General features: G+C 43.8%; 1 protein-coding gene across 1 annotated transcript; it reads right to left on the reverse strand.

Annotated features, from left to right (window-relative positions):
• Positions 1-40620: 40620 nt before the first annotated feature.
• Positions 40621-119846, reverse strand: Wif1 (WNT inhibitory factor 1). The gene is made up of 10 exons (XM_052165740.1): positions 119364-119846; positions 118776-118915; positions 70103-70211; positions 61276-61416; positions 59507-59602; positions 58521-58616; positions 51509-51604; positions 45312-45407; positions 44700-44795; positions 40621-41492 (listed from the first exon to the last, which is right to left on the reverse strand). Exons 1-10 carry the CDS (start codon positions 119509-119511, stop codon positions 41371-41373), a joined length of 1140 nt encoding a protein of 379 aa, XP_052021700.1. The 5' UTR covers positions 119512-119846; the 3' UTR covers positions 40621-41370.
• Positions 119847-143371: the final 23525 nt, after the last annotated feature.

A 143371-nucleotide genomic window follows, 5' to 3' on the forward strand; every position in this document is an offset into this window, starting at 1 on the left:
AGGTGTATCACTGTGGGTGTGGGCTTTAAGACCCTTATCCTAGCTGCCTGGAAGCCAGTCTTCTGCTAGCAGCCTTCAGATGAAGATGTAGAACTCTCAGCTCCTCCTGCACCATGCCTGCCTGGATGCTGGCGTGCTTCTGCCTTGATGACAATGGACTGAACCTCTGAACCTGTAAGTCAGCACCAATTAAATGTTGTCCTTTGTCAGAGTTGCCTTGGTCATGATGTCTGTTCATAGCAGTAAAACCCTAACTAAGACATATATCTTGAAGACACAAAGATGGAAGGCAGATGATGGACCTTGAAGGAGTAGGTAGCAAGTATAATCAATATACATTCTATACATGCATGAAATTCTCAAAGAATTAGTGAAATATTACTTTTAAAAGGTACTCAAGACATATTTATTAGTCCATGACATTTACAGAGAAGCTTCCTCTCCTAATTCTATGTTGGTGAGACTTCACGGTCAGTTACAGTAGGCAGTGTTTGTTGTTACTGCATCAGACACTGCTCTATGTTCATCACAAGAATTATCTCATTTACTCTACATGTAAACCATGCAAGGTTAGGAAACTGAGGCAGAGAATGAGTTGGTAGCTTTCCTGATTCCACACAGCTAGGAAGAGGGAGAGCCCAGCTGTTGAGTACCAGGGGACATAGCTCATTCAGTAATATTTGACACAACCATGAGGACCTGAGCTCAATCCCCAGTAACCATTTAAGAACGCTGGGCTAATAACCAGAGTCCCAGGGAGGCAGAGGCAGGAGGATCGCCTCACTGACCAGGCAGGTTGGATTCATTGGTGAGCTCCAGGCCTAGACTCTGTGTCAAAGGAGGAAGGTGACAGTTTTGAGGCTGATCTCCTCCTGGCCTCCACACACTTACAAACACACAAGCACTCCGACAGACAGATGGACAGACAGACGGACAGACAGACGGACGGACAGGCAGGCAGGCAGGTAGACAGACACACATACAGACACACAGAGGCAGAGAGACAGACACAGAGACAGAGAGACAGAGAAAGGCAGAGAGGGAAGACAGAGAGAGAGATGTTCACTAAGAACAGGTTCGACTTATAAAGGCCAACTTTTAAGTTCAGATGGAAATTATCTCATGAGGCCAAATGGCAAAACATTATATGACTTAGAAAATATTTCTTCTCTTTCCCCTATGTTTGCTCTCATTTCTTCCCTTCTTTATCCCCCTGGTCCTCTCTTCCCAGGGCCCTGTTCTTGACTTCAGGTCAATACCGCATACCCCACAGTGATAAAGCCACTTCTGGAACTATCTATGGTTGGGAAGGCCATGTAAACTTGGTTGCTCCTTTCCCTGTCTCTCTGGCTGTATTGTACAGAAGGGGGCTGTGGCCTAAGGGCCTGAGGGCTTAGTATGCACACCTTATCCTAAGCAGAATGAAGTCACTGAGCTCCTGTTAACTCAGGGGTTGGTTTTTGTCTGTTTTAAATCATCTCCTGAGAATGTTAGAGGGACTTCTACCACCAAAGAGTCACCATCTTTGCCTTGCTGGTTCTCATTGGGGGGGAAGAGAAGGGGGAAGGAGAGAGAGAGAGAGAGAGAGAGAGAGAGAGAGAGAGAGAGAGAGAGAGAGAGAAGATGGAAGTTTATTGGCAGGGTAGAAAAGTTCAAACAGGCCACAAAATTTTGGTCCGGGAAATTTACAAATCTTAAACAAGTTATGTAAAGCAAAAGAAAGGAGATGCTGTCTGAGCCACACAGGCTGGACTGGTTGAGAGGGCAAGCCAAGCCTCTGTCAAAGCGTTTAATAAAACTTCCCTTTGCTGCGGTAACTTCAGCAGGAGAGTTTGGAGTTCTGCTTTCTTTAGGTAGCGAAATTATGCCAAGGAGCAGTCACTGCTGGAAACCTTGGCCCAGTCAGCTTCCTGATGGTTAACAACCACTGGATTTCACATTTTCTGGGATCGAATCTAGAAAGGAGAGGCCACACAGTCGTGTGTTCTTCAGTGTGATGGTAGGGCTCAGAGTCCTTAGCAGTGAAGTCCTTGCCTTGGGTTATCTGTTAATTCCTTTGGCTCAACATGAAGTCGGGAAAGCCATCAAGTACAAAAGAGAAGGGGCTGGAAGAAGGCATAAAAGGGAATAGCAAGGGGGAAGTTGGACCGACATGAGGCAGAGCTCTCTAGAGCCCAGGATGCTGTTTCTGTGAGCCAGCTAGCTCAGCCTGTAAAATCTGGTCATCAATTGTAAGTGACTTGCAGGAAATGCCGGACTAGGGATTCATCAATGCCACGTGCACATCTCCACGCAACAGTCATCAGCCTGAGAACCATGCGAAGCTGCTTTCTGGTCTGTGGCTAAGAGTCCTCTTAACTTCAAGGTGGATTAAAAGGATGGAAGACTCCCCTTCATGTTTTCCTTTTGTGATGACAGCTCAGAGAGGCTGTGAAGTAAACTAATTTGGGAGATGGGATTTTTATGGCCGTTGACTTCCCAATAGTTGCCCTGAAGATAAAGCAAGCCACACTGAGAGCCTCAGGATCACAGAGACACAAATACTTTCTGGCAGGAGCAGCTTCTGGGCTTCTTCAAAGTTTCCAGAGATCGTGAGCAGGGTACCGAGGGGGGGGGGGCATCTGAGGACAAGTTCAGCACAAAAGGAAATCAATATCAGGGATGAGGATCAGAGGGATGGAAGTCCACGCTTGCCAGCTCCTCGTTCAAGAGAAACCAGCTCCAGAACCGAGAGATTGCAGCGAGGGTGCCCTGGGAGGCCAGATTGTGCTGACCGTCTAGCTCCATGGTTAGTAGAAACCATTACAGCCATTACACCCAGTTGGAGGTCACATTTCCTTCTGTATGACAGCTTTCTATCTAGCTGGCTGCTGGGCCACGCTAGGGAGAATAATGTCACCACCTATGCCTTCTTCCGCCATGGGCATGTAAATTGTTCTACCATTCTGTGATGACAATAAACACTTTTTATTTGGGGGCGTTTTCCCATTGTTTATTATGAAAATATTCCCCAATTTGCCCCGGGGTCAGAAGTTATTTGATATGGTGCTCTCAGCCTTAGCCAATCGGGAGAATAGAATCACCTGACTTGCCCTTCCTGGGAACGGCACAGCATTGCAGATAGCGTAGGTTGGAAACTGGCCATCTGCGACCTTGTCTGCTTTGCTCGCATTCATCCGAATGGATGCATAGATATCACCGCGCAGAATGCAGTTGCTGGAGGTGCATTTCCACTGCATGTAACACATCCAGGCACTTGCTGGATGGTGATGTTGGTCATGGCTTCCCTCCAGCTCCAGAGAGAGCTCAGGACAGCTAAGTGACTTTCTTGAATTGACACATTTTTATCACCCTTATTTCTTTCTCTTGCCTTCTTGCTCTAAGACCTCAAGACCTATGCTGGTTAGGAGTGGAGAGAGAAGACACTGTCTCATTCCTGACTTTAAAGGAAACATTTTTACTTTCTCCCCCATCAGTATAATGTTGGTGACAGGTGTCTTATACATAACTTTTCTTAAATTGTTACATGTTTCCTCTATTCTATTTTGGTTTTGTTCAGAGGGCAGTAGTGACATCATAGAGTTGGTTGGGTACCATCCCTTCCTATTTTTAAAACTGAAAAGATTATACTTTGAGTATTTCATATAGGTTTGCAATCAAATATGGTCATATCTATCACATTTCTCCCCCGTAATGCCCCCCATTTTCACCCCAACCTACCTCCCCCAACTACATACCTCTCTCTTATTTCTTTGTTGATAACTCAGTAGGTCCAGTTGGTGCCACCCTATGTGCATGGGTGTGTGGCACCCACTGGCTCAGGACTCCCTGTCTGTCTTATAGAATAATTGGAGAAGCATTAGTTGTTAGTTCTTCTTTATAGGTCTGGTAGAATTTGGGTCTTAAATCTGTCAGGTCTTGGTCTTCTCTTACTTAGGATACTTATTTTTTAATCGCATATTATTTAGTCTCTCTCTCTCTCTCTCTCTCTCTCTCTCTCTCTCTCTCTGTGTGTGTGTGTGTGTGTGTGTGTGTGTACATACATGCCAGAGCATACTGTGTTTGGAGATCAAGATTATCTATCTATCTATCTATCTATCTATCTATCTATCTATCTATCTATCTATCTATCTATCGCTCTATCTATTTATCCATCCATCCATCCATCCATCCATCCATCCATCCATCCATCCATCCGTCTATCTATCTACCCATCTATATGCTGACCATCAGGCATGACAACAGGTCCCTTTATCTGCTGAGTTATTCTGCCATTTCATGGGAGACTTATTTTTAAAAATGACCTTTCGCCCTGGGCCTAGATAGGATAGGAGGCTCTGCAGTTAAGAGCACTCATTGTCTTATAGAGGATCTGGGCTCGGTTCTTAGCAACCACAGGGCGGCTTAGCAGTAGCTCTCACTCTAGTTCCAGAGCATCTGGCCTCTGTCAGCACTGCATACATGTGGTGCACAGACAAAACCTGCAAGCAACATACACACAAAATAAAAACAAAGGCATTTTCGAATCTCCCCAAATGTCTGTCTGTCTGTCTATCTATTTATCTATCTATGTATCTATCTGTATCTATGTATCTATCATCTATCATCTATTTATCCATCTATCATCTATATCTATCTACCTATCATCTCTCTATCATCTATCTATAATCTATCATCTCTATCTATCTATCTATCTTATCTATATTTATCTATCATCTATCTATAATCTATTGTCTATCTATCATTTATCTTCTATTTGCTCTATTTTCCATCTGTCTGTCTATCTATCTATCTATCTATCTATCTATCTATCTATCTTAGGGGACAGGGCACGCGCATGCTCTGACATACATATGGAAGTCAGAAGACAATTTGAACAGGTTCACTTTCTCTCTCCTTCGTGTGGATTCTGGGGATTGAACTTGGGTCATTAGGCTTGGCAGCAAGCACCTTCACTGTTGATCCGTCTTGCCGGTCTCCACAGGATACTTCTTAATACTATGTCCATCTCATTGATCATTATAGATTTGCCCAAAAAAGAAAGATTGTTTCTTTTCTCATGACTTAATTTTGTTAGGTCTAGAATTTTATCCATTTCTTCTGGTTTCCAAAGTGTTTCCTCACGACCCCCTGGAACTTTTTGGCATCTTTTATAATGTCTCATTTTTAATCTTTTATTTCATTACTTTGAGCCTCCCCTTTCTGCCTGGCAGATCTGCTTGCTGCTCTCACACTGTCTTGTCCCATGAAAATGGAGAAACCCAACCAAATAAATGTATTATTTAATATATAAACATTTTGAAGAGTAAATATAAGAAGGTAAATATTCCAATCATGATTCTTTCTAAATATTTGTGAGCACATATATCTTTGCATGTGTGTAGAGTGTGTGGGAGGGGTGGGTCTGTGTGTTTGTGTATAGTATGCATGTGTGCGTATGAGTATGTGCATTAGTATGTGTTGTGTGTGTACATGGTGTACATAGGTATTATGGGTGTGTCAGGTATATGTGTGCCTGCATGGTATTCATAGGTACATATGTGCATGTAAGATGTATGTGTGTGTACATGGGTGTACATGTATGTATGTATGTATTGTGTACATGGGTGTACATGGGTATATGTGTGTGCATGGGTGTACATGTATGTATGTGTGTACATGGGTGTACATGTATGTATGTGCGTGTGTAGGGTGTGTGTTCTCCATGTAGATGCATGGCCATAGGATGGTGCTGTGGGTGACCTCCTTGCTTTCTTTACTCTTTTATTTTATTCTACTGTTTATATTTGCTCATTTTTGTATGTTCTTTGATATTCTAATATAAACACTCAAATCTATGGTCTCCTCTGTAGAATTGTCTTTGATATTTCCCCAAAGATTTAAGTTGTCCTTCTGCCTCCATTTGACTCTGGGGATTTAAGTTTTCCTCAAGTTCTTCAATGCCAGGCCTAGCATTTAAGAGCATATCTTTAATCCGCATGGACTTAATCAATGAATGTTCTTCCTCTTCTACTGGTGTCTGATTTTATTCCACTATATAGAATCAAGTAAAGATACAGGAAATTATTTTTGAATTTTTAAACTTGCTTTATGTATTTTACTTATCATCTGCTTTAGCAGAAGGTCAGGCCTGTTGAGGAGAATATGTCTCTGTAGCTCTGTGATGACGTAGTCTACTGACACCTATGAGGTTCAGATGATCAATGGTGCAGTTTAATTCTAAAGTCTCTTCCTTGGTTATTTTTCTCTGTCTGTGTTTAAATGGCCTAGCTAGTGATGAAAGAATATTGGCCTCACCCATTACTATCCAATCTTGACTGATCTGTCCAGCAGGGTTTATTTCAGGAAATAGGGTACATCAACATTTGGTGTGTATAAGTTTTGCAGCTGTTACCTATTCTTAATGAATTTTTCCTTTAAAAAACAATTACCTTCTTTATTTCACCTTCCCAATTTAAAAAATGATTTTAGTTTTACTTTTAAATTATGTGCATGTGTGTGTCTGTGTGTGGGTAGGTGCGTTTGAGTGCAGTGCCCCTGGGGGAGGTCAGAAGAGAGTGTCAGACCCCCTGGAGCTGGAGTCACAGGCCATTATGAGCCACTCAATACGGATCCTAGGCACTGAACTCAGGTCATCTGGAGGGACAGCAAGTGCTACTTAGTAGTCATTTTTCCCACCCTGATTTTAGCTCTGTCTGATTTCAATTTGACAGCTACTTCAGTAGCTGAATTTTGCTTAACCTTGCTAGCTATATCATTTGCATCTTGGTGTTTTCAGCCTGAGAGTGTCAGCACCAATGAGTATATTTATTATGAGCAAGAAATCATCTCATTTTTCAATCTGATCAATCAGCTTGTATCACTTCGTTAGAAAATTTAGTCCATCAACATTTATTGTTATTTTTAAGAGTTGTTAACTAATTCCTGTCATTCCGTTGTCTTGTTTTCCTGACTGGTTATGGTTCTTATTTTATTTGCATTTCTTTGGGACTCTTCCTTGCATTAGGGACTTGCTGGTTTGTTGAGTTTGGTCATCATTGGTTCTTGTGTGGTTCACCTTTGCCCCTTGGTCTGTCTTCCTCCTCTGTGGGTATCTTCTGTGGTGTTATCTTGATGGTTAGGGGTTGAATTTGTACTTGTCATGGCATGCTTTTGTTTATCCATAAACTTTAAAAGATAACATTACTGGATAAAGTTTCCTGGTTAGCATTTATTTACTCTCATGGCTCTTTAGAAACACATCTTTAGAGCCTCTCCTGACTTTTAAGGTTTCTGCTGAGAGTTGGAAGTTATTCTTCCGGAGTGGCCTTCCTATGTGAGTTTGTTATTTGCTTTTGTTTCCTCCTCTTGCATCTTTTAATATTGTTTCTTTGTTTCATGACCTCAACATTTTGGTTACGTATTTTGTTAATGTTCTGTGGAGAGATTCTTGTCTTGTCATGAGATTTTGGGGTCCTAAGTGCTTTCTATGCTTGGATAGAAATTTCTTAAAGAACATTTCTTTAATGTCACTGACTAGATTTCTCTATGCCCCTAGATTCTGTTCTTTTTATTATAAGCAATTTCTACCTGCCCCCCCTCACACACACACACAGTTTCTTGGCTTTTCCCCCCCTCTCAGTCACGTCTTAGAGTTCTGAGATGCTGTGGTTACTGAGTTTCTTTGTTCTTTAGTAATGTCTGAATGCAGTAGTTCCTCAGATTCCCATGCCTATAGTCTCTCTTATATTTGGTCTGGTCTGTTGGTAAGGATTTCATTATTTTTGCTTGCTTATCCGGTTGAGTATAATTTTTCATTTCCAACACTTTGGTCCCTCTTTACCCCCAAATCTGACGTCGTCTTTTCTGAATTTGTCTTCTGTGTCGCGGTCTGCCTCTTTTCCATTGCTCACTGTCCCAGTGATATCTCAACTTATTTCCTTACTTCGTTCCTTTACCAGCTTTCTTTTTGAAATCGTCAATTGTTTTTTTATTAATCAAGTTTGCTCTTTGATAACCTTGATCGTGTGTAATGCATTGGGACACTCTCACCCTGACTCCCCACCCCACCCTGACTCCCCACCCCATTTAACTCCCTCCTTACCAGGTTCTTTCCCACATTGATTTCCTGTCTCATTCGTGTCCCTCTGGGTTTTCTAGGGCTCCCTGTGTGGCCCCAGGATTGAAACTATCCCCTGGAGGGCTCACCAGTAGATATTCTTTGTGTGTGTGTGTGTGTCTGTGTGTGTTTTTGTTTTTTCGAGACAGGGTTTCTCTGTGTAGCCCTGGCTGTCCTGGAACTCACTCTGTAGACCAGGCTGTCCTCGAACTCAGAAATCTACCTGCCTCTGCCTCCCAAGGGCTGGGATTAAAGGCGTGCGCCACCACCGGCCGGCTCACCAGTAGATACTCAACTGAAGATAAAGAGCCTTCTCTCCCAGAGTTTACCAGCAGCCATAGTTAAGCAGTAAGGAGAGGATTCCATGAGTACCTCCTTTTCTCGGTGAAGTTGTTAATCATTTTTATGGTAGACTTTCCCATTCAGCATTTCAGACTTAACTGTGTCATAGGATTTAGTAATTGAGGAATTAAAATCTTTGGAGGACTTTCTGTTGCTTTGTCTTTTCATGTTTCTGTGTTACAACTTTACAGGTGCTGAGTTATTTATCTCTTCCTGTTTCATCTGTGGATCTTCTTAGAGGGAAGGCTGCTCTTATGTGTTCAATCTCTGTAGCAGTCAGTGAAGATAACTACGGTAACAGCAACAGTGCCTGTATGAACTGATGTCATGCCCTCTCCCAGACATGGATAAGAGGAAGGTTTTTACTGTAGATATAAAAGAGAGGACAGCCAGGGACATCAGAAATGTCCAGAGCAGAAAGAGAAAGTAGCAGACTAAACACAGCCAGCAGACTGGACTTGGGCAAGGGAGAAACAGGAGCAGATCATGGAGATCAGGAGAGATAGAGCATGAGAGAACAGAGAAAGGAGGAGGAGGGAGGCAGACTGAGGGAGAACGAGAGGGAGCATAGCCCAAAATAGCAGAGCTATCAGAATGCATAGCTGTGGGGAGGGGAGCCATGACCTTGAGAAGTTTAAAGTAAGGGAGGGGGTGAGAAAGGCCGGGATGCCAGCCTGGATCTGAAATGTGTAACAGGTCTTTGTGATACTGAGGAAACCTGGATCCCAGCATGCACTTTGGTGTGTGAATAGCCATTCCAGAGAATCATCAGTTCCCATGACAGTGATAAGGGAAAGAGTAGCTCTGCAAGTTCCTGAGGAACACTGGCTTTCGTCTAACCTCCAGATTTGGGGGGAAATTGTGTTTCCTTTGGAGCCAACACTACCAACCTGAATAAGATACAAACCAATGAATTCTAACCAACATGCCATGAAAACATAAAAATGATCTAGAGTACAGTATGATGGTGTGATGGTTTGTCTATGCTCGGCCCAGGGAGTGGCATTATTAGGAGGTGTGACCTGGTTGGAGTAGGTGTGTCACTGTGGGCGTGGGCTTAAGACCTTCACCCTAGTTGTCTGGAAGTCAGTCCTCCACTAGCAGCCTGCAGATGAAGATGTAGAACTCTCAGCCCCTCCTGCACCATGCCTGCCTGGATGCTGCCCACCTTGATGATAAAGGACCGCAGCTCTGAACCTGTAAGCCAGCCCCAAGTAATGATGTCCTTATAGGAGTTGCCTTGGTCATGGTGTCTGTTCACAGCAGTAAACCCTAAGATGGTAAATGTTCTGCACAGCAAGTTAGAAATGGTGGATGAGTGATTAAAGGAAGGGGCCAAGGAAAGGGGAGAGCAGACAATGCAAGAGCAGAACAAGGAAGGAGAGAGAGGGATGGAGAGGATTGATGAGGAGGGAGGGAAATCCAAGAGGGAAACCACGCCCTGTGATCAGAGGTGCACAGAGCCTAGAGAGACGGACCAGCAGGTATGGGCACTGGGTGTGCTTGTACAGGACCTCAGCTCAATTCCCAGCCCCCAGGGATGGCCCATGCCCGTCTGTAAGTCCATATCCAGGGGATCTGACACCCTCCTCTGGCCTCAGTGGGGACCAGGCATGCAGACAGTGCACATTCAAATATGTAGGCAAAATACTCACAAAAGATGTATATATATATATATATATATATATATATATATATATATATATATATACACATATACATATATATATACACACACATATATAATGTGTATATGCATGATATTATATATCATATCATATATTTATATATTATAATATATGTTATAATACAATATAATATATAAAACACATATTATAATATGTAATATACAATACACAATTATAATATAGCATATAATATAGCACATAATATATAATATACAATATAATATATTACAGTATATTATATTATATTATATATGTGCATGTTATATAATACTTCTATGTTATATATTCATATGTAATATTAACAATTATATAATATTTAATGTATACTGTATAATATGATATGTGATATGTGATAATATGATATATGATATACGAGTACAGTATAACATGTGATATATAATATTATATGACATGTGATGAGATAGATGATAGATGATGTATAATATATGATATATAATGCATAATATACAATATATAATAATATATAATTAAATATGTATTTTAAAAAGAATAAATACGCAAGCAAAAATAGACAGGTGTCAGAAGAATAAAAATGAGAACATAAATGCATTTTTAAGTGAAGTAAAAGCAAACTGTTGTTGCTATAAAAAGGGAAAGGGGAATGTCGTAGGACCAAAGCAACAAGAAAGCCGAAGCCCTGACTGGAGCAGCTTCTGAAGGTGGAGGGTGGGCCACTGCAGTTAGAAACGCTTTTCCTACTGTTAAGGCAGAGCTGAGCCTGGCCCAATTCTGCCCGGCTACCTTCTCTTCGTCATATATGGAGGGCCTCTTCTGGTCACACTTGGCTTTGCCTTCTGTGATCCAGAGAGTTTTTTCCCATATTCCCGAAAGTCCCGATTCCACACACCCTGGAGAGTTTTGCCTCAGAGCATCCTTCATGTGTGTGGAAAGACACAGTTTGAGAGGACAGGAGGACCAGTCTCTGCTTTCCAATCCTTCTCCGGTCTCTGAGGGGCTTACAGACTAGACTAGTGCAAGAGGTAACTTTCTACTCTTCCTTCATTTAAAGGGACTCGGCTTACAGTGTCTGCTCCCAGTAATCAACCACTTGTGTCTCATGATGAATAACTGGATAGGAAAAACCGTACAGTTTAAGGTTTGTGTAAGGTCTGAGCAAGAGTTTGAGGGTCCGAGGATGTGTTTTGAGGATGGTAAACACACGCTATGAAGGCTGGAGGATGTGAAAAACTTGCATGGTGTTAAAGTGACTGGAGGTATATGGAAGAAACAAGCAATGCCTCAGATTCCCTCCTCTCGCTGTGTGACCGTTGTATTAAGACTGTTCCGAGCCTTGGCGTTAGTCAACCGAGTTCTGATAAACCGTTAGCCTAACCCCGACAAAACATTCCACTGTAGATCCACTACCATAGTCACAAGCTCAAGATTATAAATGGTCCCCCAAGCTTCTACTATGACTCAAGGGCATGAGTCTGCTGCTCTTCCTACAATGTAGATTTCACCTCAGATGACAAACAGCGGTAATATCTAAAACGTATCTCTTCCTGTAAACTTCTTGGAAGCTTCAGAGAATCCTCTTGGGTGTACCTCTCACAGGACAAATGGGCTCCAGGTAATCAACTGCCCATTTCCCTCCCCACCTGCCCATTTCTGAGGATGGGATCTATTCCCCTTTCTTGGTCCTGGGACCTCCCCTCCAAACATCCAAGACCATGAGCCTAAAAGTTTCAAATATACACCAGAGAAAAAGTTTTCCTCCCTATACTCCTTAACTTTATCTTCTGCCCCTAACATATATATCTGTTCCAGCATCCTGCCAGGTCCGGGTATTTCTGTGAAATCTCCATCCAGGTCAGCTCCTAAAGCGGTTTGCCCTAGATGTCCGCACAAGCTAGCAGCTAAAACAGCCTGCTCTTCCCAGACTTGGCCAACATTTCAGCTTTCTGTCCCCTCCCAAAACCAAGACCCCAAGATCAGCAGGAAGTAGTCACATAATTACATCATCCCTTATTCATTTGTTATCAGCAAAAGAGCGGGATATTGGGAATATGAGCCTGGACATGCAGCTGCGGTGCCTATGTAACATACCAAAGTGGACCTGGCCTCCAGGTTCTCCCAGCATCCCTCAGTCCCTACCTGTCACAGGGTGTGGCTGGTGTACTCTATACTCTGCCCTCTATGCTGAGCTTGTCATCGCAGGGGCTGGGATTCCCCTCCCCCAGAAACTCTTTCCTATATAATCTAGACACTTTGGTCTCTCCTCTCTGTCTCTGTCTGTCTGTCTGTCTCTCTCTCTCTCCTTCGCTACATTTCTCTCCCTTCATGTGCATGTTCTTTCTGTTCCCTTCCTCTCTGTCTCCCTCCCCATGGTAACTTCCCTCCTCTTGATCCTTGGGACTAGTGAACTCCACCGTGAGCGAGCTCCCTGGTAAACCTGCCTTCACATACTCTGATTTGGTCTGAATTGGCTCATTTCGTTGGTGGGGAACACCTATCACTTTCCATCCCTTCTTCTGCAATGATCCTGGAGCCTTAACTGCAGAGTTGCTTTAGATGTCCCCGTTGGAACAAGCTCCACAACTCTGTATTTTGATTAGTTGTGGCTTTCTATAGTAGTCTCCATTTGCTGCAAGTGTACATCGCTGTTCTGGGCTTTTAAAACCTGAGTTCTGGGGGCCAAATGTACATCACCACACTGGGCTGAGTTCTGGGGGTCAAACTCAGGTCTTTGTTCTTGCGAGGAACGCATTTTTGAGTCACCTCCCTAGCCAAATATTTTACATTTTTTGCAGTCGGATTTTCTTTCTACCAAATGTGACTAGAAGAAACTGAGCAAGGACCACTCTTGCCCAGTTAATTAATATAATGTTTGTCCCCAGGGCCCCTTTTTATAATGTTATTCACTCTGAGCTGGTTTTCTGAAGCCCTGGGTAAGAAGATTGAGTGCCTTCACAGTTACTTTCCTGCATCTGAGCAACTACTGAATCCCTAAGAGCACGTGTTGGGCTGGAAAGAGAGCTTGCTCTCCAGAGGCGGGGCGTTAGAAATCAGCTCCTGTCTTTATATTCTGCACCTGGGTGCTCTGTGGGGTACCAGCTCCTCAGAAGGTGGATTGATGAAACTGCTCCTAAACATGACACACCTCTTGGGACATTCTCTTACATGTTAAGATTCTTATAGACATTTTCCCATCCCCATAATCAATTCCCTTCCCCCATCTCCGTCTCCCTCTACCTCTACCTCTCCCTCTCCTTCTCTCTCTCTCTCTCTCTCTCTCTCTCTCTCTCTCTCTCTCTCTGTGTGTGTGTGTGTGTGTCAACCCAACGGATGCACAACAGATCTACACAGCTACATTTCGTAGGACAAGCGTTTATTCCCGTCCCCCCAACATACCCTCTGCAGGGCAAGTGTTTATCCACTGATGCCTCCCCATCCCTCCACCTCCACCCCCAGGACTCAGGTAACTCAGCAGTTCCTTGAGTAACTGCACTTTACATCATCGGAACAAAGTTCCGATGGCCTCCTCCGCGGGGCAATTTTGTTTCTTGCTGAGCACTTTTAAGGTTGTATTTGGAGCTGTTTGCCTTTCTGCCTCCCCGAACTGAACGCCATGAAACAGTTTACTGGGGCACAATTGCTTTCACGTGTCCGTGTCCGCCTTCTCCTTTCATGGTCTTTCTGGCTGTTTCCTTGGCGGCACGGCTGGCTGTTGGCATGCGCAGTGAGGCTCCGCTAACTGGGCAAGCCAAGCGGAAAGCCAGACAAATCTTCCCTTCTGCAGCCGGGATTTCCTGGCTCCTCTGCACATGACTTGGCTAAACACTGAGGATTGAGGGAGGAAAACAGTAAGCCACTTCTGTCCTTAAAACAAACTTAAAGCATCACTTAAGCTGCTGCCATTTTATAGCCCTAGGCAAGATGCTTCAACCCAATGCCGGGGAAAATGTGTGTGTACAAGCGCGTGCATGTGTGTATGTGTGTGTATGTGTGTGTGTGTGTGTGTGTGTGCGGATGCACGCACTTGGATGCCAGAGGTCAAACTGGGGTATCCTTCCTCAAGAGCTATCCATCTCATTTCTTTTTTATTATTAATTAATTAATTAATTAATTAACTTATTTTTTACACTCCCCCCACCCTCCGACTGTTCCACATCCCATACCTCCTTCTCACCCCCCACTCCCGTCTCCACGTGAGTGTCCCCATTTCCCACCCCACCTGACCTCTAAACTCCCTGAGGCCTCCAGTCTCTTGAGGGCTAGGTGCATCTTCTCTGAATGAACACAGACCCTGCAGTTCTCTACTGTATGTGTGTTAGGGGCCTCATATCAGCACCAGCTGTGTGTTGCCTGTTTGGTGGTCCAGTGTTTGAGAGATCTTGGGGGTCCTGATTAAATGAGACTGCTGGTTCTCATTTCTTTTATGTTTACTTTTAAAACTGCAGCTATGTATTGATTTATCGTGTGTGTGTGTGTGTGTGTGTGTGTGTGTGTACCATGCAGGCTCATATGCCATGGTGCGCATGTGACTCTCAAAGAATGCTGGCTCTCTCCTTCACCTTTACGTGGGTTCCAGGGACCAAATTCAGCTCTTCAGGCTCGAAGGCAAGCGTTGTTACCTGGTGCACGCATGCGTGGTGAACCCTCTCCCCAACGGCTACCTCATTTTCTCCAGTCCCAATCTGAAGCTTTTTGGACTAGGCTGTCTGGTGGGGGGAGGGGCTGGGAGTCTTTATCTCCCTGGTCGGGGGAAGTGTACGTGGTCGGTCACCACCACTGCAAGCTTTGTACAAAAGCTCTGGGATTGCCTCATGTCTGTATGCTCGCACAGTGAACTCTCTAATGACTGAGCTACCCCCAAGCCCCCATCGGGGTCATTTTGGGAAGGATGGTTCTTGTCATCCTCACCTGGACCAGCATCTGCTTGACCTTTTGTACCCTTCTGCTGCTGTGTAACAGTTTAGGAGCATAGATTCAGGCTCCGTCGTGAGATATTACTAATGGCAGAAGTTTCTGGAAAACTCTGCTCACATACCAAGAGGCTAGTTTGGGGGTGGGGGTAGAAACCAAGACAGACACCTTTTCAGACATCTTGGAAACAAATGATAGATTAAGCTGGAGTCCTCATTAGAGCCCGAGACGAAATTTCTTCCATCCTGGAAACTAAACAAGTTAGGGGGAAATGAAAAAAAAATCTAAATATAATTTATGGACACAGAAAAGAAATGCTGAATTAGCCAGACTAGGCAAGGGCCCAGAGGTAAATCGGAGCATGAACTCAACAGGCACAGGATCAGATGGAATATCCTTTTAAAGCTTTTCAAACTTCTGGAGTCTTAGCTCTTGAAATACCATGGAAGCCACGCCTTGGGAGTGTTCTTGAAACCAGGGAAGTAGAAATTCTTAAACTCATCTGAGAAATGGAATGTAAGAGGAGACTGCATTCACGCATTGCCCTGAGGGGCTCACAGCACCAGAGCTGTTCCCTTTGTCTTTGGGGAGGGGGTGATGGGATTGGGGTAGGGTGTGAGGGTGGAGTGGGGCAGGGAGGGAAAGGGGTCATTGATGATGAGAGAGGACAATGAATATCAAACAAACCACCAAAAGACAAAAAGGTTGGATGCCCCAGAGACGGATGTTTCAACACTTTCAACACAGGTGTGCTAGGGAAACCACACCAAATGTGCCGCCCTTGATCTAAGGTGGTAAAGATGAGGGTTCTCTTTACCATCTTTGTGTCATGCTGTCTGAAGGCCAGACCAATGGATGCATATTCTCTGGCAAATAACACTGTACTCAGTTTCTCAACTTTCTGGGGGTCACCACATCAACAGGACATTAGGGGGGAAATTGCTTTTCTGATTTATAAGAACATTTGTGACGGGACAGAGGACAAAATCCGAGGACTGACCATCTGGCTTCCTGACAGTGACCAAGTGTATGGACTTTGGGAGTGCTTGCTAATCTGTATAAGGAGCGTGTAGCATTTCCTAGCCACCATGATGGAATACCTGGGGAAGAAACTCTGGGAAGGAAGGGCTTGGCTCACTGTGTGAGGGTGTGGCTCACCAGGAGGAGGAAGGAAGTCCTCTGTGGGAGGCGGTGGCTGGTCACATGTGTCCAGTCAGAAAGCTCAGAGGCGTGAGTGTTGGTACCTAGTTCACTTCTCTTTTCGATTGAGCCCAGGACCCTAGTCCGTGGAATATTTAGGGTTAAATCTTCCCATGCCAACTAATTCAGTCTAGAAATTCCTTCCCAGACATGCTGCAAGGGGAGTTTCCATGGAGATTATAATTCACATCAGTCAATAAGCTGAAACATTACAGGCAGTGCTGGACCTTCTGAACCTCAGTTCTGCAAACGTTCATTCAACATTCTGGAGTTTTGATGATGTCATTCTTCCTCAATGATGATAAACAAACAAAACCAGAACCTCTTACTTCGTCATTTCCCCCCCTAGTTTCTACAAAGTCTCTTTAAAAGGAAAAAAAATATATAGTGAATTTCTTGTTTTCTTTGGTCGAAACCCTGTGACGTCATTATGTGAGCCCTCTTCCCATTGGTGTCACCTCATTTTCCTTTCCCTCTGTTCTGCATATGACGGCCAATGAGACGTAACTGGAACCCTTAGGAGCAATAAAAGCATGAGCAGAAAAAAAAGAGAGGAAGGAAAGAAGACAAACAAGGCGTGAGGAAAGGATCAATGAAGAATGGCCGCCAGTGGCCTTTAGGGTTGTCGGAGGAGGTCTACAATCACGGGCTAATCCCTATCTCTAGGGGCTCAAGACTACAGAAGGAAGGAGGGATGCTTCAGTTGGCTTGCTCCGAATACATCTATTTCATCTTGAACTCTGTGGAGATCAGTGCTATACAAGCACAAGAGTAGTTCAATCTGACAGCTCCCCCCAACCCCGCCCCCAGTGCGATCTACTGATATAAGCGCAATCCCAAGATTGCGCCCCGGGAAATACCCCGGGTCTACCTGAAGGCCGATGAGAGACTCGGAGTCCGGGCTTCTAAGAAATACGTAAGTTCAGAATTGTATTTAGATCCGTGGCTGAATCTCACTGCACCACAACTCATCAAACACCGTTCACACAGGGTCGACATAAGATACAAAGTCTCCATCTAACAGATGCAGTGGGTGGGATCGCCGGGCGCCCCCTCCTGGCAACCTTACTCAGCAGCTCCTGCTGTGTCTGCGCATGGAGTCCCTGCCCATGCGCAGGGCTTTGTATAGCCTCCTCCTCCCATGGAAGGATCTAGATCCTGTCCACAGGATTCCGTTGTCCAACACCACTGCCAAGGAGGGCTGTGGACTCAGGGAAGACAACCGGTCCCTCCATCATGGTAGGTGTCTATGCTCGTGAAATGAATTGCTTTCCTTTGGGATGCTAACTCCAACCATCTGTCCTTGTCCTTCAGAAATATTGACTTCTGGACAAAATGCCAGAAACACACATAGTTTACAGATGTCAGCTGGGAACGACATGACAATGTATTACCGTGATCCCCTGGTGAGGACAGGTGCTTGACATTTTTATAGCTTAAGTTCTGTTAAGCACAGGATTAAAATCCCAAGCCTTAGAGAAGCCATCCTTAACAAATGCGCATCATCTGCTCTGACTATCCATTGTCGAGGGGAAAAAGGCCCAGCTGCTCTGAGACAGCCAGAAGAACTTCCCACTTGATACTTTCTCTCTCACTGGAGAGAGCAGGTGACACCCTAGCATTCCCAGGAAAGCCTGCTCCCTTGGATTCTGTTTTCACTGTACAACATGTTAGTCCTTAGGTTTAAAACGTTTTTCAAACAAAAAGCAAGCTTACAGAGAACTGGTAGTTGTGATACAATCGTTCAGAGGACCCTCTGGTAAGTCACTGACCCGGTGTCGTATAAACTGATGGCTTAAACCCCTCTCTGTGGAATGGTTTATGGCGAAAGATTTTATGGGGGAGGCTGTGTGTGTGTGTGTGTGTGTGTGTGTGTGTGTGTGTGTGAGAGAGAGAGAGAGAGAGAGAGAGAGAGAGACAGACAGACAGACAGACAGACAGACAGAGGACACAGAGAGAGGCATCTGGAAGAGAGAAAGTAGTAGACTGAACGTGGCCAGCAGACTGAACAGGCAGGAGCAGTGCAGAGACAAGAGAGAGAGGGAGGAGAGTATGGAGGGCAGAGGGTGTGGGAGAGTGGAAAAAGGAAGACAAGAAAGCAAGCATAGCCAAAACAGCAGAGCTCTAAGGGAGCCTGTGAGCTGGAGGGAGTTTGGTGTGGGAGGGGAGGTGCACAGAACCAGGATCCTACGCCAGCAATGCTAACCCGGGCTCTGGAGTGTGTAACTGGTGCTGGCTGATACTGAGGGAGTCTGGCGGCCAGCGTGCATTTGGGTGTGCTCATTGGCACCTCAGACAGCTATCTGTCTCTTCTGCCATCGGAAAGGGAAATGGCTCCTTTTGGCGGAGGGAAACCAGCTTCTTGAGTTCCCAAGGTGTGCTGACTTTCTTCTAACCATCAGAATTTGGGGAAATTCAGTTTCCTCAGGGTCCAACAGATGCCACTTCTTCCTGAACACATGACCTATAGCCTACATTCTCTCGTACAGTCTCACACTGCAGCCTCCAGACTCAGGAAGTTTACAAGGACACATCATCATGATCAGGAAAACTTCAGGCCCCCTTGTGTCCTACCAGCTGTCCCAATGAAGTCCATTTCTACAAAAGGTCTAGTGGAGAATCCTGCTTCCCCCACCTGCTAAGGCAGCACCAGTCTCTCCTTGGCCTTCCCGCTTGGAAAGATCACCAGCTAGCTCTTCAGAGCAGTGTCCCTCAACCTGAGCCTCTTCCCTGTGGCAGTACGAACCTAAAATGTCCCCCCAAAGCTCATGACAAAGACTTGGCTGTCAGCTGACAGACTTTGGGGAAGAATATACTAATACAACTCTTACTGTGACAGAACGCACCACAAGGAGCAACTTGAGAGAGGAAGGATTTATACGGCCTACAGTTAAATGAAACACAGTGACTCTTCATTTTCTGGAGATGCATGGAGGTGACAGAATGGTCAGCAAGTCACAATGCATTAGCAGTCAGGAAGCAGAGTGACCTGGGAGTAGGACCGGGTTATAAAGCCTCATGTCCCACTTCAGGTGACACACTTCCTCCAGCAAGGCTGCATCTTAAGCAGTGTGCCCAGCCAGAGGCCAAGTATTAAAACCCAGCGTATGGGGACATTTCACATTCAAACTACAACAGGAAGTGGACGGATCCTGGGACACTTTGGCCTAGTGGGTGGGAGGGATAGTCTTCCTTGATGGACTCAGTGTGGAGGCAGCCCTGGAAGACAGGAGAGAAGGAGGTAGGCCTGATGGGAGGCGACAGGGGGATGCCCTGGAGAGCTATTCCTGGTTTCTTGTCTGTCTGCTTTTGTTTGTAGCCCTCCATGGCTGACGCAAGGGAGTGGGACAGTCTCTGCTCTGTGAAGCTCTTCACCACAGTACTCTGACTCACACCAGGCCGGCTGGGTCTAAACCACCACACAAACACACACGACACTCTCTGAAATGGAGACAAAGTTCTTCCAGCCTCTCAAGTTGTTCCAGGCACTTGGCTGGAGCAGAAACAGAGACACACAGTTTCCTCGTGAATGAATTTGAGCAATGATTTTTATTTTTTTTTATTAAGCGAGCCCAGAGGCAAGACGTGTCTTCCTCTCTCCTTGCATGCTCTCAGATGTCACCGGATTCTAATTTGTGATATGACTCACTGCCGGGGATCACTTAATAGCTGTGTGCCTTCTCCCTTCTGTCGCTGTTACTTTGTAATCATAGTTACATGGGAGGAAGGTAATTTGAGTCTTTGTAAATGTCATGCATTCATCATCACTCTGTCAACTTATTAGTTTATAAAGCAACTCTGCATAGACTGTGGCTTCCTTCTCCCACTGGTGGTGGGTTATTATTTATTCCCCTCCCCCCTCTTTATTTGTTTTTATCCGTCATGAGAGTTCATCTCAGTCATCAGCTTACCTGGGCTGAGAGGGAGAGCCGGGAAACTGGTAAGACACATGTGTGAGTATACACACGCGTGAGTGTAAAGGCATTTCTAGTGCCGGTTCTCACGTGGATTAGCAAACCGAGGGGAAGCTGGGCTGTCCGCGTGGGCAGCTCCATTCCTCGGACTCAGGGTCAAATAAGGGTAAAAGCCAAAGGAAGGGGGACGAGCTTGGTTCTCCTCAAGGCCACACTGTTTGTAAGGGCCATTGATGCCAGGGATGCCATCCAGGTTGTTTAGACTTGGAGCATAGACCACAGGAGTGACTCTTCCGTGGCCATCATTTGGGGCTATCAGCCTTGAACTGGGGCTCCATCTTTGATCTTCCCCATCCTAAGGTCTCCAGGGTCTTGGACTGAGAGTTGCTGATTTCTCTGGCTTTATTACTAGAGATGGCTCTACTAGTCAGCCTCTGATCATGAACCCCAATCTAATGAATCCCTTCTTAGAATTAGATGTACAGTCTATATGCCCAATTCGTCTAGACCAGCAGTTCTTGACCTGTGAGCCGTTCATAACCCGTTTGGGGGTCAGATGACCCTTTCACAGACTGTCTATCAGACATCTTGCATATCAGACATTTATATTATGATTCATCACAGCAGCCAAATTACAGTTATGAAGTAGCAACTGAAATCAGTTGCTAGGGAGTTTTATTGTCCTCCTGGTTTTATGGTCGTAGGGGTCACCACAACACTAAGGGCTGTATTAAAGGGTTTTCTAGTTTGGTGAGTGGATCCATTCCGGGCTGAACAATGACCTCCTTCTATCTCCTGGTCAATGTTTGAGCACATTATTTCTCAGCCTCACCTTATTTTTTTTCCACAGGGGTTAACCATCTCTTCCAGGGGTCATGGGTCCATATCCACCCATAAACATATCTTTATTTCTCTATCTTAATTTGTCTGTGGTGACCTCAAGTTCCTAGCTGGACACCAACTAATACAAGAAGGTTTATGACTGTGTTCCTCCGGGCTTATTATGTTTTTCTTTTTCAGTGTGTCTTTCACTCATTCATTCATTCATTCATTCATTCATCAAATCTCAGTCTGAATCTCAAACTGTATCTCAGGTTGACCTAAAACTCACTAAGCATCAAACTTACAGTAATTCTTCTGCCCCAGCATCCTAACCGTGTGATATCCCTAACAAAAAAAAAAAAACCCTACTACTTTGGTTTTGTTACAGGAGCTTGCCTCCTCTTTACCTACTGACCGAGAAAGAGATATGCTTCAAGCCACTAAGGAGAAATCTCCAATTCCCTTTTATAATATTTCTAGATAAATATTTGACATGCAGGCTTTATTTCCCTCTGGTTGAGGACAGCGGCAGACATGAGTAACAAGAAGGTTAGGTGTTGATTTATGATTTTCAGTCAGGGAGGATCACTGGGACTTCAACCTGTTGGCCTTTCTACCGAACTGGTGCTTGTCATATTTCAGACCCTGTGCTATGCCGCTGTGGGGAGGTGGGGGTAGGAGCAGCGGGTTCTGAGTTCACTAACTCCCAGGCAGGGCTGGGAGCACTGCATCCAGAGGCACTTTCCCATACTGAATGTCATAGTGCCACTCCCTGCTTTTCACGCCCTCTCCTTCAGCTTTTTCTATGTCAGAAACCGTCCCCACCCCTATTCAAAGGCAGTTCCCAGGCGTTGGGACGTTGGTGACTACCATCCTGGGGAGATTGCCAGGGACCCCCACGAGAATGATTTACTGGGGCACACCTCTGCAGACCTAAGGACTTTCCAGAAGGCCCCAGCTTCCACACATCCCAGTGCCTCCCAAGGAAGCCATCCTGAAGACATAGCCTTTAGCACAGATGCATTTTGGGTCAACAGCCACACATACTCCTCGTAAAGTATGAATCTGTAACAGTTGAATTCTAAAGGCAGAGCGGGGAGAAAGAACCTGGATCCTGAATAGTTGTATGGAAGAGGGTTTCTGTTCAACAGCAATGTCTACTCTGATTTCAATAGGAATGGAAATTTAACTTATATTATCTCTAAACATGCAGGACTTTTTTTCTTTATTACAGCAACGAGTTATTTCCTAATAATACTTTTGATCCAGCAGGTAGAAGGTTAAACAAGAGGACAGTTGCTTTGTAGAATTTATAACATATATTTTTGCTTGGTCTCTCCCTTTCTACTTCTCCCCTCCCCCCTTCATGCCTTCCTTCTTGTCATCACATTTGAACACCCTTTACAGTGTGGAGGGAACTAGGGGAGGGAACGGGGATTCCTGCATGAATTTCCAAGGCCAAACAAGACCTATACTATATATCTGGGAGTACAGAGGGAGTTTGGATAGCACATCTAATACTTCTTAGGAGTTTGGCTTCCTCAGAAACTGTGCTGAGGAAGGGGGTGGTCAGGATGGGTGATCATCTCTGCAAGAAGAAACCCTTACCGTGTCCCGTCCCAAAACAGTGAATTTCACACAAAAGCTTATTACTGTCTCTTTCAGTGAACCACAACAATTAAGAGATCTTTAAAAATATTGTGCAATAACTCTACATTTTTTGCTAAAAACTCAGATAGAGACCTAAGGAGTCTGTTGAGGGAGAGGAAACTGCGGTTGGGTTGTAATGTAGGAGAGAAGAATAAAATAGATAAAACAACCAGTTGTCCTTCTGCCAAAGCCAAGGTCATGGGTGATGGAAATGTTAAAAAAAAAAATGTGAGGCTGGAGAGATGGCTCAGCAGTTAAGAGCACTGACTGCTCTTCTGAAGGTCCTGAGTTCAAATCCCAGCAACCACATGGTGGCTCACAACCATCCTTAATGAGATCTGATGCCCTCTTCTGGGGGGGGCGGGGGGGGGGGGGGGAGTCTAAAGACAGCGACAGTATACTTACATAAAATAAATGAATAAATCTTTAAAAAAAATTGTTGTGGATGGAAGGATCCAGGGTACACAAAGTAAGGGTTTTTTTTCCCTTTATTAAAGATTTATTTTTAATTTTCCTTATGTAAAAAAAAAAGACCTTAGGAGTCAACCTCTTGGAATGTCATGCATGAAGTTCATGGGTAACATGCACGATGTTCATGGTTAGTGAGGAAGCTGCTTTAGGATTGAGCTTATCTGTGAGTTGTATTTGTGGGATGCCCCTGCCACCTTTTTCCACCCAACTTTTTTGTGGGGAATCTTTTCTGCCGAAAGCAGCCTCAACTCTCTTTCCTGTTCAGGTGCCTCTTCTTTGTGTTCTGTAGTACTTTCTACAGGCATGCGTCCCACAGAACGTTCACAAATGACCCCTCTTCCCTCCTCACAGATTTGTTTGGTGGTGAGCCGAGCCATCTCTCCAGCCCTTCTCTCTTTTGCATGTGTGTGTGTGTGTGTACAGGTGCTGAGGCTAGGGTGTGGGATTCCCCCTGTAACTGGAGTTCCAGAGGGCTGTGAACTGTCTGGTGTGGGTGCTGGGAACGGACAATGTGTGCTTCTCTGGAAGATCAGCGTGCTCTCTTCATGACTGGACATTCACTTCAGCTCCCAGCTTTTTACTTGATTCTTGTTGCAGGGGCTTCATCTGCAAAGTCGGCGTGTGGCACAGGACTAAATAAGCGCTCTTCCTGTCTGCAGCTTCTCTTGCTTACATCAAACACTTGGGTTGGAAGATTGAATTGTACACAGGTCTCCTCAGGTCTTTAGAAAAGTATGGGCCCTCTGGGGGGTGAAGGGAGGAGGGGAGTGTTCTCCGAGAGATGGTTTTGTGGAAATCTTACGTTTGGTACCTGAAGAGCTTTTGCTTGGTTTCTGTCCATCAGTCCATATGCCCTATCATTTTTTTTTTTCTGGTGAAGCAAGATGTTCTTAGTTATCGATGGAGGAAATCCTGCTACAGATGGAGTCCTGTAGAAACTTCAAAGGAAGTGTGTTGTGTCTCTTGGGAAACCTATGTTTTGCCATGCCCAAGTGGGCCTCCAGCACTTGAGGACTTCAAGACCCAGACACCAAAATGAAATTAACAAGGCTTGCCCATGAGGAGGACTGGGCATCTAAGCAGCCAACAGAGCCCAGTCAGGGTGCTAATGAGGTATTTTACAGGGTTCACTTAGCCTGCTGTGAGTTCTGAATTTTCTCTCAAGGTATCATTAAAATCAAATGATTGTCTCATTTTGAGGAGCCATTTACACTGTAATTATCCCCGTCTTTTGTAGTGACTTTTTGTGGTTAAATTAGGCGATTCTTCTCCTGCCTGGGTAGATAATGTAATGACTTTTTAATTATTTGTTTTCCACCATCCAAATTGTTTCCATGACACCATTAGAAATTCTTCTGTAGAGACTCCAGTGGGTTTATTGAACTCCTGGGTTTCAGCCACACTGATGGCCTGCAGTCTACTTGCTACAAATACAGCCAGGGAACAAATGCTATTCATGTTCCCGGGAGCCCAGAAAGAGACTAATAATTGTGATGAAATAACTTAGTTCCTTACTTTTGTCACAGAAAATTTGAAGAATACAATGTGGTTAGGAAGAGTTTTTAGGGAAATTGTACTTCCTATTTTGTTCCCCTCTAAAAGTGATACATTGTTTTTACAGAAAATTTAGACATATGTAAAAACTACAATATATATTATATATTGTTTATATATTACATATCACATATCACATTTACATATCACATATATATATATACATATAATCAAATACACTCATTACTTTACAACTTAAAATCATTGTTGTGTATGGTGAAATTTCCTTATGGCTTGCATTAATTTTTCTGTTATCTAGCATCTACCTTGCAATCACTTATCTATTTGTATACTGTTTATCTCATCTATAAGACAACTCTTAGTCTATCTGTCATCCCTCTAAATTTGTTGAATTTTTCCATCTGCACAAAATTAGAGCCATACATTGCAACTCTGTTTTGAGCTGGACGTTTCCCCCTGGTTTGTAAGATGTCTGGTAGGCATTAGAGGTGACAACTGTTACTAAGTTGCACGGTGTCTTGCAGGTATTCTCGGAGATTACAACTGGTAGTGATTCCACAATTATCTGTTATAGTCATTTGTTCTCCAAGTACTAAGAGCCTACTATGGCCACGTGCAGGGGATGCTGTGACTTATTTGACCATGTCTCTGTGGTCTGAGTATCTCAGTCCCTTGAAAATAGGTCAGATTCTTGCTCGTTTTGATCCCCACTCTTAAGAGTGTAAGCCTGAGTCTCTTGTGATGACCTTTGAGGCCTGTCCCCTTCCTCTGAGGCTTCTTCTATTTGTCGCTCCCACTTGCTCTGGCCCTCCCGGCCACACTGGGTCTCTTACAGGCTCTCCGCCTATCCCTGTGGGCGGGGGGCTTTCATAACTACCTCTTCCCCATCACTACCCAGAAATCCCAGCAACCCGCTTCTCAGGCCTCTTATCTTCTTTAATGAAGCGTTTTCTCCCCCCTCTTGCCTCTGATCTCTTCATCTCGTACCATCATCGTTTCTTTGTGGTGAAATATGTTTTGGAATCGTTTGATTCCTAGTACCTCCAGACTTGAAAATACTCACACAAGGAAGCGGCCATTAATGATGCGATTGAAGCCGAGTTGCATGCTTCCCGACCCCGTGGTTGGGCGCTTTATGTTGCTTTTTATGCGTCTCCAAATGGAGTAGGGTGTAATTTTGCTTCTTTTGAAGAGGAGAGCGTCTGTGTGGGCTCTTCTGTACTGTTCACAGTGCCGTGTTTCTAGAATACCATATCTCTGTAGCTGTTCACGGCCTTACTGCGGTGTAGTGTTCTCTCATGTACACACGTGCCATTTATGTGTCCAGTGTTGCTTAGAGGGGCAATTATTTTTTAAACAAAATTCCCATTTTGCCGTTTTATGACCCTGGGGGCATCATACGGCCCATCTCTGCGGGGTGTTTACCTAGGAGAGGAATTGCTGTGTAGAAAGCAGTAAGAAACTCCTCTTCAAACTCACATTAGCAGCACAGGAGAATTCTGCTTCACACTTTGAACTGCCAGAACGGGCGGAGAGGGAACCGGGAACCTTGTGGTTGAATTTGTCTTCAGCTGACACTGAAGACGTTAAATGCCCCTTCATATGGCTATTGGCTATTCATCTTCGCGCTTGATTTCCCTTATCCTTTAAGAAATGGCCGTCACCACAACCACAATTATTGGTGGATATTGCGTTTCATGTCCCAGGCATCCACAGGTCATGCTAGCCCTCGTCAATCTTATAAAAAAGTTAACACTGTATTTTGGGGCTCTGGAGAGGTTAATAATGAAACATGTGTTATGAACTGATTTCCCCTAAGTGATGGTTTTTACATTGTTAAAGCGCTTGACCTGAAATGGAAGGTGAATCTGTAGCGCTGATCTATTGCAGCTTGGTGGCAGGTGTGTTGTTGTTAACGTCTGTCTTATGGCCTTTGGGAGCGTTAGATCATATTGCCAGTAAGTCTCTGAAATACAAAGCTCCCACGTTTGTCTCTGGTGCCATTCATTGTCACCTAAGCAGGCAAAAGAAGACTATGGCATTTCTGTTTCTGTTTAGAAATTATCTACCTGAAAAAGCCATCCAGAGAAGGCACACCTGCCCAGGGCCATCTTCTGAAGAAACCCAGTGTTTTGTGTTCAGTGAATCAATAACCACACTGGGGATGGGCAGGGTTATCTGATCTCAGCAGCAGCAGTCTCTCTGTAGGAGGTAGTCTCTCTGTAGGAGGTAGTCTCTCTGTAGGAGGTAGTCTCTCTGTAGGAGGCAGTCTCTCTATAGGGCCAGTCTCTGTAGGGCCAGTCTCAGTGGGGGGCAGTCTCTCTGTATGGGGCGGTCTCTCTATAAGGGGCATTATCTGTAGGGGACAGTCTCTCTGTAGGGCCAGTCTCTCTGAAGGGGGCAGTCTCTCTGTAGGAGGTAGTCTCTCTATAAGGGGCATTATCTGTAGGGGACAGTCTCTCTGTATGGGGCAGTCTCAGTGGGGGAGCAGTCTCTCTATAGGGGCAGTTTCTGTAGGGGCAGTTTTTATAGGGGCAGTCTCTGTAGGGGGCAGTCTCAGTAGGGGGCAGTCTCAGTAGAGGGCAGCCTCTCTATATAGGGCAGTCTCAGTAGGGGGCAGTCTCTCTGTAGGAGGTAGTCTCTCTGTAGGGGGCAGCTTCAGTAGGGGAACAATCTCTAAAGGGGGCAGTCTCTATAGAGGAACAGTCTCTATAGGTGGCAGTCTCTCTGTCAGGGCAGTCTCAGTAGGGGCATTCTCTTTATAGGGGGAAGTCTCTGTAGGGGACAGTCTCTTTGTAGGGGGCAGTCTTCAGGCCTTAAACATCCCTGGTGGATGCTTTCTCCACAGACTCTGAACACCACACATGGATTAAAGGAAGCCTTTGCCAAAGCTCTGAGCCCGCCTTGTTGGGAAGCCTTTGGCATTTCCCATGGGTCTGAGATTAGGTCCTTGACACAGCAGCGCCCACATTAACAATACACATGCCCTCGGGACTTCCTCCACTCCCGGCAAACATAAGTTCAGCTTCCTAAGAGCAGAACTGCCAGGCTGTACCATGGTCAGTCCACATCTATCTTGTTTGATAAATTGTCACAATGTTTTCTAAAGAGGTGTATCTTTTTATCCTCCTAGCAATTGACTTCTTGCTATGAGTTCTCTCTTGGATGAGTTTTATCTCCTCTAAAAGCTGATGGCTTCTTGGTGACAGAAATCGTGCCTGAAACCTCACTGCAAGCTTGGAATAGCTTTCTGCTTCCTGATGGGGAGGGTTGTAATGGACTAAGTGGTGGTCCCAAAGATGTGTTCATATTTGTGATTCTTGGAACCTGAAACTACAGATTTATAACAAAAGATGTAATTACTGACCTTTGACCCTGTCTTTGAATTTGAAATGGGCCCCAAGTGCCACCAATCATATTATTAGAAGGGGATGAAAACCAGTGGAGTTTGATGAACATGAAATCATGAGAGCAGAACACATGCGAAGGGAGAACAGAGGAAGATGTGTTCCCAAGCCAAGGTCTGTTGGCAGCCACTGGGAAATGAAGGCGGGAAAGAAGACCTTCTCCCTGCAGTCCTTCAAAGAGCTGTAACAGCACCTTGATTTCTGCTCAGTGACACTAAATCTGTACTTCCATTCTCCAAAGTAATGAGGAGAAATGATGTCTCTGCTGTCAGCTCTGATTTTGTGGTGACTTGCTGTAGAACCCAATGCAACTGCTCAAAATGGCACCAGGACAGAGCAAGAGTGAAAGATAAATCCTGCGCAGTTGGAGGGGAGGGAGGGGGAAAGTGGGGGGGTGGGGATGTGTAGCAGATACCAGAATCCCTGGCTTCAGGGTTAGCCTTTCTTAGGAAACAAATGTGTTTACCCACCTTCAACCGCTGGAGCTCTGATTCTTACCTCTGATTACCGTTACCTGCAATTACTTGATTGTAGACATGTCATTCTTCCCATCTGGGAGGAAATTAGTTATCTGGCACTGATATATACATACACACATGCATCATATGCATACACATATGTACACACATATGCATACACATATGCATCATATGTGTACATATGTGCATGCACATATGCACACTCATGCATCATATGCACACACATATGCACACGCATGCATCATATGCATATACATATGCACACACATGCATACACATATACATACACATATACACACACACACACATATTTATATTTACCTTGTTTTCTGTTTTGTCTCGCCCAGTGCTCTTGCATGCAATCATTACGTATTCTGGAACCAGACTGCCAGTGTTCAGATACCAGCTTGCTGCAGACTGGCACTGTGACTTCAGGCATGTCCTTAGGCCTCCTTGAGTCCTCTATCTGTATGACAGGAGTCATGACTGTGCATGTGTATGAGGCTTGTGTATGAGGCTTGTGTATGAGGCTTGCGTATGAGGCTTGTGGTTGTGGAGTATTGGCATTTAACCCCTCCCACTCTCTAGGGAAATGCAGCCTTGGTTTTAGGTATTTGTCAGTCTCGGGGGTGAAACTACCCCTACTTTAGGCAGCTTGAAGCTATCAACATAGGATCTTGGATATAGAGTGGGGTCGACGGGCAGAGCAGCTCATCTTGTGTGTAGCTAGAACAGATGTAAATGACTTCAAAAACAGCGAACTATAGGAAAATAATAGGAAAGAGACTAGCTTTGAGTAGTTGTTACTTTTTATAAAAAATTTTAAAAGATTTATTTATTTATTTATTTATGTCTATGAGTACGCTGTAGTTGTACAGATGGTTGTGAGCCATCATGTGGTTGCTGGGAATCGAATCTAGAACCTCTGCTTGCTCAGTCCCTGCTCGCTCCAGCCCAAAGATTTATTTATTATTATAAATAAGTACACTGTAGCTGTCTTCAGACACACCAGAAGAGGGCATCGGATCTTCCAGATGGTTGTGAGTGACGATGTGGTTGCTGGGATTTGAACTCAGGACCTCTGGAAGAACAGTCAGTGCTCCTAACCACTGAGCCATCTCTCCAGCCCGGGAGAGTTGTTATTTTTTAAGTAAGTTATGACAGTAAACATTTTAATTGTTAATTCTTGCTCTTAAATGGCCCCCAGCTCACTTGCTCTGGGTTACGAACATCGAGCAAAGCCTTGCCGTCCCTAGGTTAGCGGAATGTAGTCGTTATGCTGTTACCGTACTATTTAAACTAGCGGGCCTTCAGTTATCAAGGCTAAAAGTAGATATTTTTCCTTGTCATCCATCAAACCCCGGCACCAGTGTAGAAGCTCCCTGTCTGGCCCCCAAAGAAGAGTAGTTAATTATAGTCAGAAGATCCAGCTCTAAGGACATCAGCATTCAGTATGAAGGGAAGGTTGCCATCTCCACCTCCATCATCTCATCTCCACCATCTCCATCCTCTCCACCATCTCCATCATCTCCATCATCTCCACCATCTCCATCATCTCCATCTCCATCATCTCCACCATCTCCATCATCTCCACCATCTCCATCATCTCCACCATCTCCATCATCTCCACCATCTCCACCATCTCCATCTCCATCATCTCCACCATCTTCATCTCTACCATCTCCATCATCTCCATCACCGAGTGCCCACATGACCAAACTCTTCAGTGCTTGGAAGGCAACTGTTGGGGATACAGAGAAAGCCCAGTCAGGAGGACAAGATGGCCACATCTAGCTTAAGGCACATCACATTGAGACTCTCAAATAAGATCAAGTAGGGAGATAAAGTATGATTGAAAGCCGGCTCTTCCTTCCTCGTCTCCAGTTTCTCCTGGCGTGCTGTGCACTTTACTGTGTGTTTTTTTTTCTCTGCCCTCAATGATGGAGATGAAGAATTGAGGGACTCACCGGAAGTGCATTCCTGAGACGGGTTACGGAAGTGTTTTGTGGGTAGTCCACAGGGCTCCTTACAGGCTGCGTGCTCCTCCTGTATGGCTGAGGTTTGGACATGAAATGCCCTCTCAAGAGCTTATGTATTGAAGGCTTGGTCCCTAGATGGTGACACTATAGACAGGTCATAAGGGGACTTCATTAATGGGTCAGTGGACCATTAGGAGATGTCAGACTTAAGGATTTAGATCACATAGAGGCATGCCTTTGACGGTAGATCACCAAGGATGATGATGATTCTTCCTCTTCTTCCTCTTCCTCTTTCTCTTCCTCTTCTTCCTCTTCCTTTCTCTTCCTCATCTTCTTCCTTCTCTTCCTCCTCTTTTTCCTCCTCCTCTTCTTCCTCTTCTTCCTCCTTCTCCTCTTCCTCCTCCTCTTCTTTCTTCTTCTTCTTCTTCTTCTTCTTCTTCTTCTTCTTCTTCTTCTTCTTCTTCTTCTTCTTCTTCTTCTTCTTCTTCCTCTTCCTCTTCCTCTTCCTCTTCCTCTTCCTCTTCTTCCTCTTCCTCCTCTCTCTCTCTCTCTCTCTCTCTCTCTCTCTCCTTCCCTCCCTCCCTCCCCCAACCCCTGCATCTTCTCTTCCTGGGAAAGGAAGCTCTTTTCTTCAGTGATCCATCTCCTCTGTGACATTCCAACTTTACCTCCGCCCACAGTAATGGAATCAGCCAACCATGACCGAAGTCTCCAAAACATGAGCCCAAACTACCCTTCCTTCCTTCCTTCCTTCCTTCCTTCCTTCCTTCCTTCCTTCCTTCCTTCCTTTTTCTTCCTCTTTTTCTTCTGTTTCCTTCTCTTCCCTCTTCCCTCTCCCCTCCCCCTCCTCCCTCCTTCTCTTTCTTTTTTGCTGGGATTTTTCACAGTGATAGACATGGTAGCTAAGCCATATACACTGAAAAATGAACATGTTAAAAGGATCTTTTTACCCTTGAGTTGATAAAATAGATTTCACAAATTAAAAAAGAATTAATCTAAGTTTAAAAATACTTACAAGCAGGATGTGAGAGCATAACTCCTTTGGAGGCAGAGACAGGGGGATTTCTGTGAGTTCCAGAACAGCCCTGTCTGCATAACAAGCTCCTGGTTAGTCAGTTACCCAGTGAGACCTTGTCTGGAAAAAAAAAGTCCTTGTAAGACTTACTTCTCCAGGGTTCTTATATCTTAACAGATCAATTTCTCTTGAAATACATACATAGGGGAAAAAATAGGCAAATTGCCTAAAACCAACTGATTTACAATTCAAACCACAAGACCTTTGTGTTGTAAATTACAAGGTTCAGTTTTCTTTGAATTAGCTTCAAACAGACAGTACAAGAATAAAAACACTAGAGGGGAAAAGTCTAGGAGTGACTCAATGTTAGGGACTTCAGACTACTTAGGGTGTGCTCCCCAATGTGTGTTGGATGGGATTTTTGTTCCTGGAAAATGCTTTCATGGAGGAAAGGGCATCTTTATCCAAATAAGTTAGGAAGTCAGCTTGCTGGTCCTTTCTGTGGATTCTCAGAAAACTGGCGTGATCTGGACTCTGAGAGATGCCACAGCTCGGTCACCCTTGGGTAGTATTGGTCGGTCCTTGTCTGCTGTATATGTTTGGTTCCAGAACCTATTTCTATCTAATTCCTATGAATGTTTGAGAAATTAGCATTCCGAAGGACAGGACTTTGGCATTTCTACAGGGCATCTTCTGCTTCTGCTTCTATATTATCTCATACTATATTACTAGTTACAATGCTATCTACAATGCTATCTACCCCACCCCGCCCCCACCCCGCCCTGTCCCCTGGTTTGTCTTAGGATGCGCTTAGTCCCTTCGCTAAGCAGTGTGAATCCATTAGCATCTTTTAAAGGTTGGTGATGTTACATTCATGGTAGGATAACATAGGCAGGCTAAAAAGCCCATCTACTCTTTTTTTTTTTTTTCTTTGAGACAGGGTTTCTCTGTGTCGCCCTGGCTGTCCTGGAACTCACTCTGTAGACCAGGCTGGCCTCAAACTCAGAAATCCGCCTGCCTCTGCCTCCCAGAGTGCTGGGATTACAGGCGTGCGCCACCACTGCCCGACTCCACTCTTCTCAGACTCCATTTTGCCAAGGATCTCAGTCATGCGGGAAGCTACAATGTCAATCTCTGGTTGGCATCCATATTAAAAAAAAACAAAAAACAAACAAACAAACAAAAACATCAATAGATACTTGGCAAAAGCCAGCAAAGCTCCAACTTGTTTCAATTTCAACCTGATAGTCTGTTTCAAAAGTCCCTGTTTCCTGAAAGGCACAACTGCCGCAATGACTTCCCCTGGTAAAGTCTCCTTACAGGGAGGCAGGTTGTCACGGGATAGCCTGTGTTCCCATTGTGATTTCAAGGGTAGCTTACATGTGGAGCCGGGTTGGCAGCTGCCTAGGGCTCGCTCCGGCTTGTTATAGTGAAGCTGTTTCTTCAGTCTGGTTTTGGTTTAGGAGAAAGGCAGTATGTAATCCAAATAAACAAGCCAGGGCAGACTCTGCAAATGACGGAAAACAAAACAGCTCTCGAGCACTAGTAGAAAAACCTACCCATTCAGCTCCTTCCACCTAAGCCCAGGGTTCACGGTTAAAGAGGTTGCTGGACAGCCAAAGACATCCATGATGGCTTTGTGTCTGAAGAGGCAGCATTTGCCTTTTCCAAAAGCATGATCCACCTCAGCCTCAAGTTCAAACTCTTGGTAACTACTCGTGTTTAAAGAGTAGGGGAAAACTTTTTATTTATTTATTTATTTAAAAAGTTTTGGGTGTTTTCTTAATTCAAGGCAAGACTAATTGGGGCTTTGGGGACATTTGTTGTGGGATTTCTGGAATCATGTGGCTCTTCATTGAATTAGGATTCCGTGGCCGGGATGAACTCATTGTCTGTCAAGAGGCATATGATCCCAGCTCAGCCAGGTTTCCATGTTTCTGTCTCCTAATAAAGAACAGAAGCCAGAAGTTGGAAGAATCCAAAGTGATCTTTTTGGTTATAATGGATTGTCCACAGAATTATGTAAAGTATCCTGCCCTTGTGAGCTGTAAATTCGAAACTACCCATTTTCTTTTTCTTCCTTAATCATAAACCAAAGTTCAAAGACTTTCACTGGAATAAAACCTAAAGCAAATTAATTTGGTCCCTTAACTTACTCCCCTCTGGTCCTTCCGGTTTTTTGTATTTGCAATAGTAATTCAGAAGAACTTTGCAATGGCCACTGACTTAACTGGTTCTCAAGGCCTGTCCAACATGAAACCGAAGGGACAGTCATCTGTCTAGTACCTAGGCAGAGACTATAAACCTGCTCAGACAGGTGTAATGTAATGACCTGCAGGACTTAGAACCAGATGTTTTCTAGACTTACAAATCTGAAAACCAATGTTTTGAGTGCACATGATGTGAGTCCCTAGGGTTGGAAATCAAGTCTAAACATAAAGAAAGGCTTTGTGTACATGCACACACACACACACACACACACACACACACACACACACACGTATACTATGAAGCTGTTTACTTTCCTGTCTATTAGAGCAGAGAGCTGAGTATTCACTCTAAGCTGTGTCCATTTCAATGACCCTCTGGTGGGTCTTAAGGACATTTTGATATCTGTGTAGCTCTTCCTGTCACCTGTGGACATGTAGTTGGTTTGAACTATTAAGAAATGTTAGATCATTTTAATAGCTGAACATATTTAGGATGGCAGACCTGTTGCTCAGGGAAATTACTGAGATTCCAGTGCTGATGAAAATGTTTCTCATTTGTAATTTTTAATATGCTTATCAATTGTAAATCAGTAAACAGGTAAAAAATCAATTTACATTTGGAAAGTTCATTAGTATTCATAAAAATCAAGACCTGAGATGCTTCTGGAATACCCAAGTGTTTTGTTTTGTGCTGTCAGTGTCCTGTATATGGTTTCCATTTCTTAATCTTGAGCCATATGGAGGACATTTATTCAATGTGCTTATTAATTTTTTTTATATTTGCAGCAGTTGCACAAACTACGTAGGAATTATTACAACAAAACTCCAAAGACAGGAGTCTTTGGAGAGGCATTTGGATTTTTTCTTTCTTTTTTATTGCTTTCAGAAAAAAAAATCTTTTGAAATGGTGACATCTCTCCATTACCCAATTGAGAAATTGTTCATCCCAGCATCCTCCCTTCCCTTGGAGACATTCTAGGTAGAAATGCTCTCGTCAAATTGCACTTTACTGTGAATACTTGTGACTTCTGGAAGAATATGAAAAGAAAGAGCCCTGTTACTGCTCTGTGCCTGTGTGTCACAGAATACATGGCCTTCTGGCTTTTTTCTGAGAACCCATAGGCAGGGCTGGGGATGTAGTTCAGCAGTAGAGAACTTGAATACCATGTGAAAGGCCTCGGGCTGAGCCACTTGCATTATGAGAGCCCAGAGGAAACAAATCTCTCTTTTCTCTCATTTAGAGCAGACTGAAGGCCCAACATAACCTGGGATCATTCTGCCTCAAGGATCACTAGGTATGAACTGAGATGGGAAAGCAGCTCATTTCCAGATTGAGAAGAACCATATAAGAAAGCCCTTGGGATGGCGGTAAGAATTTCAAGAAATGTGTTCAAAAATCAATATGCTTGATAAAGTGCCCCTGGGTTAGGTTGGCTGGACTTTACTGGAGAGTGTGGCAGAAACAGATAGTCTTGGGGTAGTGTCTTAGTTAGGGTTTTACTGCTGTGAACAGACACAATGACCAAGGCAACTCTCATAAGGACAACATTTAATTGGGGCTGGCTTACAGTTCAGAGGTCCAGTCCATTATCATCAAGGCCAGAGCATGGCAGCATCCAGACAGGCATGGAGGAGGAGCTGAGAGTTCTATCTCTTCATCTGAATGTCACTAGGAGAAGACTGGCTTCCAGGCAGCTAGGATGAGGGTCTTATAACCCACACCCACAATGACACACCTACTCCAATAAGGCCACACCTCCAAATAGTGCCCCTTCCTGGGGCAAGCATATTCAAACCACCACATATAATGACTGGTAGCAGGTTCTTGACCAAAGCTTTTCTTTCTTACTTCGTGTAGTTTCTCTGCATGTGAATGTGGGAAAAAAGTGTGTTTTCTTTGAAGCATGGCAAAAAGCAACTTTTTCACCACACCTACCTCCCTTTTCCCTTCTCCCTTTCATTTCTATGATATTTACTTATTTTTGTTTCCTGTGTTTGGGCATATGCCTACACATATGTATGTCTGTGCATCACGTGTGTGCCTGATGACCTCAGAGGCCAGAAGAGGGTATTGGACCCCCTAGAACAGGAGTGTCAGGTGGTTGTGAGCTGCCTGACGTGGGTGCTAGGAACTGAACTCTGGCCCTCTGCAAGAGCCAGAAGCTCTCTTAACATTGAGCCCCAGCCCCGGATCTACATCTCTCAGTCTTTATTTCCTTTACAGAGGGAGATACTTTTTGTGGTTTAACATCTGAGCAATGACTTTACCTCATATTTATGCTTTTGAGACTTGTAGCTAACCAGCTATGATTTTCTCTAGAAAATGGCTGAGGCAGAGCACAGAGACCAGGGTTTGTACACATGCCTTGAATGCTGACTAACCTCACTCCTCGCCTTGGTTTTTTTGCTTGTTGTTTGTTTGTTTGTTTGTTTTCACTAAACTTCATTTTATTTCCCCATTTTTACCTACGTGCTTCATCTTGCTAAGTCAAATGGTGCATGTCTTTTCAGACCTGTTCAGATATTTTTGCCCCCTTAGTACCTTAGCTTCTCACTATTTTTCTATTTACTTATTTTGAGTGGAGAGGTATAGTGGTAAGTTAGTTGAACTGCTTTCACTCCCAGCACGTGTACATGCCAGCTAATTTTGATATGCCTTGACTAGCTCAATGGTTGGACATTTCCAAATTTCACCACAGCTAACAAATTCCCTCCTCTGGTATTCCTGAGTGTCTTAGTTAGGATTTTAATGCTGTGAACAGATGCCATGGTCAATGCAACTCTTATAAGGACAACATTTAATTGGGGCTGGCTTACAGGTTCCGAGGTTCAGTCCATTATCATCAAGGCAGGGACATGGCAGCATCCAGGCAGGCATGGTGCAGGAGCTGAGAGTTCTACACCTTCATCTGAAGGTCACTAGGAGAAGACTGTCTTCCAGACAGCTAGGATGAGGGTTTTAAAGCCCAAGCCCACAGTGCAACACCTACTTCAACAAGGCCACACCTACTCCAACAAGGCCACACCTACTCCAACAAGGCCACACCTACTCCAACAAGGCTACACCTACTCCAACAAGATCACACCTCCAAATAGTACTCCTCCCTCCCTTAGGTAAGCATATCCAAACCACCACACTGAGTTAAAATCTATATTTAATCTCTGCTACCCCAGACTCAACAGGGGAAGCAGCCTCCAGGACTGCTTTTGTAGATCATTACATGCCAGCGGGCCTTTAAGTTTCATCTTTCTCCTTCTCCATCATGGCGATTGTTCTGGCTAGTTCTGTGTGTCAACTTGACACAAGCTGAAGTTATCACAGAGAAAGGAGCCTCCCTTGAGGAAATGCCTCCATGAGATCCAGCTGTCAGGTATTTTCTTAATTAATGACCAATGGGGAGGGCCCATTGTGGGTGGTGCCATCCCTGGGCTGGTAGTCCTGGGTTCTATGGGAAAGCAAGCTGAGCAAGCCAGGGGAAGCAAGCCAGTAAGGAACATCCCTCCATGGCCTCTGCATCAGCTCCTGCTTCCTGACCTGCTTGAGTTCCAGTCCTGACTTCCTCTGGTGATAAACAGCTGTGTGGAAGTGTAAGCTGAATAAACCGTTTCCTCCCCAACTTGCTTCTTGGTCATAATGTTTTTGTGCAGGTATAGAAACCCTAAGACAATGATCCTCAGTTGCTCCTCTCTCTCCCTCTGCTCCTTGCCTGCACAATCTAAAAGTCCTGTCTCTGTATTTCTCCCCACTCATTCTTTGCATGGCAATTCTTTACAATCAAAGGTAGCTGGGAGCAGAGACCCTGAAAGCACTGCCTTTTGGGAGCTGAATAAGACAAACATTAGAACCAGTCCCTGACAAAGAGGGGTTCATGCCACTAAGAAACATGTGATGTTCAGAGGACAACTTACAGGATTGGTTCTTAGCCACTGTTCTATTGGTGTGATGGAACACCATGACTAAGATAACTTACAGAAGAAAGAGTTTATGGGGGGCTTGCTTACAGTTCAGAGTCCATGACCATAATGACAGGGAGTGTGGCAGCAGACAGCAGGCCAGCAGGGTGCTGGAATAGCTGCGAGTTTACATCATATTCCTAAGCCCCCACATGCACAGAGAATTGGGGGGGGGGGAGAGAGAGAGAGAGGGAGAGGGAGAGGGAGAGGGAGAGGGAGAGGGAGAGGGAGAGGGAGAGGGAGAGGGAGAGGGAGAGGGAGAGGGAGAGGGAGGGAGAGGGAGGGAGAACTAAGACCAGCATAGGTTTTTGAAAGCTCAAAAAAAAAAAAAAAAAAAAGCCCACCCAGGAACACACCTCCTCAACCAAGGCCACACCTCCTAATCCTTCCCAAACAGTCCCACCAACTGAGGACCAAGCATTCAAACATATCAGCCACTGGGCGGGCAGCACTCTCATTCAAACTGGCACAGTTCTCTTCTACCATATGTCTTCTGGGGACTGAACTCAGGCTGTCTGTAGCAAGAGCCTGTACTGGTTGCGCCATGTTGCTAGCCCTCAACTCTTAAAGTATGTATGAAGGTATTTTATGCAATTACCTCCTCCCCTTCCTCCTCCCCTTCCTCCTCCTCTTCTTCCTCCTCCCCTTCCTCCTCCTCTTCCTCCTCTCCTTCCTTCTCCTCCTCCTCCTCTCATGCTTTTCTACTTCCCTTATGGGTAACATCATATAAATAACAAATATCATTTCAGATCCTATAAATTAACAATTTTCAGTCTTTGTTTTAAAGCTGGATTCTACTGTTGTGGCTCCACATAAATTAACAAAGTAACCAAGAGTTTATTTTTGGATAAAGATTCAAAATATGCCCGCTATCCAGGGATCCTCAATGCTCAACAAATAATGAAGACCATATGTAGGTAATTAGGAAAGTAGCAAAGAACGCCAGTTTCATATAAAATCTAAAAAACAAAAGTGAGTAAAACCTAGCTAGATAAACCCATACCTAGCTAGATAAGGCTTTCAGTGTCCAATATATAATTTGTATGGTTGTATTGTAATATGGCTAATAATAAACTAGTTGTTGGCTTTGAGCACCTAACTGCATTTTAAGGGCCAATCAGGCATTTCTAACGACACAACCCAAAGGAATTTTAAACCAAATGACCCTGGAGCCCTCCTTACTCCTGCCCCTGGTGAGGTCTGAAATCTCTTTTTGAGTCAATGACTGTAAAGTCATTTCAGATTATATTTCTCCACTTACGTGATTTGTCCTTTGAGGTGTGTGCATATGTGGTGCGTGTGTGTGTGTGTGTGTGTGTGTGTGTGTGTATATGCATGTGTATACTATTTGGGTATATATGAATTAGATATTGAATATTATCATTTATGCTTATATTTTTTCTCTGCCTCTTAAACATCTCTGGTTTTTATGGTGCCCACATTAGCACGCTAATCTCCTTCTCCTGTTCCTCCTCCATTTGAGACTTCAAACTCAGTTTGTGGGGTTAGCAAGCTGGCTCAATTGTTAATTAAGTAAGCTTATTGTTCTTGTAAAAGACTGGAATTCAGTTCCCAATACTCATGCCAGGTGGCTCACCACAACCTGTAAATACAACTCCAGAGGATACGACACCCTCTTCTGGACTCCCAGGGTACCCCCTTGCAAAATCAGACGAATAAATAAAAATAAAATAACTTTTAGGAAAAGTATGTAGCAGAGGATGACTTTGAGTCATTTCTGAATCTTTGGCCTCAGCTCCTGAGTGCTGAGATTGCAGCCGTCTGCCACAGGCTCAGTTTTATGTGCTGTTGATCGCACCCAGGCAAACAGTCTACCAACATCCCCCGCCACTGTCCTCACAAATTTCTTGTGGAATCCATAATGAAATAGGGTGGAAAGTGGTCAGCGTGGATTGCTTCAGCCTGTAATTTTTGCGTAGTCTAACTTCCGTTCCTGGAGCTCACCTCCTGTATTATACACCTGATCAAGCCACTCCCCCAACAGGAAGCGACTTCATTGGAGCCAGGCTATGTATGAAATAAAGCCTGCTTTCTCTCCGCTCCAGAGAAAGAGGGTGAGCAGCATATCTAGGAAGCAGTTCCCTTGGATCATCAAGGTGTGCTTCACCGTGGGGATGTAAACAGGGAAAGCGACATCGTGTCATCTCCTTGGAGTCAGACTGCGTGGTTTATCATTTGTGTTTTGGCACAAATGTCTTACTCTCCCCATACTTTGGCTTCCTACCTATAATAAAGGAAATGGCAATATTTGCTTTATAGGGTAATAAAAACACTTACTGTACTTGGGGTCAATAGGTTAAGTACAGAATAGTGAGAAATTCCGATGCATTCAACCAGTCTTAGTAAACCTTCCACTAGTGGGATATCGCTATGGCTGCAAGTGACCCCCCCTGCCCCCCAGAGTTCTAATGTGGGAAGTATAATTCCCAAGGCAACTGTTGGCAGGGCCACTTAATAAGCCAGGGTGGCATCATGAGGTTTCTGCCTCCGTAAGTCATTAGTGAATGTTTTTGCCGAGTGTGTTAGTCACCCCGGGATCTGGTTGCGGCAAACACAAGTTCATTTTCCCCTGCTCAGGTATCTTCCTCCTTTTTGGGCCTTCTGCTGTGACACAAGGTTTTATCAGACTGTAGAGCCATGCATTTCCCTTCCCCCTAAACCACATCTGGTCTCTGCTGTTCTGTTCATGAAACAGAAGTGGAGACGGGCTCAGTACATCCTAGTCAGAGCAGATGTCTTGAAAGATACAACAGGCTGAGATGTGACCTAACTGGGGGGGGGGGGGGTCTTACAGGCAGTGTCCTGGGGTACAGGAAGAAAGCAGGTGGGGAGGGGCATGGAGGAGAAGGGATGCTGGGGTGTGGTCAGCGGACTGGACCTCTTCTGTGACAGTGTGGAGCACCACTAGTCAGTAACCATCTTTATTGCCACCAGCTAGCAGTCCTACAAAGACCCATGCGACACTCAGGAAATGGAAGCAGAACCTTTATTTCATACATACAAACAGTATAAAATGTTTACTATGTAAGAGCTGTGTTTTGTTTACAATATATTATATTGCTGCCATCCAATGCAAAGGCTTCATACATTATATTCCTTATCTCGTCGTGTTTACAATATATTATATGGTTTAAATGCCACTGTAATGCCAGTGTAATGTTGTCCTTTTTAAACGTTGTTCCCCGCTCAAAACTGAACTATCTAGAGTAACAGCAAGGGTGAAATAGATTCATTCAAGACGGGGGAAGGGGGGGATAAACTGAAATATTAATTAGACAAATGTCCAAATATTTGACAATAAAATTCGAACTACTGTAGCTTAAACACTGTTATCTGTTTTAACCTTGTGATTTATGCATCGTTGCCCAGTTTAACCTCTCCAACGCTCCCCATCCTAAGACCACAAATGTGTTGTGATTTTGCAAGTATCTGTCAACTACACACTGAAAAGACAGATTTTTTTTTTTAACCCGATCAACTGACATCGGAGAAGATCTGTCCCCAAAGGACTGAAGGAAGGAAACCTATACCATCATGCTAGACACGCTTAGAAAACCTAAAAGGAAGAGTAAATATCAGCCCAGTGATTTATAACGAAGCTAATAAAATTCAGGCCTGTATTCTAAAGTGTAATGGACATCATTTGAACATCCAACACGCGGAAGGTTAACAGAGGCTGTGAACCCGGTGTAACTTGAACCATTTCAGATGGCGGAGTTCACCAGATGTAATTGGATTCAGGTGGCTCCCTCCGCTCCTCAGTCTTTTTAAGTGAAGGCGTGTGCCGCTCCAGCCCGGCGCCTGCTGGCCTTGGGGCATGCATGAGGCTGGCTCCGTACCCTGCAAAATTATTCACAGCTTAAAAGAAAAGAAACTGAAAAAAAAAAAAAACAAAAAACCCCAGGCTCTTCAGATTTTTCATTAACCATTCAAATAAAGCTAGTTTCCTTTTTAACGCTGAGTGAGACCATAGTAGTGACCAACACAGAGCTACCTGAATGACACCGGGTGACAGGTTCAAGGTCTGCTCACCAAAACCTGTTACTGATTCCATTAGATATGCTTTGCCCTGGGTCTGCCACTCTCTAGATATTTTGATTGTGTAGAAAATCAATCTGTCTCTGTCTGTCTGTCTCTGTCTCTTGTAGCCTGGGTTGACCTTGAACTTCTGATGTGAGCTATGCTGCTAGGCCCACCACAGGATGGCTGAATGGAAGGGCTGGTTCCAGGTTGAGGTCTCCAAGGTCCTGGTGACAATTTGATCACTGGTTCTTTTCACTTATGTGAATGCAGTTCAATACGGCAGCTTCTGTTCTTCTTGTAGATCCCAGGACCAAGTTTACCACACTCACACAACACAGTTCTACTGGGATCAGGACTTCTGCCCTGCATGGTCGAGAAGAGCTATGATTTGAACTGATTTCTTGTTTTGTTTTTTTTTTTTTATTTGTTTGTTTTGTTTTGTTTTTTGGTTTTTCGAAACAGTGTTTCTCTGTGTAGTCCTGGCTGTCCTGGAACTCAGTCTGTAGACCAGGCTGGCTTCGAACTCAGAAATCTGCCTGCCTCTGCCTCCCAGAGTGCTAGGATTACAGGCGTGTGCCACCACGCCTGGCTTTGAACTGATTTCTATCAGCAGGATTTGTGAGTTTTGCTCAAAGTGGTCATCTACCGATCTCCAGCTCTATTTATGAAACTCTCTTATATATCTGTCTGTCTGTCTGTCCGTCTGTCTGTCCGTCTATTTTTGAAGCCTCCTTCCTTTCCATTCGGGAACTTCTGGAGGTTCTGGGGGCACCAACTTTTTTTTTTTTTAATTTTTTAAAATTTTTTGCTTTCCCATAAATGGATTCAAGACAGCAATTACATCTTTTAAAAAAAATCTTGTCTCCATTGTCCTGTGCATCAGAGTCAATCAAACCCAACATTTCATGTGCTCCTTGTGGTTTTTAAATGCAAGCATGCCGTCAAGCAGCTTTTGAGCACGGAGCCCCACTGCTGAGTGTGTTTCTTTGAATTGTCAGTGCGTCGGCTACTAGCTCACAGACTGTCAAAGCGCGGAGCCAACAATGCGCTTGAAGCCCAGCGGCTCCCGTACTGCCTGGTCTGCCACCCATGAAGCCCAGCTTCCCTGCTGGGGAGGGTGGAAGAGCCTAAGCAGAGTTGGTCGGTCTCCAGGACCCTCCCCTCCTTTATGACGCCTGGGTGCCTAGGACCTCCCAACGTGCCACCCCGCTGGGAATCTGCTCTTTACCAGAACTCTTGTGACTCAGACGTTCCCTGTCACCTCCCCTAGTCAAAATAAACCCCATTCTTTCAGCTCCATTCTCTTAGTTAATGTACAAAACAGCTGGGTGGCCACCCCAGAATAGGTTTACAATCGAACAAGTACCAGGACATGGTTTTGCATGCAATGCCTTGCCCTGATAGAGGTACCACTTAGGGCAGAGGGACCAGTATGGTCTACAGTGAAGTACACATGGTGGGTTCCTCGTGGCGGAGACAGGAAGGCTCCTAACTTGTGTTTGTTTTTGGATGGGTGACGGTACCTCTGTGCCTAACTGGCTGGGTACGCTCGCTGGGCTGTGTTGCACTACCCTCTGAAAACTGTTCTAGAAAAATATCTGATGTGTAAGTGATTTATTCAAATCAAATGTGGATCTTGGTGTTTTGGAGGTACCGCAAGATTGGGATAATCTGTCCTTGGAGTGTTCTTGGAGAAGAGAGGAGAGGAGAGGAAAGGAGAGGAGAGGAAAGGAGAGGAGGGGAGGGGAGGGGAGGGGAGGGGAGGGGGAGGGGAGAGAGGAGGGGAGGGGAGAGAGGAGGGGAGGGGAGGGGAGGGGAGAGGGGAGGGGAGGGGGGGAGGGGAGGGAAGGGGGGAGGGGAGGGAAGGGGAGAGGGGAGGGGAGGGGAGGGGAGGGGAGGGGAGGGGAGGGGAGAGGAGAGGAGAGGAGAGGAGAGGAGAGGAGAGGAGAGGAGAGGAGAGGAGAGGAGAGGAGAGGAGAGGAGAGGAGAGGAGAGGAGAGGAGAGGAGAGGAGAGGAGAGGAGAGGAGAGGACCTCCATTTCGTTAAAGCCAGGCAGACAGTGGCCATGCACACAGGAAGCTGATCTAGGTGACAGATGTCGCTGTCATTTTGTATACCTGTCAGTCATTCCCACTCTGTGTCCTGGACTGTGTTCCCTACAAGGCAGGGTCTTCCCCTCCTACTTGCTCCTGTGGTCCCAATGCCTTGGGCACAGAGGGGGACACCCGTCGATGCTGAATGGTTCCATTTATTAAGCTTCAACTCATGTATAAAATAGTCCTGCAGTTCATCTACATCGCTAATTTATGGGTCAGTCAGTAAATCCGAAAGACACAATTACGTTAGAATATTTTCCCAGGAGGGGCTTCGTGGGCCTGTCCTTTCCTTCAAAGCAATTCATCCAAACATTATATCCAGTGCTACTGAAAGGTCTCAGAAACACATGTTGTGCATTATATATAAGTCAATAAAGCTTGAAACCAGAGGTCAGTAGATACTGGTGCTCACTGAAAATGTTAAGGACAGATCGTGTTTAGTGCTAGACCCGGACACTTCCCTCGTAAGGCTTGTGGCTTAGGTTGGACCCTCCACACCATGACAGAAAGAGAGAGAGAGAAGGAAAGCAAGCCGACTTTAGCTAATCCGTTTCCTCCCTCGGTACACCGAATTACTGAGGTATCCCGTATTATCAATCTAACCTAGAGAATATTTGTGGAGATGTTTTAACAGAACTGGTGGCATTTTACAGGCCTTTTATTCTGAAGCTATATTGGCTTTGAAATTGATAGAAGAGATGAGCGGAGGCCAGAGGGGAAGGGAGAAGAAGGGAGGGAGGGAGAGGGAAAGAGAAGGAGAGGAAGAGGGAAAGAGAGAGGGGGGAGAAACAGAGAGAGTGTGTATTGGCATAGCCTCGGGGCTGAGTTACAGGTTATCTGAGGAAGTGGCTCCCCAGAGCTCCGCCCCAGGAGCCACGCCCCAGAGCCACGCCCCCAGAGCCACGCCCCCAGAGCTCCTCTACTCACTTTTATTGCAGTGCCTCCCGTGCCAACCCTCTCGACACTGGCATTTGTTGGGTTCGTGGCAGGTTCCATGGGCTCCGCAGCCAGGCTCGCAGACAGCTAGAATCAGGGCAGAGCAAAGCTGTTTCCTCGATTTTTCTGTGTCTTTCTCTTAAAATAGCTACATTGCTACTTTCCCTCTAGGCTGTGCTCATTTCGGCTTTCCCCATTATTTTTTTTTTCCTAAGTCATTTTGCAGCCAAAAGTCAGCTTCAAAGTTGAAAGAAAAAATGCTTAGGAAGGGTCTTTACACTCTAAGCATCATGTTTCTCATAAACAAGGACTCTCAGTGCGATTTTGAAGCTGTTGCATCCTGGGAAATTATTCAAGAAAATCCCTAATAAACAAAACAAAACAAACAACGAAAGAATTCGGCTGTGTGCATAAATATTTTATGTTCGGGGATTCCCACAGCACCTGTGGTCTAATCTAAGTAAAAGTAGCATATACATCAATCAAGGCGGAAGGTCAGCCCCGATGCCCAGACACCATGCATCAGGCATGGACACGATACATATCCAGAGAGGACGTTAATTCAGCTGCCCTGCACCCACAGGGCCACTGCGTGGTACTTACGCTTAGAGCACAGGTCTCCTTGGTAACCTTTTGGACACTTGCACTTGCTCTTACCAATGCATTTTCCTCCGTTTCGGCAGGGTTGGGGGCATTTGCCTGCAGCAGAGAGAGGCGAGGCTAAGTACGGAAGGAGCACAGTCACTGCATCCTTCAAAGGAGCAACAAGGCTTTGAGACCAGAAAAGCTTTGAAATGTCAATCACTTTATGTCTATGCCGACTTTTATATTGTTTTTGGTTTTGGAGACAAGCCAATTACTGACATGATTATTTATGTTATACAATATGTAACTTACAACATATAACTAACTCATAACATATAACATATGAAATATAATGCTTCTTTTCCCACAGTGAATGAACTTCCAAATGCACAAATAGGAAAATTGAAACTAATCTGGCCTATAAATCTTGTAGTTTTATACAGTGTTCTACAACGTAATATATGACTGACTTAACCACATGAAATTTTCTATAACTTCTGGTTTTTTGCATAGCACTTCTTCTGGAAATGAGTCTGTCTATAACAACACCTGATGATTGCTTAGCCTAGCATCTTTCATATTTATTTTCCTCTACAATCTAGAATTTTCTATTTGAAGGATGACTTTTTAGAAGTAACTGATAAGGGGCTGATAACCCAAAGCTAAAGCCACTCCCTGCCAGGTGAGAGACTTTGTGCCGGAAGCCAACCAGTGACCACCAGGTTGTGGTCACCAGTTTGGGATTCCGCTCTTCTTCATGTCTTTGTTTTTGTTTTTTTTTTTTATTAACTAATTAAATCTTTGCCATTAACAAATCACCTTTCTCTCATGAACTCTTTTCTTTATGGCCAAAGAAAAGTTGAGACAAAGCTTATTTTCTAATAAGCATTGTTTTTGACAAAAGAGCTGAACTTCATATGAAAAGTGTTTTGCTACAAACATTTAAGTTTTTACTTTGTATGTTCCCCCCCCCCCCAATTTTTTATGTTTATAAGTTAGACAAAGCACATTTAGTCACAAGGACAATATGCACACAACAATGTTGGGAGGTTAAGGCCTTGAAAATCTGCAATAGACTAGACTTTGGCTTCTCCCCCCTAAGGCTCGCCACCTCTCTTTCTTGAGACAGAGTCTCATGTAGCCCAGGCTGGCCTCCAGTTCACTACGGAGGTGAGGATGCCCTTAAACTTCTTTTTGATCCTTTTATTTCCACCTTCCCAGGGTTGGGTCCTAAGTGTGCACCATGATAAACAGTTTTATTCAGCGCTGGGGATCAAACAAGGGGATGTGTGTGTGTGTTAGACAAGTATTCTTGTCCCAACAGAGCTACAGTCCCAGTCTCAAAGACCACCTCTTTTACTGACCACTAAATGCCCCAGAGAGTCCTGATTTCTAAAGAACACTCTCTAAAGGTGCTGGAGAGATGGCTCAGCAGTTAAGAGCACTGACTGCAGACAGTGGTGATGCATGCCTTTAATCCCAGCACTTGGGAGGCAGAGGCAGGCAGATTTCTGAGTTCGAGGCCAGTCTGGTCTACAGAGTGAGTTCCAGGACAGCCAGGGCTACACAGAGAAATCCTATCTTGAAAAAACAAAAACAAAACAAACAAACAAACAAAAAAGAGTACTGACTGCTCTTCCAAAGGTCCTGAGTTCAAATTCCAGCAACCACAAGGTGGCTCACAACCATCCGTAATGAGATCTGATGCCCTCTTCTGGTGTATCTGAAGACAGCTTCAGTGTACTTAAATATAATAAATAAATATCTAAAGAACACTCTCAACTGCTTAATGATTATCCCAACACTGGATGAAAATAAAATTCACTAACTCCAAATTTCCAAAGACCATCTGAGCCCAGCACAGCCACAAAACTGGATCACGATGCCGAATTCTCTCCAGTGCTTTGGGGCTATTCACGCCAACTCCATGGGGGTTGATCATTAGGTGGCAAAGACGCGTGGCCCTTCCATGTGAGCAACTCAATGAACTCTGTGCTCCATGGTGGGGTGGGGATGGGGGGGTGGGGGCTGGGGGTGTGAAGTTGGTGGTCAGAATGACCGGTAGAGGCACAACGTGAAGTTATCCCACAGTCTCACCGGTGGGGGGGAATTTGATGTCTTCACGGTGTGTGCCTTATGGTCCGGCACTGTTCCCTGATTCTATTGGAATGTTTGTATTCTTAGTAAGAGGAAAATGAAGACTTTTCAGTTCTCTTCAGCTGGGAGGGAAGGAGGAAGGTCCCTCTTGGCTGGTACCTGTCAGGATTGTGATTCCCAGGGACTGACAGGCTGGAAATTGTACAAAGACTGTAGGATCACACCTCACCATCTGATTGTTTCAGCTTTCAGAACACCCAGGGTGTCTTACTATTGACTACTTTTGCCTGAAAGTACTTTGCAACCACATTGTATTGGTGGGACATGGCTATACTGAAACCCAGAGGAGTCAGCCTATTTGTAGAGATGAAGTGTTGTCTAAGGACAGGAAGACATCACTGTTTAAACAGCGTTGTAGTACAACCCATCCATCAGTCCTTATGAGAGCAATGCCGGACCATAAGGCACACACAGTGAAGACATCAAATTCCCCCCACCTGTGAGACTGTGGGATAACTTCACGTTGTGCCTCTGTTTCACGGACAAAAGGATGAAAAAGATACAGGCTGTTCAAGGGACAACAACCACTACATCTGAGCCTTACAATGATTAGTGGTTTTTTTAATTATTTATTTTAACAGTCCAAGTATTTTCTACAGAGAACCTTTATGACAAGGTCCTGCTAAGTTATTTCTAAACTTATTTATAACATGAGTAATTTTTGTGGCCTTTTTGGTTGAAGTTCTATGAAAGATTCTTAGGAAAACTATTAGCCTTACAGAGCAAGATATATGCACAACTGGCATCCCAGACAGACCTCAGGATGCTCTCTGACTGACCCAGCGACTCACAAGGCAAGGTCGATGAGGCTTGAGAGGGCTTCATTACTGGTAGAAGTCAGGAGAAATGGAAATACAGCTGACAGATAGTTGAACACAGACTCATGTCCTTCCGAAAGGATATGAACTGTGGTGGGAGTGCGAGGAATTGGAGTTGCTGGTGGGCTGAGAGATGAGAAACAACCTCAGGAAACGAATTCCCTGATGGTTCCACAATTCTTCTAGGCAAACTTGGGTCACCAAGATGGCTCAGCAGGCCAGAAGACATTAGTCCAGTCCCCAGAAGCCACGAGGAGGCAGAAGGAGAGAACTGTCTCTCAAGAGTTGTCCTCTGATCTGCACATATATGCTATAGCATATTCATACACATACACACATACACACACACACACAGAGATACACATACAGATACACATACAGATACACACAGACACACATAGATACATAGATACACATATACACACACAAACACACACATGGATACACACAGGCACAGACATACACAGATACTCACACAGACACACATAGATATATACACAGACATATACAGATACAGACACACAGATACACACAGACACACACATTTACATACACAAACATACACACAGAAGCACACACAGACACACATAGATACATACACAGACAAATAGGTGCATGTGCGTGCACATGATACCAGACACAGACACACATGAACAAATACACATACATACACACACAGATACATACAGATACACACAGATACAGACACACACAGACACACACACACACATTTAAAAATGCAGACTTGCTCACAAATATTCACAACTGGTTTGTTCCAGTAACCCTTGTGTGGGGACAATTCAAATGTTCCTCATCTGGTAAGTGAATAAACAAATGAGGTCTGTCCACACAGCTGGATGTCACTCAGCCACGCAGAGGAGAGAAGGGATGCCACCTTCTACTCCACGTGTGATCCCTGAAAACAATGACCGTGAGTGAAAGACTGGGCACAAAACGCTATGACTCCGTTCCTGTGAGATGATCAGAACAGGCAAAGCTAAAGAGAAAGAAGTCAACTGTCTGGTGGGGGTCAGGCCCTGGGGTTACGAGGGGACTTGGAAGAAGTCTCTAATACTCCTATGTATGGATGGTTGCTTGTTTGCTTGTTTTGGGGTAGGGTGGGATAAAGCGTTCTGAAGTCATCAGGTAGAGGTGACAGGATTATACACTTTAAGATGCTGTAGTACAGTATGCTTATTACAGATTCACTAAAAAATAAGAATAAATAGTTCAATTCTGCATTTTGTCTGCATTTTGACTTCACACCTATCTACCCCCTTTTATTCCTGGTGGTGTTTCTTTTAATCAAAGCAGGAAGTTTCCTAAAGGGATTTGAATAAAACTTGTGGTTCGATTTATGATGAGTTTTCAAAACCCTGCATTTTTGGTCCAGTTGGAATTTAAAAAGGGGGCTGGAGAGATGGCTCAGCGGTTAAGAACACTGACTGCTCTTCTGGAGGTCCTGAGTTCAATTCCCAGCAACCACATGATGGCTCACAACCATCTGTAATGAGACCTGATGCCCTCTTCTGGTGTGTCTGAAGACAACGACCGTGTATGTACTCACATATAGTAAATAAATCTTTTTTTTTTTTAAAGAATTTAAAAAAGAAGAGAAAAGCAGGAAAGAGAAGGGAAGGGAGAAAGAGAAGGCTGGAGAAGGAAAAGGGGGAAAAGACAGGAGGAAGGGAAGAGGAAGAAGAGGTAGAGGAAGAAAAGGAAGGTGGGAGGGAAGAAGGGAGGGAGGGAGGGAGGAAGGGAGAGAGACAGAGACAGAGAGAGACAAAGGCAGAGAGAGAGAGAGAGAGAGAGAGAGAGAGAGAGAGAGAGAGAGAGAGAGAGAGAGATCTTCCACCTGAGGAAAGTTCATATGGACATAAAAGGGCACCCTTATATGAAATGAGACCAGGAACAAAGACTCGTAAACAAACTAAGTATGCAGTGTCTGGGGCTGAGCATCGGGCGAAAATTGCTGGGGCGGGGGGAGCTCGAGATGTCTTTATCAGGGAAGAGTAATTAATAAGAGCAGAAACCACATCCTGACAATTAATTACATGTTCTATGGAAACTTCAGAACTATTCCATTTGAACTCTATAAAAATGGTTACTTCATCCACTACTCATTAAAGGACAAAAAAACCCACAAATAAATTCGAGGTTGAAAGTTAAAACAGGAACTTCGCATTATTCAATTTTGAATCTACCTCAGCTTTGGAAACAAGGGCTGTACCAAGCAAGCAGAGCAGAGCTTTAGAGGCTGCGCAGTTGGGAAGGCCTTCCCCCATGGACGCCCATGGAAAAGGCGGAGGGAGACCCCTCGGCAGGCACCCCGATGGCTTAACAGCTCAACAACTGCGTGGCTGGTACCTCTATGAACGTCTGTGCAGATTGTCTCATGCCTTAGACTGAACTGGCTCTTTCTGAGTTTCAAAGAGAGATCTGAGTGGTTTGAGGAGTTCTAGACTGTGGAACAATCCCATTCTTTTTGTGTGGAAACACAACAGTCGGGCCGGTACAGTGTAGGCAGAGTGGGTGTCAGTTTTAAGCTTACAGCTCAGCTATTTTTTTCTAAGGGCACTCATCTAACAACTGTTGAAGATCACCCAGGCATCTCCAGCACCCCCAAGTTCCTTTTGGTCCCACCACAGGCAATCACACTTTCCATTCTCAATCAGTTAGGTTGTACTCTTGAACTCTGGACTCATGGGTGTGTCCTTTGTGTGTCCGCCTCCTTTTACATAATATAACCCTGGGAGTCATTCAGGGTGTGGTGTTAACTATAATTGCTATGCACTCTTGCACTCTTTTCCCCGCGTGCATGCGTGCATGCGTGTGTGTGTGTGTGTGTGTGTGTGTGTGTATCCTTTCCTTTTAGATGGCTCAATAGGCCCAGACTGATCGGCAGGAGTATACCCTCTGTGCTTGTGGGTATGTAGACAAACTCCGGGAGCATTTGTCTGGAGCCTCTGGGGTAGTAGTAACAAGAAACCACTGGCTTAAGATCTCACAGGAGGTCTTGGGTCTACCTAGGCTTTGGATTAATCAGTGGCAAAAGGAAGCACAAGACAGACTTGTTTGGGGGGGGGGGTCCCCGCCCAAAGCCACACCCCAAAGCAAAAAGAAAGAAAGAAAGAAAAGAAAAAGGAAAAGAAAAAAGAAAAAAGAAAAAAGAAAAAAGAAAAAAGAAAAAGAAAAAGAAAAAGAAAAAGAAAAAAAAAGAAAGTGGAAGTTTGTACTTACTGAGTTCACACTGTTCTCCCTCCAGTCCGGGAGGGCAAATACATTTTCCCGGGTAAAAGCAGGTCCCTCCATTAAAGCAGGTGGTTGAGCAGTTTGCTGTTAGAAAGAATGACAAGGTGCCCCGTCAGACAGGAAGTTAAGCCTAGCAAAAATTTCCCTTAAAGTGGGTGATGATACTGCCCCGACTGCATGTCTAGCTCCTTCTTGTTTACATAATAAACAACCCGCCTTACAGGTTTAAAACAATCGATTCAAATTACAATTGCAGTCAAATTACAAAGAATTTAAGAGAGAATAGGGTTATCGACACATTGTATTCATTCCTACCAAAAAGGTATAATAAAATACAATCTATGCTCTTTAAAAAAAATCTACAGATCCAAGAAAAAAAATTTTTGAAGGCATCAAGTTGGAAGATAAAGGCAGGAAACTTCCCTGGGTTAGATAAAGGGAGAGGCAAGACAAAGGTGTCAGGTCCAACAACCAGGAGGAAGTGGCTCTCCGATGAATGAAGGTTCGTTTTAATGAACAGGATTTTAAAAGAGACTGTCACAGTACTTGGAGAAAGACTCGAGTAATTGCATCCAGAGAGACAGGCTGCGGTGGAGCCTGTGAGGTCCCTTGGATGAGGAGGAGCTGCAATGGAGCCTGGGAGATGAAAGACAGCGAAAGCCAAGCACAACCCTGCCCTGCGAGGTGAACGCGCTGTCACTCAGCCCAAGCCTCTCCCTCTTGGTGTTGGTTTCTTGAATTTCACTGATCTTTGGCATTTAAAGGAGAGGATAGAGAAACGGGAAGAGGAGAGAGGAAGAGCGAAAAGCAGGCAGCTTCCACCAGTCAGTAAAGAAAGTTAAAATAAGAACTTGGGCTGGGCGTAGAAGTGTGCGCCTGTAGTCCCAGAGTCCAGGGAGGTAGAAGCAGGAGGGAGGGAGGGCAGTTTCTGGATACGTGGTGAGTTTGAGGCCAGCCTGGAGTATGTGGCTATGTGGGGCCCTGCCTCAAAGGGGAAAAAAATTAAAAAGCCCAGAACTAAAAGTTAGAGCTTAGCTCTTTCAATCTCAGTTATGTGTCCTGGTTTTGTCCGTGTGTCGTGTAGAACAGATGGATAAAGGCTTCCGGTGCGAAAGTCAGAAAGCTTGAAATGTGTGTGCTTTGTGGAAGAGAAGCTCGGATCAAAATGTCGGCCCATAGCATCAGGCTTCTTAACTGACAAACAGCATTCAAATCGCAAGCACCTCCCAGCTGAAGGAGAGGGTGTGTTTAGCATCTTGATGTAGAAAGGAGCAGAGGCAGATGGCTCTGGTACGGGACTGAGACGGTAGGAACTGCAGCAACTCCGGGTGGGCTCTTAGCCATGTGTTCTTCAGGCGGAGTTGTTCTTCTGAGAGACTCCTGTCTCCCTACTTGTCCGTGTGTCTCCCCAGCGGAGGAGTGAGCGAGAGGACATTAGGATCAATGTTCTCTTGGTCTGCACACCACTGGCTCTGATGCTCGCTGATGTGTACAGCTATGTAGCCCTGACTGGTCCTTCCTTAACTCCTGATTCTTCTGCCTTAGCCACCAGCGTGAGGAGTTACAGGCGTCAATACCACACCTGTCCTGGCAGTTTTGTGTCAAACTGACACAAGCTAGAGTCATCTGAAAGGAGAGAACCGCTGTTGAGAAACTGTCTCCTTAAGATCCAGCTGTAAGGCATTTTCACAATAGGTGATTGATGAGGGAGGAACCAGCCCCTTGTGGGTGGTGCAATCCCCAGATTCTATAAGAAAGCAGGCTGAGGGAGCTCTGGGGAAGAAGGCAGTAGGCAGCACCCTCCATGGCCTCGGCATCAGCTCCTGCCTCCATCCAGCTTCCTTCCCTATCCTGACTTTCTCCAATGATGAACAGTAATGTTAAGTATGAGCCAAAAAAAAAAAAAAAAAAGTTCTTTTCTCTCCAATTTGCTTTTGGCCCTGGTGTATTTTCCCAGCAATTGTAACCCCAACCAGGACACTACTCAGATAAATTCCTCTTATTCTTAGTACTTTTAAACCTACGTCTGTCATCCTGATCAAGGTTTTCAACATTTCTGTCCTATGGTTTTGTGAGCTTCGAACTTGGTCACCAGAGACAGCACGGTGTGGAGGAGAGTTGGAATCTCTCAGAAGTGGGATTTAATGGAATGTGGTTAGGTCGCAGGGACCATCAACCTCAGTAGTTCTTAGAGGGCTGTCCAGCCCTTGAAGCTCTCTGGGTTTGCCTTGCCCTGTAATCTCACCTTGCAGTCACTCCCACTGTGAGGCTGGCTACCATGTTGTGATGTAGCCTGAGACCCTCACCAGAGCCGAACAGATGGTAGAGTGCTACTGAAACTCCAGATCTGTGAGCTTCATTGGCCTCATTTCTCTGTAAAACCCCCGAGTCTTGGGTGTTTTATTATCCCAACAGAATGTGGACTTGCCTTGTTTACCAAGAGCCAGAAACGCTTTTCACCGTGGCCGAGGGTAGATTGGCCAGCACTTAACTAGTTATTTCCTAAAGTCTGTGGCAGACTCCCAAGGCCAATGGACATGATTCTTCAAGGTCTGTTCCAAAACACAGTGCTGAACTCTACCTCCATGCCAATCAAGCCGTGTCTCAGCTGCTTCTTATTGTTGTGGATAATAACAAGAATCCTCTGTTGAGTCAGTAACGTTAATATGTTTTATGCTCCCGGGTCTCTAGTGAGACCAAGTAGAATTTCAACAATTTCCCAAATAAGTTTTTAAGACAAATTTATAGAATATAACATGTAGTAAAATCTTTCATCTGAAAGACAAAATATTATGAAATTTGAAATGTACTGGAATGCAAATGTATATCTTTTCCTTCATGACTCCGCAGTATTTGTGACACTATAACATTATATATGTGTGCATATGTGTAGAATATATATACATATATGTGTGTGCATATATATGAGTATGTGTGTGTATATAATATATGTACATATATGCATGTGCATGTGTGTGTGTGTGTATATATATGTGTGTGTGTGTGTGTGTGTGTGTGTGTATGCGTGTATGTGTTGTCCCAGACACTTTGGAAACAGGATTGCTTGAGTCCAGGAGTTCTTTGTGGTACCATGCTATGCCGGTCAGCTGTCTGTACTAAGTTCAGCATCAATCTCCCTCTTGGAAGCAGGGACTCACCAGACTGCATAAAGAGGGGTAAAGCAGCCCAGATAAAAGACCTCAGTAGGCCTTTCATTATATAAGCCCTGGCAACAATGGCCACAGCTGAAAAGACAGGTGTCAGTGATCCTTCCACTGATCACGGGAGTGTGTGAGCTCACTGCTCAAGTCTGCTCTATTTTCTCACTAGTTCTCCTATAGGCTGAGTTTTAATCCATTCCGAGAGATGCCTGGTTTTGAAATAGCAGAGGTACCAAATGCTGAATTTGAACAAATGAAGATGCACTCTGGGCCATTTTGCTGACTTGCTGTTAAAAGCTGCTGTTGTCTTTGTCCTCAGGAATAATGCATTTAAAGTATTTTCAATCTAATACTGTGCTTTGGGCGATAACAATGATACAAGTGTTTTCAGTGATCATCCCAGGTAGAGGCTGGAAGACGGGAGGCAAATAGCCGAATTCCAAATTGAAGGAGGGAAAAACTCATGACCCAAGTTCTCTGATCAAGTCTTGGGTCACTTAGGAGGAGGTGGGACCTGATCAGATAGAGTGACAGGCATCGAGGTACAGCAGAGGGAGTAGATTTGGGTTCAGTGATTCAAGCAATATAAACCTCGGTGTGCGTCTTTGGGAGTGGGAGAATCCATTGTTTCCCACATCACAGAGGTTGTCAAGAGTCCAACCAGACACATGTCTGCAAATACGAAGACGGCAGACAACCTCAAGCCACTCCTCTAAATCATGCCAAGAACGCTCTGCTTTAACTTTCTATCCCTTTCTAAAAACACATGCACACAAGCCAAACAAACACACGAATACAGTATTGCTCTGTACTGAATGAATGTACTGAAGAGATGCTTCTTAAAAACAGAACTTAGGGCTGGAGAAATAGCTCAGTGGTTAAGAGCACTGACTGCTCTTCTGAAGGTCCTGAGTTCAAATCCCAGCAACCACGTGGTGGCTCACAACCATCGGTAATGAGATCTGATGCCCTCTTCTAGGGTGTCTAAAGACAGCTACAGTATAAGACATTGTCTTAGTCAGGGTTTCCATTCCTGCACAAACATCATGACCAAGAAGCAAGTTGGGAGGAAAGGGTTTATTGAGCTTACACTTCCACATTGCAGTTCATCACTAAAGGAAGTCAGGACTGGAACTCAAGCAGGTCAGGAAGCAGGAGCTGATGCAGAGGCTATGGAGGGATGTTTCTTACTGGCTTGCTTCCCCTGGCTTGCTCAGACTGCTCTCTTATAGAACCCAAGAATACCAACCCAGGGATGGCACCACCCACAAGGGGCCCTCCCCCCTTGATCTAATTGAGAAAATGCCCCACAGTTGATCTCATGGAGGCACTTCCCCAACTGAAACTCCTTTCTCTGTGATAACTCCAGCCTGTGTCAAGTTGGCACACAAAACTAGCCAGTACAATTGACCCCTTGTCAACTTGACACACAAACACATCACTATTAAGCCTCAACCCTTACTTTCTTATTCATTCCCAAGATCTAAATTACTTTAAAAGTCCCACAGTCTTTACATATTAAAAGTTCAATTATCTTAAAATGTCCAATATTTTTAAAATTCAGTCTTTTAAAAATTCAAAGTCTTTTAACTGTGAGCTCCACTAAAATACTTTCTTCCTTCAAGAGGGAAACATATCAGGGCACAGTCACAACCAAAAGCAAAACTCAAACTCCAATGGTTCAATGTCTGGGATCCAACTCACGATCTTCTGGGCTCCTCCAAGGGCTTGAGTCACTTCTTCAGCTCTGCCCTTTGTAGCACACAGCTTGTCTTCTAGGCTCCAGCTGCCTGTACTCCACTGCAGTTGCTGTTCTTGGTGGTCATCGCATGGTACTGGCATCTCCAAAACGCCGCTATCTTCCACTGTAATTGGGCTTCACCAATAGCCTCTCATAGGTTCTCTTCAGGGTGACAAGCCTCTGCTCCTATGCATGACCCCTTCAAGTCCTGGGCCATCAATTGCAACTGAGGCTGCACCTTCACCAATGGCCTTCCGTGGCCTCTCACTGTGCCAAGAGCCTCAGCTGCTCTTCATGACCCCTTCATGCCTTCAAAACCAGTACCATCTGGGTGACTCTTACACAGTACCAAGTCCAGCCACAGCACAAAATACAACTGTGGCTATCCCTGGAACACATTCTCTGTGATCTCAGAAAACACTTCCCAGAAGATTTCATCTCAGTGATGCTGGTCTCTTCTTAATCACTGCTAATTTCTTAGCTCCAGCTACCCAGCATCAATAGTCCCAGTAACACAAAGGTTTGCTTTAGTGGTTCTGGTATCTTGTTACTCACAGCTGATTCTTCAGCCCCAGCTAACCAAAACTACAGAATCTTCATAATCAAAACATGGCCACTGTAAGAGTCTTTAATCTTCCCTCTGAAATTTCACAAGCCAGGCCTCCATCTTTTGCACTGTTCTTAACATTGTCTTCCTAGCTCCTACAAAACTTTCCACTGAGCTCTTAATATTCTAATGGCTTTTCTAGTTCAAAGTTCCAAAGTCCTTCCACAGTCCTCCCCAAAACATGGTCAGGTTGTCACAGGAATGCCCCACTACGCTGGTACCAATTTGTCTTAGTCAGGGTTTCTATTCCTGCACAAACATCATGACCAAGAAGCAAGTTGGGAGGAAAGGGTTTATTGAGCTTACACTTCCACATTGCAGTTCACCACTAAAGGAAGTCAGAACTGGAACTCAAGCAGGTCAGGAAGCAGGAGCTGATGCAGAGGCCATGGAGGGATGTTTCTTACTGGCTTGCTTCCCCTGGCTTGCTCAGACTGCTCTCTTATAGAACCCAAGAATACCAACCCAGGGATGTCACCACCCACAAGGGGCCCTCCTCCCTTGATCACTAATTGAGAAAATGCCCCACAGTTGGATCTCATGGAGGCACTTCCCCAACTGAAACTCCTTTCTCTGTGATAACTCCAGCCTGTGTCAAGTTGACACACAAAACTAGCCAGTACAGACATATAATAAATAAATATATCTTTAAAAAACAGCATTTGTCAGTCTGTTTACAAACATGCTTTACTAATAAATCAATAGTCTGCAGCAAGCAGTACTATATGGACATTTGGATACCTTCATTAAATCCATACACTGTACATAATACTTAGAAATGTTTTCCCAACTGAAAAGTTGTGGACTAAGTGGACAGGTAGTTTTTCAAGCCCAAGTTGAAATCCACTCCCTGTGTGTGATGTCTGACATACCATTGCCATGTTTAGAAGGAGGCACACAACCTCTTGTAAACAGAGTACTGAGTGAGGCTCTATACAAGGTCATAGGCACCGAGACTCTTTAAAGAGTGTAGGAGAGGAATCACATCTGTGTGTCAGCAAATGTTAACTGTGCTGGGATTTCTTGCTTCACAGCTGATGAGAGGAGGCTTCTCTTCCTTTCCCTGTCTTCCTACCCTGTCTGAGGACCACAGATAGACGTTGTCTAGGTCACTGACCTGTATCCCTGCCCTGGAGCATTCTGGGAGTAAATTAAAGCTCTGCATGGTCAAGCAACATCCAGATTAGGGTTTCGATTATTAGAACAGTCGCCTTCACCCCACAGGACACACTGGGTTTGCAAAATGACATTATCCATGCTTATTTGGGGGCCGGAGATATCATTCAGTGGTTAAGAAGACTGGCTGTTCTTCTAGAGGACGGGGTTCGATTCCAAACAGCGACGTGGAGGCTCACAACCATCAGTAAGTCCAAATCTGGGGGATCTCATGGCCTCTCATGTCCTCTACGTTCTTGTGTGCAAGCACACATACATAAACACACATAAATCTTAAAAAAAAAAAAAAACTAACAACGACAAAAATCCCATTACCTTTGTCACAGTTGACACCATAGAATCCAGGGGGGCAGATGCAGAAGCCAGGGGTGACACAAAGACCGCCGTTCATGCATCGAGGTATGCAGAGGGCTTGTGAGAAAGAAGACAAGACTCTGATTAAGACCAGACAGGATCATTGTGCAATGTCAAAAATTCCACACCTTGAGACTTTGTGGATGAATCTAAAAGTGTTTACTCTCCATATACAATTTTTCTATATTAAGATTGTTTTGTGACATTAACCTGGCTATTTTTCAACTTCTCAGGCAATTTCTTAGACAAGAATTTTGACTTTGTTCTACTTTGGATGCTTGACTAAATCTTTCCCAGAATCAACTTGACTATGATGTGATTTCTTAGCTGTAAATATTTTATGCCCTGTTCCTTGATCTTCAAACTCTTAAGAATTCATGCAAATAAGAAAATATTCATGTTTCTTAAAGGTAAATATATTTTCCACTTACTCCGGTCAAATAAGATCTTGGTATTTAAAGGTCCACAATGAATGATTTCTCTATTATCTCTTTTTATATAATGTTATCAGAGGCAGTAGCCTCTGAAATAAATGTACCACCCAAATTATTTTCAGCACTTCTTTCTGCTTATGCTAAATTATAACTTATACACAGGTATGGATTTAATTGGGAACCAAGCTGTTTATAGTTGGAAGAATTTTAAATCAGTTGTTATGTCAGCTTCTCAGAACTTTCATAAGAGTGTCACAAAGTATACATAAATAAATATAGGTTGGCAGGAGGCTTGACCCCAAGGAGCAGAAGCTCTCTGGCCGAAGTTCTAGCCACTATTTCATTACAGAAACCGACCCAGAGAGCAACTTTCCAACCTGTCTTCTGCAGCTATTTAAAGTTTCACTGATCCTTAAAATATCATCAAATAATAATTTCATAGAACAGAGAGTCACGTGGGGGGCATTTGTGGCATCCACGTTCATCAGGAAGTAAGCCAAATATATCCCTTACCTTTCTCACAGTGAGGGCCGTAGAACCCATCCGGACACTCACAGACCCGCCTTTCGTTACAAAAGCCTCCATTTCGACATCCTCCGGGGCACTCGGCTGCACCAGAGAAAAACAAGGTGTCAAGCAAGTCTTTGAGGTCAGGCCAGGCTGAGACGTCCTCGGTGGTCATTTATATTTCAGTGCACGAAATGTAACTGATTGAATACCCACAATCCTTAACCTTCCTTCCACACCCCTTGGTCTTCAACCTTTCTCCTGCAATCTTATTTCCAACAGTAGGGGTCGTACGTGAAGAGGGTAAAGCAATTTTTACTCTGCCTTCCCACCACTTCCCAAAGTATAGAGTGTAGACTGGTTTGACACAAGCCAGAGCCATCAGAGAGGAAAGAGCCTCAGTTGAGGAAATGCCTCCATTTTCTCAATTAGTGATCAGTGGGGAAGGACCCAGCCCATTGTGGGTGGGGCCATTCCTGGGCTGGAGGTCCCAGAGTTCTGTAAGAAAGCAGACTGAGCAAGTCATGATGAGCAGGCCAGTAAGCAGCATCCCTCCATGGCCTCTGCATCAGCTCCTGCCTCAAGGTTCCTGCCCTGTTTGAGTTCCTATCCTGACGTCTTTCAATGATGATCAGTGATAGGGAAGTGCTAGCTCAATAATAAACTCTTTCCTCCCTAACTTGCTTTTTGGTCATGATATTTCATCTTAGCAATGGAAACTCTAAGACAAATATTAACTCTATTAAATCTTTAAATCCACACCAGAGGAATGAGGGGTGTTGCTTTCAATATTCACGGCCAGATAGTAGATGCCTTATTTTTATTTATTTTTATTTATTTTTTTTTGTATACATTTAGATCATTGACTGGTTCCATAGCTTAAACTTAATGCTGGAACAGGAAAGGGCCTCCTCCTTCTACTTAGTGGACACCCAGGGTAAAGCAATTAGGTGTGGAGGCCCTGCCTGGCAGGGCCATGGGTGACCGTGGCTTTGTATCTTCTGTGGCTGTGAACTGTGCCAAGCATTTGGCAGGGGCATGGGTAGTGTGGCTTTCAACAGGGGAGGCACATTGGTGGTGGCTGATACCTTCAAGGAGGAACCGGAACACAAAACTGGGAAGTCTGTGCCTGTAGGTAAGATACACCTGGGGACTCCTAAATGTGCTAAGAAAGGGGGAAGAAGAGCCCATGCTTTGACAGCACGCTGGAATCCCTAATGTTCCGGTGTGGTGTCAAAGCTGGAGAAAATCTTAGTACTTGTTAATGGACAATGTGTTTACTACATTTAATGGTTTGTATATGCTTAGCACACAGAGTAGCACTATTAGGAGGTGTGGCCCTGTTGGAGTAGGTGTGGCCTTGTTGGAGTAGGCGTGGCCTTGTTAGAGGAGTGGTGGCCTTGTTAGAGTAGGTGTGGTTCTGTTGGAGCAGGTGTGTCACAGTGGGCTTGGGCTTTAAGACCCTCATCCTAGCTGCCTGGAAGCCAGTCTTCTCCTAGCAGCCTTTAGATGAAGATGTAGGACTCTCAGCTCCTCCTGCACCATGCCTGCCTGGATGCTGCCCTGCTCCCACCTTGATGATAATGGACTGAGCCTCTGAACCTGTGAGCCAGCCCCGATTAAATGTTGTCCTTGGTGATGGTGTCTGTTCGCACCATCACCTGGCTAAGGCACTACCCTTCCCCTACAAAGTATATATACACAGAAAATGAAACAAAACCAGCCCCGTTCTCCCCTCCTCCAAAGCCTTCTCCTAAGTAGCCATCAGTGCTCACCTTGTTGGCATGTTTTAAAGAAGATGGCATTCTGCGGGGTCCGAAGGATGGTGTTGCCTTCAGAATTCATGACAATCACATTCACCTCAAATGCTGCCACCCCGTCCTGTTTGCCGAGACACGGGAAACCAACTTGAACGACTGAAAGGAAAAGAGAGATTGCGAAGTCAGTTTAGCCAATTAATTCTGGTTTTACAGAAATCACAGGAAGAGAGAGCAAGAGGCTTCTGTGATTTTCATGTTATCTCCACGGGAGTTGACAGGGTATTTTGATTACCTGGGCATTTTCTGTGGAACTTATGCAGTGTGTGTGGGGTGCACCTGTTTTCATACCTTAAAAAGGTTTTATTTGTTTGTTTTTCTTTTTCAATCAGGGCATTTAAGAAAATCCTAGCTCCTGAGAGGTAGAGGCAGGCAGATCTGTGTGCGTTCAAGGTCAGCCTGGTCTCCTCAGAGAAATCCTGTCTCAAAATATTAAAAAAAAATTTTTTTTTCTGGGTCTAGAAATCAAAGATGCAAAAGGAAGCATACATTAATTAATTAGAAAGAGACATTTATGGGAATAATTACCATCCCCAAAGAGCCAGAAATAGGCATAATATAGAATGTAATATAATTTCCATTAAATGATTCCTAGGAACAATAGCCTGCTTGTTTATTTTGTATTCTTCTGGTTTGAAAGTATCAAAACAAATTCTCTGAAAATATTCTGCAATTCAGCCTGGACTCCAGTGGTGACCGAGTCAGCCAGGTTACTGTCTTCTCAAGATATGCATTTGTAAAATGCAGTATTTGGTGTGCTAAGCTAATGCAGTAGATAGACCACGTCTCATGACTTAGCTTCAGGACTTGGAACCACTTGCACATCTGTTTGGTACTTGTTGTGTCCAGATATTGACAACAAAGCCAGAAAGCAGGATGTAGCAATGCGCAATGTTTCTGCACAAGGAGAATGAGGAGGCCAATGATTTCATAATAGTCACAAGGTGAAAGGGGCTAATCAGATGTTGACTGGGCGAGAGACTGATTATAGAACTTTGCAGAATATAGTGGATTAACACATCACCTGCTGAGGAAGACTGGTCTAGCTGGCAACTAAACTCCAGTTCTGCCTAAAGTAAATAAATGATAAACAAGCAAGCAAGCAAATGCAAGTTCTGTCAGTAAGTGTAGGCAGAGCTTTGCATGGTGGGTACGGCTACCAAGCATGGACTCATCTCATTAAACCAAGGTAAACCTTTTCCGTTTGGACTATGACTGTTCCTTCCTCCTAGGCTTAGAAGAAGAGAGCTGGGGATTACTCCCACAACCTGGTCACACAATCTTCTTTATGTGCTTACAAAACACAGGCCCTGGCATTTGCCAAGAGATAGTAGAAATAGAGCCATGTCCTTCAGCAATAGCCTGTGCATGGAGGTCTACTTCTACCAACGGCTGAAGGAAACAAGGTTTCTTTGAAACCTTGATTGAAACATTGTGCAATCCAGCACAGGCTGCACTGTGTACTCTAAAGCACGCTGAAAGAGACCAGTTTAGGAAAACTAAGAATAACTCGCATGGCATTCAAGTATGCATCGACACAGTTGACTGCACATAAACTGACTTATGGAGAAGTAGATGAAATGTATTCTAATGGAATACTCCTCCCGCGAGCACGTGGGCATGGGTCTTACCCCAGGGCATCCTGTCATTTGACCCTCTTCCCTTATAGGAAGAAAGAAGGGGAGAGGCAGCAGGCACTCAATCTCAACATCACAGAATTATAAACTGGGGGCCTGGAGAGATGGCTTGGCGGTTAAGAGCACTGACTGCTCTTCTGAAGGTCCTGAGTTCAAATCCCAGCAACCACATGGTGGCTCACAACCATCTGTAATAAGATCTGATGCCCTCTTCTGGAGTGTCTAAAGACAGCTACAGTGTACTCACATATAAGAAATAAATAAACCTTTAAAAAAAGAATTATAAACAGTTCCCTGATTAGACAAGGGCTCAGTCAGTAATGTGATTGCCTTGTGAGTATGAAGACCTGAGCCTGATTCTTAGAACCCAGTATAAATGCTGGTGTGCACGAGTGCTTTCTGTAGTCTACTACAGAGATAAGTGGACTGGAGAGCTCAACGCTGAGTGGGTGAATGGGATGGCCCTTCACTCACATGTCAGGGATCCCCTGGGAAGAGGGGACAGAGAGGCTGTAAGAGCTGGAATCGTGGTTACTACATGGACACCACAGGGCAGACACACATACAAACTCACAGATTATGACAGTGCACACAAAGATCTATGAAAGCTCAGGTCAGACAAAGATCCCAGCCCGGGGCAAGGGGCACAAGTTAGCTTTGATGGACATGTATGTGTATGTGAATGTGTATGTGTATATGTATATGGTTATGTGTATGTATATGAGGTATATGCATATGTGTATATGTATATGGTGTATGTGTATGTATATGATATATATGTATATGAGGTGTATGCATATGTATATGTGTATATGTATATGGTGCACGTGTATGTGTATATATATGATGTATATGTGTATGTGTATATGTATATGGTATATGTGTATGTGTATGTATATGAGGTATATGCATATGTGTATTTGTATATGTAAATGGTATATGTGTATATATATGTATGATGTATATGTATATGAGGTACATGCTTATGTGTATGTGTATATGTATATGATGTATATGTATATGAGGTGCATGCATATGTGTATGTGTATAAGTATATGGTGTATGTGTATATATATGGTGTATATGTATATGATGTATACATGTATGTATATGATGTATGTGTATATGAGGTATATGGTATATGTGTATGTGTATAAGGTATATGAGGTATATGCATATGTGTAGTGTATATGTATATAGTGTATGTGTGAATATGTATATGATGCATGTGTATATGAGGTATATGTATATGAGGTATATGTGCATGTGTATATGTATATGGTGTATGTGTATGTATATATGTATGTGTATGTATATATGTATGTATATGTATGTATGACTGGGCAAGACTAGGAAGTTTGGTGGGTGGGTGGATAGGCAGGGGTGCCCTGGGGAGAAACTGAGAGACTGGGTGTAAATATGAAAACAAGTGCCATGAAATTCTCAAAGAACTCACAAAAATAATATTTTTTAAAAATGCTGTGTATGATGGCTTTTAATCCCGGCATGGGGGAAGCAGGGACAGGAGGATCCCTCAAAGCTTATTGGCTGGCTAACAGCGCCTAATTCGGTGAATGCCAGGACAATGCCTCTCTCACGGTAGGTGGACAGTGTTCCTGTGGGTGACACCCGAGGTTGTTCTCTGGGCTCCACACTCATTTGCACACATGTCTAGCACACACCGGCCCCTCCCCCCAGGAACATGCATGCCCAGGTATACATGCATGTAAGACTTCTCAACCTAAGCACTCAGTGCCTCAAGTCGCTGTCGCTCTCAGACTCTCAGCAAACACTGGCCATTTATTCTGGCCCAGAGAAATCAAGAAGGTGTCCCTCCAACATTAACACACACTTAAAAACTTCCACACGCCGCATTCCTAAGACATTCTGCTGTTCATGCGATGATAGAATGTTCAAAGAGGCCAGGCCTTGGCTTTATGGGGAAAAATATGCATATAACTCAGTAATTTTACTGAACCACTCCACAGTTTGTGTTTCCTGTTTTTGCTCTCTTCAAATGCCAGAAGGCAGGCACTTCATAACTATTAAAGATCAAGAGATGTCCAGGCACAAAGGCTCCTGTGGGATAAAAGAACAGCTTAGCCGATTGGGGTATAAAACAGCCCGTTGCAATAATGAGAGCTACCTGGATGCTTACGAGCAAAGCAGCTGATTTGGTTACTTTTTAATAATTCAAGGTCCGCTCACTTCTCCTACTGTGGTGACCGAGCTAATGAGGCTAACGAATCGCTGCCCCGCGACGATCAGAAATCCCCATAAACTTCTCGCACCTGGGGCTTTGCAAGCAAACCCTACATCTGCTTCTAAATGAAAAGGGGGAAAGAAAAAAAAATATGTGTGTATGTGAACACCAAGGCGAAAGGTAAAAGCAGGCTGAATGAGGTGTGTCCGTGTGGGGACATCACTTTGTGCACCCCCAAAAGCCTGTCCCTTTGTAAATCTCTCTTGATCCCCGGCGGCATCCGCTATTCTCTCTAAATTTAATTTTATTATTTTTACGTGTGTGGGGAGGGGCAGGAGCTGATATCAGATATTTTCCTAGTTGCTCTCCATAGTTTTTAAAGATTTATTTATTTATTAATTATTATTTATAAGTACACTGTTGCTATCTTCAGACACACCAGAAGAGGGCGTGAGATCTCGTTAAGGATGGTTGTGAGCCACCATGCAGTTGCTGGGATTGGAACTCAGAACCTTCAGAAGAGCAGTTGGTGCTCTTAACCGCTGAGCCATCTCTCCAGCCCCGCCTTCATTTTTTTTTTTTTTTTTTTTTTTGAGACAAGGTCTCTCATTGAATGTGCAGCTTGCCAATTGGCTAGCCTGGGTGACCAGCGAATCCCAGAGATCTTCTCATTCTAGTCTCTCTGGGGTTGGGATGACAGTTCAGCACTGCCCAGCTCAGTTTCTTGCCAGAGATCTGTGTGGCAAGCACTTTGCCAGTGGGGACATCTCTCCAGCTTCTAAGTGTTATTTTTTTCTAGATTTCATAGTATTACAAAGTGATGTTGACTCTAGACATTTCCCGTTAAGGCATTCTTTCCACACGTCACTAGCTCCAAAAAAGTAGAATTTTAGTAAGAATCCTTTTACTAGACCTCCAAAATGGTTAAAGTTAGGCAGATGTCAGATGCAAGCACAAGAGTTGGAAATGTAACAATTTGAGTTTTATTGGGGGCTCAGCCGAAGTAGCCACATAAGGAACTGAGCTGGTGAATTTTAATGAGTTCCCATGAGCTTCCAAGTGAGTTTTACTAATCAGAAAAAGGAAAGGGGAAGAATTAAAATATAAATTGGATACTGAGAAACATACTAAGTGTTCGTTCTTAACTTTATTTTGAAAAAAAAAAAAGAGGGGAAACTGATCAAGAAAAACTTTTATACAGAATTATCTTTGGCTAAAAAGCCTTGTTGCATCCCACAGCAGGAGTGTATGTAGTGACTGGATTCCAGGAACTTCCCGAGTTGGGTGCTTGCTGTCTCCGTGAGGTGGCAAAGCCCTGAGGATGCCATCTTAGTGGAATGAAAACACCTGTGTGTTTGGAGTAGGATGTCCCTGTTCTTAAGATGACCAGTCTCAAGCACTGGAATCTCCAGAATGCAAGGCCTCGCTCTTTCTCCCATGCAGTTAGGTAGTGAACGCCAGGGTCTCGTTCCTTCCTGAGCTGGGCAGCGAATGCCCGGGGTCTCACAGCGAATGCCCTGGGTCACACTCCTTCGATGCAGATGGGCAGCGAATGGATGCAGATGGGCAGCGAATGCCCGGGGTCTCGCTCCTTCTTCTATGCAGCTGGTTACCGAATGCCCCAATGCCCCGGGGTCTCGCAGTGAATGCCCGGGGTCTCACTCCTCCCTGGGAAGCTGCTGCTCACAACAGCACAGGGAAGAAGACTGCAAGGAGCTAAGAGCTTCCTCGCTTCCTCACCCGGGATCTTCAAGCCCCACAGTAGCGCGCTACCCCCGCAGATCCTCTGGAAAGGTCGGACAGTAGCACCCAATCTCTGTAAAGGAACCTTACTTCCTAACCATTCTTCAGATTCAAGTCAGCTCCTGAAGGGATTCTTACTGGACACCTGACACATTACTTAACATTCCCAGAAGAATGACATCAGAAGTAGGGGTCACCATTACTTATTTCAAAAAAAACAAAAAACTCTATAAAGCCACGGAAGCCACAGAAGCCACAGAAGCCACGGGCATGGCTGACGCTACGCATGGAAATGTATGGGCACAGCAGGGAAACCTCTTCCAACAGGAAAGCCGATGACCAAGAAGAACAGCACAGGCTCCAGCTCTTTCATCAACTGCCAAAACAAATTTCCATGGGACACTAGAAATACACTCAAATGATCACTTGGCAGCTTTCTGAAATGGGACTTAATTCTGAAACATAAAAGGAATGGGGAAATTTTTGAAGGGAAATGATAAGTTTGGCAATATGAGTTCTCTCACTAACAAATAATAAGTAAATAAATAAATAAATAAATAAATAACTTGAAAAAAGTAGGAAACCTAGTTTATACATCACAAACAAAAACTAATAAAATTGCTATTATCTGGGGATCCATCCCATATACTGTTATCAAACCCAGACATTGTTGTGGATGCCAACAAGTGCTTGCTGACCGGAGCCTGATATAGCTGTCTCCTGAGAGGCTCAGCCAGTGCCTGACAAATACAGAAGTGAATGCTCACAGCCAACCATTGGACTGAGCATGGGGTACCAAATGCAGGAGCTAGAAAAAGGACCCAAGGAGCTGAAGGGGTTTGCAGCCCCACAGGAGGAACAACAATATGAACCAACCAGTACCCCCAGAGCTCCCAGGGACTAAATAACCAACCAAAGAGTTCACATGGAGGGGCCCATGTCTCTAGCCGCATATGTAGCAGAGGAGGGCCTTGTCAGGCATCAGTGGGAGGAGAGGCCCTTGGACCTGTGAAGGCTCGATGCCCCAGTGTAGGGGAATGCCAGGTCAGGGAAGCAGGAGTGGGTGGGTTAGTGAGCAGGGATTGGGGGAGGATAGGATGGGGGATTTCAGAGGGGAAATGAAGAAAAGGGATAACATTTGAAATGTAAATAAAGAAAATATCTAATACAAAATAAAATTTAAAAAAACCCACTATTATCTCAACATTAAAAAATAAGTAGGCTGCACTGAGACGTCATGTAGCCTAGTAAAATCAGGGAAGATGCTCTATCTCAGTAGGACAATTTAAAAGCCAAAACTAAAGAACAGTGAGAGGTGCTGGAGGGATGGCTCAGTGGTTAAGAGCACTAGCTGCTCTTCCAGAGGTCCTGAGTTCAATTCCCAGCAACCACATGGTGGCTCACAGCCATCCATAATGGGATCAGATGCCCTCTTCTGGTGTGTCTGAAAACAGCGACAGTGTACTCACATACATAAAATAAATAAATAAATAAATAAACAAATAAATAAATAAGTACTATTCAGCCATTAGAAACAATGAATTCATGAAATTCTTAGGCAAATGGATGGAGCTAGAGAACATCATACTAAGTGAGGTAACCCAGACTCAAAAGGTGAATCATGGTATGCACTCACTAATAAGTGGTTATTAACCTAGAAAACTGGAATACCCAAAACATAATCCACACATCAAATGAGGTTACAAGAAGAAAGGAGGAGTGGCCCCTGGTTCTGGAAAGACTCAGTGAAGCAGTATTCGGCAAAACCAGAACGGGGAAGTGGGAAAGGGTGGGTGGGAGGACAGGGGAAGAGAAGGGGGCTTGAGGGACTTTCGGGGAGTGAGGGGCTAGAAAAGGGGAAATCATTTGAAATGTAAATAAATTATATCGAATAAAAAAATTAAAAAAAAAAGAACAGTCAGAGAAAAAGTCAGTTTTCACTTTTTAAATTGGCAAAGTAGTTTATGTAATTAATAACCTACAGTGAGTCAAGGCACACTGCCACATAATAGGTATAACCTTTAGGTAACGTACTGTTGGCATTTAAGCAGTTTAATGCATTTTTTAAAAAAAAATTAATAGTTCACATCATGGTATTTTCCACAAAAAGAAAATATGGCTTCCAACTATCTACTACAATAAAGAAGTGAGCACCAAGAACTTAGTATACACACTGATCCAGCAATGACTTTCTGGGTGCTGCCTGTTTGCTGAGCCTTGCATTAGGAAGGAGCCATGGTCAACTAGGACACCTGGGGGCCTTCTCTTATAGCAGCAAGCGTCTATAGTGTCAAAGGATGAGCACCAAGATGCTTATAGCATGAAAACTCCAAACGCAAAATCAGGGAACAGAGAAACAAATGATGGCATATCCATGTCATAGTATATTATAACGGCCTCATCCTTACAAGACAAACTGTCAGAAAGGCCCATAAATGGTGCTGATCACGAAGGGTCACATCTAACTACAGAGGTCCTTGAAACAGGACTAGACAAAACACGGGGGCACTTTCTGTTTCCTAGAGACCAGAAATCCTGGGCTCTGGCCTTGACTTTGCTATTTATTAGTAACATTTGACTTTAGACAGATTGGTTACACCGGGTGAGCCCACATTTTTCTGGTTCATAAAATGGGGCTACGGTTCTGGTCTGCCATGATCAAGTTTGATAACGCTAGCCTGGGTGTCACACAGATGAAAGGCTGGGACTAGATCACATACGTGGGTTTTCTTGGCCAAGCAGGATGGATGGCCCTGGAGGCTTGGGTTGATGTCTGTCTGTCCCTTAAAGGATTTCTGGCACTATGCTGACACTGGAGAACTTTGTCTTGGTTACCATTTGCTCCCAACCGGATTTGAACCTGTTGTGTTTGTGCGTACTGTGCTGACCTGTACTCGCTGAATATATCCATCTAACAAGGCATGTTTATCTTCTCTTCTCTTTCTCCCTTTATTAAAGAAGAAGCTAGAATCATTAATGAATTGGGTGTGGTCCTGCTATATTGGGATGTGAAGAAAGTGTGAGCCCATCATTTCTGTATCCTCATCCGAATCCTTCGCCTGAAGGACGATGACTAAGCCTTCCTCCATTAAACAGCTCTCCTCGGGAGAGCATCCCATAATCCCTCTAATGGATGACAAATGGGTCCTCACCCCCATGACATCGTACAAGTGAACTTTTATCCAAAGCAAAGACCACCCACCTGATGCCTTGTGTGGCACTGTGCCCAGCAGAGGGACATTGACAGTTGGATCTGCCATGATGCCTTTATCCAGGGAGCGCAGAGACAGGAACTCATAGAAGTATTCTGCCTACAACAAAAGGTGTTACTGGTCAGCACCAAGGAAACCACAGCGATTGAGAAGGCATTTCTTGACGGGCCAACCAAGTGATGGGAGTGTGATCTTTTTTCTCTCTGGGAACTTTGAAGCCCCAGACATCTAAGATATCATATAGGCATAATTCACGGACCCTGATTTATACCAGTGGAACTGGGCCATGCTCGGAGGGAAGAAAGTCCCTAAAATGCTCAAAGCATTTATTTAGAGCTTACTCAAAAGGTCATTTAACTTCAACAATATTGTTAGTTGCTGTCTGTTGAAAGTATTTGGAGAAAAACAGAGAGATAAGACATATCGAAACAATTAGTGACCAGCCCTTAGAAAACCCATCTTAGCGACTTAGGTCATTAATTTTTTTTTAATCTTTTAATTAGAATTTGTAGAGCTGTAATAAATAGTGATTAATGAAATAGAAACCTGATGGCAAAGAAGACACTTAAAGCTCCAAATTTAAGGATGCTGTCATTAAATTTGAAAGGTTTATATTTAAGGTCTCAATTTAATAGAGGGAAAAACCCAAAAGCTTAAAACAACACAAAACAAAAAACACTGGAATGATAAGGGGCCATAAAACTTTACAATGTAAACATTTCCAGTTACCCACTATGTCGGTAATTACAAAACAGTCTTGTTACCCAGGTGACCACCAATACGGAAAACAGTTATGGATAACTAACCATGGACTTGGGTGCTCGTGGGGGCTGGTTGGACAATGGTTAGAGCATTCGCTGCTTTTCCAGGGGGCCAGAGTTCAGTTCCCAGGCTTACAACTCCAGTTCTAGCTCCAGCCCCAGGGCATCTGATACCCTCTTCTGGCTTCTGAAGATCACAAACACACACACACACACACACACACACTCACTCACCATCTTAAAAACATTGTTTATGCTAGAAACAGTCTGGTCTTACTTAGGAATAGTGAAGAAACAATAAAAAGCACACATGTTAACCTGTGAAACAAGCAAGTGGAGAGGTTCTACCATTGTCTGTAGAGAGAACTATGGATTAGCTAGTTATAGAAGTAAGCTATAGTCTATGCATGTATACTGAGTGAGTTTTTTTTTAATGTGATTTCACTTACATTCACCATAATTTTTATTTTATAACATGGAAAATATGAAGAATTCACAGAAGCCATTCAAGACACTTTCTGCTTTAAATCACTGTCACATGCTTGTCACCAAAGACTTTGTGGAGGATAATGATAGACTCTGTCTATGTGGACAGTGAGCTAAGAAACACTCCCTGGGTCCTTGGGGGCCCAAATAGCACCTCCATTAGCCAAATCCCCTTCTTTGGTTTGGAGCAGTGATTCAAAAGGTTCCAGAAGTCCACTGTGTTTGCTCCCTTAGAGACAGACTGACAGAGTTGGGTGAATTCATTTAAGTTTGTCTGCTGCAGGGGGAGGGTCAGTTCACAAGCAGATGAGCTTTCCCCCCAAGGCAGAGATCTGAAGGAAACCCATGCAAGCAACGCTGTCAGGAAAGGTAATTCGATTTTCAATGAATTCCTTTGAGGGGGAGAATGAATAGTATTTCTGTCCCTGCAGAAAAATCGATGAGAAAAGACACCAGTTTTCAGAGATCCAGGTGTTTCCAATGACTTCTATCAACTGCATGCCACCCTCCCCCACCCTCCCCCCCACTTGATTCCACGGTACTTATCACTAAAACACTTTATTTTATAACACAGTTAAGGTGGTACCGAGAAAGGACTTGATGCCTAATGCCACTGTAATTAACTATATTCTGGTTAGTTGTGTCACTGAAGGTAATAAAACAGCAAGCAACAACAGCACAGCAAATCCTGATGTGGTAGACACCATGTCCAAAGTCAATAGGAACTCTTTATTAATGGGAATTTATTAAAGAGGGATCGTAAAAAACCTGCATGGATAGAGCAAATCCTACTCAATACATTGCCCTCTGCTACCCCGGAAACATGCCTTTAGCTCTATCACTTTGGAAATTAAAACTGCCTTCCTATATGTGATATGTCTAGAAGTTACATTTGTAAAGCTTTAAAATTATCTTGATAAGAAACTAGAGTTTTGGGCTGGAGAGATGGCTGAGCGGTTAAAAACACTGACTGCTCTTCCAGAGGTCCTGAGTTCAATTCCCAGCAACCACCTGGTGGCTCACAACCATCCATAATGAGATCTAATGCTCTCTTCTGGTGTGACTGAAGACAGCTACAGCGTACTCACATGCATAAAATAAATACGTCTTTTAAAAAAATATAAAAAATTATTTAAAGGAGGGAAGGAAGGAAGGAAAGAAGGAAAGAAGGAAAGAAGGAAAGAAGGAAAGAAGGAAAGAAGGAAAGAAGGAAAGAAGGAAAGAAAAGAAAAGAAAAGAAGAGAAAAAGAGAAGAAAAGAAAAAAAGAAAGAAAAGAAAGAAAAACTAGAGTTTTGGCCTGGAGAGGATGGCTCAGCGGTTAAGAGCACTGATTTCTTCTCAAGGTCCTGAGTTCAGTTCCCAGCAACCATATGGTGGCTCACAACCATCCGTAATGAGTTCTGACGCCCTCTTCTGGTGTGTCTGAAGACAGCTACAGTGTACTCATATAAATAAAATAAATACTAATAAAAAAAGAATATTTAAAAAAAGAAACTAGAGGTTGGTTTTTTTTTTGGTTTTCAATGGTTTTGTTAATACGAAGAAAACTGGAACGTTGAGATTAAAACATTATTGAACTAGAACTGATAATAACAAAAAATAGTTTTTCTGCTTGCTTCATATTCTCAGCATGTGGTCCATTGTTTCATGACATTTAACGCATTAACTTAAAACCAAGCATGGAACCCACTGACGGTTCCAGGCCGGTAGTGACGTCACTGATCTTCGCACTGGAGCTCAGTTCTGGGCATCTGTGCTGACACAGGACTGCTTGGCTCAGATCCTTGAATGTGTGAGAGGAACAATTGGCGTTTAAGTCATTTCTGAATGTTTCTTCCGAAACGTTTTCAATAACGTCCGAGGACTGTGGATCAGGGAGGAGCTCAGTTAGATCCTGGAAACGCAACCTGCAGGAGCCTTCGGGGCTCTGTAACATCACATGACGCAGGCCCGGAAGGCACAGGTCTCACGGGTTCATTATCTTACTAGCCTTAGCTCTGTGACTAAGGAGCAGGGTGAGACGAAGCTGGATGGGTTTCTCAAGATGGCCAATGCTCTGACCTTATCGGCAGCAGTTCTATACTATGGACTTCACGTACCATTCTAGTATCTTTGGAAGTCGGGACACCTTCTGGTTTTCCTACCGCCACTGCGATTCTGGATCTAAGAAGTCTCCAAGCACAAACAGGTCAAAAATAGTTTCTCGGATGCTACCAGCAGAAGGGAGCTGTTGGTGCAAACTTTGTCTGCTTGTCCTTCTTACTGAGAACAATAATGGTGCTCACATCTCTGAAATACATAATTTTCTTCACACTTGCTTTGGTTTGGGGTTTGTAAAGTTTTTATTGTTTTAAATTTATTATATTTTTAATTTATTTAGTGTTTTTGGTGGCACAGACTACATGTGGATGTCAGGGGACAGCTTTTGAGAATTGGTTCTATCCTTCATCAAGTGGGTCTTTGGGACTGAACTCAAATTGCCAAGTTTGGCTATAAGAGCCTTTACCTCCTGAGCTGTCTCACCAATTCCATATTCATTTTATACACATGTGCAGTTTCAAAAGATTCTTTCCCACTTACTCGTTTAATTACATCTTAAAAATTCCAACTTGAAGGTCGCTTACAAATTAAACGCTTTGTCTAGTCTTGACACTGACTTCTTTGAAAAATTTACTTACCATTGTAAAGAGGTATACCCATTGCTACCATGTAAACAAGTGTGTGTGTGTGTGTGTGTGTGTGTGTGTGTGTTTGCTACAACACAGAGAGTAAATCTACCTACCCTTCATTTAACTTAAAGACTTAAGTTAAAAAGTCATAAAATGGTTGCTCAAATGAATGTTAGATTTATGTCATATTTTACCTTCTAGACAGAACTTTCCATTTTTACCTTATTTATAATATAATAAATATTCCTAGACCCCAATCTCTCCATTGGAAAAACTTATTTGGAGGCAAATAAAGTCCAAACTCTATGCCAAAAAGAACAGAGAGCTAGCTTTAAAGTTTGGGAACAAGTTTCACAAATTACAGATTTATGACTTAGATAAAAGGAGCTCGGCGTATGAACTGCAATAGCAAAGTTATATTGGAGACTGCCATTAGGAAAAAGTCCGTTTTGTTTTATTAAATGACATTAGTGGAAATTCAGGTAGAGGTAAGGAGGGCAGTGTTTTGGGAAATAGATGAAAAGAGTGTTCTGTATTCAAACAAAGAAGGAGTCTATTCAGGAGAATGATCAATTGGCTTTTAAATTAAGTTGCTGAAAAATTTTTTGCTGGACTGCTTTGCCACACAGCAAAACAATTTTTTTCATGGAGAAATATAAAAGGCACCCAAATATTATCAAGGGAGGAGTGCTGGAAGCTATTCATCTAGCTTCCAATGGACTTGGCTGAGATCGGAGTCGTTCCATCCAAACAGATGAAGACATCTCTTAAGTGGCAAAGTTGAACAACTCACAAGGCCTTTGGCCGGGGCTCTTTGGAGGATAAACAGAGAAAAAGAAGCGGAGAGCAACATTAACGATGGGAGGAATCTAGCATTTCATTTCTACCTTTGAAACTCCTAGGCTTGGGGAGTATGCTTAACCTAATAAGCCGAACAATCTCAGAGACCTCTGGAGCAGTCTCTCATAAAACCATGGCCCTCAAACCTCTATTAAACTCTATTATGATGCTGCTCCCAGTGGTCATGGGAGAAAAGTCAAACTCTAAAGGTATCCTCTTGGTTCCAAAGGAAATTTAAAACTCTTGCAGATACACAGCATAGGGCAAGCAGTGGGGTCAACATTTTAAATAATCCTTAGTAGTGAGTGTTGGCTCTGCCCCCTCTCTAGTCTTCTGCCTCTCTATTGTTCTTTAACAGTCTACCATGATTATAGCATTCAAGAGCATTCCGATCGATCGGCAGGGCACTGGGTGTGAGAAGTATAACGGGATGTAAAATAGCCCCTGTACTGTATGATATGAAGGGCGAGAAGATGGCCACCTAAATGAACAAGAAAGGAAACAATACAAGGTTAAAACCCCAACAAAATGATTAAGTGTGCCCAATGTTTAAAACAAAGCTGTCATCTGCATGAGCCAAGACTGCTAGAGCTCAAGTTCTCCTCTTGTAACCCCTCACCTGTAGGGGGAGGAGCTGATACTAAAATCTGGTTCTCTAATTGTTTCTTGATTATGTCAATAAAGGTGGCAGAAGCCAATCACTGGGCGAAGTGGAAAAGGTGGGATTTCCGGTCCCAGGAGGAGGGGGGAGGGAGAAGAGAGGAGAGGAGAGCAGGGGAGGGGAAGGGAGGAGAAGGGGAGGGGAGGGGCAGAGAGGGGAGGGAGGGGAGGGGAGGGGAGTTTGAACATCATGTAAGATTTAGGGGCAAGTAGAACCAGTGGCGGCCTCAACCACCAGTGGAATCCTGATAGGATAACTGTGAGTTTAGAGTAATAGATTCTGTGCCCGGCAGTTGTGTTATCTGGCTGGTTTTAAAGTGTTAGAACTGTCTGGTGCTTTCCATCCGTAGCCACTCAGGTGAGCAGGAGAAAGGGCAGAGCCTGGGCGGTTGTGAGAGGGTGTGTGACGGAGTTAGCCGGAGTTAGCCTGAGTTAGCCTGAAGCAGGGTGGATGGCTGGTGGAGAAGGATCGCAGCCCCCCTCCCCTCCCCCGGAGCTCATGGGAAAGCTTCAAGAACTAGTCATTGGCGGAACTGAGTGAGGTGGGCGGCTGCTGATCACAGAGCCTAGCTGAGAGAGCAGGCAGAGCTCACAAGAAAGAGCTTGTTTCTAAAATTACCCACAACACTCACCCTTCAAACTCCAGAACTCACTGCTGGGTCCCCTCGCACTTCCTGTCTTCTCTGCAAGTCCTAATCAGGTCTCTCTGCCCTGAACACAACAAACCACTCATAAACGGCCGTCCCCATCCCCATCATTATGGGTGCATCCACACTCCTACTCCATTGACATCACCTCCACTCAACAACAAGGACCTAATCCTTCTTCCCTTTCTCGTCGTGTTTGGTACCAATTTCCTGTACTCTTACAGATACCATTTCAGTGATGATGATTGTTCTGGTTGAATGAGTCCCTAAAGTGACCAGGGCAGGGCAGCTGTAAGGTGAGGGAGTCTGATAGAGACTGATGGGGCCTTGGGGGAGGTCCTCAGACCATGGGGGACACGCCCTCAAAGAGAATCCTATCTCCTGCCGCACTCTTCCTGGATGGGCACGTGAACAGTTAGCCTTGCCTGCTGCTCCCCTCTCTAGAGGCTCCAGTCCACGGACTTAATAACTGTTTTCTTCGTTGTAAGTCACTTGCCTCAGATATTGTATCGTAGCGATGTGAATGAGCCAATGGCTACAACTCAAGTACTTTGAGCGTCCTTCTGCCAAAGTACAGAACAGTCTCTCCTCCTGCCTCAGGACCATGCTAGTGCTTCCTTCCTTGTCTTTTCTTGCTCTCGTTCGTCTCCATAGAGCTGGGCTCCAGAACGTTATCGTCTCCTTTCTTTTGCTACCTTTCCACTCGTCCTTCCTTGCTCTGTTCTTTCAACGCTAACCCAACTTTCTCTCTCTCATATCGATCGGCATCGTTATAAATCCTTCTCGCTTTCCTTTAAAAAATGAAAAACACCAGCCACCAAACAAACCTGCCATTCTCACTGAAACATCGTTTTTTGCCATGTCTGGGTCCTTTCCTGGTGCTTCTTATCTCCTGGATGAGGTCTTTAGCCTTTTCAGTATTTTCACAGTCTGGATCAATTCTTCATGCCTTCCCCTTCAACAGGTGTCCACCCCTGGAAGTCACCTGACCTTCGGGGCCACCACAGCCACATTCCATTACCTTCACCTAGGCTGACTTCTCGGCTTCAGCCACCATGGGCCTCAATACATAAACCACTGTGTCAAATTGTTCAACGGCTCACAAATATATATCATTTCGTGTAAACTAAACGAAGTTTTGATGGGACCGCACCTAGCTTTCCTCCTTGTAAGCAGGTTCCGTACTGCTAGGTTAACTGTCCAGCTCCTAGCAACTGTGGATTCCCTGTGGGTAAGAATGGTATCTGTGGATACGTTTTCCCCAACAGATTGTTGGAGATGTGCCCTATCAAAGTACTTGAAAACTATCCTGGGAGACACAAGAAAGATCTAGAAGCATAAATCCACTGCATTCTAGACCAAGTTGTAGCATTATCTTCCAATCCTACTGTAGGGCAGAGCCTTCTGTTTTGACAATCACTAACTTATTTTGTGGGTCAAAGGATGTCTCTGACTTTGCAGCCTGGTCACTCTCTGCTGCTCATACGGAACATATGAACCACTTTTATTTTATTTTATTTTTAAAAGGGCAACCAAATAAATATTGACACTTGATATCCAGCCACTCTGTGTGCCGTTTGTGCTTATTCTGGAACCAACCCTTGGCAATGAGACTGCCGGAAAGAATATAAATGGACAATACAAACAGTCTGGTTCTGAAAAATAACGGTGTCCCTAAGCTCTGCCAGTTGGAGCTCAAGTCTCGTTGCTTTCTGTAACTTCCAGTGTGTCACTGGGAACTGTGAGGGTATCAACAAGGCGTTGGCAGCTGGCTTTCAGGAAAAAAAAAATTGTGTGTATACAAAATCAAAATAAGAAAAAGCACCTTTCCACGGAGAATAGTTAATTATTTCACTAGTTGGCATTGCGAGGAATGCGGCATAGGGAGAGAATGCCAGACTGCCAAGTTCTTCTGTTCTAGTAATCATTTTTATGCACACCAAACCAGACCACAGCCAGTGGGCTGGATGCAGGGAGTGAAATTACTGGAATATAATGGTGACATTAAAGCTTAAAGTTCAAGTAAACACATCTGGGCCCATGCGAGTTTTGTAAACTAAAACTGGCAAGAGATCACACAGTTTGGCTTCACATAAATTTGAAATTTCTAAGACATTTTCCATTTTTCCTCCTAGCGCTTGGAATCACCACTGCTTCTGAAAACCAGAAACAGACCTGGCGAGCCGACAAGCCGTTGGCTAGCCGCTCCCTTTCGAAAGTCCTCAAGACGCAAAAGCAACAGAGGGGCTACCCCGCTTCTTTGTAGTAAATGACCCCAAAGTTAAGGTATCTATTTTGATATAGAAAGGCAACAGGGAGATAGAAAATCAAGCAAAAGGGCATTGGGTGGTAGAAAAGTCTTTTCCAGGTCTGTCTCTAGGCCAAGGAACTGAGAGGCCTGCATAGAACAGAGCTTTCCAGTCCCCTCTGCAGGGTGGGAGGAATATCTCGTTGATAGGATGCGTGCTGGGTTTGAACTCCAGAACACTATAACAGATACAGCCCTTTTTCTGGGCGTGGCTTTTTGAATGCTTCTGGATCCCTTTACATTGCATGCTGGGTAATTAAAACGTAGGAAGATGAGGGCCCTGAGAGAGAGAGAGACAGAGAGAGAGAGAGAGAGAGAGAGAGAGAAGGAGGGAGAAACAGAGGGAGGGAAGGAGGGAGGGAGAGAGGGAGGGAGGGAGGGAGGGAGAGAGGGAGAGAGAGAGGGAAGTATGTGTGGCCTGCCTGCCACTTTAGAGATGAGGAGGATCTGAACAGGAAACTCCCTAATGGCTGGCAAACGCCAAAGCTAATGTTAATTTCAGTAGGAGGCAAGTATTCAGAGAAGAAAAGAAACCCCTATCATGTCTTCTTCTTGTCTAAGGACATATTCGGTTATTTTTTGCTTTTCTGAAAGCTTCAAACATAGTGAGTTTTCATTTGCTTTGAGGCAGGGGGGAAAAAGCTAAGAGAAATTTCCTTAACCATGACTAAAGATACACCATTGCCCGTGCCTCCCCTGAAGTCTACGTGTTCTTCCATGGTCTCCCATTCTCCCGTCTGTTCCTTCCCGAATGTCATGGGGTCTGTTTCAGCACATTCCACTTTTTTGGATGGAGCATGTATAAAATGTACATGGAAACTTGGATAATATTGTAAGTCATCCCCAAAAGGGAAAATGAATGTTGCCTTTCTTTCTTCCTTCTCTGTGGTGTGTGCTTCTGTCTCTGTAGATGTGCTTACTCAGCCTAGTGATAATAACTGTTTGAATCTTTTAACTGACTTAGAAATGTCAGGAAATATTCTCAGAGATAACTTTCAAAATATTTCAAACGAGGTCATGTTTTCCTTAGTTTTAAGGTCTATGTAGTTTTCAAAAATCCTTTAATATATTTTTATTGAAACCACATGGACAGTATTAGCTTGCTTTCATTAAAAAAAAGATTTAAAAAAGTTTTTTTTTTCTTCTTTAGCTTTGGCTAATATTGTTCAAAGTACTTTGGAGCAAGTCATGGGATCTGGCTGAATTTAAATATTTTTTTGCTCATAAAATTGAAATTCCATATGTCAAACTACCATCTACAAGTTATTCTCCAATGATTAGCTTGTCCTGTTTCTAAAAGCCAGACAGGAAAAGGGAAATGTAACTTTGTGGATACAAAATCCAGAGGGCTAGTTGTACTAGCACAGTAAAAGGCTAGCCGTTTATTCTATACATTTCAGTTCACACTTTGGAAAAAGTCATTGCCTAAAAATGCTTTTTTAAATTGCTCTTTTGAAGACATTTTTAGAACATCCATTTATCTTGTGTGTGTGTGGGGGGGGGGGGGAAACGAATGCATGTGCCATAATGCTCATGTGAAGGTCAGAGGGCAACTTGTAAGAATCATTTCTAGACTCTCACCACGTGAGCCCCAGGAATCCAACTTAGGTTGTCTGGCTTGGCAACAAACACTGAGCCACCTCCACAGTCCCCCGCCCCCCACACCCAGCCAATCACTCTTTTACTCTTTTGAGCTCACGCATGGGTGTGGTATTTGCTCGTATGTCCATTGTTCAACCTGTTTATGAAACAGAGAAACTGATGCAGGACCATCCTATCCATCTCCTATTGCCAACAATAAAAATCCACACACTACAGTGAGGTTTCTGTGGCTAACTCTGACCCCGCCCCTTAGCGCCCCGGGGGGGCCCCCGCCCCCCATCCTTGAGAAATTTTGAGATCTGGCTAGATCTGTGTGGCCAAGTCTGTCTGTCAAGATCCCTGGGTAATTCTTTTTAATTGCTCCAGTCTCTCCCTTCTCCTACACAACCCCATTGTTTCCCCGGAAGTCCTCTGCTCAGTCCCCCTTCCTTCTCTCAACTCGAAACAATGTTTCAGGTCAGGTCATGAAAACAATGATTACCCCAAATGAATTCCTCTCGTCTATCCATCTGCAAATCCTTTGAGCGCTCGTCTATCCATCTGCAAATCGTCCTTTTGAACCACGCCCAACCATTTTCCTTTCCTGAACCCCGGAGCATGGCCCCCATCAATGATGTCATCTTTCCTCATGCATACAAATGTGGGAGAATGCGGATTCTGTCTCTAAACCCATCGCTCCTGAAGAGTCTATAATTATGGCCTTCATAGTCCTGCTCAGTCATCTTCCCTGTCTCGGTATGAAGACCCATGATCTTTGAATTCCAGTGAACATGTCTCCATCTTTGTCTCTATCTTCTCTGAAATTTGTTTTTCAATAAACGACCTTCCAACTGGGTGGTGGTGGCGCACGCCTATAATCCCAGCACTCTGGGAGGCAGAGGCAGGCAGATTTCTGAGTTCGAGGCCAGTCTGGTCTACAGAGTGAGTTCCAGGACAGCTAGGGCTATGCAGAGAAACCCTGTCTCGAAGAAACCAAATCTAAATAAATAAATAAATAAATAAATAAATAAATCCAAAATAAATAAATAGCGACCTTCCTTTTTTGATGCATGAATAGCCACTGTCTCCCCTTCTTAGCTTCTACTTACTCTTTAGTTGCTTTCATGTGTTCTCTTCCTTAAAACTACCTGAAATAGAAGTTCTGCATATAGATCCACTCTTAGAATCTGTGGCTTTTTGTGTCCATAGATATATGAGTATTTTTTTCTTAGAAAAAAAAAATGGACCTTTGTTTCTTCTATCTTCTTAAAGGAGTATAAAACTTTAAAAAAAATATTAAGGACTACCTACCACCTTACTTAGCTTATGTCCCTATGGGGTTTGAAGTAAGTCTCTCACTGAAAAACTTTTAAAACCTAGGATTATGATAAAGAGCCACAGAGATCCACACAGTGACCCAGGATGTGCACTTTGGTTTAGTTGTGGGGATGGAAAAGACTTGCCCCAAGGAAGGATGGTAGAACTGAGATCTTCTTGACGATGGGAGGTTAGACGGAGAGGCAACTTTCTAGAAGAGGAAGGAGTAGGAAAAAGCTGAGGAGGCTGAGGGAGGTCACCATTCCATTCATGAAGAGGTTGTAGCGTTGGGTTTGAGTTAGCACGTGCGAGCAGAAGTGGGTTTCTCTTTAACTTTAAAATAAGTTAGTCAGTATTATCAAGTAGAAAATGTGAAAGACAGATGAACAAGTTGAACCATACCACAAAGACACAATTAGATACTGGGAAGTAGGCTGTCCACTTATACACTTTATAGGGACTCGGTTTCTTTAAAAGAACAGAAAGCCTGAGTAATTTTTTTAAAGATAGAGGGAACAACCATGGATCAAAAGAGACCAAGAAGGGCCAGAGGATGTGGACCTTATTGTACAGAGCCATATTGGGGCGGTCTTGCACTTGGTCAGAGTTTGACTTTGGTCAAGGTTAACTTCTCCCAGTTAGCCAGGATCCTGCTCCACCTAGGGTGGAGTGCACGTAGTAAAGGTTAAGTTCATTGTTCTTCCTGGTATAGGGATTCCTGAATTAAACAGGTGACCCACCCAGCTGCCGGAGCAGTCAAGACGAAGACCTCCAAGAGAAGCTAGACAACTTCCACCGGAACTCAGCCTGGAGTCTGGGGGGAGGGTTTGCCCAAACTGTTAAAAGGTCCGGCGCCATTAAAGTTTACGGCTTTGATCAGTGAACATTGACTTGGCCGTACTTTCTTTTCACCGCTCTTCCCTATGACCCCAAAATTCTCTCAACAGGTAACCCGGTTTACATGTAGCTGCTGGCGGCTACATAGTGGCGCCCAACGTGGGGCGACCTGGCACGAGAGAATTTCTTGAGGTAGCCCTATCCAGCGAAGCTTCGCAGAAAAAGGTGAAAATTAATGGTGTCCGCACGGTAAGCAACATAGAGGGCAAAACTAGCGCTAGTGAATTCGTGTCTATGGTTGTGAGTGCAAGGAATGGATACAGTTTTTCAAGCATACTGCGTGGACCCAGCGCAGGACTGCTTGGGTTGATAAGATAGGGAAATATGGGGAAGGAATTTGGTAGGCATTTGCCCAAAGCTCGTAAGAGCTGATTTCGGCGAAAAGAAAGGGGTTTTTAAAAATAGGCATATGTCCACAGCTTCTAAGAGCTGTTTAAAGAGGAAAATGGATGCAATTGCTTAACAAGCACGCTTAACTTTCTGTGTATCTTTCCGTGTTTGTCCCGGTGCACCGACTGTCTATGTGTATGTTTATGTCCTCTCTGTGTCTTTGTGTGAATGACTGTTTCATGTTAAAAAGAAAAAATTGGTAAAGATTACATCTGCTGGTAACCTTTTGAGCTAGCCACAGTTTGTGTGGGGATTGATTCAAAGCCACGCTGCAGCAGCGTAGCTCACTCACCCAAGAGGCAAGCATGGCTGGGGAAAAAGCCGCTCTTAAAGCCCAGAAACCTCAAGATTTGGGAAGACCTTGGTTTGGCTTGTGAAATTCATGTAGTCGCTTTATACATGTTTCTAATTGGTTTTAATGATATAAGGCTTTACATTTCTTGACTAAAGAGTTATAAATTAATTGGTTATTATGTAAAAGGTATAGTGTTATTAAGAAAAGGTTAGTTTAAAACTGGTGATTCAGTGTTAGAGCTATCTTAACTAACTACACGTGGCCTAACGCCACTCATGCCTTGTTCTTGTTTATAATTGGATTTAAAGGTATATTTTGCATGTCTTGACTATAGAGTATTGGCTTAAGTCACTGCACATGATTTAAAAGGTATAATGTTATTAACAAAAGTTAGGTTAAGGCTGGTAGTTTAGGGTAGTCGCCATTTTGAACACGTGGCATGATGGTTAAGGCTGGTAGTTTAGGGTAGTCGCCATTTTGAACACGTGGCATGATGGTTAAGGCTTTTAGTTTAGGGTAGTCGCCATTTTGAACACCACGTGGCATGACGCAATCCAGGAAATACAGGCCTTTGGGACGCTCCTAAATTGGCATGGTGTTTCATGTGAATCTTGGCCTGGAGATTAGACTTAATGAAGATTAAGATTTAAAATATTGTCTCTTTAATAAGTTACACTGTTATACACTTGAACATAAGAACTGGCAGACAAACCTTGTGCTGTAAATATGTGTTTGCCATTGATTTTAAAGAAAATAGATTGTTTAAAATTGAGATTTGCTTCCAAAATTACAATTGTGCTCTAATATTGCAAGAAAACATTGAGTTACAATAAAAATCAGTGTGTCATTGGCTACAGTTTTCAGTTTGCAGGCTCGTAATTAACATTTTGTAATTAAGATAATTTTGAGAGTGATGCAGCTATGGGTTTTAGAGGCCCATTGCCTCTTTTCCACAAGTTTATAGGCTACAATGGTAGGAGCAAAATTTAACCCTCCAAGATTAAAAAGGATATCTCTGTAGAAATGTATTTGATATCAAGTAGGTTCCTTTGACCATGAAATTACAGGTTTCTTTTGTTTAATCCTTAAATTGTCCTTGTAGGTTTGGGTCTGGTCTTAGATAAAAGGCTCAGATTAGAAGATATTTACATTTGAGGAATCTCATACAATGTCCTTGCCAAGGACTCAGGGTGGATCCTAGGGCAGATAAAAAAATTTACATTTGAGTTAATGCAAAGCTTAGAGTTGCCTCAGGGGAAGCTAGTGAGGAAGTTTTGAGAAATTGTTTCTGCCTTACAGGCCCCACCTAGGGAGTGTTTGGCTTTAAAAAAAAAAAAAAAAAAAAAAAGGTTTTTGACTTATCCAGGTGTGGGTTAAAATGCAGTTCAAATCTATGAAAGGTCAAGGAGGCTATAAAAGCATTAACATTTGGCCTGTCTACTCCCTACAAAATTATTGTAAATTTAAAGGGTTGGTTTTTTGCTTTACATTCTGATAATTATAAAAGCATTTGCTTCTAATTTTAAAGAGACAACAAAACAATTTCATTAGAAAGTTTTGCCTCAAGGAATGGCTAACAGCCTTATGTCTTGTGAGAAAAAGTGTTTTGTCTCTGTTTCAATACTAGAAGTTAAGATCTTAAAATTTTCAGTGTATAATGTTCATAGAATGTTTGTTACAGGCCCTTGCTCCTATAGACTTTTAGAATTTTTAGGTAAATGGCTTTCAAAGGTTGTTAGGATATATTAATTGGCTTTATCTTATTTACCTCATTTTAAGCTTGCCACAGAAGGTCTTAAACCTCTGTTTTCAAGGTAGGAAACGTTTGTTCCTTGCTTTAAGCAACAATCAAATTTATTATTAATGGTTGATCTATTACATGGCAAGCATTTTTAGGCAAAATTAATAATTGTTATTCAAAAGATAATTTGTACTATCAGATCACATGTTTATTCCTTTAAGTTTCTCCCTGCTTCAACACAGATACCTGAATTGGGTGCTATAGCAGCTATTTTTAAGATGTTAAAGGTCAAGCTTTTAATAATAGTAGATATACATAGCTCATGGTTTATAATTGCTTAAAATTGGTCCATTTTTAATACTGCTAATTCTTAATTTCTACAGTTTATACAAATGTGATTCAAATTTCTAAGAACAAAGGATATGTTCTCTAAATGACTGTCCTTTAGGTATTTGAAATAATTTTATATTTTGTGCACATCAAATTATAAAGATTTGTTCTTGATGTCCTCAATTTCTACCTCTACCACGTAATGGTGTTAATCCTAGAGGACTTAGTTATTACAGATAAATGATATTCATATTTCTAATTTAAAAGATTAAAAAAATATGTACATGTGACTAATGATTCATTTTTAGGCTGTCTAGTTGCAACTGCTCTAACAGAAAAAGCAACTATATTTTATATAATTACATAGTTATTGCCTATGTTATGGGTTATACTTTGTGTTCCAACTTAAATTAATAAAACAATATCTTCTTGGAAGAAAGAAGAGAGGGGAAATTGTGTCCCTGTGCATATAATTTAAATTATGCTTACATGTTTTTAAGAAAATTTTAAAATTGGATGCCAAGAAACTCTTTGCTAAATGTATATGACATCTTGTAATTAGACATATTGATGTCTAGGTGAAATGAAGAAATTCACTTATTAACATATGCCATGATCCTGATTTAATATTGGGGGAGAAGGCATGTCCTCTGTTTTTTCCACAGAATGCTGCAGAAGATATGCTGACTGTGCTTGCTGAATGCCCAGACCATGGTAACATAAGAGCTATATTGGATATATGTTCTTGACTTACCTCAATTGTTAAATGTCCCAGGTTAGATAAATTGCCTAGCTTCAAGCTTTTAGACTTTGTGGGACAGAACATGGAGACTGTTATGCTAGCTTAGGAAAAATTAATTAAGAAGAGTTAAAATGACTTCTCCTTATTGTGCTCAGCTGACTCAACCATAGACTGGTCTAGAAATAATTCCAATTTTGAAGATTCCAATTTTGAAGATGGCTAACAATCTTCAGCCAGCTGTGTTAATTTAACATATAGTCTCCACTTTTCCTGAGAAGTAACAGCTTAATTCTTGATTCACAAGGCTACCTCTCCCACCTCAGAGGCCAAGCTTTGTGTCCTTAAAGTTGTTAATTTACAACTGAATTGGATACTTCTGGGACAAGTTAATCCTATTCCACCTTTAACTCTTGACCTTGTCTGTTAAGCAGACTGGCTGTCTCCACCCAGGCTCACCTGGATGGAGAGATTACATGTCTGTTAAAGACACTTGCAGACCCCCCTGGCTTCAAAACTTACACAAGTGGATCTCCAAAGAGGGAGCCACATAGAACTCAGATCTATGTGTGTTTGTTTGAACAAACATGGGTACCAGCGAGACGTGCGAGGCAAAGCACTGCATGGGGAGGTGAATTTCTGCTTCTGAGTCCCCAGGAAGTACACCTAATTGCATAGGGGTTAACGTCGAGAGGCTGTCCTTAAAATAATAAGGGAGCCTATTACCCCTCCTCTGAAAAAGACGTTATACAATATTTAAGAGGAATTACGGTCAATGCTTCCCCTCCTGGTTAAGGCCCGCCTTCTTATGAAGGATATTTATCCACTTGTTTTCTACCTCCTCGTGTTCAAATTAATAAAAAAAGGGAGGACATGTACAGAGCCATATTGGGGCGGTCTTGCACTTGGTCAGAGTTTGACTTTGGTCAAGGTTAACTTCTCCCAGTTAGCCAGGATCCTGCTCCACCTAGGGTGGAGTGCACGTAGTAAAGGTTAAGTTCATTGTTCTTCCTGGTATAGGGATTCCTGAATTAAACAGGTGACCCACCCAGCTGCCGGAGCAGTCAAGACGAAGACCTCCAAGAGAAGCTAGACAACTTCCACCGGAACTCAGCCTGGAGTCTGGGGGGAGGGTTTGCCCAAACTGTTAAAAGGTCCGGCGCCATTAAAGTTTACGGCTTTGATCAGTGAACATTGACTTGGCCGTACTTTCTTTTCACCGCTCATCCCTATGACCCCAAAATTCTCTCAACAGGTAACCCGGTTTACATGTAGCTGCTGGCGGCTACACCTTATGTGGCATTTGCAAGGTATAATAGGAAATTTAAATGCTAACCGTGTGTTTCAACATATCAAAGAATATTTTAAAGCTCTTAATATATATACACATATATGTATACACATATATGCACACATATATATACACAAATATATACACATATACAACATGTACATATATACATACATATATACATATACAATATACACACATATATACACATATACACACATATGCATATGTATACACACACATACACATATACATATATAAATTATTAGGGATGAAATGCTGTTTATGACATTGCTTTAAAAAGGAGAAGAGAATTGGAAGTGCCGATGAAACTGAACTGGTCACGAGGGAGGAACAATCCTCGTATCCACAGTATCTCAATAAGCATATGTCTGGAAAGGTACCTTATTGGCTTCTGTATTGAATGGTCTTCAACTCACAGAGAACAACATATCACACACAATCTACATTTGCTTACTTATTCAGGTTTTCCTTACCCACGCTTCCCTAACCGATAGAAACCTTTCACAGCACAGAGACAACAGTGAGGTGTCTGTTTAAAAAGCAGAAAGCGGCTGAGTGTGATAACACACCTGTGATCCCGGCTACTTGGGAGAATAGAAGCAAGAGGATTGCAAGGGTGAGCCTAGCCTGTGCAACCTAGAAAGACTCTGTTCTTAAATCAGACTTTAAAAGGTACGGGGCTGGAGCTTGGTAGCGGAGCGGTCCCCTGGCGCCTGTGACGCTGTTGCTACATCAGATGGAAAGTACCGGGCTGAGCCTGCTGTGACCCTTACCTACAGAGGCCAGTGTCTTACCTACATCGGGCAAGGGAGGAGCTAGAGCAGGGAGGGCATTGACCCTTCCTGGTGAGAAAGCCTGGCCATTTTGGGCCCAAACTTAAGGAAGTGAGAGTTTTCTCTTAAAAATACATTAACATTTCCCCCTGTGCAGCCATTTCCTATATTACTATGTGAATAGAGAGGAATTCTATGTAGATAAGATATTGTCGTAGTTTAATTCTGCAGGGTCTGGATTTCTAAAAACCTGTTTGCTTCTTATAGACTTTATCTTCTGCTTTAGCAATCAGTTTTGGTCTACAGCTCCTAGCATGATAGAGATTTTAAAGTAAGTCCATTCTAACCAGTGGCAATAATAATAATAATAATCATCATCATCATCATCATCCCAGCACTTGGGAGGCAGAGGCAGGCAGATTTCTGAGTTTGAGGCTAGCCTGGTCTACAGAGTGAGTTCTAGGACAGCCAGGGAGGGCTACATAGAGAAACCCTGCTTCAAAAAACAAAAACAAAAACAAAAAAATAATAATAAATGATAATAATAATGTTTTCAAACTGAGGTGAAAATGAAAGAAAAGCATCCTATGCAACCGGTCTTTCTTCGTCCATTCCTTCTTTTGGTTCTTACTGAACCGTGTCAATATATGCCAGACATGGCTTTGGCTGCTGGAGTATGGTATCCAGCGATGAACTCAGGCCCTGGCCTTCAGAGAGCTTGCTCTCCTGGTGGTGCAGAAGGGGGCAGAAGTGGAAAACAAAATGCTTCAGTGGACATGAGCATGGGAAGGCAAAGTGGAAACAGACAACAGAAAATTAACGTTAGGGTGGCAGGGGGCACTCTGTAGAGAGGAAGGGCAGAAAGGCTGTGAGCTGACAGCTTACCAGAGGCTGGACCAGAGGGCAAAGCAAGCATGTGTCAGGGAAAGCGTGTCTCGGGCAGCAGCACACCTGGCATGCACGGTAACAACATGGAGACTCCGTGGACCGAATGGGCAACCTGGCTACCAGCATCCCGCAGAGGAAGCTGCATGTCAACACAGGCAAAGCCGTCAACATTTCCAGGGGAGGACTCCAAGAAAGCGACAAAATGCTAAAGTTCTTCTGGGCCAGAGGACACCCCAGGAAGTCACAGACACCCTGCCCCCTTCCTCTTGATGCTTTCCTGTGCTGTTGGCCCCTAACTAGGCCCCCATCTATGGGGAAACAGAACGGGCCTAGTGAGGTGCAGCAACCAGATTGCGCCCTCCAACCCACGAGCTACAGCCCAGGCGGGGAAGAAGCGCTATCTTTGAATGAAGACCTGAGCAGCTGTTAGACCAAAATAATCTCTGGACATTTTACTACACGAGGCTGATGAGCAAAATCAAAGGATGGTCCCAAGGACTCATCTCAACACCCAGTGCATGGACCAAGGAGCCATCCCAATGCCCAAGGAAAAGCCGTCTACACTGGAGGCTTCTGGGCCAGCGGGACAGGGGCACAAGGTTGACTACACACAAAGACATTTTGCTTATTTGGTGTGATAGTTTTAAGCCCACTTCAATCCTTACTTGGGGATGTTAAGAACCAACGGGGAGGCAAAAGATTTTCCATTTGTGGTGTTAGCCAATCCCACAGTCTTCCTTTGTCATTAAGGCACGCCAGAATGCTAGGATGGACGGCAACCTTCTTTCCACTCTGACTTGTTGTAGAAGTTACCCGGTCCCTTTCTCGTTTCTAATACACTTTTCCACAAATTCCACAGTACTTGCCATTCCTTTCCCTAGTTCTGTCCCTAATTGATGATCAGCACTCCGTTCTAGGAGAGGTAAATGACAGGGCTTTTGAGTCTGGGTGAGCAGCTCTGAGATAAATTTGAGCAGACACCCTGGTTAGTTAGGCTGGTTTATTTAAAAAAAAAAAGAAGAAGAAGAAGAAAGAACCAAACAAGGACGCATTAAGTTGAATCAACTGTCATCTTTTAGTGACGACTGTTGATCTGATGTGGTGAGCGAAAGGTCACATGGGTGGATAGATTGATCGGGCTTCCGGATGGGTGAATATCGTTAACTCTTACAGACTGATTCTCTGGCCTACGTTCCAACTTCTAAGCCTTTGTTCTCAAGGCCCCGAGGATGGCTTTGAAGTTCTAACACGCCATTACCAAAGAGTAACCTTTTGATTATGATCTCATGAAAGTATAATCCATAACTTACATGAGTTAAAACCGCGGCAGACAATGACGTCCCTGTAATTAGGCCTTTACGAATTCCATATGTTGTGATTGCTCCGTTAGCTTGTGGTCCTGTGCGGGATACATATCTCTTCCCTAAATACAGCTGCTGAACTTTCATAAAAGGCAATAAAACTTTTCACAAGTACTACTGGCCCCGAACTTGTCAGAGCCGTCCTTTGGGTATGGGGAATGAAAGGACGGGATTCCTGGAAAGCCTATATGGATATATGCATATTTTCTCTCATATTCAGTACACACTAATTTGCGTAAAAGCATTTTTAGGCAAAGCTAGTGACTTTTTACTTAATTGCATGGCCTGTGTGCTTTCAACAACACCAGAAGATTCAAAAGACTTCTCAGTGTACAATTGTGAGACATATAAAGGAAGATATATTTATTTACAACAGTTTGCGCTCCTGTAAAGTTCCACAATGATTTGGACCTGACTTGGGAGCCCATAAGTAATGATTTAGGTTTTTTCTCTCTGCCAGCTTCTCCTCCTCTCCCCCTCTCCCCCTCTCTCATTAAAATGAGTTACATTGTATAAGGGAACTGGAAATATGCGCGTTTGACATAGCTTAACTGCCTCTGTTAGGGAGGAAGGGCACTAAGCCTGAAAGAAAAGATTTTGGGGGGACAAGTGGCAAGCCATGTCCCCACCAATGTGAGGACAAGCCTGTACTGGTTAGTTTTTTGTGTCAACTTGACACAGGCTGGAGTTATCACAGAGAAAGGAGCTTCAGGTGAGGAAATGCCTCCATGAGATCCAGCTGTGGGGCATTTTCTCAATTAGTGATCAAGATGAAAGGGCCCCTTGTGGGTGGTGCCATCCCTGGGCTGGTACTCTTGGGTTCTATAAGAGAGCAGGCTGAGCAAGCCAGGGGAAGCAAGCCAGTAAGGAACATCCCTCCATGGCCTCTGCATCAGCTCCTGCTTCCTGACCTGCTTGAGTCCCAGTCCTGACTTCCATTGGTGATGAACAGCAGCGTGGAAGTGTAAGCTGAATGAACCCTTTCCTCCCCAAGTTGCCTCGTGGTCATGATGTTTGTGCAGGAATAGAAACCCTGACTAAGAAGAAGCCCAGCAGTTTCTGATCGCCGGGAACAACAAATCTGAACTGGGCAGGAACAAATGATGATACAATAAAAAGTATCTGAGGAAAGGGCAGGCTCCTCGTTTTAGATCGCATTTTAGGTCTTCAAAAAGACAAGAGTATAAGAAGCCAACAACAGCAAAGGAAAAGAAAACAACAACAACAACTCTAAAACAATAGCAATATCAACAACCACAGGACCAAGCAAACGAGTTTCTTCTGCACTGGCCTCCTGTTCTTACAGCAGCGGTGACTGCCGCCCGCCACCCTGCAATGTCACCTGGGTGAGTTTTGGTACCACTCCTCAAGGATTTTCTTTCTTTTGGAACACACTTAAAAGCTGCAAACACCAGTTTTCAGCAGCAGACGTGTACAGGTCCGGATCCCTGAGTTCAAATCAGCAACGCTAAGGGAGCATTTAGATTCTCCTTCCCCTCTCCAGAACCACTCCTCTTGAAAATATACTGGTATATTAATAATTCCAATTAAAATTGGAATTATTGACTTCTAATGCCTTCCTTGCATCCGCATCAAAAACCTGCTGTTTGCCCAACACTCCTTCCATCTGAGCATCATTCCTAAAGGCAGACGCCCGTAGCCACCATAGGATCCACGTGTCTGCCTTACTTCACAGAGCAAAGTCTTGCACAGTACAAAAGAGAGATCAAAGAAGAGGAGCAACTCCAAAGGGGCCCTGGCTTAGGTTCTTAACCATTCCCAATTTGGCCGCTTTTAAAGAAAATCCTAGTGAGCCCATTAGGGTCCCCAGTCGTGACAGAAGATGACAGACCAGATGAGAAGAAAAGAGGCAGATCAATAGAAAAACTGAGGTACACAAGTCAGGGAGGCTGGTGTGACCTGAATCACAACTCAGAGGACGTATGGAACCCACAAAGCCCTGAGAACAGTCTCTTTTGTTCATTATTTTATTCATTTAAAAAAAAAGTGACTGCAGATTACACATTGACAGCTTCAGTACTGGTTTCAGGGATGTGTGTGTGTGTGTGTGTGTGTGTGTGTAACCTAGACTTTAAAAAAAAAAAAGTCATACGAAGTAGAAAGTACCAGACCAATTTCCACACCAATGTTTCCTCAAAACAAGGACATAAGGGCAATAGAAAAATGGACCTTGTTTCAAAACTCAGTCTCAGTTCCTTCCAACCTGGAACACTGACAGACGGGTCAGCAATCCAGCCTTTCCCATCCTAATGGATGATCCAGCCACCCGTTTAAGCACAGATCTATGTTGGGAAGGAATACAGACTGGGTACTGAATGCTTTAGTCTTGGAAATGGACGTATTGGGAATTTTTTAATTGACATAAACAAACAATGAAGACATTGAAAAACTCTATGGCTTTCCTTAAGTTGAGTAGGTTTTAATGCTCAGGGAGAGACCAACTTCCAGGTGTTCTTGACTATATGAAGCCATTACTACCCAGCAGCTGACTCAGGCAGATATAGACACCCACAGCCAAACAGTGGATGGAGCTTGGGGGCTCTTATGGAAGACTAGGAGGAAGGATTGTGGTCCTGAAGGAGATAAGAACTCCACAGAAAGACCAAAAGAGTCAACTAACTTGGACCCTTGAATCTCTCAGAGTCTGAACCACCACCAAAGAGCACACATGGGCTGGACCTAGGCCTCCCCACACATATGTAGCAGATGTGCAGCTTGGTCTTCATGTAGGTCCCGAACAACTGGAGTGGAGGCTGTCCCAAAAGCTGTTACCTAACTATGGGATATGTTCTAGCTGGGCGGCCTTGTCTGGCCTCAGTGAGAGAAGAAGCACCTAGCCTTGAAGAGACTTGAAGTGCCAGGGTAGGGGGGTACTCGGGGGCCCCCACCCACTCAGAGGAGAAGGGAGATGGGGGAAGGGGAGACTGGGAGAGGCCAGTGAGTGGGATATAAAGTGAATAAGTAAAAAAATACATTAAATTAAAAAAAATATGAAGCCATTAAGACTAGAGTAAAACTTGCAAGGGTAAGAAATGCCATGGGACGATTGAGGAAAGGAAGGGTATCGTTTAACTCTAAAACTGGCGGCTGCAGAATAAGCACATAAAAAAATGTCAGAACAGCTGGGTTAATAAATGTGAATTAGCATAATACCTTCCTCCCTGGAGAGTAAGGAAGAGACAGAGTCGATCTATGAACACAGGCTTGGAAAAAAATGTTTACACCAGGTTGGGACGGCTTTCCAAAAAATCATGTTCAAAAACAGTGCTATATTTAAAGATAGGTACTATCTGTCAAAGAACCAATCACACTTTTAAGGATCTATATTTGTTCCCTTTAAGGAGGTGGCATTTAGGGGCTCTCAGAGGGTCTTATATACATAAGTCAGTCTCCACAGTGGCCCTGTGAGGTAAGATGGCCAATTGTGACACTACAAAGCTGGGAAGATGTTAGGGGGGGCACCTAGAAATGGATGCTAATTAGGCTCCAGGTCCAAAGTCTACCCAGCACCTCTCCCGTGTGCATCCTCACCTCCCTCGTGATGTTTCCGTGTGCCGTTGTTGGCTACCTTCCGTATCCTGGACACTGTTGAGTAAAATATACCATGGCCAGACCAAAATAGCCCTTGCCTTCCACCCATCCGACTAACACTTCAACAAAACACTAAAATTCACACGCACATGCCTGTGTGTTGGGCTGTGTCGCATCTATCAGCGGCCATCTTCGTTCTGCATACTGAGACACTGTAAGGACAGTTCTGTTCCGTACTTTGTGGGTTGCAATGATATCATTCCTTCTCATAGACTAGAGTTGAAGGTTGAAATAAAGTGGAGATCCTGGCTCCGGCTCTCAGAAAACACACTCTTCCACCAGTTTCACTGCTAGCTGTTTCTGATATTGCCAGAAATCTGTCGTCATGTCTAATGTTTGGTTTTCTCTTCTGAAAAATGAGGAGCTTGAACTTACCCCTGAGGTGCCTTACCTTCCTGAAACATATAAATGTTCAGTATCCCCACCCTCTTTAACAACGAGCCCAGAGCTTTGTAGGATAGGGCAGATATAGTTCCTCTTGAATATGTATCTATGCAAAGAATACATTGTTGGACATAACCCCGTGGCCATCAGTCACTTAGGGCCAGGGCCCTAGTGTTCTGGCTGGACTCCACCCCCACAGTCACCTGGCCAGGTTTACCCCACCCCACAGTTACCTGACAATAGCCAGGTAACTGGCCCCCTATAAAAGGGGTGCGTGACCCCTCCTCTCTCTTGCCCCTTTCTCTTGTCTAAGCTCTTCCTTGTCTCTTTGGCTGCTGTTCCCCCTCTCTCCCCATTCTTTCCCCTCTTTCCACGTGGTCATGGCCAGCTCTTACCATCTATCTTTTCTTTCTCTCTTTACTTCTCTATCTTTCCTTTTCTTACTTTTCTATAATAAAGCTTTAAAGTCATGGGCTGTCTCTTTTCTATCTAAACCGGCCATGTTGGAGAAATGGAACAGGCCTCTCAGCGCTTCCGGTCTCTGGACCAGACCAAGGACTTCCCTGCCCAGCCGGGCATTCTCCACGGGTATTCAGGCCTCTGCCCCACAGAATCAAGTCTGGATCTCCCCTAGCTGGGCAGCCTTCCTCCACGGTACGCGGGCCCCGCTCGTTTTCCCTACAGTACATAAGCTCAACCGTGTTTGAAGGCCAGCATATTAGCTCTGTGGTAGCAAGATCGAATGAGCATCCTCCGAAACAAATACGAAGCTGGAAATCCGGGGGGAAACAGCCATGGAGGCGCACTGGGCCTTTATCAAACCTTCGTGCGGATGTATAGATGCGCGTTGATAGCCAGTTGATGAGACGACGTAGACTACGCCTGTCGCCTGACTGGGAGTGAGCTCTCTACCACAGCTGAGCATCCCTTCTGCTTGCCACGTGTCCACCCTGTGTGCTGTGACCTCAGCAGCAGCAGGACACGCGTCTCTTTAAAGAGACAGCTGGAGGGAGATAGGCCGCTCCGAGGCCAGGGGCAGATAAATAAGACTTTGCCCCATTCCTGATCTTATTCCAGAGAGTAAACCTACCGGAAGTGAAGGTTCAGACAGGGCCTGAGCCCTGCAGCCACCTGAGTGCTCTCCCTGAAGACTCTCCTGGATCTAATCCTGCCTCTGTCTAGACAGCTCTAGAGACTCTGATGGCCAAATTTAACTTGTCTTTTCTTTGTGGGAAGAGTAGAAGGGGGAGTGGCTAGAGAGGGAACACAGGACAACTTCTACTAAGCCCACAGCGTAGAGCTGTACTCCGATCCTGGCCAACTTTTCTTTTTTGAATGCCCGGAAGAGTCTATTTTTTTTTTTTTACATGAACTATTTTTGGGGATAGTGTATAAAATAGTGGATTTCATTATGACATTTCATATGTATACGTCATTGCGCTTTTCTTAATTTCATCCCAGTGACCCTCTGTCCTCTGTCCCCAACCTGCCAGTCTCCTACCATCTATCTTTTGTTCAGTCTCCCCACCCTCTTTAACAAAGAGCCCAGAGCTTTGTAGGATGGGGCAGATATAGTTCCTCTTGAATATGTATCTATGCAAAGAATAGATGGAGATAGGCTTTTTCCCAACCTCAATGGGAGAAAGCACATCCTACTTGTCTTTTTGTTTTTCTACTATTGTTGTGTCTTCTTCCCTTCTCCGCTGTGAGTGTGCATGAGGAGGGGAGATGGGCATAGTTCCCTCATGTTGATGACGTAGGATTGATAATAAAATTGATAAACTCATTCTGTAGCAGGCCGTGGCAATCCCCTGCAGTCGCTTCTGGAAGACTGAAAATTACAAGAGTGAGTCAATAGTCCAGGCAAAGCATTTGTACATGTAAGCAAAATCAGTAAGTCCAGGCTGGAGAGATGGCTGGATGGTTAAGAGCACCGACTGTTCTTCCAAAGGTCCTGAGTTCAAATCCCAGCAACCACATGGTGCCTCACAACCATCCGTAATGAGATCTGACTCCCTCATCTGGGTTGTCTGAAGACAGTTACAGTGTACTTACGTATAATAAATAAATAAATCTTTTTTTAAAAAATCAGCCCAAAAATAAGGATAAAATTAGTCAAGGGCCCAGCAAGACAGCTCAGTGGGTAAAGACCCTTGCCACTCAGCCTGAAGACCTGGGGACCCACAGGATGGGGGAAGGGAACTGACTCCAACCAGTCATCTTCCACTCCTGCTCTCTGACACATGCACATACACACACACAAAACAAATAGAGCGTAACAAAAAGAATAAAATAAAATAAAACCAGCAGAAAATGTTCCTTCTTAATAAGCTCAAAATGCCCTGTTTTATGCACTAGAAATCATCTATTGCTTTTCAATTCACAGACGACAGCACGGCATATGTCAAACGACTTCAGTGCTCCCAGTTAATAACCGTCTCTCCAAAGTGATGGCCCCCCAACCTTCTTTTTGGGAGAGAGGTTTTTTTTTTTTTCCGAGACATGGTTTCTCTGTATAGTCCTGGCTATCCTGGAACTCACTCTGTAGATCAGGCTGGCCTCGAACTCAGTCCCCAAGCTTCTTAAAACTGCTCATTTCATCGCTGCTTCATAATGTGATTTTGCTACTGTTATAAATCCTAATGTAAATATCAGGTATGCAGGATGTCTGATATGTGACCCCTGTGAAAGGGTCATTCTGCCCACGAAGGGGACACAGGTGGAGAGCCACTGCTCTAAAGCCTCTTTCCTGAAGGACGCCCACAGCCTTGCCTGACAGGAGAGAGCTGCCCACCACACACTGATCGCTCTCTGCCCCCACAACATGAAAATCTCGCTGAGTCAAGCTTGCCACACCTGAACGGAAACACCGGCACACATCAACAGCTACCGGGACCAGTTGGAAAGCATCTTGTGGGGGATTCTTTTGAAGTCGTAAAAGAATTGGAAAAAAAAATAACATTTCTTTCATAACTCTGTTGGACGTATGTGGAGTAGCCATTATAAATTCAGTGTTGACGCATGGACCAAAAGCCCCAAAATGTCTCTAACTCAGACACTGCACTTCTGAGATCTAGTCCTAAGGAAGTAATCTCAATACGGAAAAAAAAAAGTTTCATATGAACGTGCTGTTCTTCATGCTGTTATTTACGCCAGTGAAATGTTATGAATAATTTTGATGGGAGAATGTTTACATACTCGATGGGATATTGCATAACCATTTAAAAATTAAGTTTACAAAGCATGTCTCGAATGCATACGAAAGGGCTGCCCTGTCCTTAGGCAACCGACAGAGAAAATGGGACTTACTACTTTGTTCAGACAAGCTTTTCCCTTGGTGAGTCACCCACCTATGATCTCCTTCCTCTGTCTTCCTTCTCTTTCTCTGTATTTCCCAGAAGCTTTTACTGGGCAAACACAGTAGTTCATAATGGAAAAAAAAAAAAGAATGAAGAAGAACTTATCAGGATCCATGGAAATAAAAGCTTTCCTCAGGAAGTGAAGGGTGGTGCTCTAATGAGATCCAGTTTGTGTCCCTAGTGAGTAATGGGTTTTGCAAGTTATAATTATTACAAAGACAAGCAGAGATGTGGATGCCTGTCTTTTAAGAGAAAGGAAAAGATCTTGGAGTTCTTAGTCCTTTGCAAAGAGCCAAGCCAGGAATAAATATGAGTGTCTATAAAGAAGGTGTGCTTCGGAGAAGGTTTTGAAGCACAGATAATAATAAGGCTCTTCTGTCTTCTCAGGGCTCAGCTCCTGAAGTCATCTCTTTAGTCAACCTGAGGGAGTGGAACCACACTAATGCAGAGGGCACAAGCGCTGTCCAAACAGAGTTTAGCTGATTCTGTAGGCCAATGGTTGTTTGGAAAAGTTACTGCTGGTTTGTTTCATCACTTTGACAAGTGATAGTACATTCTGAACTGTTTCTGAGTTCAAACACAAGACTAGGAACAATGCAGAAAAGACGCCGCCGACTAATAAGAAGTCAGAGGCATTTTGGAAGAGAAAGAAACCCCCTTATGTGACAGATGAGAGAGAAAGTGGAAGACTTTGTCTGAGGTCCCAGATAGCGGGTGTGGGAGCTGGGCTCTAAGCCAGGTCTCCTGAGGCAGGCTCAGTGTGACATTCTGAGTTCAGAGAGGAGTGGAATTTGGGCACCCTGCCAACACACTCCCGGCTTGGGGTCTGGCAGCCAATCTTTCTCTGGCCCCCATGACTCCCACCTAGCTCTAACGGCTCATTAATACAAAGAGAAGAAAAGACGCCACTGCCTCTGTGTCTACTATGTGTTAAGTGCTTTGTACACATTATGCAACTGTATTTTGCTGTTCCTGAAAAAAAAAAGTAAATTATTGATTTCATTCTAGTACTTGACTAGGAGGCCCCGAGAATTTAAGTTAATCAAGACTTAGGCTCGGTCAACCACTGTGATCTTTGAATGGGTTTATTGTTCAGGGTCTCTAGAGAAATTGAACTAAGAAGAGATCTCTCTCTCTCTTTCCTCCCTCCCTCCCCCATATGTGTGTGCATACAAGATATAGATGAAGACAGAGACAGAAAGAAACAGAGAGAGACACACAGAAAGAGACACACATACAGAGAGGGGGAAGAGGGAAAGGGAGAGAGACACGGAGAGACAAAGACACAGAGAAAGAGAGACAGAGACACAGACACAGACACAGAGAGAGAGAGACACAGAAAGAGACACAGAGGGAGACAGAGAGACAGAGACACATAGAGACACAAAGAGACAGACAGAGAGAGAGAGGGGGAGGGAGAGGAAGAGAGAGAAAGAGAGAGAGAGTAGAGAAATTAATTCACATGAAACAGAGGCTATCAAATTCCAAGGTGATGTAGCTAGCTGTCAGGCTGAAGACCCAAAGGAGTCCACACTGTCTTTCCAGTCTGAAACACAGTAACTGAAGTCCTAGGAAGCAACAGTGTTTCAGCTTGAAGGAGCAAAGCCTGGATTGGCTGGGGCCCTGCTCACATTAGAAAGGCCAATGCGCTCTGCTCAGTCTATTTTAAGTCAATGTTAAACTCACCCAGAAACGTTCTCAAAGACACGCTCACAATAATGGTGAACACATATCTAGGCACCTCGTGGCCCAATCAAGTTGATGCAGAAAATGAAGGATCACTCCTTTTTGTTAGTATGACCAGTCCTGGACTAGATGAAAAATAATCAGTCCCTACCCCTGGGCAGATTGTGTTTGGAGAGGCACTCAATCCCTCGGCTCCCACAAGCATCCTGAGTTCCCCTGTTTCCCTAAGCTACTCCTGGCCCAGTGTCCTACCCAAACAAGTAGATTCTGTCACCTCTCTTAACTTGCAGTGTTTTTCATGGAGGGGACAATTTCCCACAGTCAAAGAAATGCCATACAGACAAAGCCCTGGGAGCGCACAGCTTTTCAAGGAGTTGAGAAGGAAAATGAAATTTAAAAATGACTGCACTGTTGAAGATAAAAGCCGGGCGAATGTCAATTGTTTCTGTTAGCTCAACTGGGATGGAAATCCACGTGGAATTTCAACTAAAAATTATTTAGTAATTCGAATAATACTCATTAAGTAGGCATCTGTTGGTTTTTATTTTTAAAAATAGGGTCTCGTGTATCTTAGGCTTGCTTCAAATTCATCATGTAACTGAAGGTGACCCTGAATTTCTGGTGCCTAGAATCTGGGTGCTGTAACATGCTATGATATACAGATAGGAGTCACCTTGCCTGCTTTATGAAGTCCCGGAGATTGAACCTAGGTCTTCTGCCTCCAAGTGCAGCAAACACTGTATCAACTGAGTTCTATTGCCAGCAGGCAAAAGCATTTCTATAAATCACAAATACAGATCTTTTGTGCATCATACAAACATGTATAGTCATCAAAGATTAGGTTTGAATTATTTTTTCTTTTGGCTAACCTCTGTGATCACTTATCAGTTATTCTTTGTATTTGTATATCATAAAATTCACAATAAATTTTAAATGGGAAAAAAAAACAAAAAAACGTAGTCATTGAGGGCTGGAGAGATGGCTCAGTAGTTAAGAGCACTGACTGCTCTTCCAGAGGTCCTGAGTTCGATTCCCAGCAACCACATGGTAGCTCAACCATCTGTAATGGGATCTGATGCCCTCTTTTGGTTTGAAGACAGCTACAGTGTACTCATATAAATAAGACAAATCCTTTTTTAAAAAAATTAAGAGAGGTGCATCAACTCCCTAGCTTTATGAGTGAGTGCTTTCTCTGGTCCCACCCAGCACGGGGCGTGCAAGAATGATGCCCCCTCCCTGAGCTCAAGGCTGCAGATATCCAAGAAGTCGAGGAGGTGTTATTATTCAATGAAACAGAAATCTTGAGAATCAAGGACATTCATCCTTCCTGGAGCTGAGTGGCTCATGCATTCATTTGATTTCTGAACTAGATCTTTCTCAGGTGATTTAATAGCACTACAAATGAGGCCGACTTTTAAAAGACATATTTGCAGGCAGGGGAATAGTTCAGTTGGTAAGGCACTTCCCTAGCATGTGTGATGCCCTGAGTTTGGTTTCCAGCTTTGCACAAAGTCAGACTCAATACGCTCATAATCTTTGCTTGCTCTTGGGAGATGGAAGCAGAAATTCAGCTATATATTGAAGTCAAGGCCAGCCTGGGTTACATGAGACCCCATCTCAAAATCAAAATTATTTGGATGAACAAGCCGTACTATGTTTATGGGATGGCGATGAAATGCTGAAATTATGCATACATATATATGACTTGGCATCTGACTGCCAACGTTCAGACCCATGTTCCTGCAGGCGACCAATGTGTGGCCTAGAGAAAATGACACAATTCCCATTGACCTCATTCTTTTCTCGCATTCAATGTAAAGAGACAAAAATAAAACTCCCAACCCATAGAACTGATTAAAGCATTAGGAGAAACAATCCCTATAAATTGCTTAGTTCACTCCCAGCTAACACCCAATACACACTTCTTATTATCATGTTAACATTAAGTCCCTGGAAATCATTGACCTGGACATCCTGCCCAGCAAGATGGCTTGGAGAGTAAAGGCGCTGGCTACCAAGCCTGACAACCTGAGTTCGATCCCCAGGTCCCACCTTGTGGAGGACGAAAACTGACTCCTAAACGTTGTGCTCTGACCTCCACGCATACACCATAGCTTGTCCCCAATCCTATATACAAACATGAAATAAAAATAAACATAATACATTTTATAAAAAATTAAATGCCAAGTTTTCCTTTCCCGGCTTCAGCTCCCTGAAGCTAGTTATTAATTAATTAATTAATTAATTAATACCTAGGCCAGAAGCTTTGGCTCATTCCCTCATTAGCTCGTAACTTATTAAACCCATTCAAACTATTTTATGTCCACCACTTGTTTAATTATCTCTCTTCGGTCCCATCCAACTTCTTCCTTCTCCTCAATGTCTCCCTCAGCGTCTCCCTGAGTTCGTCCACCTGTTAGTTTACATCCGTCTCCCTGCTGCTCTCTCTGGCCTTCTTGCCTGGCATCTCCTTTTAGTCACTCACCATTTCCCAGAATCCTCTCTTTTCTTACCATTGTCCCACCTCCTATCTCCTCCCTCAGCTCATTGGCCATCAACATTTTTATTGACAGGTGTTGCTTATAAGAGATTTCTGCCGGTTGGTGGTGGTACACGCCTTTAATCCCAGCACTTGGGAAGCAGAGGCAGGTGGATTTCTGAGTTCGAGGCCAGCCTGGTCTACAGAGTGAGTCCCAGGACAGCCAGGGCTACACAGAGAAACCCTGTCTCAAAAAAAAAAAAAAAAAAAAAAAAAAAAAAAAAAAAAAACCAGAGAGAGAGAGAGAGAGAGAGAGAGAGAGAGAGAGAGAGATTTCTCACTACAAAATTTTTAAGTTAATTTTGCTCTTCTAAAAATGGCTCAAGTAAACCATCGGCCGAGTTATTAAACTCTCTTTGATAGGTTCTGGTCAGGATGCTCACTTAAAACCGTGCCTCACAGCATACAGCGGAATACGCTGTATATGTGTGCAATATGGCATTCAAATAAGAAAAGATTTGGGAAAATAATGATTTTAAGAGTACAAGCAGACCAGGCAGTGATGGTGCACACCTTTAATTCCAGCACTTGGGAGGCAGAGGCAGGTGGATTTCTGAGTTTGAAGCCAGCCTGGTCTACAGAGTGAGTTCCAGGACAGCCAGGGCTATACAGAGAAACCCTCTCTCAAAAAACAAAAACAAAAAACAAAAGCAAAAACAAACAAATAATAAAAGAGCACAAGCTGCGATTTCATCGTGGCTCTTGACTACCTGGTTGTATATCCTGGCTCTACCGTCTGCTATCTGTGGTCTCAGGTGTGCCATCTAAACTTGTGGGGACTTAGTTCTCATTTTTTGAAATGGGAATACTAGTATGTTTGTGGGAAGTAAATTAGATAATGATAAAAATTATTCTAAGTCATTTTCTTCTGTTTCCCCCTTCTCCTTTTTCTTCTATAACTCCTCTTCCTCTTAAAAGAGATATTTATGTTTATCTTAGATGTATGGGCGTTTTGTATGCATGTAGGTCTGTGCACCAGACATGCATACGGTGCACTTGTAGCCAGAGGAGAGCGTCAGAGGCCCTGGCCTGGAGCTACAGATGGATGTGAACTACCTCGGGAATGATGGGACTCTCTTGTCCCATCAAACCTGTTACCCTCTTAACCGCTGAGCCATCTCTCCAGCACTCCCTCCCTCTTCTTTGTCACCGAAATATTACAGAGCAAAGAGATGCTTTCAAAGTCATATAAACAGGCTCGAGAGATGGCTCAGTGGTTAAGAGCACTGACTGCTCTTCCAAAGGTCCTGAGTTCAATTCCCAGCAACCACATGGTAGCTCACAACCAATCTGCAATGGGATCTGACACACTTGTCTGGGGTGTCTGAAGACAGCTACAGTGTACTCATATTCATATGCATAAAATAAATAAATCTTTTAAAAATCATATAAGCTAATCTCTAACTCTATCAAAGCAATTCTTTGCTTCTCAGAGTAAAGTCCTAGTAAATTGTATCCTGGGAGAATGTTGTACTTTTGATAAAAATATACAAGTTGAGGTTGAAGAAAAATAAAGCAGATTCCATGGAGTAGAAAATTAGAGAAGGGAACGGGAGCCTATGGTCTGGTCTCAGTTGAGAAAGAGGTTAAATTTTTAACCCACAGACTCCAGAAAATGGGAAGCAGATTGAAACTGGGAATTTTAGATGGGGCCCACCCGGGCATCCTAACAGAGCCCTAACTGGGATCTGGTGTTTCTGGCTGTCAGTGACACCCTCCAGCATGCATGAAAAGGTAGATTTTTTTTTTTATGAAGTTGCCTGGAAAATAGAGACAAAGGTCACTGAAGGAATTCAAGGCCTGGCCCAAGTGTTGCGACTTGACATCTAAGGAGACCTGAGCTGCAGGATTGGGGTCTAAGGTACCAAGAGGCAAAGCTCAACGTCAAACCATGGAAAGCGGTAGACAACTCTCATTTTTTTTTTCACAGAATGCCAGGTTGCCCTGTGGCCCCAAGGCCTGTGAAGAATTTAGCCCAATGTTTGCCCAGCTTGCCCTGCTCTGAAATTACTGCTGAAAGAGTATGGGCAGATTGCCCAGTCCTGGGGGGCATTCTGGCACCACGGCAAGGGGTCAGACTATCCCCATCAGGGTGAGCTTTGTGGAGTCACAGTAACTACCAGATCATTGCTGGGGAAGAAGAGTAAACAAAATCACCTGAGGGCATCCATTCACATGGGATTCTCTAAATCAGCGGTTCTCAACACTACGAACACTACTGCCCTTAACACAGTTCCTCGTGCTTTGTAGAGCCCTTCCCACCCACCATAAAATTATTTTTGTTGCTACTTCACAATTGTAATTTTACTACTGTTGTGGATTGGAATCCAAATATATGTTTTTTTCCAGATTGTCTTAGGTGACCCTGGTGAAAAGGTCATTCGACCTCTCAACCCCCAAGAGGGCCACACCCCACAGGTTGAGAACCATTTCTGTAGAAGCTGGAGATGGTCAGGTTGTAGTGCGAAGACAGATTATGGTTAGACCAAAACATATTCTTTAAAAACCATGTTTTTATGAGAGCACTGCCATTGGACGCACCTCACCCAAGTTTAGTTCTCTGATGCTTCGGGTAAGGTTGGAAGAGCACTCCAACCTCCTCCAGCTACCGAATGGCTCCTTCTGACCCTATAACCAGAAAGGCAAAGCAAACACCAAGCGCACATGGGAAGATGACCTGGAACTTGACTCCTCCTTCAACCTAAGCACTGTTTAAACCAAAGAAATATGTCACTAATGCAATGAAATCCTTCCTGTCTTTAGTGACATCGGCTCTTGAATCTATCATGAGCTATAATGATAGCGGTGGCATAACTTGGAGAAATTTTGTGTTAATGAGGTACTAAAATGAGTAACACCCACAATCCAACACTCTTAGGGGTCCATTAGCTGGCCGGTATCCAAGCCTCAAAAAGTGTTGAGAAAATACCACCACCCCCCCAAGAAATAGTCCACATTGCTTTAAATGATAACAACATAAACATAATCTTCAATCTTAATCAGCTTCAAAGTGGAAATAGAAGCCCGGCAGTGCCGGCGCGTGCCTTTAATCCCAGCACTTGGGAGGCAGAGGCAGGTGGATTTCTGAGTTTGAGGCCAGCCTGGTCTACAGAGTGAGTTCCAGGACATCCAGGGCTACACAGAGAAACCCTGTCTCAAAAAACACCAAAAAACAAAACAAACCAAAACAAAACAAAAACCAACCAAACAAAAAACTTCAAAGTGGAAATAGAAATTAATATCATTAGTTAGTAACAATATTAATTATTGAACAATTAATGAGTAATTAACAAATGTAGCTTAGTGAATAAAATTAAAGTGAATTTGAATGGTGGGAGTCAAATGATGTCACTAAGTTCTGTAATACCAAACACCAGAGTATTCTACAAGTCTCGGGGATCATCTGGTTGACATTGAAAGACTTAGTGTCAGAGGCAAATCCTCCCAGGGGCACAACCATGGTCAACCCTGGGAACAAGCACGGTACTGAGTTTGACTGGGCGCATCTTTGGCTTCCACGAACTGGTTTATCCTGAGTATTTTCAGGTGACTAGCCTAGGACAGTTGATTTGCTCTGCCACTTAGTGACAATGGTGATCTTAGTCAAATCCCAGTCCAAATTTTTGTGGCAGGCAGAATCCACGAGGCTCAAGGACATACAAGTCAGGAAGTGGAGTGGACCTTGCTCCACGTACTCCGTGCTCCCCGTAGGGTCTCATGGAAATCCATGCTTAGCTCGCCCTCTCTGCCAGCCAAGGCTCCCTCCCCAGGTCTTTCCCTGCACCTTACTCATCCTGCAGTTACAAGATGTTAGATGCGCCTTGCTGTCGGTGTGGGTCATACCTGTGTCCAGACTGGACTGCGGACTCCGTGAGAGCAAGCTTTACATTTGACTCACTCCAATCTTTTCAGTGTTGGTCACAGGTTTGGACATTAGGTGGGACTTTAATATATATTGAATTGAGGTTGAAAGAAAGAAAGGACAGAAAGGCATTAACCTTCAAATCTTGCTATTTCTGTCCTTCACATCACGTCTCAGCTCTAGATTCGAATTTTCAAGTGTCTACTGGACTTGGCCATCTGGTGTGGAAAATACTCACAGCTTCCGATGGAATCTAATTGTCTCGGCATCTCAAATGCTCACTCCTCTAACCACACTGCCATCCACTAAGCCACCTGAAGTCATCTTCTAATCCCTATGTCCATGAATATCATGTGCAGTTACGTATACTGACTGGGAAGGACAGGAATCCCTTTCTCCCTCCGCGTCCTACCTGGATTTTGGTCTCCTTACTTTGTGCATGGCCAACCCTCATCAAAGAATTTCCAAAGTGGCCCGGGGCCTCCAGTCCGACCTCAATCTATCCACCATGATCCCTCACTCAGACACCACACCGTTTACGTTTAGATTTTCAGTGACTCGCCTTTCATCATCTGCAAGAGAATGTCAACTATGGCGTGCAAATGACTCTCATAACCTTTCCTAAACTTACGTTTTTAGACCCGCGATCCTCAGTTCCTGTTCTTTAAGCTCTAGCCATTCATAGTAATTGTTATTGTGCGAATACACCAATAATTCTCGTGTCCGTGCACTTCCCTACGGGTTCGAGTGTCCATCTTTCCAGACACCACTCAGATCTTGCCTGCTTTGTCATCTCTAGAATGTATATGCTTGTTAATTTACCTGAACGGTGGAAAAAAAAAAAAAATCCTCTGGGGTTAAGCCCTCATAGCGCCCCCTCAGGACATCCGTGGAAACACAGCTGGCTGGCTCATTTGGAGGTTTCCACTAATCAGATGAAAAAATTTTCTCTGAACAGGGACAGCTTTGTGCCAGAGTATAAAGCCAGAGAGCAAAATGGGGGCTGGATTTCAGCCCCACTGACCTCTTTGATCAAATTCTCAAGTGCAAGGAAACATTTTATCCACATTGACCTGGAGGACATATCACCATTGTTACAATTGCCTCAGAAATGTCGGTGTCTTTTCCTCTCTTGGAGGTAGTTATATTGATCAAAATTTACGGTTCCTGCTCTTAGATACAGGAAGCATTAATGTGCCCTTTGAATTGTTGATTTTTGGAATGAATAGAGCAGATCTGAGGAAGGCTTCTGGAACACACAGAATGTGTTTTTACACTTCTAATATGCAGACGTATTCTTAGCAGTGTGTGCTTGATCAGCCACTTGACTGACTGTCCCGGCCTTTCCTTTTTGTAAGAGGGGGAGGGCAGCAGCGCCTACCTGTAATGCTCTGACTGTCTCAGCTCCCCCGAGGGCTGCTGTGTTGTACACCCGGTCCCTACCTGACAACCCTGTTGCAGGAGCTTGGAGAACACTTGGAACTGTGGGCTAGCTAGTTGAAGTGGGCAGCGGGGTTGGGCCTTGAAGGTGGTATTTTCTTCTGGTTGCAACTCTGTCCCTCTGCCCAGATGGGAAGGGCCTCTATCACCAGAGCCTCCACCAGGCCTTCCGCGCCATGAGACAGAACAAAGTTTCTTCCCCCGAGTTACCTCTTCAGGTGCTTTACCACAATAATGACAAAGAGTCACTAATACGGTGCCCTAGAGGTGTTGCGAGGATTCAGCGAAAGGGGATTCATAAACGGTTCACGAGAGTATCCAACGGAGGCTGAGGTAAGGATTGGCTTTTGTTTCTCTGGGTGTTGGGAATGAACCCAGGGCCTTGTGGATACTAGATAAGCAGTCGCTACCTTCTACGCCAGTAATGACTATTATGCTTGTGGCAGATTATTTTTAAAAAAGTGAATACTTTGAAGCAGCAATAAATACAACCTCACGAGAGGAAAGAATCCTGGTGACTTCTAAAGCTGGAGATGGTTCACTCTGTATGAAGATGTCATTATGTTCACTGACTAGAGAGATGCTTTACTGTAGGGCTAGACTCACGCTGGAGACTTTGGTAGGGTTTAGATGGAATAGAAACCACACTCCTGATATGTAATCACCAGAACACAGATGGGCCATGTGACCTCTCCTACAGCTCCGGCGTCTGTTGACCGAATACCCTGCCTCATGTCCTCCTCCATGTGCCTCCCACACCGAGGGTTCTCTCTTCCGTATGATAAATCCAGACTCAGGCAGAGCAGACTTCTCTCCCAGAATGCACTTCTGCAACCCCGCCCCTCCTCCTCCCACTCTCCCTATGCCAGCGCCTCCTCTGAGCCTCACTCCTCCTGGACCAATCAGCTTCGTGAGCCTCCTTCCCTTGTTGAGCCATAGCCTGTTCCCCCAGCCCAAAGCAGCCGTGTCCTTCCGGCTCTGTGGTCATAGCACTGTTGGGCTTGGATCCCGACCCTGCTTTTTATTAGTGGAGTGATCTTGGCTCTTCTGTGACTGGGCTGCCTTATCTGTGGAAGGACAGTAATAATTAGACACGCTGCCTCCTTTATTTCTCCAACATAGACTTATCAACTGTGAGCTAGGAGCTAGGATGTTCTGGCATCAGGAGATACACAGTAAACAAAACAGAATTCTTGCTTTCATGAGCTCATGGAGAACAGAGAGCCAGACAATTACAGCCAAATGTCGCCAAGCGCCGCCATCATTCTAAGCTGAGAAGGGTGTAGGGAACGGTGTACTGGCTGCTTCAGAAAAGTCCCTCCGAGGAGGTGAGGTATAAATCGGGGTCAAAGTGAGAGGGGCGTGCCGAATTGTGCAGGAAGTACATTCTGAACAAAAGGAATTTCACTACAAAAGTCCTGAGGTGGGTGGGAAAGGCAGGCATGTAGGGGTGGTGTGTGTGTGTGTACTCATGTGCATTATGTGTGTCTATCTGTCTGTCTGTGTGCATGTGTCTGTGTGTGTGTGGCTGTCTGTGTGTGTATGTAAGTATACAGGTGCATGTGTGTATGTGTGTGAGTCTATCTTTCTGTATGTGTGTATACATGTGTCTGTGTGTGCATGTGCATGTTGTGTATGTCTGTATGCAAGTCGATCTTTTTGTGTGTATGTGTGCCTACATGTGTCTGTATGCATGTGCATGTTGTGTGTGTCTGTGTATGTATATGTGTGTGTCTGTCTATGTGTGCAAGTGTCTGTGTGTGCACGTGTGCATGTATGTATGTGAGTCTGTCCACCTTTCTGTGTATACGTGTGTATGTACATGTGTCTGTGTGCATGTGTGTGTATGTGCACGTTGTATGTGTCTGTGTGTCTATGTGTGCATATGTGTGTGTATCTCTGTGTGTGTGTGTGTGTCTGTGTGTGTGTGTATGTCGATGCACACTCACATAATTCCTCCTGCAGCAGCAGTCTGCTCCGCACTCCGTGCACCATCAGTGTAACCTGTTTATCTTCTCTCTTTCTAATCGGATGCTATTTTCTTGAGGGTTCTTGATCCCGTGTTTCTCCCGAAGCGTGCTCTCTAAGTTCTGGCCAAGACTCAGAGACTACAGTCTCTGCTTTCTCGCATTGGTAACTTAAGCACTTATCCCTACATCGCTTTGTCTCGGGCCATACCATGCAGCTGACCCTGTGAGCTTTTATTCAGGGGACCAGATTTTAAATATGGCTTGATCATTTACAAGATGCTTTTGTCAAATTCACCCATTGTTCTAGTTTGAACAGGGATGGTCCCCATAGGCTCACAGATATAAAAGTTTAGTCATTGGGGAGTGATGCTCCTGGACAGGGGTGGGGGGTGGAAGGTTGTTAGGAGGTGTGGCCTCGTTGGAGTAGGTGTGGCCTTGCTGGAGGAAATGTGTCACTGGGGGAAAGCTTTGAGATCTCTCTTCCTCCTGCCCATGGATCTGAATGTAGAACTCTCAGCTCCTTCTCTAGAATCATGTCTGCGTGCCTCTGTGCTGTTGTGTTCCTGCCGTGAGAATAATGGACTAAACCAGCCCCATTGCCATGTGACCCCCCCCCCCATCCCAGTCTGATGCCACAAGGCCTGGACAGGGAGCAAAGCCTGAGATGACCCCCAGGCTGGCATCTCACAGCCCAGGTGAGCAGACCACGTCTGAGATCACCTCTGCCACATGGCACAGGTGGAGCAGCGCACTCCTGAGACAACTCCAGATGCCCAGTGGCCCCTGCGTGATGAACAAGTAAGTGGTGGAGAGATGGAAGAGAAAAAGAAGCAGAAGGCTGTGTGGCAAGGAAGAGAGACGGAGCTAAAGACTCGAGCAGACTGAGGAGCTGCAGATGCTGCCCAAGGCCAGGGTGAGGTCCTGACCTGTGCTACCTCTGAGGGCCATGCCCGGGTCCCTGGCACTGAAGCAGCAGGGCTCTGCTATGACCAAGAGCCAGGCAAACGTTCCTGGTCTGGACTGCCACTTGGGTCCATGTTGATCTCTGAGGATTGTGCAGAGCTGGCCCCACCCCTCTCTTAGGCATCATGGGAGAGTTGGTCCTGGGGTTGTGAGAGCATGGGAGCTGGCCCTACCCCTCTATCCCTTGAACAGGAAACAGTAACGCTGGCCCTGGTGTCAGGGTTTACAGGTGAGCCAGTCCTGAGGGGGAGAGTATGGGAGAGCCGGTTGGACTGACCAGCTCGGACACCACCCTAGTTCAGATCCAAGGCTTTGAGTTGGCCCCGCCCCAACATCTACCCCATCTAGGAACTGCTGGGGCATGCAGAGTGGCCAGTCCTACAGACCCAAAGCTTCAGAATCTTGATGACACAACAGGACATCTGAGAGGGGTCCCGGTGAGGATTCCGTCTTGATGGTGTAGCAGAAGCCAGAGGCCTTGAGCCAGAGCCATGACACTTTGCAATGAACAAGTAAAGAAGTGCAAAAATGGGGTTACTGTGGGACACACTGTGACACACCACAGCTTTCCGCAACGAGATTTTTTTTTCCCATTGGGGGAGAGGAGGCTGCAAGCGTGGAGGGCTTGGCATGAAGGGATGGGAAGAAGGGTGAGGCTGGGGTGCACTATGTGAAATTCATGACAAATCAATAAAAAGATAAAAACAAAAGGGCTGTCATGTGGTCATGGTGTCCCTTCACAGCAGTAGGACATTGACTAAGACATCCACAAAAGCCCAAAGATAGCTCAGAAAACTGACCATCCATGTCTGTCTGAGAGAACTGGGGGCAAAGAGTAATAAATATTGGAAGAATCAAACACATGTTAAATAATCCCACACACGGCGTCTAACTTCCTCTTCTTCAAGTGGGAAGGCCAAACTTGATTACAATCCTGTGTTTACTTTTGTTTATATTTGCAGGGTACTTGTAGGGATCGAAAAGGCAAACTAACTCATTTGTTTTCTTCAAATTAATATACTAGTTTCTGGGGCTGGTAAGATGGCTCAGTGGTTAAGAGCACTGACTACTCTTTTGAAGGTCCTGAATTCAAATCCCAGCAACCACAACTATCCGTAATGAGATCTGACACCCTCTTCTGGAGTGTCTGAAGACAGCTACAGTGTACTTACAAATAATAAATAAATAAGTCTTAAAAAAAAAATACTTGTTTCGTTATGTAAGCCCTTTGTGTGTTCAAAGTTGAGACACCATTAGGAAATTAAATCCATTTCTTAAGTTCTATTCCCATAAAAAGCTACTTTAAAGATTTACATTTATTTCTATGTTATGTGTATGAGTGTTTTCCCTGTGTGTGTGTGTGTGTGTGTGTGTGTGTGTGTTTATGGTTCTACATATTATGGAGGCCAGAAGAGGGTGTGGAAACTGGAGTTGAAGACATTTGTGAGCCACCATGTAGATTCTGGGAAATGCGTGTGTCCTCAGGAAGAGCAGCCCTTAACCACTGAGACACCTCTCTCCGGGCTTGCAGAAGGCGTTTTTATAGTTCCACGACCAAACCACCAAAATCAGTGGGTACAAGGAGAAAGGAAGAGAGAAAGCAGAGAAATTACCACAAATCCTTCCAAAGGAATCTACGAAAAAAAAGAACTGAACTTAAGCGATGGAGAAGACACGAACCACTTAACACGTAAGTAAAGAATCCTCAAAGCATCCCCCACGTGACCGTGCAAGATAATGAACACGTTCTCTCAAAGGAAGGTCAGGCAGAGGAGGACAGAGCACAGGAGTGGCTTCTCTTTCCTCCTCCTTTGCGCCCAGACACTCTCTCTCTCTCTCTCTCTCTCTCTCTCCCTCTCTCTCTCTTTCTCTCTCTCTCTCTACTTTAACTCCTCTTCTTTAACCATTTCCCCTCCGAGGAGAGCTAACGAGGCACACAATCACCAGGAGCGCCTTCGCATTCAGGACCGCCAAGCACTGGAGGCATCGTAACTCTTAGGAGTTTTCTTCGTGACTGATCTGACTTATTCTTTAGGGAATTATTTCACACACCACCTACTCAGAGAGCCTCCTTCACTGCTAGAAGAAGAAGGTACGGATTTCTTTGGTGCCTCCAGTCAAGCCTGTGCTTTTTCAACCTCATCCGCGTTGTGGGATGGTGTGACCTCGGAGTCTCCTCGGCTCTGTGGTCTTTCCTGGTTTTGTGCCCTGTGCCTTACGGTGCTGGAGTCAGAGGGAAAGAGGCTACATTGTGAGGGCAGGGACCCTCAGCTCCCTGGGCATGTAACCGTGTTACTCCCACATCACGTGAGCGAGCCGCGGTCATAAACTCAGCTTCCCCACAGATGTTTTCTCAAAACACCCTCTTAGTTATCAGGGACAGGCGGTTTAAATGAGGTTAACCTAAAACAAAAGACCTTCTTGCTTCACCATGGGAATTTAAAATACCTTTCATTTGTGCTAGCCAATCAAAGCAGGACTAGGCAGAAAGCCTATCAGCGAAGCATTTGCTCCCGTGCTTTTTATGCTGCTGCTGCCGAGAGAGACATACGGGGTTTACATCTATGCCATGTAGCCTCTTACAGAACCAGATGTGGCTTGCAAGGTACCTTGTAACTCATCTCCTCTAAGCTATAAAGCCCCTCCCCCCCTTTTCTGGCTCAAGTTTGAGGAACCAACTGCTGTTTTCTATCAGTCCTGCGACAGATGGCTGGCATATGACTGCTTTGCTAAATGAAATGGGCTCTCTGCACTTTACTCTTTGATCCCCGGTGGCAAGCCCACAGAGACCCGGGCAGAGCGGGATCTTAACACGAAAGGTTTAAAGCCATCCTTTTGAGATGTGTACCTCCTTGTACACATTGCCACATTCCTCATTTGAAATCGTGCAACAGGGGTCAAAAAAAAAAAATACAAAACAAAACAATGTACTGCCTTCATTGGGTGTGATTGCAAGTCCCACAAGTACCAAGGTATGGGACCCCTGGGTGAAGCTTGGTACTCAAATAATCCTAGCTCCAATAGGAGAAAACAGGGAGACACAGAGAGAGGATCTAGGGATTGAAATAGTATTATCATAGATGTGGGGGCCTTTGAAGATGGAAAGAATGTTCTTGAATTAAAATTCTCTCTCTCTCTCTCTCTCTCTCTCTCTCTCTCTCTCTCTCTCTCTCTCACACACACACACACACACACACACACATACACCCTGTTGCTATTCTCTGATTTTGTTAAAGAGGAGCCCACTTGACTACATGTCTTCGGAATGCAGCTACTCTAACGGGGAACTAGAAACTGCCAACTGCAGAAAAAAATTAATGGACCCAGTGCTGTGTCATGTCAACACTACCTCGGGAGCAGAGCTATAGCACTTGGCTGATGGACATAGACCATCCAGCTGGTTACTGGAGCACGGCAGTACAATCATTCTGATTTTTGTTTTGGTTTTTTGGGTTTTTTTGGATTTGGTATTTTCGAGAAGGGGTTTCTCTGTGTAGCCCTGGCTGTCCTGGAACTCACTCTGTAGACCAGGCTGGCTTCGAACTCAGAAATCCACCTGCCTCTGCCTCCCAGGGCGCTGGGATTACAGGAGTACGCCACCACCACCACCTGATAATCATTCTGATTCTTAACAAAATGAGCCAACGCCGGAGTTGGCTGTTGGAGAAACGGCCTGGGTTGTTCCCAGGTAATGTGGTCTGTATAGCACTTACAACCAGCACAAGCCAATGGTGTGGCTTCATTTTTGCAATATTTTAAGATGCTTACTGTCCTTGGGATGTATATATTTTAGCGGACTCGAGTTTATCCAGCTGAACTGCATAAACATGGTCCTTTGTGTCTTTTAGCTTATTTATAATGTGTATGTGTGTGTGATCCTTTTGAGTGGCGCTTTCCCCCAAATTTGGGTGTGGCCGACTGGACTCATTAATAAAGCAAGCCCAGACAAACATCTCATGCTTTCTGTGCACTTTAGTCATCATTACTGTTGTTGATCAGATTTCAATCAGATCAATCAATCAGAAGACTGATTTTGGTCGATCGGGAGCAGACAAGGATCATTAACTCAGTAATAATTAAGTTTCCATGCTAGAAATGCTTCCTTTGAGAGACTATGACCTCAGCATAGTTATTATCTATTCTTGTTGCTTTGAGGTAATGTGGGGGATTAACCCCAAAACTGTTGGCATCAGGTGCTTGGCTACTGAGTTTATCCAGACTCACATTTTCTATTCTTTATGGACATACATAACCACAGAGGAGGGGGCTGAGGGGAGCTGTCAGGGTAAGTAACATTTGTTGCAGAAGCATGAAGACCCAGACTATAATCTCCATAACGAATGTGGGAAGCCAGGCGTGCTTACGTGTGCTGGGTGGAGGCAGGATTTCTGGGGCATGCTGGCTATTAGCCTAGTGCCAGGGTCTACGAGAGAAAACTATGTCTCAAGGAAATAAAGAGACCGAGCACAGGACGCACATTGTCCTTTGGCTGTCGCCTATGTGCTCATGTGTGCACACACCATGTGCACATAATAAATAAATCAAAAACCACAAGGAACATGCTTATGCTGTTCAGCCTGATAAACTCAGGTCCTCTAATATATATGTGTGTGTGTGTGTGTGTGTGTGTCCCAGGACAGTAGACATCTTAAAATATTGTGGAAATGAAGCTATAACATTGGCTTCTAGTGGCTGTAAGAGCTATACAGACCACAATTCTAAAAGCTTTCTCTCAGATCTATCTAGACCTGCCAATACTGATGGTTAGAGCTTTCTCCATAATTCGGGTGATGGATTTGAAGTTCATATTGATTGATTATCTTCACCCAAAGAATTTCTAGTCCTCAGACAGCAATCTCACCCCAGACCTTGCCACCCAACTAAAACAATCAGGCTTTTGGCCATAATAAGAATGGAAAATCAGGGACCTAGTGAGATGTCTCAGCAATTAAGAGCACGGACTGCTCTTCTGAAGGTCCCAAGTTCAAATCCCAGCAACCACATGGTGGCTCACAACCATTGGTAATGAGATCTGGTGCCCTCTACTGGTGTGTCTGAAGACATCGACACTATATTTACATATAATAAAAAGTAAATCTTTAAAAAAAAAAACATGTAAAATCAGTATTGATGGCTCAGCATGAATTTAACAACTGTACCAAAAAAAAGAAAGAAAGAAAGAAAAGAAAAAGAAAAAAAGAAAGAAGGAAAGAACAAGAAAAATATAAAGAAAAAAGTAACATAAAAATAGATGCATCTAATAATATAAGCCTCACAAGTGCTAGATTCCTAGTGTCCTATAGTACTCATGTTTCTGCAGATAATAGGTTATGTTGTCATTAAAAGATCAAGTCTGTATCAGCCTTACATATGAAGATCTCATCTATACTCCTAGGAGTTATGTCCATAAAATATTTTGGCCTTACACTAAATGCATTCCTGTGGAACTCAGGACCGATGTCCTAAGTTAGAGTTCAGATTTGTCCAACGAAACTTCCCATTAAATTTTTTTACTCGAAAGCCTTGGGGTTTAGGAAGTGTTATTTTCCAAATAAAATGTTTAATTAGTGCCTAATTTAGAAAGCCAAAAATGGCTGTTTATGGCCTCTGCCTGCCTCGAATTTAGAGACTAAGAATGAGGCATGGACTCATTGAAAAATAACAACTGTTAAACAGTTGTACTCAGCAGTAAAGGGTCTTTCCCCTTCGTGACTGCAAAGCCTTAAAGCCTAAGCCTTTTTCAATGGAAACTTTTCCAAGCTAAAACACATTAGAAAAGGCAGGCCACAAAATGAGGATTTTATACGGAAGAGAAAATGGGGGCAAACATTCCCACCTACCCACCCAAACCAAAAAAAAAAAAAAAAGAAAAGAAAAGAAAAAATAAGAAAGAAAAGAAATTCAGGTAGAAAAATTTCACATAGGAAGACTTCAAAAACATGTTCTTTGGGGACCTCAAAAGCTAGCGAGTCCGCATAAACAGTGAGATGCCCGCCTGCTCTCCATAGATGACTGCCCGTGAAAAGCACCTTTTCTGCCATTTTCTTGAGTGATGTGTAGTGTAGAAATGATATGGGATAAAAGATATATGTATACTATAGAGATGATATGGTATATTGATGAAGTATTTAACATAGGACATCGTACAATTTAAAATGCATCCAATATGAGTCTAAACTCATCCAACATAAACTTATCCATTCATATGCGTCTAATATGAAATTAGTTTTTAGATGATAGATCAACACATGCCCACTGCGGGGGAAACCAAAATGTCCCAGTCCCTCTATGACAGTGCTTATGCTTTCAAAGATTGGATGCCAAATGGATTTTCCTGTGACAGCCAACCCATTTATAATAGAATCAAACAAAATGTGCTATGTCACAGACTAATCTGTTATTAAAAATTTTCCCCCATGGTGCCAAGTGATGCCTAAAATATCCATTGTTCATCACATGCTGCTGTGAGTGCTGGACCCCTAAGTGGTTTTTCAGTTAACCGTATATTCATGTATTCAATTTTCTTAAGGTTTGTTTCCAGAAATAACTGTCCTACTGAAAGGTTGCCTTTGAGCCTTTCCTCACCTGAGTCATCCTGTCTGGCTTGACATCACATGCCCTCATCCGACAGGAGAGTCTGCACAATTCCCCACACACCGAAAACACCTGCATAACATCTGATCAATTCCCTATGGGAAAATGAAGGGCGTTGTAGTTGTTCCTTGAATTTCTTTGAGGGCTAGTGGGCTATGCTTTAAATGGCTCTCAACACCCTGGGTGATTGGACTCAAAACTTCCTAGAAATACATGATTCCTTATTGCTTTTACTAAGTCTTGCATCTTCTTTAAAAAAAAAAAAAAAAAAAAAAAAAAAACTTTGTCCACGTGTTGCTGAAAGAGCTACAGTTTAAAATTTAATTAATCAGATATGTTTTGTTTCTGCGGTGTTGAAATGCCTACGTGTTTGATATCATTTGGATTAAATAACTAGATAATGGGATGAACTTTTCATTTTTCATGTTGTGATGTGGTTTGGCTTTAGCTACGGATGCCTTTCAAAAGACTTAATTGATTTTGAAGTCATTATTTTTCCCCATCGTCAAATTCCCCTGGCATGTCAAAATGTTTGCTGCCGGAGTCAACATTATTTTAGGGAGCAAAATTAGTTATATTTAAATAAGATTTAAAACACATTTCTCTTGGCATTGTGAAGTTCTATCCATGCTACACTCAGAGTAATGACCTGGAGTTACCTCTCCATAGAGAACAAAGTAACTCACTTAAGGGGTAACATTGCTATTTCTCCCTAGTGAACAAAGCAACTTTCTCGAGGGCTAACTGTCTTCTGCCCAAAGCGATAAGCCTTACATTTACTCAACACCTAAGCAGGAAGGAACAAAACATGAGAGACTACATCTTCAGTTGGTTCTTCTTTCCCCCAACCCCTCCAGAAACAGCCCTGAGGCTGCTAACTCTGCGAATCCTTTTTGCAGATATGTGTGTTACAAAGCAATAAATGAGATAGCATGGAATTGAAGCCTTGGCTTTTAATTCTTTGGAAGACTCTGTCTCTGTCTGTCTCTCTGTCTCTCTGTCTCTCTCTGTGTGTGTGTGTGTGTGTGTGTGTGTGTGTGTTAGGGAGCTTGGCATTTTCTACCACTCTTCAATTATGAACCCCTTTCATCGGGCAGGGTGGGGGTTAAACTACTTTCTAACATTATTATGAAAAAGCATCTTTAAAATATAGCCTGTTGAGTGCAATAACAAGTGGTCAACCACCAGCAAACAGATTTGGGTGAAAGAAATGGAAACCATGAAAGGCCAGTTATTCATTAGTGATTTCTCAATGTATCAAAACAAAACAAAACAAAACAACCCTACACTTAAAATATCTACCGAGAAAGGATTGCAGGCAAGGATAAGGACAACAGAAGCTTCAGTCAACCTCTCTGTGCAAAAGGGACCATCAAATGTTTGACCTGGATCTACCAAGCATCATTTAACAAAACAACAACAAACAAAAACAAAAACAACAACAAAAAAACCACATAGCAGAAGGGACATTGACAGTCTGGATGTGATCTATTTTTAAAAAAGATTCTTTTAAAAATAGAACAAACTTGAGGATAAAAAGACAGCTGAAATGGTCATGACTGCAATAGGCAATTACAGGGAACCAAAGTGGTTTCCTGATTTAGCATGGTTGCTTTTTATAAAGTGTTTTCTTGATTGCATTCTTCTTGAAAATGGCTATTTATGTAATTTTAGAATTAAAAAAAAAGACCCTGAAAATGTGCAGTTAATTATATTTACAATAGTTTTCATAGTAGACACATTTTTACCAACTAATGAGCAGAATTTATTACGTGCACTTGTCCTCTACACAATTTTAAAGTCACACAAACATCCTACCCTTCCCACATAAGAGGACATTAAAATGAAGGTCAAGAATATCTATGAACTTATTTTGTTGTAATGTATAAATCACATCACAAATGATTATCACTTAGTATGGAAAGTCTTCTAAATACTTTGTTAATTTTTTTTAATATCAGTGATTACAGAAACATCATGATATGGATATTTGGGGTCTTTATACGCCAAACCTCATGATAACAAATCTTATTAAAATAGTGATCGTGAGCACAATGACCCTTAAGAGTTTTCCATTTACTTGACAACTTTAAATACATTGGAACTGATCCCTTATTTGCTTTGGAAACCAGGCAAGAACTTGTATAAAAATTTAAGTGGTACTACATCACACACTATTATTGTTGCTACGTACCAGTGGAGAGTAGAAATTCTAAAGAGTGACTTTTCTCTACTTCTCTGTTATCAGAACTTACCTGCCCTGCAGCTTGCCAGGTAAAATTCATGGAGTGGATATTGACAGGAATGGCTGGCATCCTTTGTTGGGCTTTCCTGAAATCATGTGTAAAGGGGGCCATTTTCCCCTCTGAGACAATCAGAATATCCTCTTCAAATCCTGTTGTGTAAATAATAAACAAACCTATCAAACTAGTTGCGTTTCTAAGAAAACAGACGTTTCATGCAGAAAGCAAAACCCCAGGGAACTAGTGTAGGTCACTGCTTTTCATAAAGCACCTGCCTTTGATACCAAGACCAGTACCAGAATTATTTTTTCTGTCTGTGGTAGAAATCGTGCTTCTTAACGAACAAGTGGTGCAAGCCGGTGCTAACGCTAGGTTCCTGTTACAACTCTGCAGTCTGGACTAGCAACTGCATGACTGGAATGTTGGGCCGGCTTTGCTTTTTTTGAGAAAGAATCTCATAAGCCTCTAAATAGAGAATCCTGATTTTGAAAGGAGGCGGCAATCACCCTTGAAGTTGTTTTAAAACACACTCGGTGCACGTGTCTCTGCTCTAAAGAAGAAATTGAGGACCACTGGGAAGATGCAGACGCTGGACCTTACCTATGAGCACTCTGGCCTGATGGGCGTCGATCCACAGGTACAAGCTCTCCTCTGGTGGCTGCCCTGCATCCGCTCGCAGCAGGAGCAGGCAAGGTAGGATGCTCCAGAGCCGGAGCGCGAAAGCAGGGAAGGCTCTTCTCCGGGCCATGCTGCTCAGGACCTTCTCTCTGGTGGTGCCAGAGACTCAACTCTTGCCGCAGAGACCCAACCTGCGCTGCTTGTGAAGTTCTCGCCTTGGCTGCAGCTGGCGGGACTGGAGCTGGAGCTGTTCCCACTTAAAACGACTGGGCGAGCAAGACTCCAGTCTCCGGTGCGAGTGAGCCTGGGAGAGCTGGAGAGGAGGGAGCAAGGAGGGAGTGGATGCGCGGCCGCGTAGAAGAAGGGGGGGGGCTGGAGGGAGAGGGAACCGCGGAGACACGAAGCTGGCAAAGCTGGCGATGCCAGCACGTCCCGCAGCGCCAGCAGCTAGAGGATCACACTCTAGAGGGAGGAACCGCGGGAACTGCTGGCACCGGCGAGCATTGAGAGCGGCCGGTGATACGCAGGCGACCGCCACTAGGGGGCGCTGTGGAGCCGCGTGGGCGGGGCCGCGATACCAGGGAAACCGCGCTCGCTCGCTCGCTCGCTTGCTCGCCTTAACCAGGTAAATGAAGATGGGGACACAACCGAAAAACGCACCCAAAGGGACTTCTGGGTCGTCACTCTGGCCTCCTGCCCCCGCCCCCGAAGTGACGCATATGGATGGCCGGGATGCTGTAAACGAAAAATATCTGGGCTCGATTGGTAGTCAAAGATGGTGATAAAATCCGTTTCACTCTGGAGCTAACTGAATGCACATAGTCAGTCGACTCTTTCCCTTTGAACTACATTTCAGACCACGTCTCTGTGTGCCTATCTGCAAACTCTGGCTTCTTTAGCTGACAGTTTGCGCTCTCCTGAGAAGTTAAATACTGAGACTCCACAGGCTAGTCGGGCTATTGCAGGCGCTGGTCCTCGCAGGACGTTCCTTTATTTCTGCACTGGACAGATATCCGACAGGTGGCGTGATTTGTCTTCTTGATAACCCAGTCGCACCCGGAATAGTTCTCTAGGAACCTCGATGATAGCTGTAATCCCAACCCCACTATCCCTGGTAGTGGTCCCCCCCCCCTTAAAATTGGATTTTGGTAAAAAGAAAAAATTGGAGGCTCGTTCCCAGTCTCCGAAATCTTGGGAACTTGGGGGTGACTGAGGATCTGGTGGGCGAGCACTTAGCTGGCTGGCTGCGGCTTGCAGCATTACCTACTGCAAGGAAGTTTTTTTTTGGTTTTTTTTTGTTTTTGTTTTTTTTTTTTTTTTTTTTTTTTTTTTTTTTTTTTTTTGCCTCTTGCCTGCCTCCTTGGATGTTCAGAGAAAGCGGAAACAAACGATTATTCAAACACACGGAAAGTTTTCAAACTCCGGAAAAGCTTTGTTTACTTCTTTTTGGGAGGTTTTTTTTTTTTTTTTTTTTTTTTTTTTTTTTTTTTTTTTGCACCCAGTGGCTTTCCAACAAATGCCCCCAAGGATCTAGACTCCGGAGCTGGACTGTGTTCCACTCAGTCCTTTGTAGAGTCGCGGGTTTCTCGGCAGGAGAAAGCAAGCAGAAGCCGGACTCGGACGCGTGCGTGTTAAACAAATGTTAGGTCATAAGCAGATTTTCAAAAAGGAGGAGGAAGGGGAAGAAAGGGGAGGAGGGGGAGGGGGAGGACCATCTATTACAACTGTGAAATCTGTCCAGATACCCAACAGATTGAAAGGGGGTATTGTGTATGCCAGGTAGACACGAAGGCCGTCCTTTGTGACTGTGAACTCCATAAAGCTTCAGTCTTAACATTCTTTTCGACCGTTGCGGTAGCTACTGTTACTATTCTCATTTTACCGATGGGGGTGGGGAACTAAAGCTGTAAACGTCTGGTCGATTGACCGCAGATATTCAGCTGGTGAGTGAGGAGCCGGAATTCAAAGCATCCCGATCGCTCTAGCTCCAAAGCCCGTTCTCGGAAGAACTCCTCATCGTCGTGAGCAAATCACAGTTGAGACGTTTTGCCTCAAAAGCTTTACAGCCACTCTTTCTTTTCAAACAAAACATGTAAACCAGTTATGGTGGCACACGCTGTAATGTGAGGGCTGAAGAAGTAGAGGCAGAGGCAGCAGGAGCTCATTGTTAATACTGATCGACATATGGAGTTTGAAGCCAGCCTGGGCTACCTGCGACTGTCTCAAAATAAATAAATAAATAAATAAATTTTGTCCCAACATCTTATTATTTTATTGTTGCAGTGAATATTCATTTGTATAATGTTTTATTAGATTAGTATTAGGCAAACTTACAAACCTTTAATATTGTAAAGCCAATGTCATTCAGTTACAGGTAATAATTTCGCAACACAATAGACTTTTTTTTTGGACTTGGAATGTGGTTTTCGCAGTATTGCTCAGACCTCCATGGCTCTCGGTGCAAGGACGCCCTCTACAGGTTGTCCTTGTCAAATACCAGCTGAGAACTGAATGGGAACCAATTCGGTCATAATACAGCTTCCTAGGAGTGGAGGGTTTTCCTTAGCAGTTGTCTTGGATGTTGAAACAGCAATCTATCCTGATATGAGGACACTTTCCCCCTTCTGGACGATGATTTTGATTGGTGTGGTGGCAAATGCCTGTTATCCCAGCACTCAGAGGCTGGCTAAGGTAGGAAGTTTTCAATGGAAATGAGGCCTGCCTGGGCTACTAGTGAATTCAAGTCCAGTTATATCATCATCATAATTATCAGCAGCAGCAGCAGCAGCAGCAGCACCACTGCCAACAACATATTTTCTGTTTACTTTTCTCCATTAGGACATATTATATTGTATTTTTAGAGATATAAAAATGTTATTTAAGTATTGTTGGTACTAGAGAGATATCTAAGCAGATGAGAATCTTTACTCTTACCGATCAAGCATGAGGACATGATTTCATATCCCTGACAAACAAAAAAAATGCTGTTGTGCTTCTGTAACCCTAGTGCTGAGGCGCTGAAACAGGAGGATGCCTGGGACTTACTAGTCACTAGCCTAGGTCTGAGATAGTGAGAATTCCTGCCTCAGGGAATAAGGGGAAAAGGGATATAGCAAGACAGCTGATGTCCCCCTCTGTCCTCACACACTCACAACACACACTTATATACACTTTCACACACAATACACTCATTCACTCACACACTCACTCACATGACACACAACACATTCACAACACAAATTCTCACACAAACATGCTCACAACACACACTCTTACACACACACAACATACCCACACACATTTGCTCACACTCACCTCACATACACACACATATTCACATATACTCTCACTCACACACATGACACACAACACAAATTCTCACACACTCAAACATGCTCACAACACACACACAATATACCCACACACATTCGCTTACACACACATACTCACACTCATACATACTCATACTCACACATATTCACATACACTCATACACACATATACAGTCACATATTTTCACACACTCATATATAGTCACTCATAAACATACACTCACACACACATAGTTACTTACACACACTTTTACACACACTCACACACATTCACAAACACAGTCTTCACGTTCACATACAGTCACTCACATACACAGTCTCACACACACATAAACACTCACACACGCCTGAATTTAAGCCAGCTGTGGTGACAAGGGACACTTTGTACTTTCAGCCCTCTCGGCCTAGGGGGACAAGCAACACCAGAGTTCATGGCTAGTTGGGCTACAAAGCAAAATCCTGTCTTACAGAAATCTGTGATTGAATAACTTTTAGGTTTTAAGAAGGAGAAAGAAACATATTTGTATACACGGGGTCAGATATTTTTAACAGTAATAGGGTGTATCTCTATAGGAAATTCATCCAAAAACTGAAATTTTATCCCCCCCCTTAAATAAGATTATTCGTTTAGAATAGGTAAGTTTTTAAATTTTTCTAATAAAAATATGGTCACACTGTGTGATAAATGTTGGCTATAGTGTGCTGGGAGTCTTCGTGTTTACTTGGAGAATTCTCCCACACATTGTCTAGTCCAGAATGTGTTTCTAGTTGCATTCCTTTGTCTATTAATTTATTCACTAACTCTGTAAGATTTACTAAGTACTCTGCACTGACCTAGAGCAAAACAACACGGAACTCGAGTCCCTCAGAGCACCAGACTCGCTAAAACAAGCACTGCACAGCCCTGAGGTAGACCAGAGTACGGCAACTTTGGACAGAAATTCAAAGAGGAAATCTGACGTCTAATATTCTGAGCATTTTTTTCACAGTACTATATACAGCATTTACAGAATCCTGGGGGTGTGGGCTTTGCTGTGTACCCTCTACAGGCTCTGGGATAGGAAGACAGCTTAAAAGAGAAAAGGGAGAGTGATTTCTTCCTGGGTGAGCCGCCTCTCACTGGGTAGCCCACTAGCGTTATCTTGGTGGCTGTGGGTGATGGGCTGGAAGCTGGGCGTATCAATTATACCTGCGTTGCTTGTGGCACATTCGTGTGGAAAGGAACCCTCACAAAGAGAAATCGAAAGGAGCCAAGTGTTATGCATAATATAGTTTTCTTTTTAGAGGAGGATACACACTACTTATAATAATACAAAGGCTTATCTATCAATCACAAATACATTCACATTTATTTCTATGTAGCGGCTTGAAGACTGTAGACCGTGACGTTTCCAGTGGGCATCTATGGAGCCTGGGGGCGGAGGGGGAATAGAAAAATTATTTTCGCATCATTCACACGTAGCATCTTCTTAATAAGACACTCTTTTAGTTAAAACATGGTTTTAAGAATAGAAAAAGGTTGTTTCTTTTGAGCTTCAGTCACTCTGTCCTTGAGTCGGCAGCTGTCACCTGCTCCGGGCAGGTGCCTCCTCCTACACACTTGATCACCGAAGAACTGTGCGTTATCACACATGACAGCTCATTACTGAAGCACTCGCAGCCGGGCGAGCATCATCGCTCGCTCTGATTTGCTCAGCGGATGCGGTCACCAAGCAACCGTGCATAGCTTGTCTTCCAGAAGCCACTTCCGGATCGGACGGTCCTGCCTCTCCAGGCTGTTCTCATTCCCATGTTGTTTAACAAAACCACAAGGGGAAAAACGGGACACAAGCTCACTGGTGATATCAGAAAAGAAGGAAAACACATTAGAATACTTTTTACAGAAAATGTTCTATCCTTTTAATTATGGTTTTTATTATTGAAGACAAATTTAAATCGAAGTATATTTTGATCACAGTCTTCCCCTTCTCCAAGTCCTTCCGGATCCTCTTCCCGTCCCTACCCATTCAGCTTTAGTTTCTTTCTCAAAAAAACTGACAAAACCCCAACACAACACCACCCTCAAAAACAAGAAAACAAAATGAAACCACACCACAAAAGAAAAAAACAAAAACAACAAAACCCCACCAAATTGTAACCAAATAGAAACACCCCCCCCACATGCAAACACACACAAACCAACCAAGCAAACAAACAAAAACATGGCGTCAGTTACATCCAGGAGTGGTGGATATCCAGTGCCACTGTTTTGGAGAAAACGGACTTTTCCCTCTTCTTATAAGTTCTATGCTGAAGTAAAAAGAAGCCATTCTTGGGATTTGCCATTCATCATCAGCGTGAAACTTGTAAAGTAAAATAAATGCCAGTCCTCACGTTACAGAGGCACCTATGTTTATTAAGGAACACAAAACTAAAGTGGATGTCATTTATAAACAACAACAGAATCATTGTTTACTGGGCTGGGCAATGGTGGCACACGCTTTTAATCTTATCCTAGCACTTGGGAGGCAGAGGCAGGTGGATTTCTGAGTTTGAGGCCAGCCTGGTCTACAGAGTGAGTTCCAGGACAGCCAGGGCTAAACAGAGAAACCCTGTCTCGGGGGAAAAAAAAACAAAAAACAAAAAAACAAGACAAAACATTGTTTACATTTGTCAAAAATAGAATCCTGTAATGACAAGGATGTCCCCTGTGTTTTCAGGTGTCTATGACAGTTCAGGGCTTTGACTTCAGCTGTTAAAAGATTGTTGGTTTAGTGTGTGTGTGTGTGTGTGTGTGTGTGTGTGTGTGTGTGTGCGCGCGCGCATGCTTGTGAGAAAGAGAAAGAGACAGAGAGATTTATCATATATCATGTGGCTTTCCAAAATGGCTTTGGTAAACTTTAACATGAAGCAATAGTTCACTTATTCTAGGCAGTTAAAACAATTAAGGGAGAAGATTAATAAAAGACTTTAATTTTGGCTAGCATTCAAATAATAGGTGTCAAAAGGATAAAATAACAGATGTTAACATTTTCTTGTCACACAGTAAATGGGTCCATGGAGTCCCTTGAGAGAGCAGAAGTAATCGAACATCTTATCACCAATCAATCCATACTAAGACCCTGAGGTTTAAATCCAGTGTGTGTGGTTTTCTAAAAGAAAACCCAATGAATGCCAGGTTAACGAGTCTTCTTATAGTCACGATACTTGATTTGGATGAAAACACATGACCTGAGACAGAAAACCAAACTCTGTCTTTGTTGACTGTAAACTGAACCGAGGATTTCAAGGAGGCACAAGGGCAACTCACACCGGAACTGCAGCCTCCCGACATCTAGAGCACACAGTTAACCTTGGCATGGCCTCCTATGACAACCACACCTAGATGAGTTTCCATCCACCCTTAAACGTGGCTGCTTCTGTGATACTCACGTCTATAAAGAGGAGAAGGGATTTGTGGAGGCATCAATAAAAAAGCCCTGGCTATCAATAGCTAAGGTTCCTATCTCGGCCTCTTGATTGCTAGGATTATAGGAAGGAGTCCCACATGGAGTCGTGGCTTGTACCTTTGAATAAGCACAGTGAAGGTTGAAGCACAAAGATCATGAATTCAAGGCCAGCTCGGCTCCAGATCAAGTCACGAGCCTGCCTGAACTACAAAGTGAGACTCCTCCACCGTAATGGAGGAAATGACACTGTACTTATCTCCCTATGGAAAACAACTAGAAAATAAGAGAAATGGCTTTTTCTTAATCATCTTAAGACACTGAATGATAGATAGTGCAATACTGTAAACCTTAAAAGTGAGGAAAACAGATTATTTAAGTCTGATGAGTGTGAAACACTTCTGAGTTTAGTGCATGGGGTGCTGGAATCCAGACACTGGATAAGTCTCTAAGGAGAATGAAATTTCTGTAACAAAGGCCTTAGCAGAGAGACCTACGGAGAAAAGAAAGGCAGGAAGGAAGAAGAGACCAAGTAGGCTGAAATATCCTTGCCTCCACTTCTGAATACCAAGCCGGGAATTCACAGGCAGAAATGTAACCAGCTGCGTATACTGCGTATGGTTGGGACCCTATATGATGAAAACTCCCCAGATCTCCGTCAGAACTAGGAGGAACGGAGTTCTTAACAAGCCTTGTGAAGAAACCTCACTGAATACCTGAGGCACAGGAAGAGACTCCAGGAGGATACTTTTCTTAATGGTAGGATTAAGATAGCCTGAAGCTGTTGCCTGCCTGTGGGCCCTGGGCTGCCTTGTCTGGGCTCAGGGGAGAAGATGCACCTGGTTCTGCAGCGACCTGGTGAGACCTAGAGGGGAAGGAGGAATGGGGGAGATCCAAGTGAGGGGTACTGGGAGGAGGGAGGGCTGATATTGGGTTGTAAAGCGAATAAATAAATCTAATAAAAAAGATAACCCTACAGTAAAGATTGTGCACCCTAACAAAATTTCAGATGCAAAAAGGTGCTCAGTGGAAGAGTGCTTGCCTAACACGTGTAAAGGAAGGCTGTGGGCGAAGAGAGAAAGACAGAGAGAGAGAGAGAGAGAGACAGAGACGGAGACACAGACAGAGAGACAGAGACTGAGAGAGAGACAGAGAGAGAGAGTTAATCTTCAAGTAAAGCTATTCCCTGAAAACAGACTTAAAGACGTTCAAGAGGGCTGGAGAGATGGCTCACCAGCTAACAGCACTACTGCAGAAAATCCTGGTTCAGTTCCCAGCACCCACGTGGCAGTTCACAACTGACTATATAACTCCTGTTCCAGGGAACCCAACCCTCTCTTCTTATGTCTACACACATAAGGGGAAAAACACTAGTACATGTAAAATAAAAGTAAATAAATCTTTAGACAGATATGGAAGACTCATTTCCAAATCTAGGTGTTTAAAGCCTAGCATTTACAATGTTTAGACCAGAAAGAAGTGATTTGTTATGAAGGAAGCAGGAGACACTGGCACGTAGACAAGAGAACACGTAAGTCAACAGAAAAGTGGCAAAAAAAAAAAAAAACAGAGACAACAGGAGTCACGGGTGAGGGCTGTCTGTCACTTGTTAAAATTCACGGAAGATTTTGAGGAAGATGAATACAATTCAGAGAGAAGGCAGATGTGAAGATTATACAATTAGAACCTCTATCCTCCGATTTCCGTAGAGCAGTGGTTCCCAACCTGTGGGTTGTGACTCCTCTGAGGTCCAGTGACCTTTTCATAAGGGTCACCTAAGACCATCAGAAAACACAGATACTTACATTATGATTCATAATGGTTTTACAGTTACAAAATAGCAATGAAAACAATTTTATGATGGGGGGGTCACCACAACATGAGGAACTGTATTAAAGAGTTACAGCATTGAGAAGATTGAAAAGCACTGGCTTAGAGCCTTTCTTGTTTAAAGTACATAGAGAGGTTTTATAGTTGTTTGTGGGGAGTGATTTCCATCAGAAGGTTTTATTTTTGTTTGTGATTCTCTTACTGGGTGTTTTGCTTTCTCTGCTATTCACACTTGTTTCTTACGTTCATTGTTTCAAATGTGTTTGTATTAAAGGATCTTAAAAGTACCAGCCCAGTAGATTGTTTTTTTGTTATGGTGTCAATATTACACAATAAAATTGTATAAAGAGTTGTCAGTTTGATTATTGACACAAATAACATGTTCACAAATAAACTGTCAAGTTAATTTTCTTAAAGTCTCTGTGCTAAAAGCTGCAACAGCTGATGTAAAACTAAAAAAAAAAATTAATTGAATGTGTGCAAGTGTAGATCAGATACATTAAAAATCATCTGTCCATACTTGTCATCTTCAAAAGCAACTACAGTCTTCCGCATGGGGTGTGGGATCATGAAACAATATGATCATGAAAATCCTCATATTAGTACATGGAAAAGAAAAGTCCACTAGATTTGAAAACAGAGTGTTTGAAACTATCCAAATTGAATGATGGAAAAGAAGAAAAGACGTTGGGGGGAGGGCTCTACAGTCTGTAAGACAACAATGTTAAACACACTTTTTACAGATGAGCAGTGTTCCAGAACAGGGGAGGGCAGAAAGAGGGAAATCTGTTTGACAAGAAGAGTGTCAGGAATACTTCCAAAGTAGATGAAAAGTTCGAGCTACACAGAGAAAGCACGTGTTACTATGTTACCAAAGAAAGTGAAAAATCTTAAAGGGGGAGGGAGGGAGAGGGGGGAAGGAGAAGGAGGAGAGGAGAGGAGAGGAAAGGAAGGAAGGAAAGAAGAAAGGAAGACAGACCAATTGATTCTTTACACTCCTAAAAAATGTCTGTTTAACTAAACAGGTTTCATGGTGCCAACCTAAACTGTAAAAAACCCAACGTAGGGGGGCCAGAGCGAGCAGGGATGGGGGTGCCCCCCCCAGCAAGGGGGGCCAGAGAAAGAGGGAGAAATGGAAGGGGAAAAGAAAAATCCAACCTAGAACTCTGTATGCAAAAATCTTTTTGAAATAAAAATGTGCAACAAATTTCTTAAAAAAAAAAAAAAAAAAAAAAAAAAAAAAAAAAAAAAAAGAGGGCTGGAGAGATGGCTCAGTGGTTAAGAGCACCGACTACTCTTCCAGAGGCCCTGAGTTCAATTCCCAGCAACCACATGGTGGCTCACAACCATCTGTAATGGGATCCGATGCCCTCTTCTGGTGTGTCTAAAGAGAGTTGACAGTGTACTCACATACACAAAATAAATTAAGAAAAAGAAAGAGAGAGAGAGAGAAAGAAAGACAGACAGAAAGAAAGAAAGACAGACGGAAAGAAAGAAAGAAAGAAAGAAAAAAAGAAAGAAAGAAAGAAAGAAAGAAAGAAAGAAAGAAAGAAAGAAAGAAAGAATGCCATAAAACAAAACCCCATGGAAATCACAATCAGACATGCCAAGCAGGTGGACGGATAATCACAAACTATCTCTTACCTTTCAAATGTTTCCTTTACCGATAATCAGCTCTTGAAAGTGCAGGTCAGTAGCAGCACTTGGTGCCTCTGCTCAGTGCCTCAGTTCAGGACGCAGTGGCCACAGCTCAAAGACCGAGAAAAGGAAACAGAGGCACACGTGTGTGTGTGTGTGTGTGTGTGTGTGTGTGTGTGAGAAGGAACTACGCTGAATGCAATTAGATCGTAAGTTAAGGAAGAATATTTTAAATCCTGGGGGTGGGGGAAGCAAAATAGAGCAAAGCTAATCACTGCGGTTAAGTGGAATAATAAAAATGCATCTAATTAGCCTAATAAAGGAAATAAAAACGAAACCGACCGGACATGACAAAATGTTAGGATTAAGGGTAATGATACTGCTAAATGTGTGGACCTCAAGTATATACATTCCGTTTAAAAAGCAGAGGTAATCAAATTAAAGTTTAAATAATGAAGACTCAACAATACTGGAGAGAGAGAGAGAGAACAAAGTTTTAGTTTATTGTTACCATTCCTATCATTTGTGGGTGTGGTAGAGCGTTTTGTGACTGCACTGCTGTTTTGCTGTTTTTGGTTTTACGGTGGAGTCTCCCTTTGTAGTTCAGGCTGGCCTGTGACTTGATCTACAGCTGAGCTGGCCTTGAATTCACGATCTTTGTGCTTCAACCTTCTCTTGGCTTAGTCATTGGTGCAAGCCACTACACCTGGTGGAAAAAGACTTTTAGACTCACCAGCTGACTCCTACCTATAAGCCCAGCCATCAAGAAGCTGAGACAGGAGCATTGTGGTGAGTTTGAGGCCACTCTGAGCGTGACCTTCTGCCTCCAAACAGAGAAACATAAAGGGCCTCAGTCCAGTTAAGGGTAAAAGACAAGAAAACATACTTACCAAGCCAACGCTAGCCATAAGAAAGCTGGAATGTCTCCATTGATGCCAGACTAAATCCGCTTCAGGACAAGAAATATTAACAGAGACTGTTGGTACTACAGAGAGAATATTTGGCAGTTTGTTATGCTAGTCACTCTACTTTACTATATGCTTGACAAGTCATTAATAAAAATATTAATAATTAGGGGCGGGAGAGATGGCTCAGCAGTTAAGCTCACTGACTGCTCTTCCGAAGGTCCTGAGTTCAAATCCCAGCAACCACATGGTGACTCACAACCATCTGTAATGAGATCTGACTCCCTCTTCTGAATTGTCTGAAGGCTACAGTGTACTTACATATAAAAAATAAATAAATCTTCAAAAATATATTAATAATTAAAAGAGGAAAATATATATTCAAACATAGGCTGGGATGCCGCCCTGGGGTAGGGTCTTTGCCTATCATGTACAGGGGCCTGTGTTTAGTCCCCAGTGCAGGAAGAAATCAAACAAGAAAAGTGGGGAGGTCTGAACCAACTTTATGACGACTCATTTCTATTCATTTTTATATGAAAAAAGCCTTTTCGTGGACTTTACATTAACAGCCTCGAGCTCCAGAGATCAACTCTTTCCCTCCTGTTTTAAAAACTTTTGTCTCCCGTGTAATGACTATGAAACACACACTTTTGAAACCCTGATACTCCTGGGCATTTGGGAAGATTCACACTTCCCTTAGAATATGGAGATTGGTTCTGGAAAGCCGCAGGAGGCTTTTCAGCTCTCAAAAGTTCTAGAGTTAGAACATGTTGAAGTATCGGTGGTACACACGTCATATTATTACATCAGAACATAAACCAATATTTCCCCTTCCTTCCTTCCTTCCTTCCTTCCTTCCTTCCTTCCTTCCTTCCTTCCTTCCTTCCTTCTTCCTCCCTTCCTCCCTCCCTCCCTCCCTTCCTTCCTTCTTTCCCACCTTTCCTCTCTCCCTCTTCTCTACCCTTCTTTTTCTGCAAAACAAAGAAGCAATTTGAACAAACTCAGCCCATGATTTACATAACAATCTAGCAGAAGAAAACTACCACACTCTGCCTTTATCAGACTCCAGAGTAGTTTTTATATGATAATTTCTTTCTCCCCATTAGCTGCCATCCTCATAAGGGTTTCATACAACTTTTCACAGTTAGATATTTATTATTTCTAGCCTTAGACAGCTCTCTAATCTTCATAGTTCGACATTAGAAACAGAATATGTCTATCATATTCCTTTCGAATTCCCTGGGTGTCACCTAAATTTCCACCAGGAACTGAGAGATAATGATAAACGGATTTTTTTTTATCAAATATACTACATCAGTCACACTGCATTTTGCATAACTCTAATATCTTGCATTTTAATAAAACAATACAAAACATGTTTGCATGCTAATGCGTCAACATTTATTTGGCAAGTGGCACATGCCAGGCGTTTCGTGGGCATGTTTATATGTTTTAATTTGTAAGCCGGCTTGTTTGAACAGGGGTTGCAGTGTTCTAAGAGATGTTGTGTGACTGGACTGCACACACTCACAAGCCAGGGAACTGTTTAATGTGTAAGTCTGAAGACAATATTCGCTGCTTTGCTCAAAACCTTTCCTGGCTAGGGAAAAAAGCTTTTCTTTCCTTTTCTTATTATTAAATCAGGTCTTTCTACTACATATCTCTGACTGTCCTGGAACTCACAATCTGGACCAGATTGGCCTTGAACTCCCTGAGATCTGGCTGCCTTGGGCCCCAGGCACAGGGATTAAAGGCGTGCACCACTATGCCTGGTATCTGGTGTTTCAGATATTTGCCCAGTGGATCCAGTGTAGACTTTATACTAGAATTACCTGGAGCTCTTAAGACCTTGCTAACATCTGTTTCTGCCCTGTTAACCCATCTGGGCTGCATCAGGTTTGGGGAACTCCAAGTTACTGAAGCGTGCCTTTGTGACTCTGAAGCTCTGCCTTGCAGTTATCAACACCAGGTCGTCTCCAGCACATACTGCCTCTCGCAGTTCCTGGTCCACCAATCATATCTTTCTCCGTTTCCTGCCCACCAATCATCATCACCTTCTATGCTTCCGGTCCACCAATCATCTCCTTCTACGTTTCCTGTCCACCAATTATCATCATCTTCTATGCTTCTAGTTCACCAATCATCTCCTTCTACGTTTCCTGTCCACCAATCATCATCACCTTCTATCGGTCCACCAATCATCTCCTACCATGTTTCCTGCCCACCAATCATCATCACCTTCTATGCTTCCGTTCCACCAATCATCTCCTACCACGTTTCCTGCCCACCAATCATCATCACCTTCTATGCCTCCAGGCTATCAATCATCTCCTTTTGCATTTCTCCCACAACTTGTGTCACTAGGGCTGTGTGGATCTGATCCTGCACCTCTTAGGGTGCACTCCCAACTCAAGGACTCCCTCCACAGCGTCTTCTCTTCCCTATGTCTCTAACACTCATTTCCCGGCATTCTCCACACTTGTTCCTCTGTCACAGGCTGACCATATTCATCTTATATTAAGGGTTCCCTGGCTCGGTGACGCATGCTCTTCCGTAATCTGGTTCTCCATCTCCTCTTCCTGCTTTCTTTGTCTTGATGGCATTTATCTCCTTCCATCCTTAGTTAGGCATTGGCCTATTCTCCCCGAATCGCCCATGTTCCACCCACAGCACTAAGTTCTGCAAGCAGGCTTCTTTTGTTCGCTCACTGCTGTGTTTTTACAGCCTAGGACAGTGCCTCACACTTGACTGAGAAAGATGTCTCTGGAAACTAAGAAACTAGAAACAGGCCTTTGGCGAGGGGTTCAGGGGTGATTTTAGGGAGGTGGGGATAGTACGATATGGTAGAAATGAGGGTAGAAAGGGATAATGCTGGGAGAAGGTCTCAGACGGGTAGAGCCTGGGACCAAAAGGCTAGAGAGGTCTTAACAAGAATGAAGTGTGAGCCGGGCAGTGGTGGCACACGCCTGTAATCCCAGCACTCTGGGAAGCAGAGGCAGGTGGATTTCTGAGTTCGAGGCCAGCCTGGTCTACAGAGTGCATCCCAGAATAGCCAGGGCTACACAGAGAAACCCTGTCTCAGAAAAAAAAAAAAAATCCCAAACAACCGAGAGAAAAAAAAAAAAAAGGAATGAAGTGTGCATGAAGAAGTGACATAGGACCCTAGGAACTTGCAACCCAAGTACAAAAAAATATAATGAAAGCAGATAGTAAGATATGCATGTTATTAAAGAACATGGGTACTGGGAGCTAAAGGGTTAAGAGGGGATGAGGAGAATGGGGGAGGCAAAAGTGGGTAGATGGGGGTTAAACAAAACTAAGGATGTCTTTATAGACGCCTAATGAAACCCTACTAGTTTGTAAGCATATATATATATATATATATATATATATATATATATATATAGAGAGAGAGAGAGAGAGAGAGAGAGAGAGAGAGAGACAGAGACAGAGAGACAGAGAGAGAACAGGGATATCTTATGTTAGTAAACAATGTCACTACCAGAAAACATAGGATATTAAATGTAAATTTCAGTGTTAGGCATGATTACCTCTTACCAGTTATTGATTTTGGAGGCCCCAGTGTTACCCTAAACAATACAGGTTATTGTCTTGTTTTTGGTTGCCCACCAAGCCTACTAGACAGTAAGACACAGATGCTGAAGACACTGTGTTACAGGAACCAGAGAAATCAATCCTGTAAGGATAGACAGGGAGTCTCTCTCCCTGGTGGCTAGCATTTGCAGTGTTGGAAAGCACTATGCAAATTGCAGGTGAAGAAAAGACATTTTGTCAAGTGTTGGGCCCTGCATGCAATATACCAAGCTATCAAGCAACATATGTCCACTTGTGTAGTAGTGGCAAGTCGGGTTATGGGGGTTAACAACTGTTTTCTTGGTTGGGTTTGAGGCCCACTCCACAGGAAAAAGAATAATACCTGATATTGTAACTGTGCTTAAAAATATGGTTGAGAAAGCTATAGGGCTAAGAACGTACTGGTTTTGTTTTTCTAAATGGTCACTATGCTGGCTATTTTTCTGCCAGCTTGACACAAGCTATAGTCATTTGAGAAGACAGACCCTCAATTGAGAAAATGCCTTCCTTTTTTTAAGGTTTTATTTTAAAGGTTTATTTATTATTATATGTAAGTACACTGTAGCTATCTTCAGACATACCAGAAGAGCGTGTCAGATCTCATAACAGATGGTGTGAGCCACCACGTAGTTGCTGGGATTTAAACTCAGGACCTTTAGAAGAGCAGTCAGGGCTCTAACCTGCTGAGCCATCTCACCAGCCCCGAAAACTCCTTCCTAATTCAAGTTATAGGTAAGCCTGTAGAGCATTTTCCCCTTAATTTATTTACTTATTCAATTTACATCTCAATCTCAGCCCCTGCTCCCTCCTCTCCTCCAGGTCCCACCCTCATTCTCCCTCTCCTCTGAGAAGAGAAGCCCCTCCCCTAATAGGTGCCAACCCATCTTAGTTAATGACTGATGGGGGAGGGCTCAGCCCATTGTGACTGGGGCCACCCCTGGGCTGCTGGTTCTGGATTCTATAAGAAAGCAGGCTGAGCAAGCCAGTAAGCAGCACCCTCCATGGCCTCTGCATCAGTTCCTGCCTCCAGGTTCCTGCGCTGTTTGAGTTCCTGTCCTGACTTCCTACAATGATGAACTCTGAAGTGGAATTGTAAGACAAAGAAACCCTTTCCTCCCCAACTGGTTTTGCCCATGGCATTTTATCACAGCAGTTGTAAACCTGCCTATTACAGTCATGTTGTCAAACCATCTTCTAAAAATGCACACTGATTCCCACAGATGTGTGCTGCTCCCAACTGTGGTCATGACTTCTTATTGTTAAGTGTGTGCTGGTTAATACAGACTCATAACTGGTCTAAGTGCTGAAAATAAGCCACTGTGACTGGTCGGCTATCGATGCAATATCTATTATCAACCCCACATCTAACTAAGGCTCAGAGAGCATCAAAAAAGAGGGAACCTAAAAAATAGGAAGCCAGAAAATGGGAAGGATTCCTGAGAAATGCCATCCTCTAGACAGCTGTTGCACACACAAACTATGGTAGCTTAAATATGCTCTGCCCAGGGCACTAATTGGAGGTGTGGCTTTGTTGGAGTGGGTGTGGCTTTGTTGGAGTGGGTGTGGCCTTGTTGGAGTAGGTGTGGCCCTATTGAAGTAGGTGTGTCACTGTGGGTGTGGGCTTTAAGACCCCCATCCTAGCTGCCTGGAAGCCAGTATTGTGCTAGCAGCCTTCAGATGAAGATGTAGAACTCTCAGCTCCTCCTGCACCATGCCTGCCTGGATGCTGCCATATTCCCACTCTGATGATAATGGACTGAACCTCTGAACCTGTAAGCCAGCCCCGATTAAATGCTATCCTTTGTAAGAGTTGTCTTGGTCATGGTATCTGTTCACAGCAGTAAAACCCTAAGACGCAAACTCGCAGTGGCTCTGATTATTTGCACAAGATCAAACCAGTTAAAAGCTCTAGCAAGTAGGAGGAGGAAGAAGAAAAGGAAGGGGAGGAAAAAAGGCTCCTCAGGTCCCACTCCTAACTGAGAAGCTGTTGGCAGTTGATGGCTTGTGGCCAGGGTAGGAGGGGTTTGGGGGTGTAACTTTTCTTTAGAGGTGTGGTCACTGGTAGGTTTCCCACAGTTCAGTGGCGGACTCTACAGGCATGTACATCGGACAGCGATAATGAAATTCATTTGGGTTAAAAAATACAAACACACAATCAAGTCCCACGCAAGTGTTGCGGGGACAGATGGCATGTGATGTTTCCTGTCTTTATCCCAGCACTAGTGAGGCAGATAGGGGCAGCCACAAGGGGACAAAACCCAAATACATTTTAGGATCTTAACCTGCTAAAAGTCATCTGCTAAAAGTATGTCTTGGTGCTTTAAACAGCTTTGTCATAACACACACACACACACACACACACACACACACACACACACACAGGAAGCCCCGAGGTGAAAATATTTATAAAGCAGGATCGCTTTCTGACTAAAGCAAGCTAAGCTAGTGGAGTTCAAGGTGAGTATAAAAAGGACTAAGTGGACGGGAAAATTCTTTGAAGGGGAAAAAAAATCACATCTTACAAAACGTCTTCATAGGACTGCCCTGCCCCCACCCCTGTCATCTCAAATGTCAACCTGTTGGAGCCGAAGACTCACTTGCCCTTGGCTTAAAAGCACCGAGTTCAGAGATTTCACAGCGGGGACAGTGCATTATTAGCTTCAGTAGCTTTTCTGTAAGATAACCTCTTTGATGTCTGGCTCGTGAGGACAGTTGCCAAGGTTACTTCAAAGAAAGCTGAAGGTCACCTTTGTCAAAAATACTGACTTTCTTACCAGACCTTCAGATAGCTGATGGATGACGAAGCTGTGGGAAGAGGTTTGGCATCTGTGCCCTATTCTCTCTGTGTCCTTTGTTTTCTTAGCCCACAGGACAGTCTATTCAGCATGTGGACGCATTGACTATTTAAAAAAAAAGTTTTATCCTGCCTGCTTGGTCGGATGCCTTTTGGAGCCGCGGTGTGTTTCTTCGACCCTGCCCTTGTGCTTCTAGACAGCTCAAGCACTCTTATCTTAAATACAAATACAAAATATGAGGCCAGGTAATGTGAGAGCAGGACCCAGGATTGGGGGTGTGGTGGGGGCGGGGCTTGGCCTCAACGGAGTCACGTGACAAATTCCCGGCCTTAGACTCCAGAGGAGACCAGCATCAGGGTGCAGATCTGAGTTTATTGTGCAGCGTGTAAGCTTATAAACCATGTTTGAGCCAAACCCAAGCCTCTGAGTCCTTGGCCAACTGTTTCTCACCCCATTACCGTGCCCCAATGAAAGTCCTGCCTGATGAGGTTACTCAGAAGGAATCGGAGTATCGATCCCTGGTAGGACTTCCTTAAAGATGGGGCAGGGAGAAGGCAATCGCCGCCTTGACCTCAAATGACCTCAGGTCCTTTTTTTTTCTGCCGTGTTGGTGTTCTGGGAGCCATCTTAGATCTAATGCCATGTGCAGCAGATCTGGATTCTTGGAGGAGACTCAAGAGCCCATGACAGACACTCACTCTCCATCCCACCTTTTTCCTTCACAAGGTTGACCTCCACATCCCCACAGTGTAGGAAGAGTAACTCAGCCACTCCTGGGCTAAGCCAACCACCCATTAACCTGTAACCTCCATGACTATGGACGCTTAAACACAAGAATGTCTTTTGAAATGTAAGACCCCAAAAACCGAGGGTGCCCCAGCACCCCATGCCCTGGAAGGCGACACCCAAATCACTCGAGAGAAACGGTATCGATGCAATAACATGAGGGTTTCTTTATTCCAGAATTCTGGGTTCCACAGCCATACACTTCGCAGGGGTAGAGGACTGTGGACCACGAGTACCGAATTGCGACAGCTTTTATAAGTTTACGACAAAGCCCTCGACTCAAAAACCAATCATTTCTTAGCATGGAGAGCCCGCGAAATGTGAGCCAATCAATTTAAATTATCGGAGCCCGTGCTCAGTGGACCAATTAGTTTCCTATTTTCTTGAATGTCTACAGCTGCGTGAATTCCTCCTGCCTAGGGGTAATGGCGTAAGCAATTTACAGAAGCAAGGTAAGCTTAGCCCATTTCCAGTTACCTTGTGGGGCCAGGATCACCTATTCAAGGCCTTTCTGCTAGCTCTAAACAAAGGGTGGGCTCTGGAATGTGACCTTTTACCTAGTTTCTAACAAAGCGAGATAGCATTTTAAACTTCTGACTTTTTGGGGTCATTAGAGTTAGGCTGTATTATTTACTATCCTTTCAGAAACCCTGACAAATAAATGACACAGTCTACATCAGAAAAGCAATCAACATCAGGTGTTCGCTTTGGTAAGTAAGCTTCCTGGCCTCCTTCTAGATAAGTCTTAGCTCCATCTGAAAGGACAACATAAACCCCATTGGTCTCCATTTAAGGACTGGGTCTGATTTATTTTAAAAAAAAAAAAAGGCCATAAGGCACCAGCTCCAGAGACAGACCATAAAATCCAGAACAGCGTCATAAAACTCCCTCCCAAAGGACAGCCTGGGGATAATCACAAAAAATGGGGAAATATCATATCTCAGAATGGGCCCTTTGTGCTGGGTTATCCTATGGTTAAACATTCAGACATAGAAATGCAGACCACTGGCCGTCTGTGACGCTCCTGGCACCCAACGATGAAATTTTAGATTATCTAATTCATCTAGAGAGTTCTCCTGGTTCCCTATAAGAAGGCCTGTATGCCTTTGCCTGGGGTCACCATTTCAAAGAATGGTTGAGCCCCCACATGCTGGTTTTTGGGTTTGTTTGAGTTGGGGTTTTTTTTTTTTTAGTTTTGTTTTTTGTTTTGTTTTTGTTTTTTTTTGTTTTTTGTTTTTTTTTTTGTTTTTTTCGAGACAGGGTTTCTCTGTATAGCCCTGGCTACCCTGGAACTCACTCTGTAGACCAGGCTGGCCTCGAACTCAAAAATCCGCCTGCCTCTGCCTCCCAGAGTGCTGGGATTACAGACGTGAGCCACCACTGCCCGGTTCACATGCTGGTTGTTTCTGCAGAATAAATGTTCTTTGTTCTTCACACTGAGTGTGGGGTCTTCCTTCAGCGATTTTCAGACCCTTACACATTTTGCTTGAGATCCAATGTCCCAACAAAGAAACCTATCTTGTTATAAAACATGTCTGGACCTTCTTTCTACTGTTGCTATCATTCGACCCTGTTGTCCGGTATTACTGGGATATAGGTATTTGCTTCTAAGGTTATCTCCTCCCATTAATCTATAAATACAATCCATCCTACCAAAGATCCTGCCGCTCATTTCTGCCTGTTATTCCACATCTGTTGTCATTATCTTGTGTTGTTCTTTAAGTCCACTAGAACTTCCTCCTAACCTCCCCTTAGGAAGAAGGACGGGTGCGGGGGAGCGAGGGCAGACCACATTTCCCACGGCTGGGTCTTTATTTGCCACTCAGATCCTTTCATATAAACGTAGAGACATTAGGATTGGGGAGATGGCTCAGCAGTTCTTCAAAAAGACCTGAGTTCACATCCCAGCACCCATGTTAGATGGCTTGTAACTGCCTTAATTTTAGCTCCAGGGAATGTGAAATCTTCTTCTGGTCCCTGTGGGCCCTGTCATACAAGAGGCACATGCAAACGCGCACACACACAAATTAGTAAGTAAGTAAATAAATAAATAAATATATAGATATAGATATTGTATCTTTAAATTGAATGCAGTTGAATTCAGTTCAAACCACTGCAGTTCAGTTGAGAGTAATTGTGCTCAATTCAGTTCGGAGGAGAGCAGTGCAGTTCCAAGCTGTTTGCTTTATGGGGTTCAAGACAGTCTTTCCAAGATCAGTTTAGTCAGAAGCCAAAAGGAGCCAGTTTGAATCAGTCAGCTTGGAAGAAGTTTGAACCAGAATACCTGAGCTGAACCAACCAGCCAGAGTTCAGAAAGAGCTAGAAAAAAAATGAGCTTATTTAGCAGCAAGTCTCTGAGGCTGAAACATTCTAGGCCTAGGTTAGAAGACAGAGACTGGAAGCTTCCAGGTCTCGGCCTAGAGATAGTTAGATAAGAACCTTTGGTTTCTATTATGGCTCAGCCTAAATCTTGTATTCATAAAGCTTGGGTATAACTCTCATCTCGTCCTTTCATAAGAGGAAATAAAAGTGATACATTTACATTAAAGTTTGTGTGTGATGTTGGAGATTGAACTTGGGACCTTGTATGTGCTAGATAAGAAATCTACCACTTAGGTGTATCCGAAGCCCAAGATTTCCTGTTGTGGTGTGTCTTATCACAGCATCATGATATTCTAGTTATCAAATTATTTTACTCTTATTGTATGCACTCATTGCCCAAATAACATTTAATTCTTTACTTTCTCTGTTATTTTAGAATATCTGCTTATTGTAATCTCATTTATCAGCCCACACAGTATGCTTCTATGACTGGGCTTGCCAGTCATGTATCACCTTGCTATAATATAACCACTGAACTCTATTGTGTCTATACTAGCCTGTATGGTATCCTGCGTGCGAAATCTCAAGCACAGAAAACCTCTAACATCTATTTTCCTTGTTCATGCTCGGAGACTATCTTTCTTGGCTATAGAATTATAGAACTAATCTCTCAACATCTACCAAGAATGATGGTAAAAGATACCATGAGTATTTGCCTTCAAATGTCTTTCACCCGGACTAGAAAATATAGAGAATGAGGGAAATCTCCTATGCATAGTAGTAGGATAAAAATGTAGTAAGATTCTGCTGATAGGTAGGGTTGAAATGTAACAACCTGGCACTCGATCATTGCTTACTGTAGGGTGACTCTGATTTGGTGTAATAGCTACTTTTTGGTTGTAGTGATAAAATACCCTAACAAAAGGAACTTAAGAAAGGGTTTATTTTACCTTACAGTTCCATACAACAGGGACCATCATGGCAGGGAAAGCATGGTCCAGCTAAAGGAGCAGGAAGTTGTTTGACCACGTGTTCATTCATATCCTGGTTTCAGTAATCCCCAGGGAACATAAAATGGCACCTCTGCTTAGTGAGTCCAGGAGGTGACACATGAACCCACTGATGAGTTGTTCCCTTTGCTCTCTATAGAAACATACATCTGTCATCTCCAGTTACAGGAACTTTATGTCACCATGTCTACTGTGCTGTCTAGATGAGCCTGTGGTGGTTGGGTAGACCCATTTCTGCTCTAAGGTTGCAATACACATAAACCACTTCCTTCAACCATGCTTCTTTTCTTTTCTTTTTTTTTCTTCAATAAATGGATATTTAGAATTATCTTGCCAAGTTCTTCAAAGAAATGTTAGGATTTTGAATACTTACAAGAATCTCCTATTTATCTGTTTTGAAGAATTTCCAGAATGTTGATCAAACTAGCTGTATCGTTTTACATTCTATTTTCAGTGTGTATATATGTGTGAATATACACACACATATATATATGTATGTATATTCATTTATACACAGTGTATACATGTAGGATATAAATATAAATATATTTAGATAGTCCTAACAGATACATAATTTGCGAATATCTCCTATGTTAGGTTGCACTTTTGCTTTCTTGATAGCATCCTTTTAAGGATCAAAAGTTTTAAGTCAAGTTCATTTTTATCTCAGCTATATGATTTTAATGCCACGGCTAAGAGTTAATCTAAGATGGTGAAAAGTTACACCTTTGGTTCCCATTATAGTATGAGCATGAACTGTCCCCCGCAGGTTCTCATTTTAGATACTGAGTCCCTACTTGTAGTACTACTTTGAAGGCTGTGGCACCATTAGGGAGTGGGACTTTGCTGGTAGCAGGAGGTCCTTGGTCGCAGGCCCTAGAAGGTGAGACCTACCACCCATGGTCCTGACCTGTGCTGTATGGTTCCTGGTCGGCCTGTGAACAGTTACTACCACATTTTCCTGCTGCCACAGACAGAGCTCTCAAGCCTCCCAGCTTCCCTGCAATCACCACAATGAACGGAAAGTCCCTTGCGACTGTAAGCCAGAACGACTCTTTTTTCCCTTGAGTATTCAAAGAAGGTGATCAATACAGAAACTGTCAGCAGAGTGAGGGCGTGGCTGCAAAGCTGAAACAAATTGGACTGTGGGGGTCTTTGTGCCTGTGGAGCTGGTTGATTCTTTAGAAAACATGGAAGAGTCTGCAGCTAGTTGCTAGAGAAGCCCCGCGTGCGGCCAGGCCAGAAGCACTCAACGGATGACTGCTGAGATTTCTGAAGACAAGGAATGCTCCAAGGAGTTTTGGTTGTAAAGACCGTAGCTGGGGCATTTTGAATGAAAATAAAGACTCTCCTGGACTGGAGGCTTTTCGCATCACGTTGTGGCAAAGAACCCATGCTCCCTGTCTTGAGAACTGGAGTGAGAATGTATTCAAGAGTAATGGGTTTTTTATTTTGCTGGAGGAAAATTCAAGACAGTAGACCTCTCAGGCTGTTGCGTTCTTATTGCTTGATGCCTTTATTTGGTCAGGCGTATGGTGAGAAGTGGGAGCAAACGGAGAGGCAGAAAGATGTGGGAAATGTTCAGTTTGGGGAGGAGAAGACTGGGAATGTGGTTAAAGGCCCAGACAGAGCAAACAGGAACCAAGTGCTGGTAGTTGTTGGAGACAGTTCATACCATTAAAAAAGATACCTCTCACTTTGCACTAGACTACAAACACTTTCCTGAGAGAAAATCATGGCCTACAAAAGGTTCCAGGATATAAAAAAGAAAATCCATTTGAAAGATTTTCATTAAAAAAGAAAGGAGTAAAGGGATTCTGCAGAGGAAAATGCTTCCCTTAGTTTAGCTGTGCAGGTACTAGATAGCCAAGGCATGGCAGCTGCCCCAGGAAAGGTTATTACTGAGCTGGCAGCAGAACTCTGGTGTCATTCATGCGTGGCTTGCTTTGTAGGCATGCAGAATGCACGAACAATGGATGGATCTTGAAGTCTTGCACCCAAGTCCCGAAGAAAAACCTGGCAAGGGAAGAAGTGTGGCACGTGGTTAGGATCTCTATAGGGAGTTTCCAAATGGACCGTTCATGAAACTTTGAAGGCAATGCCCAAGTGTCCATAGGGACTCCACATGTTATCCATGACGACATCTGCTGAGGAAAACTGTAGGGGAACAGCAAAGTCAGATTTACAGATTACTCCTGTGTGCTGCCAACGGCAGGGCTGAAGAAAGGATCTACTAGAAGAGTCTGGAATAGAGATGACGCCACCGCATGTCCAGTCTGCCAGGACTGACGTGACCTAATGCTATTCTTGCTTGGACTCAGTCTTGCAATGTCCAATCTTTCCATGATATTCC

The sequence above is a fragment of the Apodemus sylvaticus genome, chromosome 20, assembly GCF_947179515.1.
Source record: "Apodemus sylvaticus chromosome 20, mApoSyl1.1, whole genome shotgun sequence".
NCBI lineage: Eukaryota > Metazoa > Chordata > Mammalia > Rodentia > Muridae > Apodemus > Apodemus sylvaticus.

What these genes read in the sequence shown, in the direction of transcription:
- Wif1 (XM_052165740.1), bottom strand. Translation starts at nt 119,511, where the DNA reads ATGGCCCGGAGAAGAGCCTTCCCTGCTTTCGCGCTCCGGCTCTGGAGC. An exon ending in CTTTAAAACATGCCAACAAG is followed by an intron (nt 59,603 to 61,275) that starts GTGAGCACTGAT and finishes TCTCTGGTGCAG; the next exon opens with CCGAGTGCCCCGGAGGATGT. An exon ending in CGGCCCTCACTGTGAGAAAG is followed by an intron (nt 58,617 to 59,506) that starts GTAAGGGATATA and finishes CTTTCTCACAAG; the next exon opens with CCCTCTGCATACCTCGATGC.